The sequence below is a fragment of the Pongo abelii genome, chromosome 20 (genome assembly GCF_028885655.2).
Source record: "Pongo abelii isolate AG06213 chromosome 20, NHGRI_mPonAbe1-v2.0_pri, whole genome shotgun sequence".
NCBI lineage: Eukaryota > Metazoa > Chordata > Mammalia > Primates > Hominidae > Pongo > Pongo abelii.
In genome coordinates, this window is record NC_072005.2 from 24,306,020 (window position 1) to 24,450,198 (window position 144,179).

General features: G+C 40.9%; 1 protein-coding gene and 1 pseudogene across 50 annotated transcripts; one reads left to right on the top strand and one right to left on the bottom strand.

Moving 5' to 3' along the window:
* The first annotated feature begins 10,235 nt into the window (after positions 1 to 10,235).
* Positions 10,236 to 96,007, top strand: ZNF254 (zinc finger protein 254). 50 transcript variants are annotated; one of them, XM_063719405.1, is made up of 15 exons: positions 10,238 to 10,436; positions 21,127 to 21,222; positions 24,272 to 24,415; positions 24,529 to 24,963; positions 25,069 to 25,166; positions 25,637 to 25,704; positions 30,336 to 30,592; positions 31,532 to 31,580; positions 32,805 to 32,981; positions 38,676 to 38,803; positions 40,475 to 40,660; positions 42,028 to 42,149; positions 79,613 to 79,739; positions 80,221 to 80,316; positions 92,413 to 96,007. In XM_063719405.1, the coding sequence occupies exons 13-15, from the start codon at positions 79,628 to 79,630 to the stop codon at positions 94,137 to 94,139; spliced, it is 1,935 nt and encodes a 644-aa protein (XP_063575475.1). In that variant the 5' UTR covers positions 10,238 to 10,436; positions 21,127 to 21,222; positions 24,272 to 24,415; positions 24,529 to 24,963; positions 25,069 to 25,166; positions 25,637 to 25,704; positions 30,336 to 30,592; positions 31,532 to 31,580; positions 32,805 to 32,981; positions 38,676 to 38,803; positions 40,475 to 40,660; positions 42,028 to 42,149; positions 79,613 to 79,627; the 3' UTR covers positions 94,140 to 96,007. The 50 variants fall into 50 exon arrangements, 43 of the variants coding, with proteins under 43 accessions (XP_063575475.1, XP_063575484.1, XP_063575470.1 ...); XM_063719414.1 differs by lacking the exon at positions 30,336 to 30,592 and adding an exon at positions 34,866 to 35,035; XM_063719400.1 differs by lacking the exon at positions 30,336 to 30,592 and having other exon boundaries at positions 24,529 to 24,706; positions 24,807 to 24,963.
* A 38,606-nt stretch (positions 96,008 to 134,613) lies between these two features.
* LOC100456805 (hepatitis A virus cellular receptor 1-like) lies at positions 134,614 to 135,639 on the bottom strand (annotated as a pseudogene).
* Between the last annotated feature and the right edge of the window lie 8,540 nt (positions 135,640 to 144,179).

The following is a 144,179-nucleotide window of genomic DNA, read 5'->3' on the forward strand; positions in this document are numbered from 1 at the left end:
GAGGCCGAGGTGGGTGAATCATGAGGTCAAGAGATCAAGACCATCCAGTTCAACATGGTGAAATGCCATCTCTACTAAAAATACAAAAATTAGCTGAGCATGGTGGCACGTGCCTGTAGTCCCAGCTACTCAGGAGGCTGAGGCAGGAGAATCGCTTGAACCTGGAAGACAGAGGTTGCAGTGACCTGATATCACGCCACTGCACTCTAGCCTGAGTGACAGAGCAAGACTCTGTGTCACCAAAAAAAAAAAAAAAAAAAGTGACCGGGCACAGTGGCTCATGCCTGTAATCCTAGCACTTTGGGAGGCCAAGGCGGGCAGACTGTCAGAGCTCAGGAGTTCGAGACAACCTTGGGCAACACAGGGAAACCCTGTCCCTACTAAAATAGAAAAAATTAGCTGAGCGTCGTGGTGCCACCTGTAGTCTCAGCTACTCGGGAGGCTGAGGCAGGAGAATGGCTTGATCCCGGGAGATGGAGGCTTGAACCCAGGAGGCAGAGGTTGCAGTGAGCTGAGATCACACCACTGTACTCCAGCCTGGGAGACAGAGTGAGACTCTGCCTCAAAAAAAAAAAAAAAAAATGCAGAAACATTTTGAAAGGACAAAATACTTTGGGAAAATAGCTGAGGGATGAGTTTAGAAAATTAAAACCCAAAAACACATTATTCATTTTAATGATAGAAAAAATTTGAGGAATTTTTTTTTTTTTTTTTTAAATAGAGTCTCACTCTGTAGCCCAGGCTGAAGTGCAGTGGTGCAATCTTGGCCCACTGCAACCTCCACCTCCCGGGTTCAAGCGATTCTTCTGCCTCAGCCTCCAGAATAGCTGGGATTACAGGTGCACACCACCACGTCCTGCTAATTTTTGTATTTTTAGTAGAGACAGGGTTTCACCATATTGGCCAGGCTGGTCTTGAACTCCTGACCTCATCATCCACTCGCCTCATCCTCACATAGCGCCGGGATTACAGGCATGAGCCACCACGCCCGGCCTGGAAAAATTTTTAAATAAAAAAAAAAACTTTAGAGAAATTAAATTCAACAGAGTTTAATTGAACAAAGAGTGGTTTACAAATAGAGTAGCCTGTGAATCCAGAGTAGGCTCAGAGAGATTTCAGCATAGCCACGTAGTGGACAAAGACTTATGGACAAAGCAAAATGACATACAGAAAATGGAAGTGAGGTACAGAAACAGCCAGATTCATTCCAACTTGAGGTTCGCCTTATTTGAACATGGTTTGAACAGTTGACATCCTTTTATTGACCAAACCACAGTGGTTGGTACAAGAATGGGTACAGTCTATTACATATCCAGTTAGGTTTCAGTTTATTGTGTAAAATAAATGAACAAACAGAAACTATTGACTAAAATTAAACAGGAAAGGGGGCAGCTTTAGGGTATAATTAATTTAACAATTTCTCCCTATGGTCATAGACCAAAACTTTTTTTTTTTTTGAGACAGAGTTTTGCTCTGTCACCAGGCTGGAGTGCAGTGGTGCTATCTCAGCTCACTGCAACCTCTACCTCACAGGTTCGAGCAATTCTCCTGCCTCAGCCATCCAAGTAGCTGGGACTATACGGGTGTGCCCAGCTAATTTTTGTATTTTTAGTAGAGATGGTGTTTCACCGTGTTGCCCAGGCTGGTCTCAAACTCCTGACCTCAAGTGATCTGCTTCCTTCGGCCTCCCAACGTAGTGGGATTACAGGCATGGGCCACCACACCCGGCTGAGATAGACCAAAATTTAGACACTGATATCACTGTGTCATCATAAAAAATGAACTTATTTAGTCTCGAATCTCACTGTGAAATATCAGAACTGTGGGTTTTGTAAAGTGGAAACAAGAACTTCAGGTTATTATTTTATTATTATTATTTTTAAAGGATTAGACTACAGGGGATCTCTTTGTGTTGAAATCTGCTATTTACAGAAGAAAACAAAAACTGGTTTGTATTTTTTTGTTTTTTTTTTTGAGATGGAGTTCCTCACTCTTGTTGCCCAGGCTGGAGTTTAGTGGCGTGATCTCCTCTCACTGCAGCCTCTGCCTCCCAGGTTAAAGCAATTCTCCTGACTCAGCCTCAGGAGTAGCTGGGATTAGAGGCATGTGTCACCATGCCCAACTAATTCTGTATTTTGTTTTTTCTTTTTTTCTTTCTTTTTTTTTTTGGACAAAGTTTCACTCTTGTTGCCCAGGTTGGAGCACAATGGCATGATCGCGGCCCACTGCAACCTCCGCCTCCCAGGTTCAAGTGATTCTCCTGCCTCAGCCTCCTGAGTAGCTGGGATTACAGGCGTTTGCCACCACACCCAACTAATTTTGTATTTTCAGTAGAGATGGCGTTTCTCCAAGTTGGTCAGGCTGGTCTCAAACTCCCAACCTCAGGTGATCCACCCTCCTCAGCCTCCCAAAGTGCTGGGATTACAGGCGTGAGCCACTGCGCCCGGCCTTAATTCTGTATTTTTAGTAGAGACAGGGATTTCTCCATGTTGGTCAGACTGGTCTCAGACTCCTGACCTCAGGTGATCCACTTGCCTCGGCCTCCCAAAGAAAAACTGGTCTAAGATCTACCTATTTTCTTAAATTTTAGGTTTGATAAGCTCACTTTTAGCATGAGTGACTCATTTTGTTTTGTTTTGGTCTGTTTGAGATGAGTGCACATGCTCAGTCCAGATGATGGCCATAAATAATTTTGTATAAAAAATTCACCCCAGGCCGGGCACAGTGGCTTAGGTCTGTAATCGCAGCACTTTGGGAGGCTGAGGCTGGTGGATCAAAAGGTCAGGAGATCAAGACCAGCCTGGTCAATATGGTGAAACCCCGTCTCTAACAAAAATACGAAAATTAGCCAGGCATGGTGGCATGCACCTGTAGTCCCAGCTACTCAGGAGGCTGAGGCAGAAGAATCTCTTGAACCTGGGAGGCGGAGGTTGCAGTGAGCCCAGATCATGCCACTGCACTCCAGTCTGGGCAATGCAGCGAGACTCCATCTCAAAAAAAAAAAAGGAAAGAAAGAAAGAAAAAAAAAATCACCCCATTTGTTTAAGTTCTTACATAGGTCATGGTATGACCAAAACTCAGGGCCTTAGTGCCACTCTGTTTCCATTTTTTTTTTATTTTGTATTTTTTTTTAGATGGAATCTTGCTTTGCTGTCCAGGCTGGAGTGCAGTGGCACTATCTCAGCTCGCTGCTACCTCTGCCTCCCGGGTTCAAGCGATTCTCCTGCTTCAGCCTTCCGAGTAGCTGGGACTACAGGCCCATGCCACCATGCATGGCTAATTTTTTGTATTTTTAGTACAGACAGGTTTTCACCGTGTTAGCCAGGATGGTCTCCATCTCCTGACCTCATGATCCGCCCACCTTGGCCTCCCAAAGTGCTGGGATTACAGGCCTGAGCCACCGCGCCAAGCCAATTTTTGTATTTTTAGTAGAGATGGGGTTTCACTATGTTGGCCAGGCTTGTCTCAAACTGCTGACCTCATGATCCACCTACCTCAGTTTCCCAAAGTGCTGAGGTTACAGGCATGAGCCACCGCGCCTGGCCTATTTTGGGTTTTTGTCCTTATCATGTCATTCATAGGTTATGGTGTCTTCATAGTCACATATGTCTTTAGTTTCTGTCATTCTGGTTTAAAAGAGACCATTTGACATTCTAGAAATGACTGCATGCAAACATTTATAACTTTTGAGAGAATACAGTGAAGTAGGGAGATACTACTATTTTAACTATCAGGAAGATGATACCAAAAGTTTGAAGCATGCTTTTTAGCCAGGGTCCCATGAACAACCAACTAAAATTAAATAGGTCAAATAGTTAGCTAGATAAGTGGTCTACTCATTTCAACCAAGCACACTGTTCATTAATCCTCTGTAACTGCATCTCTATGGGTGCAGAGTAGGCTCAGGAAGCCTACCTGACGTATTTCTCCAGGTGCAACTATCAGTGTTAGCAAGTTCACAGGTACTTCTCTGTTCAATCCAATAAGTAATTAAAAGAAATAATATTATTTAGCACAACTTTAGTAAGTAAATTTAAAATCTATTGTGTAACCATAGCCTTTACAGTATAATCCTCTATAGAGCCCTATTAGGGGGGATACATTTCTAACCATTGCCTCATTTACTCTATACCATGGAAAGAAAGACCTAACACATGATGGCCATTCAGAAGAGAAAGGGCATCCTGGCAATGCTGCTTAACTTATTGTGAAAAAGTTGTCTTTAACTTATGAAGTAAGTTAAGAGCAGTGGACCAATATTCTGTTTCTGATATTGTGAAGGAACAAATATCTCCTAAAAATTTCTCACCCACACTGGTCCTTCATCTTTTATCTATCAAGGTGTAAGTTTCTTCATACATAATGTTGGCTGCAAAATTCTCTACATTTGAGTATACCCCATAAGTGCACATAAGAGACCTTTCTTTATTTCTATTGTTTGTAGAGCCATAAAAAACTGTGAAATAAGTGTGCTGTGACAGAGAAGTATGATCATGTTCTGAGTGAGTGTGTCTCACCATGAAACAAGCAAAAAAAATACTGCTGTTATTTTGAGATAGTGAGTTGGCATTTTGTGCAAATATGTACTATGTAATTTTTTATTGATATGTAACATGCATAGAGAAATACATGCACAAATTCTTCATTCAAGTAAAGCTCAGTGAATTATGAAGAAATACACTTGTGTAATCAGACAATAAAACTAGGCTGGACACAGTGGCTCATGTCTGTAATTCAGTACATTGGGAAGCCAATGCGGGTGGACTGCTTGAACTCAGGAGTTCAAGACCAGCCTACCCAACATGGCAAGGCTCTGTCTCTACTTTAAAAAAATACCAAAAAATAAAAATAAAAAAAGATCCAGGCAGGCTGGTGCATGCCTGTTGTCCCAGCTACTGGGGAGGCTGAGGTGGGAGGATCCCTTAAGACTAAAAGTTTGAAGCTGCAGTAACCCAGCATTCAGCCACTGCACTCCAGCTTGGGTGACAGAGTGAGACCTGTATGTGTAAACACACACACACACACACACACACACACTTGCACATGGTGGGGGATGTGAAAAAGAGAAAGTGTGGCTCCTGCAATTCAGTGAGATCTGGTTCTCCATCTTGGGAACTGCCCATCCACACTGAAACCACAACCTAGCACATGCCAATTAGCACACTAAACCTGCTAAGATACTACTGTTTACCCTTAAAAAAAAATTGAAGTATTTCACCTAAAAGAAGGGAAAAAGAAAAGAAGGATTTCACATCTAAAGCCTTTGTTTCCTTTATAAAACAACAGCCCCTTGTCATTCGAGTTGTCCAGAGGTGTCTGACAACACTAACACACTTATGGAATCAGCCAGGAAAAATGGGCCTCTCAGGTGACAAAGAGGCACAATGGAAACTAAAGACAATCCATTCTCATCTCTACATGTTGCCCCCCTCTCATGAAGTGGTGTTAACCATGTGAACCATATTTACCAGAGGAAAGTATGTGCAGAACAACTCAATCATGAGGCTGCAAATCAAACTGGGGGCAGGAAGCATGTAGGAGGTTTCCATGGCCAAGATGCTGGTGGCTATCCTTGGGTGCCATTTAAAGATTTCAGGTGAAAAATCCTTTTCTTCCAGTTGGCTCAGGAAAACTAACAGACATTATTATTGGAATTCGTTTTACTTTTTAGAATTTCTAAGACATAAAGCATGCTTCAAACACTCCAAAAGACATTCAGCTATACCTGAGGCTGCCTCCTCCTCCATGTTAGGGCCCTGACAGCTGGCAAAGAGAAGGAACACAGGGGCTGGGTGTGGTGGCTCACGGCTGTAATCTCAGCGCTTTGGGAGGCTGAAGCAGGCATATCACCTGAGGTCAGGAGTTTGAGACGAGCCTGGTCAACAAGGCAAAACCCCTTCTCTACTAAAAATACAAAAATTAGCCATGTGTGGTGGTGAGCACCTGTAATCCCAGCTACTCGGGAGGCTGAGGCAGGAGAATCATTTGAACCCAGGAAGTAAAAGTTGCAGTGAGCTGAAATCGCGCCATTGCACTCCAGCCTGGGCAACAAGAATGAAACTGCCATCTGAAAAACAAAACAAAACAAAACATAACAAACAAACAACAACAACAACAAACAGAGAAGGAGCACAGGCAGGTGGGGACAGAGAGCAGCCCGGGTCTATAGGGATCCCCAACCACCCCCAGAGCCGGTGTCTCTAGGAGGGACTGTGTGGCAAGAATCAGGTAGGGAGCTGGGCTTCATGGAGAGGTTACCACCACTTCTGTACCTTTAACTTTTCCTGAGGATTTATGATTCCACTCTGGTTCTCACCAGGTCCCCCACCCATCCTACCCTCATTCCCTCATTGTGTGTTAGGCAGGTCTGGTTAAAACGGGGAGAATAATACATTCAGATTGTAGCCTTCAAGGTATTCCCATCTGGGGTACAGGGATAGGGAGGCAAGTCAGAGTATGTGGTGGTGCTTACTTCTGGGTCTGAGGGCAGGAAGGCCAGGGCTGGGCACATGGATATCTGGGGAAACACCACTGCTAATTCCTTCTCCCCACCTGGAGCTACAACCAGGCCAGGGCAATCACAATTAATAAAACCACTGCAGCTCACATCCTGCATAAAACTAAAGTGTACCTCAACCCCCAGTCCTACCACAGATCTGCAACTTCCCATCCCAGAACACGGGAAGCCCTCCATCTTTTTGACCTAAAGCCTGGACTTTAAGCCAGGTTGGGCCTGGGGGTAGTGGCAGCAAAAGCAGCAGCCACAATGTCAAATATACCAATGACCTGAGAAATCTCATCTGCACGTCATTCACTCAGAACAGACCTGGAGTTATGTACAAGTTAAGAAGGCCAGATCTATATACTCATGGGCATGGACACCTTCCACACTTGCTGGGGAGAATGAGAGGCAACTGTTTCCCAGCTGCAAGCTGATGTCCACATACACCATTCACGTGTTTTCATTTAGGCCTCTGTATTGTGTATTCATTGAACCAGTGCAAATACATATTCGGGGGGCATCATTTAGTGCAACACCACTCCCCACTTGTTCTGGGGGACAGTCAGGAGGGATCTGGTCAGCTCCCAATTCCCTAGGACAAAGGTGCCTCCCCCTTTCCAGCACTCATATCCAGCAGCGCCATCTCAGGAATTTTTTTTTTAAACATGAACAGCATGAGGAAGCAGGCATGGTACGACAGGCGCAGCCCCAGCCCAGATAGCATTCAAATCTTCCTGGATGAGGTTGATGCCCATCACTCACCTGCTCTTTAGCACTGCCTTGTGTTGGTTACTCAGGGCCTGGGGAGAGGTTGGGGGGATTGTAGATCCAGGATGGGAACCATCTCACACCCAGAGTTCACCTGGCCACAGGCCAGCAAGCAAGTCCAAGTGGCACAGCTCTAGACCCTGAGCCTTGGCACCTCCGGCTGCAATTTCTATTTATATATCAGGATTTTAAAAAACAAAAATAAACAAACAAACACAAAAACAGCCACTTTGATTGAGGAGAAAGTGGGAGCCTAAAGCAGCTGACCCTCAAACATCTCCACCAAGCCCCAGGCCAGGCCATCTGAACACTCCAAGGCCACGTGATAGTTACAGAAGATGACAGTTCCCACAGGTACTTATCAAGCACTGTGCTAGGTTCTCACAGAGTCTCAGAATGCCTTCTTGCCAATACCCTGTGAGGGGAGGCCTTTCCTCACTAGGGCACAAGAGGTTCTAAGCTCTTCCCAGGAAATGGTTAACAAAGTGTGGAGCTAGGGGAAAGCCCAGTCAGAACAAGTGACTAGCCAGGGTCTTCCTAGACTCCATCCCCTCCTCCACATGGGGCCCGGAGGTGATGGGAGCAGCCTCCTGACCCCCTCCATCCCACTCTGTCCTCAATCAAAATGGCTGTTTTTGTGTCTACTTGTTTATTTATGGGATTTTAAAAACCTGATTCTTTTTTTTTTTTTTTTTGAGACGGAGTTTTGCTCTTGTTACCCAGGCTGGAGTGCAGTGGCACAATCTCAGTTCACTGCAACCTCTGCCTCCTGAGCTCAAGCAATTCTCCTGCCTCAGCCTCCTGAATAGCTGGGATTACAGGCAAGCACCACCATGCCCAGCCAATTTTGTATTTTTAGTAGAGAAGGAGTTTCTCCATGTTGGCCAGGCTGGTCTCGAACTGCCGACCTCAGGTGATCTGCCCGCCTCGGCCTCCCAAAGTGCTGAGATTACAGGCATAAGCCACCGCGTCTGGCCAAAAAAAACCCCCTGATATTTTATTTATAGTATTTTCAGGCTTGTATATATGTATTTGTATAGGCTTTATTGGAAGGAAGAGGGCTTAAGACAGTAACATTTTTAAAAGGTCTCAGTGGGGAATAGACTTCCATGGCACAAATGATGATGTTGACCTCCTTCTGTTGCTTTTGGGCAAAGTATAAATAGTGTGAGAATTGGCATGTGCTGGGTTGTGGTTTCAGTGTGGGAGGGCAGTTCCTTAAGATGGAAACTGAGCTGTAGGAGCCACACTCACCTTTTATCACATTCCCCACCATGGTCTTTCACTTTTCTTCTGTGCTTGAATTTCTTTCAACATACATATTATTTTGAGTGTATATATATATATATATATAGACACACACAAATATATATGTGTGTGTGTGTGTGGTTGTATGTATGTATATGTTTGTGTGTGTGTGTACACATACAGGTCTCACTCTGTCACCCAGGCTGGAGCGCAGTGGCCGAATGATGGGTCACTGCAGCCTCAATCTCCAGTGATCCTTCCACCTCAGCCTCTCAAGTAGCTGGGACTGTAGGCATGCAACATCACCCAAGGCCAATTTTTAAAATTATTCTAGAAACTGAGTCTCACTATGCTGCCCAGACTGGTCTTGAGCTCCTGGGCTTAAGCAATCTTTCCACCATGGCTTTCCAAAGTGTTTGGATTACAGGTGTTAGCCATCAAACCCAGCCAAAAATATTTTTAAAAGAAGCATTACAACCAAATTATGAGCTATGGTTGTGCCACTGCACTCCGGCCTGGGCACCAGTGTGAGACCTTGTCTCCAAAAACAAAGCAAAACAAAAAAACTTATGACCAAATTAAATTTCTGAGGCTGTCATCTGTGTCCCCTTTCTGCCCTATAAGCTATCATTGTTAAATATAATGGCTATTGAGAAAACTGTTAGATATTAAGAAATTCCTATATATCCTCTAAGTGAGAATAAAGTATTCTGATGTGGCCCAATATTTCCTAATCTCTACCTCCAGGGTCTAAACTAGCAAATCAAATCAGGACACCCACAAAGGACTGTTGGCCATTTTCAAATGGAAAATGAAATACCCAGTTAGTGAGAGTAATCCAGTGATTTTAAAAAAGAGAAGTCAGACTGAGATGCAGTGCAGTCAGGGCATGATTATCCTGGAATAGCCACTTCACATGGAACAATAGAGGAGCCTTTCTAAGATGAACAAATTTGGGTAACATAATTCTTGCTTAACCATTCTCAGACTCTGCTGCCCCCCACCCCAGCCCCATTCCAAATGGACATCCCACGATATGGTCAGCAGTGTGGTACAGCATGGTGAGAAAGGGGCTCAGGGATGGGATGAAGGTCTTTCCTTCATTATCAAAATGATTAAAAAGTTGTTTAAAAAAATGTCCAAATGGGCCGGTCGCGGTGGCTCACTCCTGTAATCTCAGCACTTTGGGAGGCTCTGGCGGGCGGTCAGGAGTTCCAGACCAGCCTGGGCAACATGGTGAAACCCTGTCTCTACCAAAAATACAAAAGTAGTCGGGCGTGGTGGCATACACCTGTAATCCCAGCTACTCGGGAAGTTGAGGCAGGAGAATCATTTGAACCCGGGAGGCGGAGATTGCAGTAAGCCAAGATCGCACCATTGCACTCCAGCCTGGGCAATAAGAGTGAAACTCGGTCTCAAAAAAAAAAAAAAAAATCCAAATGATCTTTTTTTACCCTTAAGTAGCAAATAAGATGCATTATACAAGCAGACCCAGGTAAGGGAAAGAGCAAGTGCATTTCAAGTCTCAGCTCACTTCTTAATTAGCTGTAATTCCCTGTGCATTTTACCCTACCTACTTTAGCCTGTTTTTCTGTTCATAAAACGCACTAATGCTGAGCGGGGGGCGCGGGGTGGGTGTAGGAGTGGTATGGGGAGAGTGCCGGTGCTTTATCCAATCATTGGCTGGCGCGGGAACCGCCCAATCAAGCGCACAGTTGAACAGGAGGGCGTGGTTTCCAGCATTTGGCTGGGCCTTTGTCTCTCGCTCCCACCAGAGCTTGGAATCCGTCTCTTCTCTAATGCGTTCTCCACCTCGGGAGCCCCTGGTGATTCCGTGACGGCCTCTGTTGCCCTGTGATCTGCAGGTCCGGAGAGACGCACAGCTAAGATGTCAGGACATCCTGGAAGCTGGGAAAGGGTGAGTGTGCGGGGTTGGGCATCCCGAGAGGAGAGAGCGGGCTGTGAAACCGGCGGGACTGGCCTCCTCACCGTTCCCGGGTCTCCGACCTGAGTCCCTGCTGGCGCAGTTCAGCCCCAGGCCCTTCTGGCCGCAAGATGGCCGCTGGGCCCGCAGCCGGGATACCCGCGTTCAGCCCAGTCCCTGCGGCGCCCTGTCTGGAGCTCCCTGGGCAGCTCTGCACGCAGCCCCGAGTATTTCCCAGATTGTTCAGGGATGCCAGGCAGGTCATCAGGGCAGAATCCTGACTCGGTGTGTGCGTGGCAGGAGCTGCGGCAGGTGGGGCGCCCAAGTCTCTTTTCTTAAACATTTTGTTTGTTTGAGACGGAGTCTTGCCCTGTCGCCCAGGCTGGAGTGCCGTGGCGCGATCACTGCAACCTTCGCCTCCCAGACTCAAGCGATTCTCGTGCTTCAGCCCTCCGAAAAGCTGGGATTACATACCTGCGCCACCACGCCTGGCTAGTTTTGTATTTCTAGTAGAGAACTGGTTTTGCCGTGGTGGAAGCTGGTCTGGAACTCCCGGCCTCAAGTGATCCGCCCGCCTCGGCCTGACCGGGAAATAGAAGCCTGAACTCAGTGACTCCAAGCTAAGGATAGTTAGTTCTGCCTGCGGAGCCTCTCCTGCAGATGTCCCAGCCTGCTCACAATAGCCATGGACAGAACCTTTACGCTTAGAGAAGCTACAGAGCCCTGAAAACCTATACATCCACAGGCAGATGGAGTTGAGATTGGCACAAAAATGGGGTTGGGAGGCTTTTTCTGGGAATAGAGTTATTGTTCTGAGGTTGTTTCTAGATTTTTTGACATATGACAAATTTAGATTTAGGTAAGTAGGGTTTTTTTTGTGTGTGTGTGCCAGAGTCTCATTCTGTCACCCAGGCTGTAGTACAGTGGCGCGATCTTGGCACACTGCAACCTCCGTCTCCCAGATTCAAGCGATCCTCCAGGCTCCCTAGTAGCTGGCACTACAAGCAGGCGACCCGACGCCCAGCTAATTTTTGCGGGGTTTCACCATTTTGGCCAGGCTATTCTCCAACTCTGGACAAGAGGTGATCCACCCACCTCGGCCTTCCAAAGTGCTGGAATTACAGGTGTGAGCCACTGTGCCTGGCAAGAAGTTACTTTTTTTTTTTTTTTTTTTTTTTTTTTGAGACGGAGTTGCGCTCAGCCGCCCAGGCTGGAGTGCAGTGGTGCGATCTCGGCTCACTGCAGCCTCCGCGTCCCGGGTTCAAGCGATTCTCTTGCCTCAGCCTCCCGAGTAGCTAGGATTACAGGCACCTGTCGTCATGCGCAGCTAATGAAGTTACTTAATTTTAAAGGAGTATTGCAACAAGGGGAAAGCACCAGCTATAAGATATTGGAGAATTTTAAAGGTTAGAGAGAAAAGGACTTTCTTTCGTAAGAAGAAAAGAAGGTCAGAAAAAAGTGAGAAGGGGAGGGAGGGATAGAGCATGATAAAAGCAGATGCTAGATTAGGGAATATTTTACCCAGAAGTCAGCCTGGTTTTTTTGTTGTTGTTTGTTTTTTGTGAGATGGGATCTGGCTCTGTTGCCTAGGCAGGCGGGCACTGGCGTGATCTCCGCTCACTGCAGCCTCCGCCTCCCAGGTTCGAACAATTCTCACACCTCAGCCTCTCAGGTAGCTGGGATTACAGGCGCACCACCATGCCTGGCTAATTTTTTGTATTTTTAGTAGAGACGGGGTTTCACCATGTTGGCCAGGCTGGTCCGAAACTCCTGACCTCAGGTGATCCACCCTTCTGGGCCTCCCAAAGTGCTGGGATTACAGGCATGAGCCACCACACCCGGCCAAGTCAGCCTGTTTTTAAGAGGAACATAGGCTGAGTGCGGTGTTTTTAATATAAAAATACAAGAAATTAGCCGGGCTTGGTGGCACGCTGTATTCCCCGCTATTCGGGAAGCTGAGGCAGAAGAATAACTTGAATCTGGGAGGTGGAGGTTGCAGTGAGCCGAGGTTGCATCACTGCACTCTAGCCTGGTGACAGAGCGAGACTCGGTCTCAAAGAAAAAAGAGGAACATAAAGAGGGGTTGTGGTTGGGTCAAAATTTGGGAGCCTGAGGAAAGAAAGAAACCTAAGCAAAGTTTGATTAACAGGTATTTTGTTCTGACTACTAAAGACGAATGTATTAATTGTTTATAAAGCAAAAAAATAGCAGTTTAGACAGTCTGTGGCTTCATAATATCAAAAATAGGGAGGGTGTTTCTTTGCAATAAGATGCTCTTGAAAAACACAAAGGTTCAGGAATTTCTTTAATCACTGCTCTTACCTGCCCACTTCATCTTCCACCATGAGTATTCCTTGCCCTGTATGTTTCTTACATTTAGCTTTTCCTGACTTGTATCTTTTATAATAAACTGGTAAATGCAAGTATAATGCTTTTGTTTTGTTTTGTTTTTTGAGATGGAGGCTCGCTCTGTCGCCCAGGCTGGAGTGCAGTGGCGCGATCTTGGCTCACTGCGAGCTCCGCCTCCTGGGTTCACGCCTTTCTCCTGCCTCAGCCTCTCCGAGTAGCTGGGACTACAGGCACCTGCCACCACGCTTGGCTAATTTTTTTTTTTTTTTTTGTATTTTTAGTAGAGACGGGGTTTCACCGTGGTCTCGATCTCCTGACCTCGTGATCCACCCGCCTTGGCCTCCCAAAGTGCTGGGATTACAAGCGTGAGCCACCACGCCCGGCTGCAAGTATAATGTTTTGCTAAGTTCTGTGAGTAGCTGTATCATTATTTAACTTGAGAAGATTATGAGAGCCCTCAATTTATAGGAACTGGCTCAGAAGTATAGATGAGACCCTAGGAATTGTGACTGGGATCTGCAGTGGTGGCAGTGTTGTGGGACTGAGCCCTGAACTTGTAGGGTCTACGCTGACTCAAGGAGGTATCAGAATTGAGTTATTGGACAACCAGTTGGTGTTGGAGAATTGGTTGCTGTTCAGCAAACTCCACACATTTGTTGTCAGAAAAAGAATATCACAGATATTTGAGCTGGAGGGAGACTGTTGGTTTCTCTGGGAAGGGGAACTCTGTTCTGCACACAGGCTGTAACAATGCACATTGTCCTGTGATTCCAGATCTCTTCCCAGGGTGAAAGGGGACTGAGGGCTTGGAAGAAAGGAGTTCTGAAAACAGACACCCTGCCCTCAACCTGCTACCACCAATGATTTCCGCCTACTAATGAACATACCCACTAGGAATGGGTGTGGCCAGAACCTTCACAAAACAAGAGGACTTGACCTGAGGAATTACTCTATAGTGGCTTTACCTCTAAAATTTCTCACCGAAGAATTACACAAGTGCCTAGAGGACTCCTGGATTATCCCTACCACAAAACGTGAACCTGAAGCAGCAACCTGGTCTCTCTATCACCCTGGGCTTGTGGACTACCAATCATAAGTCTCATCCACCTGCAAGGACACAGGAATGTGTCAGAACATAGCCCTGCCTGAATCAGTATCTGTAGCATAAACCAGTCTTTCCAGCTACCATGCACTGTCCCTCACTCACGGGTCCTTGATAGCACCTTTCTCTCTTCTGTCTTTTACTTTTCTACAAACCCTTTCTGATGTGCACAGTGTGCCTCAGGTGCCTGAATCCAGCACCTACTAGGAGTCACATGTCCATGAGTTCAAGATTATGGCCCTAGAACTGGCTGTCATAAGAACAGATAAAAATTAGAAATACAGGCTTCATCCTTGAAAATAAAAGATTTTTCTCTTTCCTTTTCTTAAAGCATTTACTTTAGAAAACTTTCATATTTATTTATTTTTATGTTTTTTTTGAGTCAGAGTCTTGCTCTGTCACCCAGGCTGGAGTGCAGTGGCACAATCTCGGCTTACTGCAACCTCCATCTCCTGGGCTCAAGCAGTTCTCCTGCCTTATCCTCCCAAGTAGCTGAGATAACAGGCGTGCGCTACAATGCCCGGCTAATTGTTTTTTTATTTTTTATTTTTTTTGAGATGTAGTTTTGCTCTTGTCCCCCAGGCTGAAGTGCAGTGGTGTGATCTCGGCTCACTGCAACCTCCACCTCCCAGGTTCAAGCGATTCTCCTGCCTTAACCTCCTGAGTAGCTGGGATTACAGGCGCATGCCACCACGCCCAGCTAATTTTGTATTTTTCGTAGAGATGGGGTTTCCCCATGTTGGTCAGGCTGGTCTCAAGCTCCCGACCTCAGGTGATCCACCTGCCTTGGCCTCCCAGAGTGCTGGGATTATAGGCGTGAGACATCACGCCTGGCCCTAATTTTTTGTACTTTTAGTAGAGATGGAATTTCACCACGTTGGCTGGGCTGGTCTCGAACTCCTGACCTCAGGTAATGCACCCGCCTCAGACTCCAAAAGTCCTGGGATTACAAACGTGAGCCACTGTACCTGGCCAGAAAACTTTTCTATAATTCTTTTCTGCCTACTTGAAATATATACAAATTATTCTAACTGCTAAATAGGCTTTTTGTCAGTATTTTTGACTCAGGACTGTTTTTAGAACCTAGGAATCATTTATTTAAAATATAAATAGCAAAGAAAATAGAGCTTTATTCCATTTTCTGTTGGAAGATAGGAGTTTACCTTCAGCACAGTCCTGGTTCCAAGTTTCAAAACTACCTCTCATGAAGACATAAGTTTATTTTTCCTTTAATTATAGCCAATTAGCAACCAGAGAAGACCTCCAATTTTTAGGTGAATTTAAGATAAACTGTATGTGACCAATGGTGCTGTCAGTTCTTCTACTTGAGAACTAATTATGGTGGCTATTTGCAATTGAGTGTCTTTGCAATCTCTTAGCAGTTTGCATATAATGCCCTTCACATTCTGGAGTAATTCTGTAATAATTTTTTTTTCTCTTCTCCAATTGTGTATAATTTTTCTGAGGCTTCAGATAATTCTGTTTATAATTATGTTTCTCTAAGTTTGTCCAGAATTACTAAACAGGATATGAACACATACTGTACCCACCATGCTTCATTCTGTATGGACCAGTCACAACACACAATTGTGCAGTTGGGCTTCCATTCACAACACACAATTGTGCAGTAAAGTGTACACTGCCCTCAAAGTCTTCAGGCAGATATGGCCTTTCTTCGTATTTGAGATCTACAATCATTAATATCACACTTTTACCATATTTCTACAAAAATTACTATAGGACAACAATTAACTATTCCAGCTCTTTCTTTCTATCCCCCTGGCATCTTCAGATGTGAAATTCTTTCAAATACCATTTGGCCTGAAAACTCAACCAGGTTCACACATTTGCATTGAGTAAGCCTGAGAATCTAAACATTTTGCTTATTCTCTTGTCCAAATGCCTATGCATGTGGCAAGGGTGTCTTTGGCTTGCTTTTCTGCCCTCCTAAACCTAAATCTGCAGTTCCAAATTTTGAGTCCAGCTAATAGGGTTCTCCATTCTGTGTTGGAGCAGTCTTCATGTGGGGATTTCTCCTCTACTTTTCCTCTCCTCACTGTAACACAATATGGAGCCAAGTTTATGGTACCTAGAATCCACACATAGGGGCTGAAATCCACCTGGGATTCACAAGACAGGGCCAGGCTTTGGATCTTGTCCAGTGAAATTTTGAGATTGTGTGAGGAGCTCCTGGTATAAACTGAATCTGGTGGCAGAATCTCTAAGTGTAAAGAAGCACGTTAGCCGAGGGAAGGTAGGGCCACAACTGTCCAGGGCCATGAATGCATGAATGCAACCCCATCTCCTATGTGTGAATTGTATTACTGGAGAAAGTTTTTTTTGTTGTTGTTTTTTATTTATTTATTTTATGAGACAGAGTCTCTGTCTGTTGCCAGGCTGGAGTGCAGTGGCGTGACCTCGGCTCACTGCACCCTCTGCCTCCCGGGTTCAAGTGATTCTCCTGCCTCAGCCTCCCAAGTAGCTGGGATTACAGGCTCTCGTTTCCTGATACTTGGGTGAAGAACAAGTAGGAGGTCTGGAGGCTCAAACTGATGAGTAAACAAATTGCTTTTGTTACTATTATTTGCCGTTAGAAAAACAGGTGAAACAGTCATGGACTCTACTATTCAGGAATTATTATTCTAGAGCCAATAAATACATGGTTGAATTAAGAGTAATGTGATCAGAACAAAGAAGGGAGTTGCACAGAAGACTTGGGCTTTATTTGGGACACTGCTCTTATGTCGTTGTGAGTTCCGATGTCACCACCTGAAGGGACATCATAGACAGAAGAGTTGTTACAATTATTTCTATTGCTTTTCCCTTGTTAAGAATCATTTCTAATATAGTTTTTCTAGAAAGTATTACATGTTTTGGTTAAGTCGGTTGTTAGTGTGTCATGCAAAATAGAGAAGAGGCTTAAACCATTAAAATCAGAAAAATTCTGAGAGTCAAGTTCTTGTTGGTCCAGCTTAGAAAAGATAGAACACAGAATAAGCCAGCAGCACAGAGAAGAGAAGCTGAGGGCCAACTCCCTGCCCCAGCCCTATCCAGACCTATGCTCTTTGAGCCTTGTCCAGGTCTGGCCTCACCCTGAAATCTCCCCTCACAGAACTAATTATAGGAGATCAGACTCCTGTTTGGAACAACTATTGGATCTGCAGAAGTGTAAAACGGGTGTCTACTCTTGGTGTCTCTTCAGAGCTGGCGCTCACAATTTTTCCAAACCTAAAAGCAAATAAATGAGAGCAAAGGAGTATACATTTGGAATCTTAATGTCTTTCTTTCTCAATGAAACCAGTGCTTACATTTTACACAGCAACCTGTTTTACACTTCTGCAGATCCAATAATTGTTCCACAGTCATGAGAAAGTAAATAGAAACACAACAATTAAAAGTCTCTCTACTTACTCCTTCCTTTCTATATCCCTCCCATCTGTCTGTATTTAGCTTTTATAGTGATAGGGAAACCAGAAGAAATAGCCTAAGCCATCATCTAAATCCTACTGGGAATTATAAGACACTTAGTACCCACCTTTCAAAATTTTTTAAGGCTTAACTGACACAATGCGAGTTTCCCAGCATAGCACATTACAGCATACTTGGTGAGCACATAGTACAAGCTCAATAAACACTGTTAATGTATGTGTACATGTTGTTGTTCAAATGCAGATGTAGACATTACTACATTCTCCAGCCTTCTGTAAACTTTAAAAAGCTGGCAAAACATGTGATCCTCTGAGACAGTGACTTGTGGTCTTCACTGTAACGAAAAGTATTTGTGTTGCAATAAGGGTATTAGATGTAAGGGACTCTGTGTGCTGTGCTTTCTCTGAGTGCTGGAGAGCAACATCAGCATTAACAGGGAACTTTCGATAAACGAGCCAATTTCTGGACCCCTCCAAAACCTGCAGAATCACATTAGTTAGAGAGTGGCTCAGAATACCAAATGAGCTATACGCACATCGAAGCTTGAGAAGCAATGGTCAGCTAAGTGGTTCTTAGCCCAGGCTTCCAGTTAGGATACATGACAACTTTGAAGAAATACCAGTACCTGTGTCTTCCCTACAGGTTATGTTTTTTCATGATTAGATTCAGATTAGTATTTACTTTTCTCTCCACCAATATCACGGCAGTAATTATGGACCCATCTGTGCATTGGCCTCTGGATCCAATTTGTTGAATTACAGCTGACACTAACTGTATTCATCTGGCTAAGGTGTTTTCTGCCAAGTTTCTTCACTATAAAGTTATTTTTCTCTTTATTATGAATGAGTATCTTGGAGGGATGGATTTCCTAAGTGAGGTTTATAAATTGTCACATTTAATCGAAAAACTCTGTTTCTTTTTCTTTTTAGGTTTTTTTGTTTGTTTTTTGCTTATAGCTTGCTTTGGAAAACAAATAATCTCATTTTTGTTGACTGTAGATATCAACTTTTGAAACTGGAAGTTCTAAAAAAGGTATCAGTTTTGTAGGTTTTTATTTTATTTCATCTTTATTTTACAAGCATACACTTTATTTTCTGTATTTTCAGAGAAAGAGAACAAAAATTAATATATAGCTAATATATCATCTTAAAAATCTAAAATATAACATGGCACATAAAGCCAAAAAAATTTTTTTTTTTTTTTTTTTTGAGACAGAGTCTTACTTTGTCACCCAGGCTATAGTGCAGTGGCACGCTCTCAGCTCACTGCAACCTTAACCTCCTGGGTTCAAGCAATTCTTCTGTCTCAGCCTCCCGAGTAGCTGGTACTACAGGTGCATGCCACCATGCCTGGCTAATTTTTGTATTTTTACTAGAGATGGCGTTTCACTATATTGGTCAGGCTGGTCTCAAACTCCTGACCTCAGGTGATCCACCTGCCTCGGCCTCCTAAAGTGCTGGGATTACAGGCATGAGCCACTGTGCCCGGTCAAAGCAAAAAATTTTAAAAAACACCCGATTCAGTAACAATAGCTCTTAAGTTAGTTTATATCATTAAATGTTTTGATCTTCATCCTTGTTTTAGGAAACACAAAAAAGCATACACAAAGAGGCTTATAATTTTTATACAATTTAAAATATTTCTTCATTTAAACAGAAATGTTCTACTCTCCCACTTTTCATGTGTACATAGTTACCATTTCTGTGGGTGTGTGCATAAAATGTAAGCATCATTTGATCAATTTTTTGTTGTTGCCTTGTTTATATTAATCTTCTCAGTTATGAAAACTGCTCTGGGTGTTGTTTTACAGTTATCTCTGTATATTGGCTCATTAGTCCTTTTGAGATAAATTCCAAGTCAGATAAATAGGGGTAAACGCAAAGCTGGGCTGGGCATGGTGGCTCACGCCTGTAATCTCAGCACTTTGGGAGGCCGAGGCGGGCAAATCACGAAGTCAGGAGTCCGAGACCAGCCTGGCCAACATGGTGAAACCCCATCTCTATTGAAAATACAAAAACTTAGCTGGGTGTGCTGGCGGGCGCCTGTAATCCTAGCGACTCAGGAGGCAGAGGCAGGAGAATTGCTTGGACCCAGGAGGCGGAGGTTGCACTGAGCCGAGATTACACTACTGCACTCCATCCTGGTGACAGAGCAAGACTCCGTTTCAAAAAAAAAAAAAAAAAAAAAATACAGGCCAGGCGCGGTGGCTCACGCCTGTAATCCCAGCACTTTGGGAGGCCGAGGCGGGTGGATCATGAGGTCAGGAGATCGAGACCATCCTGGCTAACATGGTGAAACCTTGTCTCTACTAAAAATACAAAAAATTAGCCGGGCATGGTGGCAGGCGCCTGTAGTCCCAGCTACTTAGGAGGCTGAGGCAAGAGAATGGCGTGAACCCGGGAGGCAGAGCTTGCAGTGAGCTGAGATCACGCCACTGCACTCCAGCCTGGGCGACAGAGCGAGACTCAGTCTCAAAAAAAAAAAAAATACAAAAATAGCAGTCAAAAATGTATATTCTTATATTGATTCCTGTTTATATTTTGTTTTACATATTTATGCTAGTTTTGTGGATCTTATATTAATGCTATTTCCACAGAATTAGAGAATATATTCAAAATATTACTGTGTTTAAAAGTATCTTATTTAGTAACTCAGGTCACTCATAAGTCAGAACAAGTTGTCTTAACTTTCTTATTTCATCTTGGGTCAAATTAGGAACTCTGCCCTTGACTGCATGATCAATGTGTTATTTATTTTTATTACAGAAACTGTTGACATTCAGGGATGTGGTCATAGAATTCTCTCTCGAAGAGTAAAAATACCTGAACCCTTCTCAGCAGAATATGTATAGAGATTTGGTGTTAGAGAACTATACATATGTTGTCTCTGAGTTGGAATAACTTGCCTTCAGAATATCTAATGTCTAATAACTATGATACCCTAACTTGTTTTAACCTGATTGTCTCTCTTAGCTGAGAGAGTGGGACAGACTCCATTTCAGTTTCTTTACTTGCAGCCCCCTTACCCCCCTCCCTTAAGGGCATAACCAGTGCAAGCTGACTCCAAGCACATCCAGGAATACACTTACTGATAAGATACTGAGGCAAGCTGTACTAGCAGCTCCTGGGAACGCGCTCGAAGCCCCTGCATTTATCACTTTGTGATAGTTTAAGCCCCTGCACCTGGAACTGTTTATTTTTTCTGTAACTGTTTCTGTAACCATTTATCGTTTTAACTTTTTGCCTGTTCTGCTTCTGTAAAATTGCTTTAGCTAGGCTGCCCCCTGCCCTTGTAGAGTGAAGTATAAAAGGAAATCTAGCCCCTTCTTCGGGGCTGAGAGAATTTTGAGCGCTAGCCGTCTCTCGGTCACTGGCAATAAAGGACTCCTGAATTAGTCTCAGAGTGTGGCGTTTCTCTACCACTCGCTGGGTGACAACATAACAAGGGCTTTATTTCTTTCCTTTTTAGAATGTCTCCTTGGGAGGTAGTGCTTTGTCTGAATGAATTTCAGAATCTTGCTTTCAGGAAAAAAAAATTCTAAGTTTGTTGATGTAGAAAAAAGTCTTCCTAGTGTTTTCAGCCCTCCCCCTTAGTTTTGATTCATTCAAACTTGAAAATGAAGCACAGAATTTCTAAACGTAAAATACTTCCTACATATTCTAAAGAAGCTGGTAGGAAACAGTATTTTGGGGAATAATTTTTTAAAATCTTATATAATGTCCCCTTTTCTCCACTGAGCACAGTACTGAGCTGGAAATTACAGATCCTCCAGTATGAGTCATCAGACTTTTTATTAAAAAACAGGTCTTGCCATCTCTAAGCTGGACCTGGTGACCTTTCTGGAGGGAAAGAAAGAGCCCTGGACTGTGAAGAGTGAGGAGGCCACAGCTGCACAGACAGGTAAGCGGCAGTAAAGATGGTAGGTGGCCTGGGTGAGAGGTTCAAAGGTCAATAAGCCAGATTTTTTTTTTGTCTTCCATTATTTTATTATAATATAGATATATGTGCAGATCTGTTTTATGTACAACAATTGATTCTATCAGATAATCAGACCAAGGCATTCCACTGGTAATTTTCCCTCAAATCAATTCAGGTGAAATTAGATATTTATGTACTTCCTGGGCTATCAAAACTTGAGATTTCATTATCAACTTCAGTTCTGAAGCCATACACACAATTCAAAATATACATTAACTAGGTTAAGTCAATAAAAGTGGGCTGAAAGAAACCACAGGATTCAAACAATGAAACCGTGTATTTTTTTTGCCTGAGAGTCACAATGTGAACAGCAGTTATTTCGCATATCTCATAGCTCTTCAGTGTAGAGGGAGTGGCTTCTGAACATAAGGTCATTGCACAGCAGGTGGGCAAACAGCTGGTGTGGCCTCCTGGAGGCTTCACCCAGTGCTGATTTCTTCTCTGCCTCTCCTTTTTGAGGTTCTATTTTTTTCATCTTTCATCTTTCCTCTTTTTTTTTTCCTTGAGATAGAGTCTTGCTCTGTTGCCCAGGCTGGAGTGCAATGGTGCAATCTCGGCTCACTGCAACCTCTGAATCCTGAGTTCAAGTGATTCTCATCCTTCAGCCTCTGAATAGCTGGGATTACAGTTGTGCACCATGATGCCTGGCTAATTCTTTGTATTTTTTTAGTAGAGACAGGGTTTTGCCATGTTGGCCAGTCTGGTCTCGAACTCCTGACCTCAAGTGATCCTCATGCCTTGGCCTCCCAAAGTGCTGGAATTACAGGTGTGAGCCACTGTGCCTGGCCTCCTTTCCTGTTTCCCTATTTTTTTTCTCCCTTTCTGTCTCTTTCTTTCTATGTGTCTTTCCCTCTGTTTCTCTCTTCCTTTTTTTTTTTGTTTTGTATTTCTCTCTTCTTCCTTCTCTCTTTCCCTTTGTTTCTTTTTAATTTTTTTTCCTTGTAGAACTTGGTTTCTTTTTTCCTTCCTTCCTACCTTTCTTTCTTCTTTTCTTCCCTCCTTTCCTCCCACCTGTTTTCTTTCCTACTACATGAGTGTGCTATCATGCCTGGCTAAATTTTTTATTTCTTGTAGTAGAGACGAGGCCTCGCTATGTTCCCAGGGCTGGCATCAAGCTCCTATGCTCAACTAGTTCTTCCATTTCAGCTTCCCCAAGTGTTGGGATTATAGGTTTGAGCCACCATGTTCTGCCCTCTTTTTATTTTCTTTTTCATTCTTCCTTTTTTTTTTGTTTTTGCTCTCTCTTGCTCTCTCTCTTGCTTGCTTGCTTGCTTCTTTCCTTCATTTCTTTCTTTATTCTACATTTTTCTTTTTTTCTTTTTTCTTTTTTTTTTTTTTGAGATGGAGTTTCACTCTTATTGCCCAGCCTGGAGTGCAATGGCGTGATCTCGGCTCACCGCAACCTCTACCTCCCTGGTTCAAGTAATTCTGCCTCAGCCTCCCAAGTAGCTGGGATTATAGGCATGTGCCACCATGCTCAGGTAATTTTGTATTTTTAGTAGAGATGGGGTTTCTCCATGTTGGTCAGGCTGGTCTCGAACTCCTGACGTCAGGTGATCTGCCCGCCTTAGCCTCCCAAAGTGCTGGGATTACACTTTTCTTTTTTTTTTTTTTGTGATAGAGTCTCGCTCTGTCACCCAGAGGTAGGTGGGAAGCTCTCAGACTTAGTCGCCAGAGGGACAGCTTTGGGCGTGAGTACCACACGTGGCCCGCAGGGTGGACCCAGTGGCTTCCCGGTCATGCCGTCAGGTGACCAGATGTGGGCTGCGAGCTGTGGCCAGTACTTGTGGCCGCTGGCCTCACATTTTGGTTGATCAGAGATTCAAAGCTTAGGAAGGAAGGTCAGCAGACTTAGAGGCCGGCCACTGAGGTGGGCCACCTTGGGGAGAATAAGTTTCCAACGGGGACAGCTTCAGGCCGCGAGCGCCACACGTGGCCCAGGGTGGAACCGGTGGGCTTCTGCCTCCACCATCAGCTGGCTTCTCCTTCTGGCTACCAGCTCTACAGGATGTCAGCCACAAGCGTAGGACTTGGTCGCCAGCTTAAAATGTTTAAGGGGGACCAGATGGCTGTCGCCGGTGCAGTACCGCTTAGGTCCACCAGAAAAGTTCAGTGATGGCTCACTGTGCCCTCCACCTTGCTGGGCTCATCCAGGTGATCCTCCCATTTTGGCCTCCCAAATAGCTGGGGATCTGGGGATAGTTCTGTGTTTTGTTTGTTTGTTTTTTTCTAGCCCCACCTTGAGTTTGTTTCCACAGTACATTGAGTTTTGTTGGTTTTTGTTTTTTGAGTTTTTTTTTCTCTCTCTCTCATGCTCCTTCCTGTACACTGAATTTGCTGTTGTTTTAGATTTCTTTCACCTAGGCTTAAGTGCGGTTACTTGATCACAGCTAACTACAGCCTCGACCTCCCTGGGCTCAGGTGATCCTTCTGTCTCAGACACCCTGCTTCCTTAGTAGCTGGGACTAAAGGTATACGGCACCACACTGGCATATTATTTTGCATATCTTGCTTTTTATTTTTGTAGAGATGAGGTTCCATCATGTTTTCCAGGCTGATCTCAAACTGCCACGGTCAAGCAATCTGCTGGCCTCGGCCTCTCAAGGTACTGAGCTTACAGGTGTGAGCCACCATGACTGGTTCTATCTCTGTCTGTCTACCTACCTAACTACCTACCTACCTACCTGTAATCAATCTATCATCTATCTCTCTTTTTTTTTGTTTGTTTTTTAAGAAGAGACGTGGTCTTGCTATGTTTTTCAGGCTCTGGTTTTATATATATATATATATATTTTTTAATTTAATTATTATTTTTTAATATAGGTGTTGTCTCACCATGTGGCCCCCAGGATAGTCTCAAACTCCTGGGCTCAAAGTATCCTCCCGCCTTGACCTCCCAAAGTGCTGGGATTACAGGCATGCACCACCGTGCACGATCTGGTCATATTTTTGATGTGTTGATTCTTTCCAGTCCAGATGTATAATCTCATCCCTGAACATTTCTGATGGTGTGATTATGACATGTGACTTTATCCGGCAACAGAGTGAGTTGATGCTCCCGCCTGAGCCCAGCCCACAGAAAGGATTGTGACATATCGTTGGACCCAGAATTGAGGTAATGTAACTATTCCACTGCCTTGGTACTGCCCACAGAAGACATTGTGACATATCGCTGGGTCTTGTACCCAGGTGGTGTGAATCTTCTCTCCTGCCTTGGCTCTTCCACAGGGGGCATTGTGTCATATCGCTGGGCCCCACACATAGGTTATGTGACTCTTCTGCCTGTGTCCTGCCCATGTGGCCCATTGTGACATACTGTTGGGTCCCAAACCTAGGTGATGTAACTCTACTGCTTAGGCCCTGCCTACAGAGGTCATTGTGACATATCCCTGCATCCATCACACAGGTAATGCAGCTCTCTTCTGCTTGGCCCCTGCTCACAGAAAGGATTGTGACGTATCACAGGGTTCAGCACCTAGCTAACATGACTTTTCTCCTCTTCCTAGGTTTTTGCCCACAGGGGATATTGTGACATGTCACTGGGCCTAATACTAAGGTGACGGTACTCTTTTGTCATGGCACTGCCCTCAGCAGGCGTGGTGATATATTACTGGGCCCAGAACAAATGTGATATGAGTTTCCTACCTGGACCCTGCCTACAAGGTGCATTGTAACATATCTGGGGCCCTTTGACTATTTTATTTTATTGTATTATATTTTATTTATTTTAATTTTATTTTTGAGAAAGAATCTCACTCTGTCACCTAGGATGGAGTGCAGTGGCGTGATCTCTGCTCGCTTCAACCTTTGCCTCCTGGGTTCAAGTGATTCTCCTGCCTCAGCCTCCTGAGTAGCTGAGACTACAGGTGTGTGCGCCACGTCTGGCTGATTTTTGTGTTTTTAGTAGAGACAAGATATCACCCTGTTGGCCAGGCTGATATCAAACTCCTGACCTCAGCCAGTCCACCCGCCTTGACCTCCCAATGTGTTGAGATTACAGGTGTGAACCATTGCTCTTGGCACCCTTTGAGTATTTTATGTGACTCTTCTCTCTTACCTGGACGTTGACCAAATGGGCCCAGCACCAAGGTGATATGACTCTCCTTTCCTGCCTGGGCCTTGCCCACAGAAGAGAGAGTGACTTACTGCTGAATTTAGCATACAGGTGATATGATTCTTCTGCTGACTCCCAGAAGTCACTATAACATATATCTGGGCCCATCGCTGAGGTTGTGTGACTCTCTTCTCCCTGGGACCTGTCCACAGTAGGGATTGTGACATATTGCTTGGCCAAGCACCTACATTGTGTGACTTTTTATTTATTTATTTTTTTAAGACAGAGTTTCGCTCTTGTTGCCCAGGCTGGAGTGCAATACCACGATCTTGGCTCAGCTGGGATTACAGGTATGTGCCACCGCACCCAGCAAATTCTTTTTATGTTTTCAGTAGAGATGGGGTTTCTCCATGTTAGTCAGGCTGGTCTCGAACTCCCAACCTTAGGTGATCCACCTGCCTTGGCCTCTCAAAGTACTGGGATTCCAGGCGTAAGCCACTGCACCTAGCTTTGATATGACTGTCTTCTTATGCCAGGGCCCTGCCGACTAGAGTGATTTTGACACATAGCTGGGGCCAGCTCAAATGTTATGTGACTCCACACTTCTTCCTGAGCCCTATCTGTGAGGGGCACTTTGTCTTATCTCTGAGACCGTTAATTAGGTAATATAACTTTTTTTTTTGAGACAGAGTCTGGCTCTGTCGCCCTGGCTGGAGTGCAGTGGTGTGATCTTGGTTCACTGCAACTTCCGCCTCCTGGGTTCAAGTGATTCACCTGCCTCAGCCTCCTGAGTAGCTGGGATTACAGGTACACGTGCCACCACGCCCAGCTAATTTTTGTATTTTTAGTAGAGACGAAGTTTCACCATGTTGGCCAGGCTGGTCTCGAACTCCTGACCTCAAGTGATCCACCTCACCTGCCTTGGCCTCCCAAAGTGCTGGGATTACAGGCATGGGCCACCACACCCGGCCAATATAACTCTTTTGTTTGGACTGTCTTCTTGGGGTATTGTGATATATTGCTGGGCCCAGAATCCAGGTGATGTGACTCTGCTGTTCCATCTCTGCACAAAAAGGGATTGTGACGTACCACTGGGTCAAGAACCTAGATGAGGTGCCTCTCCTCTCCAGCCTGGGACCTGCACACATTGTGTACTAAGACGTATCACTGAGTCTAACACCTAGGTAATGCAACTCTCCTGCATGGGCCCTGCCCATAGGAGTATTATGAAATATCTTTCTATTAATCACCTAGGTGATGCGACACTCGTCTTCTACCTGGGAACTGCCAAAACAAGTATTGGTACATATCACCGGGCCTAGCACATAGGTGATGTGACTCTTTTCTCATGCATGGGCTCTGCGAACTGGGGTGTTTGTTACATATAGTTGGGCCTAAACCCTAGGTCGTGTGATTCTTTTATTTTCCTGAGCTGTACTCACAGAGAGCATTTTGACATATTTTTGGGCCATAATTTGGATGATATGACTCTCTTGGATGGGCCCTCCCCGGAGTGGGAATTGTGACATATTGCTGAGCCCATTATATAGGTGATGTGACTGTCTTGCATGGGCCCTCCACATAAGGGGTAGTGTGACATATTGCTGAGCCCAGTAGGTGATGTGACTCTTCTCTATGGTTTGGGCTTTGCCCAAGCAGGGACTGTGATGTGTTGCTGGACTCACCACCTATGTGTTGTGACCCTCCTCTTCTGCCTAAGCCCTGCATGCGTTGTTTGTTGTGACATGCCTGGATTCAACACCTAGGTGATACAACTTTATGGCATGGGAACCACCCACAGAAGTATTGCATTATCTTTCCATCACCTAGGTGATGTGACCCTTTTATTTTTCCTGTTTCTGGCATATTTTGGGTGTAGTGACATATCATTGAGTTCAACACCCATGAAATGGGAGGCTTCAGCCTGAGCCCAGCACATAAGTGGCCTTGTGACATATCTTTGCATTCATTATCTAGGAGATTTAACCGCCCTTTTCTGCCTGCACCCTCACCACTGGGAAGATTGTGGCAAATCACCAGTCTCAGCAATCAGGTGATGTGTTTTTCCTGCCTGGTCCTTGCCCACAGATCATTGTAACATATCACTGGGCCTAGCATCCAGGTTATGTGACTCTGCTGACTGTATTCTGCTTTCAAGAGGAGATTGTAACATATCCCTAATCGAGCACCCAGGTGGTGTGATACTTCTGCCCTATCCCTGCCCTCAGAGATGATTGTGACATATTGCCCCAAAAGGCAGGTTATGTGAGTCTTCTGGTCAATCCCTATTCACTGGTGGGATTGTGATGCATCTCTTATCCAAACTTATAGGGACAATATGACTCTCATACCTCTAAACAACCAACAGCAGATACACTATCTCTCATAGCCAGGGTCAGGAAAATGAGTAATGTCTTGGGTTTCTTCTTTGTATGAAGGTCATAAAGAATTAACACTCTGTCACATACTGTGTAAAGTCGTCAAGAGGTACAGGGAATGTCCTAACAGAACTCAGCACACAGGGGAGGTTGTGACACTCATATGCATAGCCTGCCAACAGTAAAGACTGTCATCCTTCCACATCAACACAGCTCACTGTTGAGGTTCTGAATCTCACACCCAGATGCAGTCGAAAGTTAGAAAATTAAATCTCATGTTAATTCGATCCATAGAGAGGTTAGTGTCTCTGAGACCAAGATTCAGCACACCTGTGAGTCAGTGACTTCATTAAAATGACACAATTTGCAGGAAGGATTGAAGTTCTCATGCACAAATCCAGACCATCATTGAGACTGTCACTCAGGTACTTACACCCAACATACAGAGGGTATTATGGCTCATACCTAGAACTAAGAAATGTGTGAAATTGTTAATCTCATATCTCGAACTTAATTCAGGTGTGTTTGTGACATACACCTTTTTTAAGCACCTAAGTAATTTGTCTCTCCTGCCTGGGCCCAACGTACAGATGGGATTGTGACATATTTCTGGACCCAGCATTTAGGTGATGTGAATCTATTCTCTTGTCTTAGTGCTTTCCACAGAGAACACTAGATATATCACAGGGCCTAGTGCCCAGGTGGTATGACTTTCCTCTACTTCCTAGGCTTTTCCTAAGAAGGGATTGTAATATATTGCTGGGTCAGAACCTAGGTCGTGTGACTCTCCTCTGCTGCCTGGTTCCTCTTGTACATTGTATATTGTGACGTGTGGCTTGTTCTAACACCTCGGTGATGTGAATCTCCTGCATGGGCCCTGTCCACAGAGGTATTATAACATATCTTTTTATTCATCACCTAGATGATGTAAATCTTTTCTGTCTGGGCCTTGCCAAAAGGGAGGATTGCAGCATATCACTGGACCCAGCACCTAGGTGATGTGATTCTCCTGTTTTCCCTGGGCCTCAAATATTTTGGATATTGTAAAATATTACTAGGCCCACTACCTATGGGATTGCATACTCCTGCCTGGGCTCTGCCCACAGGGACCTGGTGACATATATCTGCATCCATGACTTAAAAGGTGACACTTCTTGCCTGCACCATGCCCTGCACAGGAAAGATTGTGACATATCCTTGGAACCAGACACCAGGTGATATGGCTTTTCTGTCTCTGTCTTGCCCCCAGGGAGCACTGTGACATAGTGCTGAGCTCAGCACCCAGGTGATGTGACTCTGTTGCCTGTGCTGTGCTTTCAGGAGATAATTGTAACATATCCCTGGTTGAGCACCCAGGTGATGTGATACTCCTGCTTGTTTCCTTCCCTCAGGGAAGATTGTGAGATACCTTGGCTGAAATCCCAGGTGATGTGACTCTCTTGCTAACTCCCTACCTACAGGTTAAATGGTGACATATACTATAGTCAGCTTATAAGTGGAATGATGACTCTCATACCTCAAGTCAGCTATTGGAAGAAATACTGTCTCTCATAGCTCGACTTAGATAAATGAGTCACATCCTTGGTCTTCTCTTTTTACGAAGGTCATAAAGAATTGCCACACTCTAACATATTGTATAATGCCCTCGAGTGTTACAAATGTGTTATCCCAGGGCACACAGCACAAAGGTGAGATTGTTTCTTATGTTCACACCTCACCAATTATTAGGATTATCACCCTCACACAGGGAAAGAGCCCATGGCTGAAGTCTTGAATCTCAAATGCAAACAGAATCTCAAATGCAAACAGAATCTCAAATGCAAACACTGTCCACAGTTGGAATTGTGACTCTCATATATGAGCCTCCAACCTCAGTTGAGATGGTGACACATTTCTAAACTCAGAACATAGCAGATGAGGACTCTACTCTTAAACCCAACAAACTAAGAGAGATGTTGACTAATACCTGGGCTTAGGGCCACAAGTATGGTCATGGGTGCTTACAAACATGATTTTAGAGTAAATTGTGCCTCTCATTTATACTGGATAAAGCCTTTGAGTAGTATAGTGTACTAACCAGGCACAGTGGCTCACGCCTGTAATCCTAGCACTTTGGGAGGCCGAGGTGGGTGAAATGAGGTCAGGAGTTCGAGACCAGCCTGACCAACATGTTGAAACCCCATCTCTACTAAAAAATACAAAAAATTAGCTGGGCATGGTGGTGGGCACCTGTAATCCCAGCTACTCAGGAGCCTGAGGCAGGAGAATCGCTTCGGCCTGGGAGGTGGAGGTTGCATTGAGTTGAGATCATGCCACTGTACTCCAGCCTGGTCATAGTGCGAGACTCTGTCTCACCAAAAAAAAAAAAAAGGAGTGTACTAACAAGACCCAGCACACAGAGGAGATTTTCTTTTTTTTCTTCTTCTTTTTTTCTTTTGAGATGAAGTCTTGCTCTGTCACCCCAGCTGGAGTGCAGTGGCGTGATCTCAGCTTACTGCAACCTCTGCCTCCGGGTTCAAGTGATTCTCCTACCTCAGCCTCTTGAGTAGCTGGGATTACAGGCACACACCACTATGCCCAGCTAATTTTTCTATTTTTGGTAGAAACAGGGTTTCACCATGCTGGCCAGGATGGTCTCAATCTCCTGACCTCGTGATCTGCCTGCATCAGCCTCCCAAAGTGCTGGGATTACAGGTGTGAGCCACTGCAGCCGGCCTGGAGATTTTCACTGTTATATGGACACCCATCAAACAGTATACATCATCATATTCTCACATAAACACAGCCAACTTTTGAAGTTCTGGATCACACATAGAGGAAGTCAAAGGTGGAAAAATGGACCTGTGGATCCAGTCCACAGGTGAGTTGGTGACACTCAGAGCAAGATTCAGCACACCTATGAGGCTGTGACTTCACTAATTAGACAAAGTCCACAGGAGGAGTATAGGCTGTCAGGTACAAATTTAGTCCACTGTTGACACTGTAACTCCTGTTCTTAGACACAACATATAGGAAGGGTTAACCTCCTTTACCTAAAACCAGAACATGTGTGGGATTGTTAATTTCATCTCTGCACCTTCCCACAGGTTTAATTGTAACATTTTTCTCTGCCCAACACCTGAGTGATCTGACTCTCTTGCCTAAGACCAGCCCACAGATGGAATAGTGACATATTGCTAAACCCAGAACTGAGGGGATATGATTCTATTTTTCTGCATTGGTGCTGCTCACAGTGGACATTGTGACATATCACTGGACCTTACACTTAAATGATGTGAGTCTCCTCCCCTGCCTTGGCACTGCCTACAGAAGGCATTGGGACATGTCTCTGAGCCCTACACCCAGGTTATGTGACTCTCCTGCCTGTTCCCCGACCACATCAGCAATTGTGACATATTGCTGGGTTCGACACCCTGGTAATGTAACTCTGCTGCCAAAAAGGAGCATTATGACATATATTTCCACTCATTACCCAGGTGATATGACTCTCTTCTCCTGCCTGGTCCCTGCTCACAGAGGGAATTGTGACATACCCCTTGGCTCAGTACCAAACAAGTGTGATTCTTCTTCCATCATAAGTTCTGCATGATAAGTTCTGGAGACTGAGACATATTGTGGAGCTCTGTGCCAATGTGACATTACTGTTTTGCTTTGGCCTGGACCTCAAAAGGCATTGTGACATATTGCTGGGCCCAGCAACATGGTGACATGAGTCTCCTGTATGGACCATGACAACAGAGCATTGTGACATATCTTTAAGAGCATCAACTATTTGATGTGACTCTCCTTTTCTACCAAGGTTTCCCCACAATGAGAGATTGTGACGTATCTTCTGGCCCAGAAATCAGGTATGTGTTTCTCCTGCCTGAGCTTTGCTCATAGGGAGCATTGTGACATATCACTCGTCTCAGCACCCAGGTGATGTGACTGTACTGTCTGTGCCCTGGTTTCAGGAGGAAATTTAACATATCCCTGACTGAGCACCCAGGTTTTAATTCTTCTGCCTGGTGCCTTCTCTCAGAGAAGATTGTGACATATACCTAGCCTATTACCCAGATGATATAAGTCTCCTGCTCACTCCCTATCCACAGGGGAGATTGTAATATACATCTTTTTTCAGATCGTAGGTGCAATGTTGGCTCTCATATCTGAAATCAGTCAATAGGTGACATACTATCTCTTATATGTGGGCTTAGGTACATGGGTAAGATTCTCACTCTCCTCTTTTTAGGAAGGTCAGAGAAAATTACACTCTCTCACATATTGTATAAAGCCCTCAAGTGGTACACAGAGTGTCATAACGGCTCTAGAAAACAGATGGGATTGTGATTTATGTATGCACACTTTGCCAGTTGTTAAGATTATCACCCTCATCCATGGACAAAGCCTACTGGAGAGGTCTTAAATCTTACATGTGGATGCAGTGCAGAGTTGAATTTGTGACTGTCGTATGTGAACATCAGGCAACAGCTGAGGTGGTGACTCATTAGTAAGCCTAGTTTATAGGCAGGCGACAACTCTCATATCTGGACCCAGTCATTATAGAGGTGTTAACTCTCATCTGGGCATAGAGCCACAGGTACGATCATGGGTCGATACCAGCACAATTGTCTCCCAGTCACAAAAGATTGCGACTCTCATGGGAACCTTATAAATTCCTCGGTTGGTACAGAGAGTGTTCTAACTAGGCTCATTGTACAGTTGAGGTTTTGACACTCATGCACACCCAGCCGACAGTAAAGATTGTCCTCTTTTCACATGAATACAATCCACTGGATGTTCTGAATCTCATATCCAGAGACAGTTGCAAGTTGGAAAATTTACTCTTATAAGTGAATCCAGTCCAAAGTTTAGTTAGTGACTTTCAGACCAAGATTGAACACACTGTTAGTCTGTGATTCCACTAAGGTGACACAGCCAGTAAGAGGGATTGAGTCTCTCATTCAGTGATTCAATTCATTCTAAAAATGTGACTTGTGTACTTGGATTTAACATACAGGAGGTGTTGACTCTCATACCAAGAATTGGGGTATACACAGGATTGTTAGTCTCATCCTTGGTCTTTCCTTCAGGTGCGGTTTTGACACACTTCTGCCCAGCAGCTGAGTATTGTGATTCTTCAGAATTGGCCCAGCCTACAAATAGGATTGTGCCACACTGCTGGACCCAGCACCTAGATGATGTAACTATTCTCCTGCCTTGGTGCTACTCAAAAAAGACATTAACATATCTCAGAGCCTTGCATCCAGGTAATGTGAGTCTCCTCTTCTGCCTTGCTGCTGCACACAGAAGTGGGTTATGTACAGGATTGTTAATTTCATTTGGACCTTCCTGCATGTGTGATTGTGACACATGCCTCTGTGTAGAACCCAAGTGAGTTTCTCTCCTGCTTGGATTTAACCCACAGATGGAATCGTGACATATCGCTGGACCAGAAACTAGGTGATGTGACTCTATTTTCTTGCCTCTGTGCTTTCCACATTAGGCATTGGGACATATCACTGGGCCTTGCATCCAGGTGATGGGAGTTTTCTTTTTCTTTCTTTCTTTGTTTTTTGTTTTTTTTTTTTTGAGACAGAGTTTCGCTCTTGTTACCCAGGCTGGAGTGTAATGGCGCAATCTTGGCTCAAGGCAACCTCCGCCTCCTGGGTTTAAACAATTCTGTCTCAGCCTCCCAAGTAGCTTAGATTACAGGCATGCGCCACCATGTCTGGCTAATTTTTGTATTTTTAATAGAGACAGGGTTTCTCCATGTTGGTCAGGCTGGTCTCGAACTCCTGACCTCAGGTGATCCACCTGCCTTGGCCTCCCAAAGTGCTGGGATTACAGTCGTGAGCCACCGTGCCCGGCCAGTGATGGGAGTTTTCTCTCCTGCTTTGGTGCTGACCACAGTAAGCATTGTAAAATATTGCTGCCATCACCCCTAGATCATGTTAACTCTCCTCTGCTTTGCCCACGTGGTTCATTGTGACATATTACTGGGTCTAAAACCCAGAAAATGTAACTCCCTTATTTAGGTTCTGCCTGCAGGAGCCATTGTCACACATCTCTGTGCTCACCACCCAGGTGATGTGACTGCCTTTTACTGCCTAGTTCCTTCTCACAAAACATCTTGTGGCATATTGCTAAGCCCAGTACCTGGCTGGTGTGACTCCTCTCCTTTCTAGGTTCCACCTGCAGCAAAGATTGTAACATACCGCTGGGCCCAACAGCATAATGACATTATTCTTTTGCCTTGGGCCTGCCCTCAGAAGGCACTATAAAATATTCATGGCCCCAGCGCCAAGGTGATGTGTGTCTCCAGCTTGGATCCTGCCCACAGAGGGCATTGTGACATACCTCTTGGCCCATCAGATGTTTAATATCCCCTCCCATTTCCTACCCTGTGTTTGCCTATAAGAGACATTGTCACATGTTCCTGGGCCCAGCACCTAGGTGATGTCTTCCTGAGACCTGTCCATATGGGGATTGTGATATATCGTGTGGCCCAGAACTTACTTGATGCAACTCTCCTCTCATGACTAGGCCCTGCTCACAGGTGTGATTGTGACACATAGCTTGGCCTAGCCCCTAGGTTATGTTACTCTCCTCTTATTCTTCAGTCATTTTCACAGGGAGCATTGTGACATATTGCTAGACTGAGAACTTAGGTGATGTGACTCTCCTCTACTACTTGGAATATTCCCAAAAAGAGAGTTTGATATATTGCTTAGCCAGGATCCTAGGTGATGTTACTCTTTTCTCCTGCCTAAACCCTGCATACATTGTGTATTTTGACACATCACTGGGGCCACAACCTAGGTGATGTAACTCTCCTGCATGGGCTTTGCCTACAGGGGTATGATGATGTATCTTTTCTTTCATCACCTGAGTGGTGTGACTCTCCACTTATGCCTGGGTCTTGATGAAAGAGGAATTGTGACATATCCCTGGCCCTAGCACTTAGGTGATGTAACTTGCCTTTATTGCCAGGGCATGGCATATTATGAATATCGGACGTATCTCTGGGACTGACACCTAGGGGATGAGAGGTTCCTGCCTGGGCCCTGCCCACAGGAGGCTTTGTGGCATGTCTCTGGCCTCATTACCTAGAAAGATGTGACTCTTCTCTTCTACCTGCATTCTTCCCACAGAGAAGATTGTGACATCACTGGATCCAGCAATTAGAAAATGTTTCTCTCCTGCCTGAGCCTTGCCCACAGGAATATTGTGACATATCCTTGGGCTCAGCACCCAGGTGATGGAACTCTGCCACCTGTGCCCTGTCTACTTAGGCTATTATGAAGCTGGTTTCAATACCCAGGTGATGTCACATTCCTGCCAGGCCACTGCCTTCCAGGGATATTGTTACATACCATTGTGCCAATCACCAAGGTGATGTGAATCTTTTCACCTGCCTAGTCCTTGTTCACTGGGGGATAATGATATCTATTGCTGGTTTCAGCACCGAGCTGATATGACTTGCCTCTTCTTCATAGATTCTGCTCACAAAAAACTAAAACATCACTAGGCCTATCACTGAAATTATTTTGCCTGGCCCTGCCCTTAAAAGACATTGTGACATACTACAGTGCCCAGCATCAATGTGATTTGTCTCCTGCCTAAACCCTGCCTACTGGGGGCATTGTGACATATCTCTTGGCCCATCAACTATTTGATGTGACTCTACTTTCTTACCTGGGCTTTGCCAATAGTAGAACTTGTGACCTATCTCTGGGCCCAGCACCTAGATGTTATGACTCTCCTGCCTGGTCCATGTGCACAAAAAAGAGAGTGACTTATACTAGGATCAACACACAAATGATTCTATTCTTCTGCATGATCCCAGCCCACATGGCTTATTTTGACATCTCTAGGTTCATCATCTAGATGATGTGACTCTCCTTTTCTTCCTGGGAACTGTCCATAATGAGGATTGTGACACATCACTTGGCCCAGCACCTATGTGATATGACTCCTTTCTTTTGCCTGGGTCTATCAGTTTGGGTGATTGTGTCATATAGCTTTACTTAGCACCTTGATTGTGTGACTCTCCTGTTTCTCCTGAGTCCTACCCACAGAGGTCATTGCAACGTATCCCTGAGCCCCTAATTTAGGTAATTTGACTCCTGCCCGGGCCCTACCCTCAGTGATTTTTGTGACATAGTTTTTGACTCAGCACCTAGGTAACGTGATGCTTCTCCACTGCTTGGACTCTGTCACAGAAGGTATTGTGATGTATCACTGGGCCTGACACCTAGGTGAAGGTACTGTCTTCTCCTGCCTGGGCCCTGCATAAATTGTATATTTTGACATTTCACTAGGTTCAACACGTAGGTGATTCAACTCTCTCACATGGACCGTGAGCATGGGGTTATTGAGACATTTATTTTTGTTCATCACCTAAGTGATGTGACTCCTCTCTGATCCCTGTCAAAAGGAAAGATTGTGACATATCACTGGAACCAGAACTTAGGTGATGTGACTCTTCTGTCTAACAACCACATATTTTGGTTATTGTGACATTTCACTGGGCCAAACACCTCAGCCCTGTCCACAGGGGTTCTTGTAACATATATCTGCATCCATTACATAAAAGATGTGATGCCTTTTCTACCTGCGCCCTGCCCACAGGAAAGGTTATAACACACTGCAGGGCCCAGCCACCAGGTGACGTGTCTCTCCTGCATGTGCATAACTTTCAGCAGAAAATTGTAACATGCCACTGGTTGAAAACCCAGATGATGTGACTCTCCTGCCTTTTCACAGCCCTCAGGGAAAAAAAATACATATAATTTGCCCAGCATCCAGGTGATGTCACTCTCCTGGGTGGTTTGTGCCAAGAAGTTGGTTGGTAACATATATCTCGGCCCAGCTCACAGGTTTGATGGTGACCTTAATACCTCATACCAGCCAATAGAAGAGATACTGTCTCTCACAGGTAGGCTTAGAAAGAGGAGTAAAATTCCTGGCTGGGTGTGGTGGCTCACGCCTATAATCCCAGCACTTTGGGAGGTAGAGGTGGATGGATCACTTGATGTCGGGAGTTCAAGACCAGCCTGACCAACATGGAAAAACCCTGTCTCTACTAAAAATACAAAAAATTAGCCAGGCATGGTGGCACGTAACTGTAATCCCAGCTACTCGGGAGGCTGAGGCAGGAGAATCGCTTGAACCCAGGAGGTGGAGGTTGTGGTGAGCTGAGATCACACCGTTGCACTCCAGTCTGGGCAACAAGAGCGAAACTCTGTCTCACAAAAAAAAAAAAAAAAAAAAGAAAAAGGAGTAAAATCCTGGTCTCTTCTCTGTATGAAGGTTATAGAGAATTACCACTCTCTTGTATATTGTGTAAAGCACTCGGATGGTACAGAGCATGTCTTCTGTACCATAGGACCCAGCAAACAGGTTAGATCATGTTTCATGTAAGCACACCCTGCCAGTTTTTAGGATTGTCATCCTCACACATGAAAGAGCCCACTGACTGATGAGGTCATAATTCTCATGGATGGATGCAGTCCATAGTTAAAATTGTGACTATCATAGTGAACATGTGGCCACACTTGAGATGGTGAATCATTTCTAAACCCAGCTCATAGTGGTGAGGACTCTCCTCTCTGGACCCAGACAATTGGAGAGATGTTGAATGTCATACCTAGACTTGGTGTTCAGAGCAGTTTGCAACTCTCAGGCACACCATATATAGTCCACAAGAGAGTGCCCTGACAGAGAGAAGCACACAGGTGAGACTGAAATTTATATTCACACCCAGTCAATACCAAAGATTGTCATCCACTTAAACACACTCTTCTTTTGAGGTTCTGAATCTCACTTTTGGAGGCAGTTGAGTGTTGGAAAATTGACTCTCATTTGTGGATTTTTGTCCACAGTTGGGTTAGTGACTCATTAACCAAAATTCAACACACCTTTGTGACTGCAACTTCACTAAGGAGCATAATTTATTTATTTTGAGATGGAGTTTTGCTCTTGTTACCTAGGCTGGAGAGCAGTGGCACGATCTTGGCTCACTGCAAACTCTGCTTCCTAGGTTCAAGTGATTCTCCTGCCTCAGCCTCCTGAGTAGCTGGGATTACAGGTGCCCACCACTACGCCAGCTAATTTTTTGTATTTGTAGTAGAACTGGGGTTTCACCATGTTGGTCAGGCTGGTCTTGAACTCCTGATCTCAAGTGATCCGCTTACCTCGGCCTCCCAAAGTGCTGGGATTACAGGTGTGAGCCACCTTGCCCAGACTAAGGCACATAATTTGCAAAAGAAATTGAGGCTCTCATGCACAAATCCAGTCCACCATTGAGACTGTGACCCCTGTACTTAGACCCAAAATGCAGGAAGTGTTGACTGTCATCCCTTGACTCAGGACATGAGTGTAATTGTTAATGTCATCACAAGACCTTTCTACAAGTGTCATGTGACATACATCTTAGCCCAGCATCCGAGTTATTTGTCTTTTCCTGGGCCCAGTCCACAGTGCCATATCACCGGGCCCAGACCCTTGGTGATGTGATTCTATTCTGCCTTGATACAGCCGACAGTGGTCATTGTGACATATTGCTGGGTGTTGCACCCAGGTGGTGTGAGTCGGCTCTTCTGCCTTGGTGCTGCCCACAGATGTATTGTGACATATTGCTGGGCCTATGTTATGTTAATCTTTTGCTTGTGCCCTAAACACATAGGCTGAGTCCAACGACCAGGTGATGTAACACTTCATCCTGGACCTGTCTACAGAGGGGATTGTAATATATGTCTTCACCAATCACCCTGTAAATGTGACTTACTTTTCCTGCCTGTCCCTAGTCACAGGGGGTACTGGGACATAGTGTTGGGCCCAGCACCTAGCTGATGTGACACTTTTTTTTAGGTTCTGCTCACAAAAGAGATTATGACATGTGACTGTGCCTAACACTAAGGTGATGTTACTTTTTTTTTTTGCTTTGGCTCTGCCCTTAGAAGGCATTGAGACATACGGCTGGGCTCAGCACTAAGAAGATGTGAGTCCTCTGCCTGAAGCCTGACCACAGGGAGCACTGTGACATATTTCTTGACCCATTACAATCTCTCCTATGGGCAAAACTGAGGTAAATGCCCGTTTTACCTACGATATTTCTTGTCCCATTACAATCTCTCCTATGGGCAAAGCTGAGGTAAATGCCCGTTTCACCTACATGATGTGACATTCCTCTTCTGCCTGGGCCATGCCCACAGAATAGAGAGTGACGTATTGGTGGGGCAAGCAAAACAGTGGTGTGATTATTCTGCCTGGTCCCTGCACACAGGAGTCACTGTGATATATGTTTGGGCCTCCCACCTAGACGATGTGACTCTTTTCTTCTGGGGTTTGTCCACAGTGGGAATTGTGATATGACACGACATAGCTCCTATGTGATGTGACTCTCTCATTCTTGGCCTCTTTCCACTGGGGTGACTGGAACATAAAGCTGAGCCCAGCACCTAGGCTGTGTCTTCCTTTATAAGTGCTACCCACAAAGGACATTGTGATATATCTCTAGGCTTCTCACCTAGGTAATGTGACTTTTTTTACCTAGGCCCACCCCTCAGGAGTATTGTGAAATACTGCTGGACCAAGATCCTAGATGATAGGAGTCTCTGCTACTGCTTGGGGTGTGCTTAAGAAGAAATCGTGATGTGCATTTGGGCTCATCCAGCACCTAAGTGATGTTACTCTCCTCTTGTGCCTGAGACCTGCATGCATCATGTTTTTTTGTGTTTTTTGTTTGTTTGTTTGTTTGTTTTTGAGATGGAGTTTTGCTCTTTTTGCCCAGGCTGGAGTGCAATGGTGCAGTCTCAGCTCACCAAAACCTTCATCTCAGTTCAAGCAATTCTTCTGCCTCAGCCCCCCGAGTATCTGGGATCACAGGCATGTGCTACCAAGCCCGGTTAATTTTTCTATTTGTAGTAGAGATGGGGTTTCTCCATGTTGGTCAGGCTGGTCTCGAACTCCCAACCTCAGGTGATCCACCCACCTCGGCCTCCTAAAGTGCTGAGATTACCGGTATGAGCCACTGCACCTGGCTGGCATCATGTATTTCAATATGTCTCTGGGTCCAGCAACATGATGATGAGACTTTCCTGTTTGGGCTCTCACACAGAACTATTCTGACATATCTTTTCATTCATTATCTTGGCGATTTGACTTTTCTGTTCTGCTTGAGCACTGCCAAAAGAAAAATTTGTGGCAGATCACTGGACCTAGCACCTAGGTGATATGGCTCTTCTCACTTGCCTGAGACCTGCATATTTTGGTTATTGTGACACATCACTGAAACAAACACCTAGGGGTTGGAAGGCTTCTGCCTGAGCCCCTCCCATAGAGGGCCTTGGAATATATTTTTTTATCCATCACATGGGAGATGAAACCCTCTACTTCTACCTGCATTCTTCCTATAGAGAAGATTGTGATATATTGCTGGGCCCAGGAACCAGGTGTTTTGTCTATCCCTTTCTGGGCTTTGCCTACGGTGAGCTTTGTGACACATTTAGGTGTTTTGTCTAAGCCCTTTCTGGGCTTTGCCTACAGTGAGCCTTGTGACACATTTAGCTGAGCCCAGCGCCCAGGTGATCATACTCTTCTTCCTGTGCCCTGCTTTCAGGAGAGGATTATAACATCTCTGGTTGAGAACTCTGTGATGTGACTCTCCTTGCTGGTGCATGCTGTCAGGGAAGATTGTGACATAACCCTGGCCCGGCACACAGTTGATGTGACTCTTGTGCTTGTTCTCTACCCACAGGTGGAATTGTGACATATAACTTGGCCAAGCACACAGATGTAATGGTGTGGTGACTCTCATACCTAGAACTGGGACCTGTGCGGGATTGTTAATTCATTACTGGACATTCCTGTGGGTGTGATTGTTACATATGCCTATGTTCAGCACCCGAGTGATTTGATTTTGCTGCCTGGTCTCAGTCCAAAGGTAAGATTGTGATTTATTGCTGAATCCAGCACCTTGGTGATTTGACTGTCCTCTTTTTTTGTGGGAGGGATCCTGCAAATTTTGGGTATTGTCAATTATTGCTGAATCCTGCACCCATGTTTATGTGACTCTCCCAAATGTGCCTTACATGTTGTGGCACAATATATCACATTAGACATTGTTAAATATTGTTGGGTTCATCACCTGGGTGATGGATGTAACTTTTTTTCTGGGCCTGCCTACAGGGGACCTTGTGACATAACTCAATGCCCATCACCATGGTAATGTTACTCTCTTCTCCTGCCTGGTCTCTGCTCACAGAGAAATTGTGACAGATCACTGGCCTAGCATCTAGGTGATGTGACTCTCCTCTTTTTTTCAGGCTCTGCATATTTGGGTATTGTGACATATTGCAGAACTCAACACCTAAGGGATGGGAGTCTCCTACCTAGGCCCTTCCTACAGGGGGCATTGTGACATGTCTCTGCATTCCTCATCCAGGAGATATGACTCTCCTTTTCTGCCTACACCCTGCCTACACAGAAAGTTGTGGCATATTGCTGTGGTCAGCGACCAGATGATATGTTTCTCCTGCCTGGGTCTTTATTACAGGAAAGATGGTTGACATATTACTGGGCCCAGCATCCAGATGATGTGACTCTCTTCTTCTGTTGGTCCCTGCTTACAGGGAAACTGTAGCATATTGCTACACCCAGCACCTAGCTTGTGTGATTCTTCTTTTAGGTTTGCCTTCAGGGAACATTGTGACATATTGCTGGGCCCTGCAGTGACAATTTGTGACTCTTCTGCCTGTGATTTGCCCACTTGGGGCATTGTGACATATTGCTGGGTTTAACACTCAGGTGATGTAACTTTTATGACTAGGCCTTGCTTACAGGAGGCATTTTGAAATGTCTTTGTGGCTGGGCACGGTGGCTCATGTCTGTAATCCCAGCGCTTTGGGAGGCCAAGGTGGGCAGATCACAAAGTCGGGAGTTCGAGACCAGCCTGGTCAACATGGTGAAAACCCGTCTCTACTAAAAACAAACAAACAAACAAACAAAAAACAAAAATCATCCAGGTGTGGTGATTGGTGCCTGTAGTCCCAGCTACTCAGGAGGCTGAGGCAGGATAATTGCTTAAGCCCAGGAGGTGGAGGTTGCAATGAGCTAAGATCGCACCATTGCACTCCATCTTGGGCAACAGAGTGAGACTCCATCTCCAAAAAATAAAAAAAAATAAAAATACAAATGTCTTTGCACCAATCCTACAGGTGATGTGACTCTCTTGTATTACCTGGTCTCTGCTCCCAGGAAAAATTGTGACCTTTCACAGCGTATAGCTAATTTTTTTCTTTTATTTCTTAGTTTTTTCCTGCAGGAAAGATTGTGAAATATTACTGAACTAAGCACCAAAGGGATATATTTTTTTCTTGGACCTGCCCACGTAAGACATTGTGACATATTGCTGGGCCCTACACCTAGATGATGTGAGTTTTCTGCCTGTCAACTATTTTATGTGACTCTCCTCTCTTATCTTCACTTTGTCCGTAGGTTAGCTTTTAATATACCTTTGGGCCTGGGTCGTGCTAACAGAAGCAAGAGTGACTTATTGCTGGGCCCAGCACACAGAGGATGTGATTCTTCTGCTTGGTTCCTGCCGAAATGGTCATTGTGACATATCTCTGGGTCAGTTACCTAAATGACAGGACTCTTTTTATCTTTCTGGAGCAGTCCACAGTAGGAAATTTGACATATCGCTGGGCCCAGCACATATCTGATGTGACTGTCCTCTCATGCCAAGGCCTTGCTTACTGTAGTGATTGTGCCATATAGCTGGGCCCAGCTCCTACGTTATCTGACTCCTCTTTTCTTCCTGAGCCCTACGAAAAGATAGCATTATTAAATATTTCTGGGTCTTTTACCTAGATGATGTGACTTTTCTTTCCGGCTTGTCCTCTCAGAGGGTATTGTGACATGTTGCTGAATGCAGCATTTAGGTGATGCGACCCTTCCTCTGCGAAAAGGGATTGTGATGCATCACTGGGCCCAGCACCTACGTAATGGGACTCTTTTCTCTTGCCTGGGCCCTACAAACATTTTGCATTGTGACATGTAGCTGGGTCTGCCACCCAGGTAATGTGAGTCTTCTACATAAGCCCTGGCCACAAGAGTATAATGAAATAACTTTTTATTCATCACCTAGGTAGTGATGTGACTCTTCATCAGCCTCTACCCTGTCACAAGGGAATTGTGTTGTGTCAGTGGGTCCAGCACCTAGACGATGTAACTCATTTTTTGGCTGGACCTTTCATATTTTACATATTGTTACATATCACTGCATCTGACATTAGGGGATGAGAGGCTTCTGCCTGGGCCCTGCCCACAGATGGCCTCGTGACATATTTTGGCATCCATCACCTAAGAAATGTGGCTCTCCTCACCTACATGCACCATACACAAAGAAAAGATTGTGACATATCACTGGGATCAGCCACCAGGTGTGTGTCTATCCTCTCAGGGTGTTGCTCACAGAGAGCGTTGTAACATATCACTAGGCCCAGCACCCAGGTGATGTGACTTGTGGCCTGTGCCTATCTAGTCTTTTTTTTTTTTTTTTTTGAGGCAGAGTCTCACTCTGTTGCCCAGGTTGGAGTGCAGCGATGCGATCTTTGTTCACTGCAACATCTGCCTCCTGGATTCAAGCAGTTCTCCTGCCTTAGCCTCCCAAGTAGCTGGGATTACAGGCATGTATTACCACACCGTTCTAATTTTTGTATTTTTAGAAGAGGTGGAGTTTCACCATGTGGGCCAGGCTGGTTTCTAACTCCTGACCTCAGGTGATCCACTTGCCTTGGCCTCCCAAAGTGCTGGGACTACCAGCCTGAGCCACTGCACCCAGTCTACCTGCGGCCATCTTACAGGATTAGATTTTAATCCATCCGCGGCCAAGAACCTAGATGATGTGATATGACTCTCCTGTCTGGTCCTTGCCTTCAAAAAAGATTGTGACATACCTTTAGATGAGACCCAGGTGATGTCACTCTTCTGCTCACTTCCTACCCACCAGTGTCACTGGGACATATATCTTGCTTCAGCTTGCAATTGCTATGATGATTCTTATACCTTGAACCAGGCAATAAAAGAGTTACTTTCTCTCCTAGCTAGGCTTAGGAAAACAAACACGATCCTTTGTCTCCTCTTTTTGCCAAGGTCATAGAGAATTACCACTCTCTCATATATTCTATAAAGCCCTCAGGTGGCACAGACAGTGTCATCAAGGGACAAAAACACTGATGATATTGCGTTTCTTTTCTTTTCTTTCTTGGAGATGGAGTCTCGCTTTGTCACCCAGGCTAAAGTGCAGTGGCATGATCTCAGCTCACTGTAACCTCTGCCTCCAGAGTTCAAGTGATTCTCCTGCCTCAGCCTCCCGAGTAGCTGGGACTACACATGCATGCCACCAAGCCTAGCTAATTTTTGTATTTTTATTACAGATGGGTTTTCACCATGTTGGCCAGGCTGGTCTTGAACTCCTGACCTCAGGTGATCCGCCCGCCTTGGCCTCCCAAAGTGCTGGGATTATAAGTGTGAGCCACTGCTCCCAGCCCAAGATTGTGTTTCTTAAAAGAACATCCTGGCCGGGCTCAAGCCTGTAATCCCAGCACTTTGGGAGGCCGAGGCAGGTGGATCACGAGGTCAGGAGTTCAAGACCAGCCTGGCCAACATGGTGAAACCCCATCTCTACTAAAAATATAAAAACTCGCCAGGCATGGTGGTGGGTGTTTGTAATCCAAGCTACTCAGGAGGCTGAGGCAGGAGAATTGCTTGAACCCAGGAGGCAGAGGTTGCAGTGAGCCGAGATCACACCACTGCCGTTCAGCCTTGGTGACAGAGTGAGACTCCATCTCAAAAAAAAAAAAAAAAAAAGAATATCCTGCCAGGTGTGGTGGCTCACACCTGTAATCTCAGCACTTTGGGAGGCCGGCTCACGCCTGTAATCTCAGCACTTTGGGAGGCCGGCTCACGCCTGTAATCTCAGCACTTTGGGAGGCCGAGGTGGGCGAATCACAAGGTTAGGAGATTGAGACCATCCTGACTAACATGGTAAAACCCCATCTCTACTAAAAATACAAAAAATTAGCCAGACGTGATGGCACATGCCTATAGTCCCAGCTACTCAGGAGGCTGAGGCAGGAGAATCACTTGAACCCAGGAGGCAGAGGTTGCAGTGAGCCGAGATCACACCACTACACTCCAGCCTGGGCAGCAGAGCGAGACTTTGTCTCAAAAGAAGAAAGAAATAAAAACATCCTGCTGCTCATTACAATTGTAACCTCAAGATAGACAGAGCCCACTGGTGAGGTCCTAAATCTCATATACAGATGCAGTCCACAGTTGGAATTGTGACTGTGATATGCAAACATCCAGCCAGGAATGGCTTATTTCTAAAGCTACAAAAGATGACTCACTTCTAAATGTAGTTCATAGGCAGATGAGGACTCTCCTATATTGATCAGGCAATTGGAGAGATGTTGACTCTCATTTCTGGGATTAGAGCAGCATGTACTGTCAAGGGTCCATACCATCACAAATGTCTTAGAGTGGATTGCGACTCACATGCATATTGCATAAAGTCCTCAGGTAATGCATTGAATGCCCTTACATGGCCCAGCACACAGGCGACATTGTGATACTGGTTTTCACAACCAGTCAACAGTAAATATGTCATCCTTTTAGAAAAACACAACCTACTTCTGAAGTTCTGAGTCTCAACCCTGGAGGCAGTGGAAAGTTGCAAAATTGACTCCCATGTGTGGATCTGGTCCACAGCTGGGCTGGTGACTCAGACCAAGATTCAGCGCACCTGTGAGGCTATGAGTTTACTGAGAAGACATAGTCTAAAGGAGAGATTGAGGCTCTTTTTCATGAATTCATCCATATTGAGATTGTGATTTCTGCACTTAGACCCAACCTCCAAATGGTCTTGCTTCTCATACCTAGAATGGGAATATGTGAGGAATTATTCATGTTATTCCTGAGCCTTTCTGCATGTGTGATTGTGACACACATCTCTGCTCAAAACCTGAGGAATTTGACTCTCCTGCCTGGGCCTAGCACACAAATGGGATTGGGACATATTGTTTGAACCAGTATTTAGATGATATGACCCTATACTCTTTCCTTGTTCCTGTCACAGAGCACATTGTGACATATCACTGGTCCCTGCACCCAGGTAATGTGTTTGTCCTTTCTATGCACTGCCCACATGGGCTATTGTAATATATTGCTGGGTCTAACACCCAGGTAATATGAATCTCCTGCCTATATCCTGACTACAGGGGCCATTTTTGCCATATTTCTGAACCCGTCATCTATTTGATGTTACTCTCCACTTTTTTTTCTTGGTTTTAAGGAGTGGAGAGTTTAATAGGCAAGAAGGAAGGGAGAAGACAGAAGGAAGAAGCTCCCCTGTACAGAGACAGAGGGAGGGGAGCTTCAAAGCCAAAAGAGAAGGCCTCCTACTCTCGACTTTTACATAGGCTTTTCCCTAAGAGACATTGTAACATATCTGGGCCAAGTACCTACGTGATGTTACTCTTTGCTCCTGCCTGGGCCCTGACCAAGAAGGAGGAGTGACTAATCCCTAGGCACAGCACACAGGTGATGTAATACTTCTGCCTGTTCCCTGTCCACAGGAGACATAGTGAATGTCCCTGGCCTACTAAACAAGATGATATGACTATTTTTTGTCTCTGAGACCTGTCAACAGTGGGGATTGTGACAGAACACTTGTCTCAGCACCTACGTAATTTTTCTCCATGCCTGGGTGCTTCCCACTGGGGTGATTGTGACGTATAACTAGGTGAAGGGCCTAGGTTATGTGACTTTTCTCTTCCACATGAGCCTCACCCACATCGGGCATTTTGACATATCTCTGAAGCTCTAATTTAGGTAGACTGCTGCATGGACCCTTCATTTTTCAGGAAGTATTGTGCCATATTTTTTTGACCTAGCTATAATGCTTCTAATGCCACTGCACTCCAGCCTGGGTGACAGAGCGAGACTACATCTCTTCTAATGCTTGGGCTCTGCCCAAGGAGGGATTGTGATGTATTGCTGGGCCCAGCACCTTGGTGATGTGACTCTCCTCTGCTTCTACAGGGTTCAGGTTGGAAAGGAGAGTTACATCACTTAGGTGATAAACAAAATGATATGTCATAATTCCCCTATTAGCAGGGCTCATGCAGGAGAGTCACATCACCTAGGTCTTGGACTCAGCCATATTTCAATATACAAATTGTATATTGTGTTTATTAAAAATTGTATATATTGAAATATGGCTGGGTCCAACAGGTAGATGATGTGATTCTCCTGCTTGAGCCCTTCTAATAGGGAAATTATGACATAATCATTTTGTTTATCACCTAAGTGATGTAACTGTCCTTTTCTACTTGAGCTCTGTATAAAGGGGGGATTGTGACATATCACTGGACCCAGCATCTGGTGGTATCAGTCTCTTTCTGTTTTTCTTTTTCATTTTTTTTCCTTCTGAGATGTAGTCTTGCTCTGTCACCCAGGCTGGAGTGCAGTGGCATGATCTCGGCTCACTGCAACATCCGCCTCCTGGGTTCAAGCAATTCTCCTGCCTCAGCCTCCCGAGTAGCTGGGGTTACAGGCATGCACCACCACACCTGGGTAATTTTTGTATTTTTCGTAGAGATGGGGTTTCACCATGTTGGCCAGGCTGGTCTCAAACTCCTGACCTCAAGCGATCTATCCGCCTCGGCCTCCCAAAGTGCTGATATTACAGACGTGAACCACTGTGCCATGCCTTATTACCCTCCTCTTTAAAATCAGCCCTGTGTATTTTGGGTATTAAGACATATTTCTGGGTCAAACCAAATGGGTGAAAGGCTCTTGCCTGGGCCCTGCCCACAAGAGGCCTTGTGACACATCTCTGCATCCACTGCTTTGGAGGTGTGACTCTCCTCTTCCATCTGCACCATGACCACACAGAAAATTGTGACATACCTCTGGGTTCAGCAACCAGGTGTGTACCCAGGTCTTACCTGCAGAGAAAATTGTGACATATAGCTTGGCCCAGTACCCAAGTAATGTGACTTTGTTGTCTGTGCCTTGCTTCCAGGAGAGAACTGTAACATAACCCTGGTCAGGCAACCAGGTGATATGACTCTATGTCTAATCCCTGCCCTGGAAAAATTGTGACATATTTCTGACCCAGCACCCAGGTGATGTTACTCTCCTGTTTTCTTTCTACTCACAGTTTGGGTTGTGACATATACCTTAGCCAAGCTCACAGTTGTGATGATGACACTAATATCACAAACCAGCCAAAAGGAGAGTTACTGGCACTTGTAACTATACTTGGAGAAATGGGTAAATTCCTGGGTCTTCTCTAGATAATAACGTCATAAAGGATTACTTTTCTTTCACATTTTATATAAAGTCTTTGGATGGTACAGAGAGTGTCATCACAAGACCAAGCACACAGGTGAGACTGTGTTTCTCATATGCACAACCTACCAAATGTTAGCATTGTCACCCTGACACATGGACAGTGCCCACTGGAGAGATCCTGAATTTCACAGGTGCATGCAGTCCACAGTAAAAATTCTGTTACATGTGATCATGCCACTACAGTTAACATGGTGACTCATTTCAAAATCCAGCTCATAGGCAGGTGAAGAGTCTCTTCTCGGGACCCAGCCATTTGGAGAGATGTTGACTCAAATACATGGACTTAGGTTCACAGGTATGATTATGAATCCATACCAGGAAGAAAGTTTCAGAGAAAATTGTGACTTTCATGAATACTGTATAAAGACCTCAGGTGGTACAGGGAGTTTTATAATGAGGCCCAGAACACAGGTGACATTGTGACACTTATATGCACCCCCAGCCGACAGTAAAGATTGTCATCTTTCCATATGAATACAGCTCACTGTTGAAGTTCTGATTCTCATACCTGGAGGTAGCCAAAAGCTGGAAAATTGACTCTCATACATGGATTTGGGCTATATGTGGGTTGATGACTCTCAGACCAAGATTCAACATACCGATGAGGCTGTGACTCCACTAAGGGGACACAGTCCACAGCATAGATTGAGGCTCTTATGCATGTATTCAGTCCACCTTTGAGATTGTAACTGATGTACTCAGACTCAACATACAAAAGGTGTTGACTCTAATACCTAGAAATGGGACATGTGCAGGATTGTTAATTTTATCCCTACATTTTCCTACAACTGTGATTGCAACATACACCTCTGACCAGCACCTGAGTAATTTGATTCTCCTCCCTGGTGCCCAGCCCACAGATTAGATCATGACACATCGCTGGACGCAACACCTAGGTGGTATGACTGTACATTTGCCTCAGCACTGCCCACAGGGAGGCATTGTGACATATGGCTGAGCCCCACACCTTGGTTATGTGACTCTCATTCCTGTGCCCTGCCATTATGGGTCATTGTGACATATTGCTATGTCCAGCATCCAGGTGATGTAACTCTCTTCCTGTTACATCAGGCTGGGTCCTGCCTACAGGAAGCATTACAACCTATCTCTGTACCAATCACCAAGGTAATGTGACTCTCTTATTCTACCAGGTCCCTGCACACATAAATAATTTTTTCTATTACTGGGCCCAGCATCTAGCTGAAGTGACTCTTCTCTTCTAAGTAGGTTCTGCTCTCAATGTAGATTGTGACATACTGCTGGGCTAAACAAGGTTATGTGAGCGTTCTGTCCAAACCCTGCCCATAGCAAGCACAGTGACATATCTGTGAATCCATCATCTTTGTGCTGTGACTCCTACTTGGGTTTGGCCTATAGGAGAGATTGTGACATATCTCTGGGACCAGCACTTAGATGATGTGACTGTTCTTTCCTCCCACGGCCATGCTCCCATAAAAGACCGTGACTTATCCCTGGGATAAGCACACAGACTATGTCATTCTTCTATCTGGTCCCTGTTCACAGGGGTTATTGTGACATATCTTTGGGCCCATTACCTAGATGATGTGACTCTTCTTTCTGGGGCCTGTCCACAGTAAGGATTGTGATGTATCACTTGGCCCAGCACTTATGTGATGTGACTCTTCTCATGCTTTGGCTCTGCCCACTGGAGTGATTGTGATATGTAGCTGGGTCCAGCTCTTAGATTATGCAATCTATCTTTTCTCCGTGAGCCCTACCCACAGGGGGCATTGTGACATATCTCTGAGCCTCTCACTTAGATGATGTGAATTTTCTGCCATGGCTGTTTTCTCAGAGGGTATTGTGACATTTCTGGACCCAGAACCTAGATGATGTGACTCTTCTATTGCTTGGGCTCTGCCCAAAATGTGACTCATTTTTGTGACTGATCTCTGCATACACGTATTGTGATGTATGGCTGGAACCAGCAGCTGCATAATATGAGTCTTCTGCATGGACTCTTTTCAGGAGGGTATTATGAAATGTCATTTTGTTTATCACTTAGGTGTTGTGACTCTCTTCTTATGACTGGAACCTGCCACAAAGGGCAATTGCAACATATCACTTGACCCAGCACCTAAGTGATGTGATTCTCTTTTTTGGGGGGAGGGAGTCTCACATATTTTGAGTATTGCTGGGCCCAACTCCTAGGGAATAGAATGCTCCTTTCTTGACCCTGCCTATGGGGGCTTTGTGACATATCTCTATCAGGGGAACCAGTGCCCAATATTTCAATGTAGGTTGTTTTCTATTTTCCCTAAGTGTTGGCCAGTCTGAGAAATAAAGAGAAAGAGTACAAAAGAAAGAAATTTTACAGCTGGGTCTCTGGGGGTGACATCACATGGCAGCAGGTTCTGTGATGTCCCCGAGTCACAAAACCAGCAAGTTTTTATTAGCGATTTTCGAAAGGGAGGGAGTGTACAAATAGGGTGTGGTTCACAGAGATCACATGCTTCAAAGGCAATAAAATATCACAAGGCAAATGGGGGCAGAGCAAGATCACAAGGCCAGGGTGAAATTAGAATTACTAATGAGGTTCCATGTCCCACTGTGCATGCATTGTCATTGATAAACATCTTAACAGGAAACAGGGTTCAAAAGCAGAGAACTGGTCTGACTAGAATTCACCAGGCTGTAATTTCCTAATCCTAGCAAGCCTGGGGGTGCTGCAGGAGACCAGGGTGTATTTTATGCCTTATCTTCAACTACATAAGATAGACACTCCCAGAGTGGTTAATTTAGAGGCCTCCCCCTGAGAATGCATTATTTTCCCAGGGCTGTTCCTTGCTGAGAAAAAGAATTCAGTGATATTTCTCCTATTCGCTTTTGCAAAAAGAGAAGTATGACTGTTCTGCCCGGCCCTACAGGCAGTCAGGCCTTATGGTTATCTCCCTTGTTCCCTGAAAATCACTGTCATCACGTTCTTTTAGGATGCCCAGATTTCATATTGTTCAAACACACGTTTTACAAACAATTTGTACAGATAACGCAATCATCACAGGGTCCTGAGGTGACATACATCCTCAGTTTATGAAGATGGCAGGATTAAGAGATTAAAGTAAAGACAGGCATAGGAAATTATAAGAATATTGATTGGGGAAGTGATAAATGTCCATGAAATCTTCATAATTTCTGTTCAGAGATTGCAGTAAAGACAGGCACAAGAAATTATAAAAGTATTAATTTGGGGAACTAATAAATGTCCATGAAATCTTCACAATTTATATTCTTCTGCTGAGGCTTCAGCCAGTCCCTCCTTTCGGGGTCCCTGACTTCCTGCAACATATTTCTGCATCCATGACCTAAATATGTGACTCCTCTATTCTGCCTGCACCCAGCTTACAGGGAAGATTATGCCATTTTGCTAAGTAAAATGTATCTTGTGCTGATCTCCTATTTTATTCTGTGACTAAGAATGCCTAACCTGGGGATGTAGCCCAGTAGGTCTCAGCCTCATTTCACCTCAACACTATTCAAGATGGAGTCGCTCTGGTTTGAATGCCTGTGACATAGAGATCCATTATAAAATTATGAAAAAATTTTATTTGAATTGCAGTGAATAAGAAATGGAAGACCTAGGATGGGCTATTCTGAAAGATTTAGCAATATTTATATTTGTCTTTTTAAGTTTTCCATTAATACTTCTGAATAGATACATTGTTTTATTCTGTCAAGTTTAAACAGATACGCTTGATAATACAAGGAGTTCCCACTGTGAAAGAAAAATAAATCTCCTGATGCCAAAATTACTAATCCAATAGAAAAGTCAAACTGGAAACTACATCAGGCAAACTGTTTCCTATTTTATTCTTAAATAAGATAGCTACACAGATAAAAAGCTACATACCTACCTCACAATTTGCTCAGAAGGAAATTCCTAGTGAATAGATGACAGACAGAACTCAAAGTCATCCCTCTGAGGCTCACCTGAGACAAATGCAGATTCACTGAGCCAGGCTAAATTGTGTATTCAGTGGAAGACTTATCAAGGACTCAAATAAATTTATTATTTTTTCTCTTATCTACTTATGATGTGGAAGCCCCAACCTCAAGTTTTCCTGTCTTACCTGACCACATCAATGTACATCTTTAACATGTTGATTGATGTCTCATGACTTTCTAAAATGTATTAGAAAACTGTACCCCAACCACCTTGGGCACATGTCATCAGGACCTCCTGAGGCTGTGTCACAGGCTCCTACTTAACCTTGGCAGAATAAACTTTCCAAATTTATTGACACTTGTCTCAGGTACCTTTTGTTTTACACAGCCAAGGCACTGCTAGCTGGTCACTACTGCACCCCAGACTGATCCACCACCATTGCAGGGGCTCTGGTTTCTTGATAGCAATTGTTTCACTTCAGTGGAAGATGGATAGGTGTGTACCTGAGAATGCAGCACTGAGCTCCTGGGTGATGTGGGATGTTCCAAGCATCAGCTTTCAGCCAGTCTGTCTTATGACTGTTGAAAGTTATTTAGTGTAGTGTGAAGACAGGAATAAACAGCTCCTGAATGCTAACAATGGCTGTTCATTCTAGGGTGACCCAAGGTGGCCATGCAATGGTTCTGGGTTCTTCTGTGGCTTCTCAGTGGCTGACGGAGTGGTTTTTTTGGTCTTGTGATACAGGGTGTGTGTGTCTAAAGGAGTGGAGGGCAGGGTGGGGAAAGGAGGTGACAGGCAGGTTCCTGGAAGTCACCTCCTGGCATTATTCTTGTGGATTGCCAAGTTTCTTGTTTGAATTTGTTTCTTGTTAATAGTTCATGTGTCCTCAGCAAGGAGGTGAAAATAAAAAAAAAATAGCTTGGAGCAGTCTCAGCTGTGTGAGGTCTGCACAATTTATCAAGCCCAGAGAGATGAGAGTGTGGAACTTCACCCAGGGGCATTTTTTTGTTGTTGTTGTTTGTTTGTTTTGAGATGAAATCTCACTCTGTCACCCAGGCTGGAGTGCAGTGGCATGATCTTGGCATGCTGCAACCTCTGCCTCTTGAGTTCAAGTGATTCTCCTGCTTCAGCCTCCCACATAGTTGGAATTACAGGCACATGCCACCACACACAGCTGATTTTTGTATTTTTAGTAGAGATCAGATTTCACCATGTTGGCCAGGCTGGTCTCCAACTGCTGATCTCACCTGATTTGCCCACTTCGGCCTCCCAAAGTGCTGGGATTAGGGGCAATTGTTTAAAGACATTTACTTTTTGACTAGCAGTCTCACCCATTATTTCTTTATTAGGAATTTGGAAAATAAAAGAATATATGCAGCCAATCAATAGCTTATGCATTTAAATATGAATTCTTGGTAAATAACTTAGGAACTGCCTTCTGACTTTTTCAAAAAGACTCACTTTCAATGGCTGCTAATTAAAATATATATTCAGGGCAACTTAAATCTGTCCTCCTCTTGGCTATCCTCGATATCTGACCTTAAGTAAATGTATTTCAGGTTGCATTGAATTTACACACTCCTCAGGATACTATACCTATGGAGATAAATTGGCTGGAAAAAAATTAAATTTATTAAATTCTAATTTAATGTTGGTCCCACAATTCTTAAGTAAGATTTATCACAAGGTCCAAATAACCCTTGATAAGGAGGATAAACACATTGTGAGTCTGATCAAGAAGTATGATGATGCATGCAGTAGTTTTTTGGCTGGTTACGCTGTTTACTGCCCTCTGACTCCACCTATAACCTTTTGGGTGCCTAATCCTTGCTATCTTCTTATATATTTTTTGAAAATGTTATGCCAGATGCAGCAGAAGGAAAGGCACAATTAAAGACCCTGCATCATGATAGCTCAGAAAATAGATTTTTTCTAAGACTTTTTATTTTAGACTAAACCTGGGCCTGACTCCATCTCACCCCTTAAACAATTGGCTGTTACATCAGGTCAGACCATGTCCTCATAGCATTATCCAAATTGCTAATATTTAAAACTACTACCAACCAGACTACTCTAGAAGTGAGCCTTCCTAGCATTGTGGGAGCTCACCTAATGACCAGATCAGACAACTCTAGGAAGAACCCTTCCTAGTACCATGGGACCTACTGCTGTTAGCTTGCATATGCATTCTGTGGAATGCTTTTTGGCCAAGAGGAGGACTGAGGACTGACTTCTGATTTTTTATCTTGCCCAAATTTGAACCTAGGGGATCTAGGGAGTCATGCCCTATAAACCATAAATTCTCATCAGATGCAGTTTATTTGACCCTATATGTCATGACTTACTTTTCAGTCTAACTCTGGCATAACATTATGAGACAAGAAAAAAGTATTTAAACCCAAAATATATTTCATTGCCATATGTGGAAATTGCCCCGCAAAGTCTCTTGTGGGAAAAATTCACATTCTGTAGAGAATCTCCTTCCCCCTTTGTTTTCCTTTCTTCCTGTGCAGATCCAGGAGATAATCAACTAAGAGCCAGGCACCCTTTTAGGTCTGATAAGAAACATTTTACAACCTGTTCTCTCTCTGAAGTCAGCTATCTGAGAGATTTCTCTGCACAGTAAAACTTGGTCTCCACAATTCTTTACCTTAACCTAAAAATTCCCTTTTATTGATCCCCAGTCTTCAGATAAATTCCACCAATTGTCAACCAGAAAATACTTAAATTTACCTGGAAGCCCCCTGCTTTGAGTTGTCCCACCATTCTGAATCAAACCAATATATATATATATGTTTTTGAGGCAGAGTGTTGGTCTGTCGCTCAGGCTAGAGTGCAGTGCCGCGATCTTGGCTCACTGCAACCTCTGCCTCCCAGGTTCAAGCGATTCTCCTGCTTTAGCCTCCTGAGTAGCTGGGATTACAGGCGCCCGCCACCGCGCCTGATTAATTTTTGTATTTTTAGTAGAGACGGGGTTTCACCATCTTGGCCAGGCTGGTCTTGAACTTCTGACCTCGTGATCCGCCAGCCTCAGCCTCCCAAAGTGCTGGAATTACAGGGGTGAGCCACTGCATGCATTGGTGGACAGGTGCAGTGGCTCACGCCTGTAATCCCAGCACTTTGGGAGGCCGAGGCAGGTGGATCACGAGGTCTGGAGATTGAGACCATCATGGCTAACACGGTGAAACTCCGTCTCTACAAAAAATAGAAAAAAATTAGCCAGGCATGGTGGCATGTGCCTGTAGTCTCAGCTACTTGGGAGGCTGAGGCAGAAGAATCTCTTGAACCTGGGAGGCGAAGGTTGCAGTGAGCCTAGATTGCACCAATGCACTCCAGTCTGGGCAACAGAGTGAGACTCCATCTCAAAAAAAAAAAGCAAAAAAACAGAAAAACTATTTGATTGATGTCTCATTACAAAATTTATAAAAGCAAGCTCTGCCCCGACCACCTTGGGCACATGTCCTCAGAACATCCTGAGAGCTGTGTCACGGGTCATTGTCACGCATATGTGGCTCAGAATCAATCTCTTCAATTTTTTTTTAAACCATCTGTGACAAACCCACAGCAAACATTAAACTGAACAGGAAAAAGTTGGAAACATTTTCTCTGAGAACTGGAATAAGACAGTAGTGCCCACTTTCATCACTTCTATTCAACGTAGTACTTGGAAGTCTCAGCCAGAGCAATTAGAGAAAAGAAAGAAATAGCGAGCCTCCAAGTTGGTAAAGAGGTAGTCAAATTGTCACTGTTCACTGATGTTACAATCATATAATTAGGAAACCCTAAATACTCATAAAAAAGCATCTAGATCTGATAAATTCAGTAAAGTTTTAGGATACAAAATTAATGTGCACATATTAGTGGTATTGGTATACACCAACAGTGACCAAACTGATATTTAAATCAAGAACTCAACCCCTTTTAAAGCAGCTGCAAAAAAAAAAAAAAAAACTAATAATTAGGATTATCCCTAATGAAGGCCATGAAAGACCTCTACAAGAAAAACTATAAAACACTGATGAAAGGTATCACAGATGACACAAACAAATAAAAACACATCCCATGCTTATAGATGGGTAGGGTTAGTATTGTAAAAATGATCATATTACCAAGAGCAAGCTACAAATCCAATACAATTCCCATGAAAATAACATCATAATTTCCTCACATAACTAAAAAACTCTAAAATTCATATGAAACAAAAAAGAACCTGCATAGACAAAGCAAGACTAAGCAAAACAAAAATCAACTCAAGATGGATCAAAAATGTTAAGACCTGAAACTACAAAAACTGTAGAAGGTAATACTGGAAAAACTCTTCTAGACATTGACTTTGGCAAAGCGTAGATGATCAAGAACCCAAAAGCACATGCAACATGAAACAAAGACAGATGAGACTTAATTAATTCTCAAAAGATACACAAATGGCCAACAAACATAGATAAAAATGCTCAACATTACTAATGATTAATGATCAGGAAAATGCAAATCAAAACCACAATGTGATACCACCTTATTCCTGCAAAAATGACCATAATTAAAACATCAAAAAATAATGCATGTTCGCATGGTTGTGGTGAAAAGGGAATACTTTTACATTGCTGGTGGGAATGTATACTAGTACAACACTATGGAAAACAGTATGGAGATTCATTAAAAAACTAAAAGTAGAACTACCATTTGATTCAGCAATCCCACTACTGGGTATCTACATGGTGAAAAAGAAGTCATTATATGAGTAAGACACTTGCACATGCATGTTTACAGCAGCACAATTTGCAATTGCAAAAGAATGGAAGCAGCCTAATCAATGCCCATCAACTGAGTGGAAAAAGAAAATGTGGCATATATCACATTTTCTTTATATATATATATATAATATATAAAAATAATATATAATATATGTAAAATAATATATATATATACACCAATGAATGCTACTCAGTCATAACAAGGAATAAAATAATAGCACTTGCAGCAACCTCAATGGAGTTGAAGAACATTATTCTAAGTGAAGCAACTAAAAATAAAAAAACAAATATTGTATGTTCTCACTTATAAGTGGGAACTAAGCTATGAGAATGCAATGGCACAAGAATTATATAATGGACTCTGGGTACACTCAGTGGCAAGGGTGGGAGAGGAGTGAGGGATAAAAGACTACATATTGGGTACAGTGCATACTGCTTGGGAGATGGGTGCTCCTAAATATTAGAAATCACTACAAAAGAACTTATCCATGTAACCAAACATCTTCTGTACCTTAAAAACTTTGGAAATAATAATAATAATAAACAAAAAATAATCCCAAACCCCTTAAGTTTAACTTTCTATGCTTTGGCTGTTTTTGGTTTATTTTTTATTTTTTAGAAAGGGTCTCACTCTGTCACCCAGAATAGAGTGCAATGGCTTGATCAGGGCCCATTGCAGCCTCGACCTCCTTGGTTCAGGCAGTCCTCCTCCCTCCGCCTCCTGAATAGCTGGTACTAAAGGTGCAGGCCACCATGCTCAGTTAACTTTTGTATTTTTTTAGATACATGTTTTTGCCATGCTGCCCAGGCTGATCTCGAATTCCTGGGCTTAAGCAGTCTTCATTTCTTGGCCTCCCAAAGTGCTGGGATTATAAACACGAGCCATCATGAGTGACCACAATCTTTTTTTTTTTTTTTTTTTGAGACAGAGCCTCACTCTGTCACCCAGGCTGGAGTGCAGTGACCTGATCTTGGCTCACTGCAACCTCCGCCTGTCAGGTTAGAGCGATTCTCCTGCCTCAGCCTCTGAGTAGCTGGGACTACAGGTGCGCGCCACCACGCCCAGCTAATTTTTGTATTTATTACTGGAGACGGGGTTTCACTATATTGGCCAAGCTGGTCTCAAACTCCTGACCTCGTGATCCACCCACCTCGGCCTCCCAAAGTGCTGGGAATACAGGCGTGAGCCACTGCACCCAGCCCAGAATTTTTTTTAACATGATATAGAAAAGCCAACTATATTTAGATCTGTTACTTAACAGAAAATTTGAATAAACATCTTTTATTAAAAAACATAAAACTTTTTATCTACAAATATTGATACAAAACAGTTCAGAATTACTTCCTAGGGGTTTCACTAAAATTTTGTTTAAGGGTATAATATATATATCTATATATATATCTATATAGATATATATATCTATATAGATATATATATAGATATATATCTATATAGATATATATATATCTATATATACATATATCTCTCTAAGATTTCTAGGTGTAGAAAAACCAATTTTTCATAGAGAGTGTATAAACAAAGGCCGGGCGCAGTGGCTCACGTCTGTAATCCCAACACTTTGGGAGGCCAAGGCAGGTGGATCATTTCGAGCTTAGGAGTTTGAGACCAGCCTGAGCAACAAGGCAAATTCCAGTCCCTACTTAAAATACGGAAATAAACCGGGCATGATGGCTTACGCCTGTAGTCCCAGCTACTCCAGAGGCTGAGGCTGGAGAATCGCTTGAACTGGGGAGGCGGAGGTTGCAGTGAGCGAAGATTGCGCCACTGCACTTCAGCCTGGGCGAAAGAACAAGCCTCTCCTGGAAATAAAAAAAGAGTGTATAAACAAAAGCAAAATATGCTTTTGATGAAGAAAGTTAGAAACATTTTGTCTACTTTGAAATTATTTAAAGGTTGTTTCAAATTGAAAATATAAAAATAATGTAGATTAAAATACAATATAAAAACTTAAAAAATGTCCAGGCACGATGGCTCACGCTTGTAATCCCAGTAATTTGGGAGGCTGAGGCGGGTGGATTACCTGAGGCCAAGAGTTCATGACCAGCCTGGCAACATAGTGAAACCCCGTCTCTACTAAAAATACAAAAAAATCCCAGCTACTCGGGAGGCTGAGGCAGGAGAATCGCTTGAACCCAGGAGGCAGAGGTTGCAGTGAGCCGAGATGGCGCCACTGCGCTCCAGCTTGGGCGACAGAGCTAGACTTCGTCTAGACAAAAAATAAAAAATTATAAGAGATCATAAAATATGTATAAAAATCTAGAATGGTCAAAAAGACAAATTTGATGGACTTTATTTTTGTTATTTTATTTATTTTTTTTTGAGACAAAGTCTCGCTCTGTCGCCCAGGCTAGGGTGCAGTGGCAGGATCTCGACTCACTGCAACCTCAGCCCCCGGGTTCAAGGAATTCTGCTGCCTCAGCCTCCCGAGAAGCTGGGATTACAGGCGTGCGCCACCATGCCCAGCTAATTATTTTTTCTTTTATTTTTTTGAGACGGAATTTTACTCTTGTTGTCCAGGCTGGAGTGTAATGACGCGATCCATGCTCACTGCAGCCTCCACCTCCCGGGTTCAATCAGTTCTCCTGCCTCAGCCTCCCGAGAAGCTGGGATTACAGGCACGTGCCACTACGCCCTGCAAATTTTGTATTTTTAATAGAGATGAGGTTTCACCATGATAGTCAGGCTGGTCTCGAACACCTGACCTCATGTGATCCGCCCGCCTCGGCCATCGAAAGTGCTGGGATTACAGGCGTGAGCCACCGCGCCCAGCTGATGGATTTACTTAGAACCGTTTATCCAATTAGCTTTAGTACTGATAATACATTATTACTAAAGTAAAAGTTGATTTTCTCTTGAACAAAAATTTTATGTATTATTAATATACATAAAATATGTTTGTTCACATTTTGAATACATTGAAAAAGAGAGAGAGCAAAAAAGATACAGACTTTTCCCATGCTCTGGGGTGGGCCTGGCTCAGCTCAGGGAGGAAGCCCTGCCCGAGAAGGCTGCAGCTTAGGCTGTCACTCCTTCTTCAGCCTAGGGTGTGATCACATCTTCTATCACTCAGGGTCTGAGTAGGCGGGGCCTTAAACGTTATCCAACTAGGGACGTTGGGCTGGGAACTGTCCAATCAGGCACACAGCTGGACTGGACAAGGCGGCTTCCGGGATATGGCGGGGCCTTTGTCTCTCGCTGTCGCGGGAGCTCCAGGTCTGTCTTCACTGCTCTGTGTCCTCTGATCGTAGAGGCCCAGCCTCTGTGGCGCCGTTACCAGCAGGTATTGGAGATCCACAGCTAAGATGCCAGGACCCCCTAGAAGCCTAGAAATGGTGAGAATGCCAGTCAGACATCCCGAGAGAGGGGAGGGGGCTGGTTGGAACTGGTGGGAAGCGGCTGTGGCGGGACTCAGGCCTCCCCGCAATCAGCTCCACAATCTGCGCCCAGCTCGACCTCAGTCCCCTTCAGAAATAAGATGGCGGCTGCGCTGACAGCCAGACCCCCAGGTGTCCTGTTTCTTCCCTGCGCAGTGACTGTGCCCTGGCCTGGAGCCCTCTCTGGGCAGCTGTGGACCCGCAGCCCCGCGTCTGTCCCAGATTGTTCAGGGACCCGGGGCTGGTGGTTAGGGGAGAATCCTGACTCGGGTTGCGGGTTCATGAACGGGAAGAGCTTTAGTCTGTGGGGTTCCCAGGCCCTCTTTTTTCCCATTAAAAATTTATGGGCGTCACTGCAAAAATATTAAATAATTTAATACAAGAATGATTCAAAAATTTTACCGCACCCAGCTGTGGTTTGTACCTTTGTGGTCCATGGAAGGGGCCTGAAGAAAAGATTGTTACAAGGTTCGTGATAAAGAAAACCAAATTCAATAATTGGCTAGGTACAGTTATCTAGGTTTTCGTTTTTGTTTTTGAGACAGAGACTCACTTTTTGCCCAGGCTGGAGTGCAGTGGTGTGATCTCGACTCACTGCAACCTCCACCTCTTGGGTTCAAGCGATTCTTCTGCCTCAGCCTCCCTAGTAGCTGGGACTACAGGCGCCCGCCACCACAATTTTTTTATTTTTAGTAGAGACGGGGTTTTACCATGTTGGCCAGGCTGGTCTCCAACTCCTGACCTCAGGTGATCCACTCACCTTGGCCTCCGAAAGTGCTAGGATTACAGGCGTGAGCCACCGTGCCCAGCCTAGTTTCTTAATTTTCACATTCAAGGTGGAAATATCCTGGTTATGTAATCAGAGCTTAATTGGCAGCTTATTCTTGGTTAAGCAAGAATTTTGTTTCCGCTAATGTAGTAATTTACCAAAAAATGCTCTTGAGTTTAGTTTTTTTTTTTTAGAAGTAGAAATCCGGGGACTAGAGCCACCTCAATCTAATTGCCTGCCACTTAATTATTTTCACACTCCACAGGTGACTGCTTTTTTCCTGAAATTTTCACATGTATCCCAAGCAGGGCCTCCAGTCCACCCCTCATCCCCTATTCCTCCAGCCTAACTCTGGCTTGCAGGAAAATACTAAATTTCCTGTTTTGTCTGACATTCCCAAATGCCAATTTCCCCTCCCTAATTCACTTTATCATCTATTTGTCCTTTAGTGTAGATTTTGATACCTGTTTTAATTTTTATTTATTTATTTATTTTAATTTTTGAGACAGAGGCTTGCTCTGTCACCCCGGATGGAGTGCAGTGGTGCAGTGGTGTGATTTAGGCTCACTGCAACCTCTGCCTTATGGGATCAAACGATTCTCTTGTCTCAGTCTCCCAAGTAGCTGGAATTATAGGCGCCCGCCCCCACGCCTGGCTAATTTTTGTATTTTTAGTAGAGACCGGGCTTCACTATGTTGTCCAGGCTGGTTTCAAACTCCTAGCTTCAAGCGATCCGCCTGCATCGGCCTCCCCAAGAGCTGGTATTACAGACGTGAGCCATCTCGCCTGGCCAATTAATCTTTTTTTTTTTTTTTTTGAGACAGAGTTTCACTCTTGTTGCCCAGGCTGGAGTGCAATGGCACGATCTCGGCTCACCGCAACCTCCGCCTCCCAGGTTCAAGCGATTCTCCTGCCTCAGCCTCCCTAGTAACTGGGATTATAAGCATGTGCCACCATGCCTGGCTAATTTTGTATTTTTAGTAGAGACAGGGTTTCTCCATGTTGGTCAGGCTGGTCTCAAACTCCCGACCTTAGGTGATACACCTGCCTTGGCCTCCGAAAGTGCTGGGATTACAGGCATGAGCCACTGCACCCGGCCAATTAATCATTTTTTGACAAAGCATTTGATGGCACATTTTAAAAGATTTGTTTTCTTTTTGTAAATATTTCCTATGAGAAGAAAGCAAAGAATAATCTCCTGACACTGTATTGTAAAATATATCTGTGTGTTTTTTTTTCTTCTATTTTCCCTAGTCACAGATATCTTATCAGAATGTTTTTGGGTCAAGTTTTCTTTTTAGAAACTATAGTGTGATGTGTCTTCAGTCATCGTTCGGTTTTCTTGGACCTGGGTTTCAGTACTGTATTGGGATAAACTAAGATACCCACCATGGCTATGTCTGCTTAGAGTGTCTAGTAAATATCAGCTTCTGGGTCATATTCTCTCATAGGAAAATCTGAGGTATTGAGTGTAGCTTCCCAAGTGCGCATGTGGATGCCCTGAGTCTAAAAGGCATTTCCTGGTGCACTTTTTTGTTTTAAAGCTAATTTTTTGAGACATTAATATTGTCTTCACCCAACCCAGCTTTCATTTCTTAAAGACACATTGCTGGTCAGTCAATCAGATACTAGTATTGAGGAGAAAACAAATAATTTCTGCCTCCTGGTTTCCTTTAGAGGACAGAAAAATAGTAAAAAATTTCTAGAAAACAAAACAAAACAAAAACCAGGGCCAGGCATGGTGGCTCATGCCTGTAATCCCTGCACTTTGGGAGGCCAAGGAGGGTGGATCACAAAGTCAGGAGTTCGAGACCAGCTGGCCAACATGGTGAAACCCCGTCTCTAAAAATACAAAAAAAAAAAAAAAAAAAAAAGCTGGGCACAGTGGTACATGCCTGTAATTGCAGCTACTCAGGAGGCTAAGGCAGGAGAATCAGTTGAACCTCGGAGGCGGAGGTTGCAGTGAGCGGATATCGCGCCACTGCACTCCAGCCTGGGTGACAGAGTGAGACTCCGTTTCAAAAACAAAAACAAAAGCAAAAACCGCAAAAAACTAACCCCAGTGAGATGGTGTAAGAACTTGCAGAGTAAAATGCGCCTGAGGCACTCATGGGGCATAGTTCAGAGTCTCCTGAGAGGGGGTTACTGAGCACTTTAGTGAGTAGGATGGATTGGGACAGTCTCTCAATTAATTGTATGGCCTGACTTGACACATGATTAAGACATATCTGTGTCTTGAAAAGGTTTTTTCACTTATTTTGACCTAAGGTTTGTTTTCATTTTCTTGAGACAGAGTTTCCCTGTGTCACCCAGGCTGGAGTGCAGTGGTACCATCTCGGCCCACTGCAACCTCCAGATCTTGAGTTCAGGTGATTCTCATGCCTCAGCCTCCCAAGTAGCTGGGACTACAGGTGTGCACCACCACACTCAGCTAGTTTCTGTAGTTTTAGTAGAGACAGAGTTTCACCATGTTAGCTAGGCTGTTCTCAAACTTTGGCCTCAAGTGACTCACCTACCTGGGCCTTCCGAAGTGCTGGGATTACAGGCATGAGCCATTGTGCCCAGCTCACCTCAGTTTTTTAACTGTATATTGCATTTTATTAGTAGAGCTTGAAAGGTAAGAAAATATTTACAAAGGGCGTAAAAGAGGTGAGTTTCAAAAACAATATCTAATAATATATTTTATTTGTTGAACATTTTCGTTTACCTTTTTCTTTCTCAGAGTGAGTTTAGGAAGTTTCCCGGGCATGTTTTTTTTTATGGTGGAGTGATTTTTTTTTTTTTTTTTTTTTTTTGAGACAGAGTCTCACTCTGTCACCTAGGCTGGAGTGCAATGGTGCCATTTTGGCTCACTGCAACCTCTGCCTCCCGGGTTCAAGTGATTCTCCTGCCTCAGCCTCCTGGGTAGCTGGGATTTCAGGCACACACCACCATACCTAGCTAATTTTTGTATTTTTAGTAGAGACAGGGTTTCACCATCTTAGGCTGGTCTTGAACTCCTGACCTCAGGTGGTCCACCCGCCTCGTCCTCCCAAAGTGCTGGGATTACAGGCATGGTCCACCGTGCTTGGCCTATGGCAGTGATTTCAAACAGAATTCCATCTAGCTTTTAGAATGTTAGCTACCAAGGAAAAAAATAAAGAAAAGAAATCTCTCTTCAATTTCAGCTGTAGACAATGAATACATTTCCACAAAACAATGTGATAGATAATTGATGAGTTAAATAGATTCCTGAAAACTTCAATTCCTTTTTTTAGCCGGGTAAATTCTTGGTAGTGAATATCTTTGTTCTATATCCTGTGTTTTTTTGTGTGTTTGATTGTTTTTTGAGATAAAGAGTCGCACTGTGACACCCAGGCTGGAGTACAATGGTGCAATCTTAGCTCACTGCAACCTCCAATTTGCAAGTTCAAGTAATTCTCCTGCCTCAGCCTCCTGAGTAGCTGAGACTGCAGGCATGTGCCACCACACCTGACTAGTTTTTGTATTTTTAGTAGAGATGGGGTTTCACCATGTTGGCCAGGCTGGTCTCGAACTCCTGACCTCAAGTGATCTGCCCACCTTGGCCTCCCATAGTGCTGGGATTACAGGTGTGAGCCACTGCACCCAGCCCTATATCCTGTTATTTTGGTTTTTGAGTTTAATGCTAAATTTTATGTGATGAAACTTGGTACCTCCTAGAAGTGTTCCCATGTGATTAATATATTTTTTTTTTTTTTGAGGTGGACTCTCACTCTGTTGGCCAAGCTGGAGTGCAGTGGTGCAATCTTGGCTCACTGCAAGCTCCACCTCCCGGGTTCACGCCATTCTCCTGCCTCAGCCTCTCGAGTAGCTGGGACTACAGGTGCCCACTACCACACCCGGCTAATTTTTTGTATTTTTAGTAGAAACAGGGTTTCACCATGTTGGCCAGGATGGTCTCGATCTCTTGACCTCATGATCCACCCACCTCGGCCTCCCAAAGTGCTGGGATTACAGGCATGAGCCACGTGCCTGGCCTTTTTTTTTTTTTTTAAATGGAATTTAGATCTTGTTGCCCTGGGTGGAGTGCAGTGGGCAATCTTGGCTCACCTCAACCTACACCTCCTGGGTTCAAGCAATTCTTCTGCCTCAGCCTCTCGAATAGCTGGGATTACAGGCACCCACAACCACCATGTCCAGCTAATTTTTGTATTTTTAGTGGAGATGGGGTTTTATCATGTTGGCCAGGCTGGTCTTGAACTCCTGACCTCAGGTGATCCACCCGCCTCGGCCTCCCAAAGTGCTGGGATTACAGGTGCGAGCCATCACGCTGGGCCAAGCAATACTCTTGTACCTCAGCCTTCCAAGTACCTGGGACTACAGGCATGCACCACCACGCCTAGGTAGTTTTTGTTTTTGTATTTTTTTAGAGATGGGGTTTTTCCATGTTGCTCAGGCTGGTCTCAAACTCCTGAGCTCAGGCAATCCACCTGCCTTGGCCTCTCAGAGTGCTGGGATTACAGGCATGAGCCATTGTGCCTGATCATACCATATTTTCTTTATTCAGTCTACCATTGATAGGCATTCAAGTTGATTCCATGTCTTTGCTATTGTGAATAGTGCTGCAGTGAACACCCTTGTGCATGTGTGTTTATGACAGAATAATTTATATTTCTTTGGGTATATACCCAATGATGAGGTTGCTTGATGAAATTGTAATTCTGTTTTTAGTTCTGTGAGAAATTGCCACACTGCTTTTTACAATGGTTGAATTAATGTACACTTTAACAGCAGTGTATAAGCATTCCCTTTTCTCTGCAACCTTGACATCATCTATTTTTTGGCTTTTTAATAGCTGTTCTCACTGGTATGAGATGGTATCTCGTGGTTTTTCTTTGCATTTCTCCAGTAATTATTGATAGGCATTTTATTATATGTGTGTTAGCCACGTTTGTCTTCTTTTGAAAAGCATCTTTTTCATGTTTTTTGTCACTTTTTAGTGAGGTCTTTTTTTTCTTGTAAACTTGTTTAAGTTTTTTATGGATTCTGGACATTAGACCTTTGTTAGAAGCATAGTTTGCAAATATTTCCTATTATTCTGTTGGTTGTCTGTTTTCTGTGTTGATAGTTTCCTTTGCTGTGAAGAAGCTCTTTAGTTTAATTAGGTCCAATTTGTCAATTTTTGTTTTTTTTGCACTTGCTTTTTGTATCTTCATCATGCAATCTCTGCTGGATTCTATGTCTAGAATGACATTTCCTAAGTTATCTTCCAGGGTTTTTTATAATGTTAAAATAAACATTTCAGTCTTTAATCTTGAGTTGATTTTTGTATATGGTGTAATAAAGGAGTCCAGTTTCAATCTTCTACATAGTGCTAGCTAGTTATTCCACCACCATTTATTACATAGGGAATTGTTTCCACATTTCTTTGTTAAAGATCAGATGGTTGTAGGTGTGTGATATTATTTCTGGACTGTCTATTCTGTTGCATTGGTCTATGAGTTTGTTTTTGTACCAGTTCCATGTTGCTTTGTTTACTGCAGTTCTGTAGTATAATTTGAAGGCAGGTAATGTAATGCCTTCAGCTTTGCTGTTTTTGCTTATGATTACCTTGGCTATTCAGACTCTTTGGTTTTATATGAATTTTACAATAGTTGTTTTTTTTTTTTTTAGTTCTTTTAAAAATATTATGGTCATTTGATTAGAATAGCATTAAATCTGTAAATTTTGGGGGGCAGTATGATCATTTTTAGGATATTGATCTTTTCTATTTATGAGCATAAAGTTGTTTTCCATTTGTGCCATTTCTGACTTCTTTAAGCATTGTTTTGCAATTCTTATAGAGATCTTTCACCTTCCTGGTATTCGTAGATATTTTGTTCTTTTTGTGGCAGTTGTGAAGGGATTGTGTTTATGATTCGTATTTGGCTTGGATGTTGTTGATTTGAAGGGATGCTACTAATTTTTGTACACTTTGTATCCTGAAATGATACTCCAGTTGTTTGTAAGTTAAAGAGCTTTTCTGTGAAGACTATATGGTTTTCCAGATGGAGAATTATGTTGTCTGAAAACATAATTTGTCGAACAGGGATAATTTGACTTCCTCTCTTCCTGTTTAAATGCCTTTTATTTATTTTTATTTTTATTTTTTTGAGATGGAGTCTCGCTCTGTCGCCCAGGCTGGAGTGAAGTGGTAGTCTTGGCTCACCGCAAACTCCACCTCCCAAGTTCAAGTGATTCTCTTGCCTCAGCCTCCTGAGTAGCTGGGATTACAGGTGTCCGCCACTGTGCCTGGTTAATTTTTGTATTTTTAGTAGAGGTGGGGTTTCACCATGTTGGCCAGGCTGGTCTCAAACTTCTGATCCCGTGAGCCGCCCACCTTGGCCTCCCAAAGTGCTGGGATTACAGGCGTGAGCCGCCGTACCTGGCCAAATGCCTTTTATTTTTATCTTTTGCCTAATTACTCTGACCAGTACTTCCAATTTTATGTTGAATAGTAGTGTTGAGAGAAGGTATCTTTGCCTTGTGCCAGTTTTCAAAGAGGAATGCTTTGGTTTTTTTTTTTTTTTCTTTTTGAGATAGAGTCTCACTTTGTCTCCCAGGTTGGAGTGCAGTGGCACAATCTCGGCACTCTGCAGCCTCCACCTTCTGGGTTCAAGTGATTCTCTTTGCTCAGCCTCTCGAGTAGCTGGGATTACAGGCACCTGCCATCACACCTGGCTAATTTTTATATTTTTAGTGGAGACAGGGTTTTGCCATGTTAGCCAGGTTGATCTTGAAATCCTGACCTCAGGGGATCCACCTGCCTTGGCCTCCCAAGTTGCTGGAATTACAGGCATGAGCCACTGCACCCGTCCACTTCCAAGTTTTGTCCATTCAGTATGTTGGCTGATGGTTTGTCATAGATAACTTATTATTTTAAAGTATGTACCTTCAATGGCTAGGTTGTTGAGGGTTTTTAACATGAAAGATGTTAAATTTTATCGAAAGCTTTTTCTGCATCTATTGTGGTAATCTTGTGGTTTGTGTCTAGTTTTGTTTATGTGATGAATCGCATTTATTGATTTGTGTATGTTGAACCAACCTTGCATTCCCAGAATAAATTCTACTTGATAATATTGGGTTAGCTTTTTGATACACTGCTGGATTTGGTTTGTCAGTATTTTGTTGAAGATTTTTGCATCAATGTTCAAAGATATTGGCCTGAATTTTTTTTTGTTTGTTTTATCTTTGCCAGGTTTTGGTATCAGAATAATGCTGTTGTTATATAATGAGTTGGAAAGAAGTTACTTTTTCTTAATTGCTTAAAGTAGTTTCTGTAGAAATAATAATCAGCACTTTTTTGTACATCAGATAGAATTCAGCTGTGAATCTGTCTGGTCCTTGGCTTTATTTGGTTGGTAGGCTATTTATTACTAATTCAATTTTTGAGCTTCATATTCATCCATTTAGGGGTTTCATTTCTTTTTTGTTAATTCTTGGAAGGATGTATTTGTTCAATACTTTTTTCATTTTTTCTAGATTGTCTTGTTTGTGTGCACAGAGGTGTTCATAGTAGATTTCAAGATATTTTTGTGGGGTCAGGGGTAATGTCTCTTTTATTATTTCTAATTGTGTTTATTTGGGTCATCCCATCTTCCTTATCTAGTTAGTGGCTTATTTACTTTTTCATAGATTTAATTCCTGGATTTTTTGATATTTTGTAAAGTTTTTATGTCTAAATCTCAGTTTAGGTCTGATTTTGGTTATTTCTTGTCTGCTGCTAGCTTAGGAATTGATTTTCTCTTGCTTCTTTCATTCTTTTATTGATGATATCAGGTTGTAAAATGAATATCTTTCAAACTTTTTAATTTGAGCATTAAATGCTATAAATTTCCCTTTAACGCTATCTTAGCTATATTGCAGAGATTCTGATGTGTTGTTTTTTAGTTCTTTTTTTTGAGATGGAGTTTTACTCTTGTTGTCCAGGCTGAATGCAATGGCACAGTCTCAACTCACAGCAACCTCCGCCTCTTAGGTTCAAGCATTCTCCTTCCTCAGCCTTTCAAGTAGTTGGGATTACAGGCATGTGCCACCATGCCCGCCTAATTTTTGTAATTTTAGTAGAGACAGGATTTCACCATGTTGGCCAGGCTGGTCTTGAACTCCTGACCTCATGTGATCTGCCTGCCTCAGCCTCCCAAAGTGCTGGGATTACAGGTATGAGCCACCGTGCCTGGCCTATTTTTTTGTTCTTATTTGTTTAAAGTAACTTCTTGGTTTCTGCCTTAATTTCATTATTTACCAAAAAGTTATTCAAGTGCAGGTTGTTTAATTTTTATGTAATTGTGTCAGTTGTTTTATTTTTATTGAACTATATTTCTGTTCAGCTGTCGTCTGTGTGTTTGGTTTGTATAATTTTGAGTTTTTTGAATTTGCTGAGGCTTATTATTGTTATTATTTTTTTAAGTATTTATTGATCATTCTTGGGTGTTTCTCGGAGAGGGGGATGTGGCAGGGTCATAGGATAATAGTGGAGAGAAGGTCAGGAGATAAACACATGAACAAAGGTCTCTGGTTTTCCTAGGCAGAGTTCCCTGTGGCCTTCTGCAGTGTTTGTGCCCCTGGGTACTTGAGATTAGGGAGTGGTGATGACTCTTAAAGAGCATGCTGCCTTCAAGCATCTGTTTAACAAAGCACATCTTGCACCGCCCTTAATCCATTTAACCCTGAGTTGACACAGCACATGTTTCAGAGAGCACGGGGCTGGGGGAAAGGCCATAGATCAACAGCATCCCAAGGCAGAAGAATTTCTCCTAGTCAGAACAAAATGGAGTCTCCTATGCCCACCTCTTTCTACACAGACACAACAACAATCTGATCTCTCCTTCCTTTCCCCACACTTCCCCCCCTTCTTTTCAACAAAACCGCCATTGTCCTCATGGCCTGCTCCCGATGGTCGCTGTCTCTTCGGAGCTGTTGGGTACACCTCCCAGACAGGGCGGCCGGGCAGAGGCGCTCCTCACTTCCCAGATGGGGCGGCCGGGCAGAGGCGCTCCTCACATCCCAGATGGGGCAGCTGGGCAGAGGCGCTCCTCACATCCCAGATGATGGGTGGCCGGGTAGAGGCACTCCTCACATCCCAGACGATGGGTGGCCGAGCAGAGGCGCTCCTCACCTCCCAGATGGGGTGGCCAGGCAGAGGCGCTCCTCACTTCCCAGATGGGGTGGCCGGGCAGAGACGCTCCTCACCTCCCAGACGGGGCGGGCGGGCAGAGGCGCCCCTCACCTCCCAGACGGGGCGGGCGGGCAGAGGCGCTCCTCACCTCCCAGACGGGGCGGGCGGGCAGAGGCGCTCCTCACTTCCTCCCAGATGGGGTGGCAGCCAGGCAGAGGCGCTCCTCACTTCCCAGATGGGGCGGCCGGGCAGAGGGGCTCTGCTGAGGATTATTCTATTTCTGATTGTGTGGTCAGTTTTTGAGTATGTGCCACATGGTGATGAGAACAATGTATGTTATGTTATTTTTAGATGAAGACTTTTGTAGATGTCTATTAGGACTATTTGGTCAAGTGTGGACTTTAGGTCCTAATGTTTTAATTGTCTTCTTCAGTTATCTGTCTATTAGTGCCTGTGGGATGTTGTAGTCTCCCAGTATTATTGTGTCAGAATCTAAAACTCTTTATAGGTCTCTAAGAACTTGCTTTATTCATGTGAACCCATGAATTTTATAAAACACCTTTCTCTCTTCTGCTTTTTCTCCCATAAGCATTCTTACGTGTGCACACAGTGTGCAAAATTCAGATGTCCAAGAGTTCAAGGACATGTGATGGACCTGTCTGTTGTAAAACAAAATATAAATTAGAAATAAGAGGCTTAGTCCACATTAAAATAAGAGAAAATATCTTACTAAAATCTCTTTTCTTAAAACATTTAGATTATGTGTAGATTTTTATCCCTGTTTTTTTGAGATATATGTAAATCATATTAACAGCAAAATAAACCTTTTGTCATATTTTTTTTGACTCAGGATTGTCTTTATCTGGGACCTGAGATTAATTGCTTTGTTTTTGCTTTGGCAAAAGATTATTCTTATGATAGTCTTTTAAAGTTGACACAGATTTGTTCAGAGTAAAGCTCATTCCAAGAGCACACAAAAGTTGAGCATAAAAATAGATAAAATTTAGCAATACAGTATTATGAAGATTAAAAGATACTGAGTAAGTTGTTTGACAGAAACCTGATTATCCATGGTGATTCTTTGCAGGCTAAAGTATTTATACTACAAAAGCAAAAAGAGTTCAGTTTATGGCCAGATGTGGTGGCTCATGCCTGTAATCCCAGGATTTTGGGAGGTTGAGGTGGGCAGATCACCTGAGGTTGGGAGTTTGAGAAACCCCATCTCTATTAAAAATACAAAATTAGAAGGGTGTGGTGGTGCATGCCTGTAATCCCAGGTATTTGGGAGGCTGAGGCAGGATAGTTGCTTGAATCTGGGAGGCAGAGGTTGTGGTAAGCTGAGATCATGTCATTGCACTCCAGCCTGGGCAACAAAAGCAAAACTCTATCTCAAAAATAAAATAAAATAAAATAAATAAAATAAAATAAAATAAACAAACAAAAAAAAACCAATTCAGTTTATAAACTGAACAGTGGAGTCTGTTGTCATACCTTGGTTTCTATTTATTACTTCAGTACAATTAGCATAGTTATGTAGTGTTTGTAGACAACCTCATTCATACACATTCACTAGCATTTTCTACAATAGTATGAATAAAGCCATAATATTTACTTTAAATGAATTCCTTAAATAGCTGTTTTAATATTGTGATTCATACTTTTGAAATGTAGTTTTTGAACTGAATTATAGTTACAGAAAAATTTTAAAAATTCCACATACATTATGAGTAGTACATTAAAATTATTCATGCTTACATATTTATGTCTAATATCCAAAGAAAATTTACTACCAAATTGTTACAGTAGATGTTAGTCTGATAGGCTTATTAATTTAACCAATAGGGATAATTATAAGTAAGAATAATGTTAGTGTCTTTCATTTCACAAATTGGAATGCTGCTATTACAGGACAAATAAAGGCAAGTGATGTGGCCACCCAAAAACTGTAATACCTCTCTAGTAAGCTATGTTGCAGGCTCACATATATTCCATTATATTATCACAGTCATATTTTACTTTTTTATCAAAAATACTGGTGGAAGTTGTCAAATATATTTCAATATAGATTTTGCCTTCAATGGCTAGATGAGTGCAGCAGAGATGAATAAAAACTTTTAAAATTCCACTGATAATATGCCCCCTTTCTTCATAATACTCATGTTACTCATGCTGAGAGTAGCTATGCACCTTGGGTATTTAGAGAGAAATTCTTTTTAGAGGAATATTTTCTGACTGACTTGAGCAATCTTATATCTAATCTCAGGTTTTTTAAAGAGGCTTTTAACTTCCTTTTTTCTCAATATAATCTTTCTTGGAATGAGAGCTGTTTTTCTTTTGAATGCTTTGTATATCTATTTTAGAAGCCCTATTAGTATCCAATAATATCTCTGAAAGACATGGGCTATTGCAGTGAGAACTCTTGGAGCTAGCTTTATCTGGATGCATGCTGGAAATCCAGCAGGATTTTTTCCATGTAACCATTATAAATAGAAACTGTGGCTTAAACAATGCTCTCATTACCATTATTGTGAAGGTGCAATTCTACCGAAGAGGCCTGGAGGCTCTCCTTCTGCAGCTCAGGCTTCACTCTTTTTTTTTTTTTTTTTTTTGAGACAGTCTTGCCCTGTCTCCCAGGCTGGAGTGCAGTGACACGATCTCAGCTCACTGCAACCTCTGCCTCCTAGGTTGAAGCAATTCTTCTGCCTCAGCCTCCGAGTAGCTGAAATTACAGGTGCCCTCCACCACGCCCAGCTATTTTATTTTTTATTTTTTATTTTTTATTTTTAGTAGAGATGGGGTTTCGCCATGTTGGCCAGGCTGGTCTTGAACTCCTGACCTCATGATTCACCAGCCTCAGCCTCCCAAAGGGCTAGGATAACAGGCATGAGCCACCATGCCCAGCCAGGCTTCACTCTTTGATATGACACTAAAGTGCTGCTGTGGGAATTGGCATTCACCTAAGATGTGAGCTGCCAGCTGTGAGCCCTGTGCTGTGGGCTGTATGTCAGTGGCAGATGGTAGGAAACAAAAGAGGACACTGGCCACCAGAAGAGGGGAAGCAAGAGTGCTCTAGCCCAGTCTTCAGGGAGTAGAGAGTCACTGATTTAAAATGCAAGTAGCCAAAAAGATAGCACCCTTTTCAATCACTTTTGTAGAAGAGTGAAAGTCTACCTTAAGCAGTTACCTGGCTTCAAGTTGCAAAACTACCTTCTGTCATGAAGATGTGAAAAGCTTATTTTGTCATTGAATATAACCAATTAGCATACATGGATGGCCTCCCAAATGACCAAGTGAATTTAGGATGAACTATGTATGGCATGGTGCTGTAAATTCTTCTACTTGTGAACTAATTATGGTAACTGTCTTTCTGTCTTTTTAGTCTCTTAAGTAGACTGACTGTAATACATGTGACATTCAGATTTAAGTGTATAATGAAACAGTTTTCTGTTACATTATTTTGGTTTCTCTGGGGCTGAAGAGAATTTTTTAAAAATTATATTTTTCAAACACTGTCTAGAATTACCAGACATAATATAAACACATAAGGTGCCAACCAAGCTTTATTTTAAAGGGGACTTTCCCTCTTAGTCTTCCAGTCAACTCACAATTATGCTCTAAAGTGCATGCTGTCACTTAAATATGCAAGCAGAATTGTGTCTCTGTCTATTTGGTATCTATAGTCCTCTGTAGTCACTTCTAGAGGGGCTAGACCAGATTTCTACAAACTTTATAGGGCAGATATTAGTCATTTTACTTCATTCAATGACTCTTATATCTTCAGAACTGAAACTGATTCAGAGACCATGGAGCCCAGAAACCTAATCAGAGTAACAGTGTGCATTGAGTAGAGATGGAGACATGAGAATCTCCACTTCTCTTTCCCTTCTCTCGCTAAAATGCTCACAATTGCAGGTAACAACTGCTGCTACTCCACCCATCTGGGACCTAAATCTGCAGCTCTGAATTCTAAATCTAGGTCTTGAAATTTGAAAAAAAAAAAAAATCCAAAACTTTTATTTGAGGAATGAAAGTCTTTTTACTTATAAAACTCAGACAGACATTAAAATAAGAGCACAATTACATCTTTCTCCCTTCCTTCAACTATGTATTCATCTCTTGAAACCATTCACTATTGCCACAGGTAGATGTAGGTTAAACTAATAATGTCACACTGGACACTATATTCTATACCCTTACCCTTAATGTATAGTCAATCAATAATTAAAGTTATTTATTTAAACAAGAATTTCTGACAAACAAGTTTGTATGTCTCTCTTTTTTTTTGCCTTCACAAATCCCCTTGTAACTGCTGCTAATCAAAGTGTAAATTCCAGGCATCTTGAATATTTCTTCTCAAGTTACAATACTTAAGCTTGGCCCAAATAAACTGTCTACTTATATTCATGTTGTGTCAGCTTTTTTTTTTTTTTTTTTTTTTTTTTTAGGTGTAGTTTTGCTCTTGTTGCCCAGGCTGGAGTGCAATGGCTTGATCTTGGCTCATTGCAACCTCTGCCTCCCAAGTTCAAGTGATTCTCTTGCCTCAGCTTCCTGAACAGCTGGGATTACAGGCATGGGCCACCATGCCCGGCTAATTTTGTATTTTTAGTAGAGATGGGGTTTCTTCATGTTGGTCAGGCTGGTCTCAAACTCCCAACCTCAGGTGATCCTTCAACCTCAGGGGATCCACCTGCCTCGGACTCCCAAAGTGCTGGAATTACAGGCATGAGCCATGGCACCCAGCCCATGTCAGCCTTTTTTTAGGTAAAATATTATTTAAAATTTTCTAGAGCAGCCTCTATGAGTAGATCTTTTGATTGTACTCTACTTGCTGTAACAGCCAAAAATGCAGAATGATGTTTATTTTATTTAGAATCTGCAAATAAGGTCTGGCCTCTGCCTGGAATTTATAAAACAGAGTCCGACTTTAGATTGAGAATGTACAGAAAACCAATAGGAGGTGTTTTCTGCCTTGTGAGATGTCAACATAGACAGTTTAGATCCCTCCTTTGAGAGTGTGGCTCTTTGACCTTTTCACATCTTGTGTTTTCACCTGCTACAGTTATGTGAGAGGCTCCAGGTGTAAATAGAATCTGATGGCAGAATCTCTTAAGTGTAAAGAAGCATCTTAGGAGTGAGAGATCAAGGCCACAAAGTAGCCAGAGCCCTGAGCACAAGTATACCTACCTGGAAAATGTGATATTAGAGTATTCTTGCACTTCTACATACCCAAAAGCTAGCTAATCAGGACAGGTGATCCAGGTTCTGCAGCTCCACCAGGGTACTTCCATTTTCTATTTAGAATCAGCCTGAGTCTCTCCTGCTGGCTTGCTATTGAACCATCAGTCCAGGGTCACTGGAAATGCTCTCACAATCACCTAGGTGTCTTTGAGACATTTGAGACTGTCCAGAACAGAATTGTGTCAGGCTGACAAGAGTGGGTAATTTTTCTTCTGTCTTAGTGTAAACGAAATGAGTCATCCTGTGATTGTTCCTCCCCTCATAGAAGAGATGTCTTTGGTTGGTACCCAGGTGAGTGTTTCTCCAGTCCCCTGGTACTTGGGTGAAAAACAAGGAGGAGGTCTGCAGACTCAAACAGATAAACTAATTGCTTCCATTTCATATAGTCATTAGAAAAATAGATGAAGCAGTCATGGTCCCTACCATGCAGGAACTTTTAGTCTAGACTAGCAACTGGATAAATGATTTAATTATGCATCATATGGTGGGTACAATAAATAGATGTGTGCAAAAATGTGGGCTTTATTTGGGCCATTTTCTTTATATTGTAACTTCAGATGTCTATACCTGAACATATATTAATAAACAAAAGTTATTTTTTGCCTTGCCAAGAATACTTATTTATCTTCTAAAACATTATTCTAGAAAACCTTAATGGATTTGTTTAAATTGCTTATTAATATGTGATATAAAATTGAGAGGGCAGTGGGGCTAAAAAAGATTAAAATTACACAAACTCTGAGATTTAAGGTGTTTTTTTTTCTTTTAGGTAAGCTTAAAAAAAGAAACAAATAAAAATACTCCCCAGTGGTGTAAAAAACAGAATTTTACATCAACTCTACACCCTGCTTCAGCCCTGTTTAGATTCACCCTTTTTGAAGGCCTTATTTAGGTCTTGCCCTACCCCGGAGTCTTGCCTCACAGAACTAACTAGAAGAGATCAGAGTTTTGGGTGATGAATCCTGCTGCCTTTTTAGAGTTGGTGCTCACAATTTTCTGAAACCCAATAGCAGATAAATGGAAAATATAACATGTATTATAGGGTCTTAATTTAATAATTTTATATGAAAACCAGTGTTTACAGAGACATTCCATTTAGCAACTTGTTTTCTGTTCCTGCAGATATAGTAGTTGATTCACAAGTCACAAAATAGCAAATATAAATACAATAAAAATTCATCTACATTTCATTAAACTCTATCTGTATCCTTCTCATCTGTCTGTATTTAGATTTTATTCTATGCATTTTAAAAAACTCTGATAAACAGAAGAGGAAATAAAAATGCTGGGTCTTTATTCTAAATCCTTGGATTTATTGGACGCTTAGTATCAACTCACAGGGTATTATTAGAATCAGATAATGTGCTATCACAGTGCTCTGTAACATTCTATTGATCACATAGTACCTGCTTAATAAACATTGCATTAATACATGTGCACATGTTGTTTTCCAAATGCAGACTTACTCAGAAAATTGCTGCTTTCTGTTTTCTCTGTAAACTTTAAAGAGCCAGAAAATGATATGATACTTTAAGATAGAGAATGGTTGTCTTCATTTGCATCAGAAGTATTTGTGTTGTTACAAAAGTGCTGAGTGTAAGGGGCTCTGTGCTGTACCTCATTTTTCTAACTAATGCTAATAATGAACCCAGAGAGAGTGACACCAGCATTGACAGAAGACTTGTTTAGAACACCCATTTATGGACCATTTCCAAACCTGCAGAATCACATTACATAGAGTGGGGCCAATTTTACCAAGTGATTCATAAGCTCATTAAAGCTTGAGTGACAATGCTTAGGTAAGTGGTTATAAGATCAGGCTTCTAATTAGAATCACATGGCCAATTTGCAGAACTCTCTTTACTTATGCCCTTTTCACAGTTTCCGTTCTGGGTGAAAGTGCCTATTTGTTTTAATTAAGTGCCTCATGTGACTCTCAGGTGCCAGAATCAAATATGAGGAGTTCAAGATACATTCATCAGAGTTAAGTTCCACTTTTGCACTAAAGAATGTTCTAGGAATCTGTTCTGTTTGAGTTTGGTGAGGACAGGACAGTGTGGCCAATATTTCTTTCCCCCCCTTTTTTTTTTTTTTTTTGAGATGGAGTCTTGCTCTGTCATCCAGGCTGGAGTCAATGGCACGATCTCGGCTCACTGCAACCTCCGCCTCCCGGGTTCAATCAATTCTCCTGCCTCAGCCTCCCGAGTAGCTGGGATTACAGGTGCCTGCCACCATGCCCAGCTGTTTTGTATGCTTGGTAGAGATGGGGTTTCACCCTGTTGGCCAGGCTGATCTTGAACTCCTGACTTCAGGTGATCCACCTGCCTTGGCCTCCCAAAGTGTTGGGATCACAGGCGTGAGACCCCACACCCAGCCAATTTTTGTATTTTTAGTAGAGATGGGGTTTCACCATGTTGGCCAGGCTGCTGTTGAACTCCAGACTTCGTGATCCACCTGCTTTGGCCTCCCAAAGTGCTGGGATTCAATATTTCTATTACTGTAGCAGAAACTGCTGGGGTTTGTAACAGGGCAGGGCACCTGGGGACAAAAAGAAGAGAAACTTATATTTTTCTCTCTGTGGAGCAGCTCATTGTTCCTGAATCTTTTTTGTTGTAAAGGACAGAAATGGGTAGAGTTTTTGTGTCTTGGGCCTTCTGACTTTGAGTGTGGTGGTAACAGGTGAACATGTGGTGCTCAAATTTTTAAAGGCATATTCTCAAGATGCAGGTGTAATTAGCCCAGAAAGTCTCATCTGAGAAAGAATTCTAGAGGAGGAGAGAGAAAAAGTGACCTTTTTTCAGCTAAACATGTCCCAGATCAAGAGCTGTGTCTACTCTGCTTTCTGGAATGCCTTGCATTTAGTACTTGGAAATCTTCACTTCTATACCTGTGTTTTTTCTCCCTAATGAGTTTGTCTTAACTACTTTTAAAAATGCTTATGATAGTTGAGGGTGTCTGAAAAATTTTTCTATATACCAGAGCCTTCTCTACATCATGGCTTTTTATATGCCATGCAGGATTCTCACCATGAATTTGTGATCTGCAATATTAAAAATGTTCTCCTTGTGGCCGTTGAACATGGAGAGGTGTGGATACTCAATATTTCTATGGGGAAAACCTGGGGTTCTTAGTAAAGATGTAGAACATGTAATGTTGAGGTTCTATCTGTGTTCTTTTTATCTGTATGCATTACACAATTAAGAAAATGCTCATTTAAACAGGATGGCATTTATTACCCAGAAAGTTCTGAAAAAGTTATCAAGAGATACCTCCTTATTAAGGTGCTATAGAAAGACTACTTAAAATCACTATTAAAAATTGCAGAACATGAAAGATATCTGTATCTTGAACTTCCCATAAAACTGATGTTTTCTTATGGTTAAATTCAGACTGTAATTTACTTTAGTGGGTACAATATCTCAGTAGTAATGTTGTGTCCTTCTGGGTGGATCAGCATACTATAAAATCTTGTCCTAGTGCAGTTGATGTTGATGCTAATAACTCAATAAGCTCTCTTACAGATTTTTTCACTATAGAATTATTTTTCTTTTCATCATTAGGTATCTTTATGGAGCTGATGTGCATAAACCATCACGTTTAATCTGGCTGCCTTTTGTTTTTTGTCTATTGTTTTTTTTGTAGGTTTTCTTTGCATTTATTTTTCTGTGGTAAATGAAAGCTCTCATCTTTGTTTATAGGCTAGGAAAACTGAAAAAAAAAAACAAAAAAAAAAAACAGGCGCTTCCACTTACTGGATGTTTGACAAAATAGACTTTTGGGGCCAAAACATTGGCATTACTGGTGAACTTGGTAGAGATTCATTAACTCAGACTTTATTTCAGATCTCCCAAAAAAATAATCTGCATTAACAAGATGTCCAGTTTATTGTACACATTAAAATTTGAGCGGTACCTTCTAACTCAAGGTGTCTATTTTGTCTGAAAATTATAAACAACTATGTCTTTTTCATCTGAAAAATATACATAACTCATTCTGTATTATGTAAATGTAGCACTCAAAAATGTATGTTAGTGTTTATGCCTTCAATTTTACATGTTATCATCCAGACAAGTATCACATATACACTGATGTTGTGGATATTTTGCCACTCTCTTTTCTCAGAGTTAGAGAATACATTAGAAAATGTTCATGTGTTGACAATTATTTTATTGGATAATTTCAATCACTCTTATAAGTCAGAACCAGTTCTATTTACTCTAATTTTACCTTGAGTCAAATGAAAATTTCTGCCCATAGCCACTTTGTAAATATGTGTGTTCATGTGTGTTTTCCAGGGACTGTTGACATTTATGGATGTGGCCATAGAATTCTCTCTGGAGGAGTGGCAACACCTGGACATTGCACAGCAGAATTTATATAGAAATGTGATGTTAGAGAACTACAGAAACCTGGCCTTCCTGGGTGAGGATAACTTTAATACAAAATTCCTAACATAAACTAAAGCTTTTATTTTTCTTTAGAATGTTTTCTGGTAATTTATGCTTTTAGATTTCTGTTTTCAAGAAAATACTGGGGATTTGTCTGTTGAGAAAGGAATTTCTTCAAGATGTTTCATCTTGACCTGAACTTTCTGCATTCCTGAGCTAATCTGTGTCCTGCACTTTAGATTAAGGCTAATTTCAGAAGTTCAGTGACATAAAATATTGTTACACCTTAAAATCTAATTGGCATCACCAATTTTTGATTCAGTAGTACCAGGCAGTGAAATTAAGAATCTAAAAAATTAAAATATTTTCTAAATATTTAAAAATTTCTGTTATAAATTAGTGTATTAGAATAAATTTGTTAGCATATTCTATTATATCCTCTTTACTGAGCACATTACTAAGTTGGTAATTGGAGAATATAAGCAAGATTCATTTAGTTATTTTTAATAAAACAGGTATTGCTGTCTCTAAGCCAGACCTGATCACCTCTCTGGAGCAAGGGAAAGAGCCCTGGAATATGAAGCGACATGAGATGGTGGATGAACCCTCAGGTAGGTGAGAGTGAATACAACAGGTGACATGGATGAAAGGTCCAAAGTCAAGAAGAAAGCCACTCTTTAAAGTGATTTAGGAAGCTGTGTTCCAAAGGAAATAGTTTCTGGGAAGCCTGAATTTTTTTTTTTAATTATACTCTCACATAGGGCCATCTTCTGCTTATACCTATAAAATCTAAGAATTCTACTTTCCCTTCAATGATCTTCCTTCAAGTTTACAGTGACAGCCAAAGTACTGTTCATGGCATACAAAAGAGTGTACAATTTGACTTCTTTTTTCTTGTTTTGTGGACAGACAGATCTATCTCCATAATTTTGAGATACTCTATGTTAAACTATTTTTTAAGTTCTCTTTTTGCATCATGTCTGAAATGTGTGAGAGTAGTAGTTTCTGTTCTATTGGGTTTTTTCTTTTTGGTTTATTTTTCTGCACATTTGATCCTGTTTTCATTACTATAGTCTTGAAATATAGTTTGAAAGTATAAAGTAGGATGTCCTTCTGCTTTGTTCTTTTTCCTCAAGATTGCTTTGGCTATTCAAAGTTTATTGTAGTTTCATGTACATTTTAGGACTGCATTTTTCATTACTGTGAAGAAAAACACTGGAATTTTGATAAGGAGTTCATTGAATCTACAGGTCACTTTGGATAATATGGCAGTTTCATAATACTTATTCTTTCAACAGAAATAAAACATTTTAAAATTTATTTGTGTCCTCTCTAATTTTTTTCATTGATATATCTTTCACTTAAAAGACTTATGAGCTCCTTGTTTAAATTTGTTCTAAAATTGAGTATTTCACTGCTATTGTATTTAAGTTTTTTTTTCCTCCATTTTATCAGATAGTTTAAGTGTATGGAACCATAACTTGTATATTAATTTTATATTTTGTTAATTAACTGAGTGTATTCATTAGTTTAAACAGGTTTTAATGTACTCTCTCTATATATACATATACGTATATGATTACATGATCTACAAACAGCAACATTTTACTTAATTGGTCTTCAATTTCAATGACTTTAAATTTTTCTTTTGACTATTTTGTCTTCCACATGCTTTCAGTGCTATGTTAAAATAGAAGCTAGTTTTGCATTAGTGTCTGTAAATTTGAAGGAGCAAACACCTCTTCAAGTTTTATAAACTGGTTTCAGAAAGTAAAAATGTATTTTTGTTGGGCCCCCAGAGTGATAGAATGTCCTCTGGGTTTGTAGTGAAGGGGTTGTAGCTTGGCCTTAAGGCTGCTGGGTTTGCGCAAGGGTCCACGTTCAGTTGTCTTGTTAAATGGAGCTTGGATAGTTGTAATTCTCATTTAATTTTTGGACAGATTGAATATCCTTCAGGACTTTGCTGTGCAGGGCAGACCCAAGGGCAGGTTTCTGCAGTCAGGCCTGCATATGGTGCGTTTTATATCAGGATGTGGATAAGCATGGCTTTCACTGAGTACAGGAGAGTATTTTCCCAGGTAACTTTGGGTTTCTATGTAGGCAAAACCAGCCATGAACTATGGCTCAGGGAGCTGGAACTGAGTCATGTAACTGCTTCAGGGACCACAGTAAAGGTCAAGGTCTGCAGGCCTGCCAGCATGGCTGTAAATGGGTGTCTTTCTCCAGGCCTCTGGAAAGGCAGGACCTCCCCCAGACTGTGACTGGGAAGAGTTTGGGACATTTACAGAGTAAGTTTAAAATTCTCAGGGGAACCCAGTTAGGTGGAACAATTTATTTTCTTTAGCCAAAAACAGTAGTTCTGTAGTTTGCCACCTGGATGAGGACTTGCCTTCTGAAAAGGGTTACCTTCAATCTTGGGCTTTAGCAGAGTTTCACAACTCCTTTCCCGGATCTCAGAGTTCTTTTAAAGACACTTATTTTTGATCTGGGGTATTGTAACATAACCCAGGCAAGTCTTAATATTTTGACCGAAAACAATTCTTCAACTTTCATGTACCATGTAGCTGTCATTACAGGTATGAACCATGATGCCTGGTTCTCTCATAAAGGCATTTTTGTCAGCAATGGCTGACAAATTTTCTTGCTGTCAGAGGATAAGCAAATAAGGCACCTTTAATTTTTTGTTATTAATGTCGCTCTCCATATAAATTTTTACTGTTTTCTACTTCAAATTTATCTGTAATTTTAGATTCAGATATTTAGGGCAATATACTAGAATATACATGTTGTGCCTGAATTAAATTAGATAATTAGTATGCAGGCAGGCAAAAAGGAATTATAGAGCCAGGCGCGGAGGCTCACGCCTGTAATCCCTGAACTTTGGGAGGCTGAGGTGTGTGGATCACAAGGTCAGGAGATTGAGACCATCCTGGCTAACACGATGAAACCCTGTCCCTACTAAAAATACAAAAAATTATCCGGGCGTGGCGGCACATGCCTGTAGTCTGAGCTACTAGGGAGGCTGAGGCAGGAGAATCGCTTGAACCTGGGAGGTGGGGGTTGCAGTGAGCCAATATCATGCCACTGCACTCTAGCCTGGGAGACATAGCGGAGACTCCGTCTCAAAAAGAAAGGAATTATAGAATTTTCAACCACTTTTATCAGCCTATATCTAAATAATAGCATAATTTATTCCCCAAATATTTGTTTTATATGTGAGGCTCTAACCATATTCTGCTAAATATATACATAATTTAGCAATGTAAGGCCATTCTTTGCTTCTAAACTTGGATTACAGTGGTTTTATTTTGTGTAAAATAACATGTATTTAAAACATAAAAATTGAGACTAGTTTCTTTTAAATGCTTATCTATTAAAAGTTTCTCATTAGCATCTCCTAATTATGATTTTGATGCATTTATTCTGAAATTTTATTGCTACATAATAGATGCCATTAATTTAAAACGCCTGCCTTCCCTGAATGCACACAGTCAAACATTGCAGTTATCTAGACAAATTGTTAATGTACATTAATCTTGCCAACTAGATTTTATGAGTAAACATTTCTTTCATTATTATCTTGCAGTTCTATATTAGTGTGTTTTTTAAGTGCAGGTTTCTTAATATCAGTTTATTGTGTCTATTGATTTCATGCATTATAATTTTAGACAATTGGCAATTCTGTTTGTATACTTTAAGTCAATGTCGGGTTTAATTAAAAGATAAATGAGCCTTATGTCTGTCATAGTCAGATTATCTATATGTGTGTGTTTATGTCTACAAATATGACCCAAATTTTGTTATAGTTTACTTGTATATATTCTTTCTTAGCTCATTTTCTTTTTCTTTTTTCTTTTTTTGAGACAGAGTTTTGCTCTTGTTGCCGAGGCTGGAGTACAGTGCATGTGATCTCAGCTCACTGCAACTTCCTCCACCTCTCGGGTTTAAGTGATTCTCTAGCCTCAGCCTCCTGAGTAGCTGGGATTGCAGGCATGTGCCACCATCCCAGGCTAATTTTGTATTTTTTTTTTTTTTTATTAGAGATGGGGTTTGCCATGTTGGTCAGGCTGGTCTCAAACTCCTGACCTCAGGTAATCTGCTTGCCTTGGCCTCCCGAAGTGCTGGGATTGCAGGCATGAGCCACCATGCCCGGCCTCTTAACTCATTTTCAGTGTTGATTTTATCTTGTCTAAGTGAGTAGCCTTGGAAATAGTCTTATTTTCACCATGTGTTTAGTGATAAATATGTATTTTCTTTGTGTAAGAAAAACACTTTTGTGATTTGAAGGTAATTTTTAAAAAGATGTATAATTCTGTATTTTTAAAAAATATTTGTTGTAAAAACACAACATATAATTTACCTTCTTAAATCTATTTTAATGTACATGTCAGGGCCAGGCATGGTGGTGGCTCACATCTTTAAAACCAGGATTTTGAGAGGCCAGGACAGGAGGATTGCTTGAGCCCAAAAGTTTGATACAAACCTGGGCAAAATATGGAGACACCCTCTCTACAAACATTTTTTTCTAAGAAATAGCCAGGCATGGTGGTGTACACCTGTGGTCCCAGCTACTTGAGAGATTGAGGGGCAGGATTACTTGAGCCTGAGATTGTGACGCTGCAGTGAGCCATAATTGTGCCATTGCATTCAAGCTTGGGTGACAGATTGAGACCCTGTTTCAAAAAAAAAAAAAAAAACCCTGTATATTTCAGGCATGTTAACTATATTCACATTGTTATGCAAAAGACTTCTAGAAATTTTGCATCTTGTAAAACTAAAACTCAATATCCCTTAAATAACATTTACCTGTTTTATGCTCTCTCCAGCCTTTGACAAACACCCTTCCACCTTCTGTTTTTATGAGTGTGACTATTTTATATATTTCATATAAGTAAAATCATAACATCCATCATTTCGTTACTGGTTTATTTCAGTGGACATAATATTCTCAAAGTGTATCTTTAAATGTGACAAGATTTTTTTTAAAGGCTGAATAATATTCCATTCTATCAAACATGTCTTCAAGGTCTTTTGTTGCATATTTTAGATATAGATTCATAAATGTAATTGCTGTATTTGATAATTTTATTTTTAGTTATTTGAAGTACATTTATAACATTATAAAATAATATGTGCATCCTTGTTTTCCACCAACAATTCACATGGGTTTTTTTCTTTTTTTCTTTTTTTTTTTTTTTTTTTTTGAGATGGAGTCTCCCTTTGTCACCCAGACTGGAGCTCAGTGGCACAATCTTGACTCACTGCAACCTCCGCCTCCCGGGTTTCAAGCGATTCTCCTGCCTCAGCCTCCTTAGTAGCTGGGATTACAGGCACGTGCCACCACATCTGGCTAATTTTTGTATTTTTAGTACAGATGGGGTTTCACCCTGTTGGTCAGGCTGGTCTTGAACTCCTGACCTCGAAATCTGCCCACATCAGCCTCCCGAAGTGCTGGGATTACAGGCGTGAGCCACCTCGCCTGGCCAAGGGTTTTACTGCATCATCAACAGATTAGGTGTTTTTAAAAAATTGATAGTGGCCATTTAAATGGATGTGAGGGATTTTTTTTTTTTCATTGTGATTTTTATGCATTTCTCTACAAATGAGAAATTTTGTGTGTCCTTTCAAATTTTTTTATTTGTGTTTTTTGATGAAAATGTATTTCAATTATTTGCCTATTTCTAAATAAATTCATTCAAATTTATTGTTTAGTTTTAAAAGTCGTTTATATTTTTTGAATATTGACTCCTATCACATGTGATTTGTAAATATTTTCACCCATTTTCTAGGAGGCCTTATCCCTCTATTAAATGTTTACTTGTGCAGAAATTTTGAAGTGTAGTATAGTTAAATTTTTTTTTTTTCTTTGTTGCTTATGCATTTAATGTTGTATCTAAGAAAATGGCGCTAAGATTATTGTCATGTGTTTCCCCTATATATTTTTAAATGATGAAGAAGTTATCTGGCCTGTTGCAGCTTCTCAGGTAGCTGGGTTACAAGTGTGTAGCATCATGTCCTGCCAGTTTTTTTGTATTTTTGGTTGAGACAAGGTTTTGCCGCATTGCTGAGGTTGGTCTCAAACTTCTGAGATCCAGTGATCAGCCCACTTTAACCTCCCAAAGTCCTGAGATTACATTTCTTTTTATTAAGTAGTTTAATTAATTTATATTTAAAATTATTTCTTAAAATAAAATTACTAGTCTTATTGCTATTGTATTATGTGTTTGAGTGGTATGTTTTTTCTTATTTACTGTTTTATTGCCTTAACTTTTATTTTAATTGTGTAGTGACATGCTTCAATTATTTTTTAAATTTTGTTTTGCATACTTTCTATAAATATTATCTTCATAATCCTCTTGTATATTAGTCTGTTTTCATGCTGCTGATAAAGACATACCTGAGACTGGGCAATTTACAGAAGAAAAAGGTTTATTGGTCACAGTTTCGTGTGACTGAGGAGTCATCACAATCATGGTGGAAAGTGAAAGGCATGTCTCACATGGTGGCACACAAAAGAAAGAGCTTGCGCAGGAAAACTGCCTTATAAAGCCTTCAGCTTTCATGAGACTTATTCTCTATCATGAGAACAGCACAGAAAAGATCTGCCCCCGTGATTCAATTACCTCCTACCGCGTCCCTCCCACAACATATGGGAATTAAAGATGAGACTTGGGTTGGGACATGGCCAAACCACATCATCTTAAAAATGGAGTTTATGTAAAACATCTAAAAATTAAAAATATATTTTAATCTCATGACAACTTCAATTGATATAAAAATTATACCTCTATTTTTCAGTTTATTAATATTAAAAATTATTTTGTGTATTAACATTTATGCAGATTTTTATTGTTTTAAATATTCTACAGAAGAGCTTTAAGGGTTTTATGCATCATCATTATGATAGTAAAGATTTCTACATTTGTATATTTACATTTAATAGAGAGCTTTATTTTTATATACGGTTTTGTGATGCTGTCTAGTATTATTTTATTTTTAAATAAAATTGACTCATTTTAGCATTTCTTTGTTGTTGTTGTTGTTGTTGTTGTTGTTGAGAAGGAGTCTTGCTCTGTCGCCCAGGCTGGAGTGCAGTGGCGCAATCTCAGCTCACTGCAAGCTCCGTCTCCCGGGTTCATGACATTTTCCTGCCTCAGCCTCCCGAGTAGCTGGAACTATAGGCGGCTGCCACCATGCCCGGCTAATTTTTTTTTTTTTTTTTTGTATTTTTAGTAGAGACAGGGTTTCACCATGTTAACCAGGATGGTCTCGGTCTCCTGACCTCGTGATCCGCCCACCTCGGCCTCCCAAAGTGCTGGGATTACAGGCGTGAGCCACCGCGCCCAGACCATTTCTTTTTTTTATATGCAGAGTCTCGCTGTATTATTCAGGATGATCTGAATCTCCTGGTCTTTAGTGTTGTGACAGCTTTGGCCTCTTAAAACTGCAGGATTACAGGCATGAGCCACAGTGCCTGGCCATCATGTAGCATTTTTTTGAAGAACTGTGCTAGTGGTGATGAACTCCCTCAACTTTTATTTTGGAGATTTTTAGTTTTCATCCTATTTTAAAAGGGAAATAAATTTAAATCAAATATTCTTGGTTACAAATTTTTTTTTCTTTTACTACATCAAAATTTGGGAAGTTCTCACCTTTTATCTTCAAGTAACCACTGTATTATTATTTTTTTCCCATATTCTTCTTCTAAGATTCCGTTAATGAATATATTGATCTATTTGATGGTATCTAATAAGTTTTACATTCCATGTTTTAATTTTGTTTTGCAATTTTATATTTTTGTGTTATATATTCTAGCGTATGCCACCATACATCTGATATTTGTGTTTTGATTTTTTAGTACATATCATAATTGTGCATGACAATATTTAACTTTGTACAATTTAAGACCGTGTGGAGCAAAATCAAATATGAATCAGCCACGTCTTTTTCCAGTAGAATTATCTCTATGTTTGTTTGCCTGTATAAAAGTTATCCTTTTTTTTTTTTTTTTTGAGACAGAGTTTTGCTCTTGTTGACCAGGCTGGAGTGCAGTGGCATGATCTTGGCTCACTGCAACCTCTGCCTTCCAGGTTCAAGTGATTTTCCTGCCTCAGCCTCCCAATTAGCTGGGATTACAGGCGCCCACCACCACACCCAGATAATTCTTGTATTTTTAGTAGAGAGAGAGTTTACCATGTTGGCTGGGCTGGTCTTGAACTCCTGACCTCATGATCCACCCTCTTCAGCCTCCCAAAGTGCTGGGATTACAGGCGTGAGCCACCACACCCGGTTACCCTTTTTTTTTTTGTTTTTTGTTTTTTGTATATTTGTTGTATAGGTTTGTTGTGAATGGTTTTCTAATCCTGTGTAGATGAGTAGTTATAAAATTCTTGTAATTTCAACATCCTATTTATGAATCTATATGATTTTTGTGTGGCAGAAACACTTTTGGATTTGAATATAATTTAAAACTATCATAACTCTGTACCTCCTTTGGGTATTACTGTTTATTTTTACTTGTCAAAAAAATAACAAATTTACCACAAAATATTTTTAAATATTCACTTTAGTCATACTAATTATCTTGACAATGTCATGCAACATATTGCTAGAATGTTTTTATCTTGCAAAGCTAAATCTTAATACATACTGACTACCACTTTTTTCTTTTTTTTTTTTCTTTTTTTGAGGTGGAGTCTTGCTCTGTCACCCAGGCTGAAGTGCAAAGTCGCCATCTCAGCTCACTGCAACCTCCACCTCCCAGGTTCAATTGATTCTCACCCCTCAGACTCCTGAGTAGCTCAGATTACAGGTGCCCGCCATCATGCCTGGCTAATTTTTGTATTTTTATTAGAGATGGGGTTTCACCATGTTGGCCAGGCTGGTTTTAAACTCCTGACCTTAGGTGATCCACCCGCTTGGGTCTCTCAAAGTGCTCAGATGACAGGTGTGAACCATCACGCCTGGCCCCATTTTTTTCTGTTTTATGGCACTTTGCAAACACCAGTCTGTTCTTTGTTTCTAAGAGTGCAACTCCTTCGTATATCTCATACGATCTGTCTTTTTATGGCTGGCTCATTTCATTTTGCATAATGCCATCAACATTTATCTTTATAGTTTGTACAATATTTCCTGCTTTTCGAAGACTGAGTGATATTTCAGAATTTTTATATTTTAAATTATATCTACTGAATGATTTGGTGAAAGAAATCTGCCTTGCTTTTACCTATTGGCTTACAGTAACAATGCTGCAATAATTATCACTATGTAAATGACTCCTTATATGACCATGTATGTGAAAGTTTATATATGTGCTGCATTCTATTTTATTAGTCTACTTTTTCACCTTTATACTCATACCAAATTGTTTTAATTCTGTAGCTTTGTAATGTGATTTAATCAAGAACTTTAATGCCTCCAGCATTGTTCTTTTTATTTTTTGAAGATTGTTGGGTACTTTATTGTCTCTTGAGATTCTGTATACTTTTGGGGTTGCTGTTCCTGTTTCTTCAAAAATGCAATGAGAAATTTGAAAAGCATTGCATTAAGTCTGTCTGTTGCATTGAGCAGGATGGACCTTTTCACAATATTAACTATTTCGACCTTTGTTTAAAAGCACACTCAAGGGTGTGTTGTTTAATTTCTATATATTTGTAAATTTTTCAGTTTTTGTGTCTTATTGTTTTATACTTGTACTCCATTTTACTCATAGAAAGTAGTTCATAGATGTTTACTTTTAAAAATTTTGGTAAGACTTCGTTTTTGGCTTAAGATATGGTTTATCAAGGAAAATGTTGTATGAGCTATTGAGAAAGGTGTGTATTCTGATGTTGTTGAGGAGTGTTCTCTGTAACTCTGTTTGGAATAATTGTTTTATACTGCCTTTAAGTAGTCTGTTCCCTTATTAACATTCTTTCTTGTTTTATTTTTATTACAGAAAATGTGGTATTAAAATATCTTGCTGTAATTGTATTGCTTTGTATGTGTTTCTTCCATTCTGTCAATATTTGCTTTATATATTTGGAACCCTAATGTGAGACACACACACACACACACACACACCCCTGCGTGTGTGCACAGATACATACACACATACACACACACAAATATACACAAATTTTTCATAGGTTCCCAGTGAATGAATCTATTATTTTTTGATGTCCTTTGTTTCTTTGGAGTTTAAATTTCAAGTACATTTTATAAAATATTATAATTTTTGACTTAAGATGTAGCTTGTGTAAGATTATTTTGACTGTTTCTGCTCTCATTTGATTAATATTTGCATGGAATGTCTACTTTCTTCCTGCCTCTTCCAGTCTTTTTTTATCATTAGATTTCAACTGACTCTTGTAGAAAGGCAAGATGAATCTCAGTTTTTAAAATATTTTAATAAAACTATTTATTGAAAGTATGTCAATTTAAAAGTTAATTTTATATATATTTGAATAATTTTCTGAAATAGACTTACTGTTATTTTATTAAGTATTTTATTTGATTCTTGCATCTTTGTCTTTTATTCTCTTTCCATCTTCCTTTATGTCTTTTTGACATTTCTATTGATAGGCTTTGACTTATTTTGTTTTGTGTATTTATACAAATATTTTTGTGGTATGTTGGGGATTACATATAACTTCTAAAAGATACAACAACATATTTTAATCTGATAAATAAAGAAACAAGTTGCATACAAAAATTTGTTCTCATTATGCCTTCCATCAAATTTGTCATTGATGTTGTTAATTATATCTTTTTATATTGTATATTCATTAATGAATATTTATAATGTTTTCTATGCTTTTATCCTTCAAATTTCAGAGAATAATTAAAAATGTTTCTGCACCACTAGGGTAATGCTAAGAAATTTGACTTTTGTGTATTTGCATATTTTTCCCAGAAAATCATGTATTTTTATATGATTCTGTGTTTTTACTGGAATCATGTTATTTTCAGTAGAAGGAACTGTTTTCAGCACCTTTTATATGTAGGGCATATGCATTTCCAATATGCTATTTTAGAATTTGGTTACTTTGGAAGGTTTTTACTTTTTTTATTTGGCAGGACAGATTCTCTGATGGTATTATTCTCAATTAATTAAAGCTTTTTTTTTCACAATTTTTTTCATGACTACATCACACAGTTCCCTTATGGCCTGCAAAATTTTTGTTAACAGTTCACTGATTATCTCATAAGAGTATGTTTGTAAATGGCACATCACTTTTTTTCTTTTCCTTTTTTTGTTTTTGGAGACAAGAGTCTCACTGTATCCCCCAGCCAGGCTTGAGTGTAGTGGTGTGAACTGAGCTCACTGCAACCTCCACTTCCCGGGTTCAAGTGGTTCTTCAGCTTCAGCCTCCTGAGTAGCTGGGATTAGAGGCATGCACCACCACGCTTGGCTAATTTTTATAGTTTTAGTAGAGACGGGGTTTCACCATGTTGGTCAGGTTGGTCTCGAACTCCTGACCTCAGGTGATCAGCCCACCTTGGCCTCCCAAAGTGCCTGGATTACAGGTGTGAGCCACCGTGCCTCACCTGGCACATCAGTTTTATCTTGCAGCTTCAAAGGTAATCTTTTGTCTGTGACTTTTGAAATTGTGCTTATGTATGTGTTTGTTATAAATATCTTTTTGTTATTCTAGTTTGTTGAGCTTTTTTATTTTTACGTCTTTTTTTTTTTTTTTTTTTTTTTACTTTTAGGATCTGTCAGTTTTTTTGTGTATATTTTATCTCCACAATTTCTGTTTTTTGATATCTTAAATATTTTTTATTCTTGTCCTCATTTTTCTGATTTCCATAGTTGTTTCTGTTCCTATATTAATCAGTATTATTCAGTTTATTACCAATTATTAAAATTAATGTATACATCTTTTTTATGGTTTCTTTCAGAAAATTTTGTGATATTTTTGGTGGGATTGTATTGCCCTGTTTTGTATATATTATAATCCTTGATTGAGATTTGGACATTAAAAAAAGCTACTTGTCAAAATCTTTATAATGCAGCTTTGTCCTGGCATATTCTGAAAACAGTTGTCTTGGCTGGTGATTATGAGAGTTTCTTAAACATGTTCTTAGGATAGGTGTTGTCTGAAATTTTGTTTATTCTTTAGTTAAGAGAGTTTACTTATGTTAATTTGTAGCATCAGTCATCACTTGCTACACCTGTTCTATTTCTGTCACACTGCAGTCTCTCTACTGCTGTAACATTTTTCTTTGGTCTCAGCAGACTTAAACTCTCATTCCAAAATATACCACCATTTCTTTCAGTACTTTATGTCATGAGAGACAGAAATCAGTGTCAGGAAAAAACCCTAAAAGACAGAAATTGCAATGATTGTGCCAGTATTTTACCTTTCTTTTAAAACAGAAACCAAGAGTTGGCAATTTACTTGTAAAGACACTATGGTATAGTGGGAACCAGGCAAAGATGTATTGGGTAAATTTAACAGACTTTTCTTTTTCTTCTGTGTGTTTTTTTGCATTGTGCTCACCTGGGACACTGCACACACTTAAATCATTTATGAATTTTCCACAGATGTATTTTGGTCTGTATGTTTTTGTTACATTTATGTCTATGAAAGAATTAGGGCCTGTGGTATTTTGCAATGCCACCTTGTCTATGCAGTTTGTATAATTTTATAGGTAAGATTTTTAAACTATATTCATGTGAGTCTAGTAAGTGGAATAATTTATTATTTTTAATTTTTTTTCAGGTATATATCCTCATTTTGCTCAAGACCTTTGGCCAGAGCAGGGCATGGAAGATTCTTTTCAAAAAGCAATACTGAGAAGATATGAAAAATATGGACATGAGAATTTACAGTTAAGAAAAGGCTGTAAAAGTGTGGATGAGTGTAAGGTGAACAAAGAATGTTATAATGGACTTAACCAGTGTTTCACAACTGCCCAGAGCAAAGTATTTCAATGTGATAAATATTTGAAAGTCTTCTATAAATTTTTAAATTCAAACAGACATAAGATAAGACATACTGAAAAGAAATCTTTGAAATGTAAAAAATGTGTCAAATCATTTTGCATGCTTTCACATAAAACCCAACACAAAAGCATTTATCATAGAGAGAAGTCCTACAAATGTAAAGAATGCGGAAAAACCTTTAATTGGTCCTCAACCCTTACTAATCATAGGAAAATTTATACTGAAGAGAAACCTTACAAATGTGAAGAATATAGCAAATCTCCTAAGCAACTCTCAACCCTTACTACACATGAAATAATTCATGCTGGAGAGAAACTCTACAAATGTGAAGAATGTGGTGAAGCTTTTAATCGATCCTCAAATCTTACTACACATAAGATAATTCATACTGGAGAGAAACCTTACAAGTGTGAAGAATGTGGCAAAGCATTTATCTGGTCATCAACCCTTACTGAGCATAAGAAAATTCATACTAGAAAGAAACCCTACAAGTGTGAAGAATGTGGCAAAGCATTTATATGGTCCTCAACCCTAACTAGACATAAGAGGATGCACACTGGAGAGAAACCCTACAAATGTGAAGAATGTGGCAAAGCTTTTAGCCAGTCCTCAACCCTTACTACACATAAGATAATTCATACTGGAGAGAAACGCTACAAATGTTTAGAATGTGGCAAAGCTTTTAAGCAACTCTCAACTCTTACTACACATAAAATCATTCATGTTGGAGAGAAACTCTACAAATGTGAAGAATGTGGCAAAGGTTTTAATCGATCTTCAAATCTTACTACACATAAGATAATTCATACTGGAGAGAAACCTTACAAGTGTGAAGAATGTGGCAAAGCATTTATCTGGTCCTCAACCCTTACTAAACATAAGAGAATTCATACTAGAGAGAAACGCTACAAATGTGAAGAATGTGGCAAGGCATTTATATGGTCCTCAACCCTAACTAGACATAAGAGGATGCACACTGGAGAGAAACCCTACAAATGTGAAGAATGTGGCAAAGCTTTTAGCCAGTCGTCAACGCTTACTACACATAAGATAATTCATACTGGAGAGAAACCCTACAAATGTGAAGAATGTGGCAAAGCCTTTAACTGGTCCTCAACTCTTACTAAACATAAGATAATTCATACCGAAGAGAAACCCTACAAATGTGAAAAATGTGGCAAAGCCTTTAAGCAGTCTTCAATCCTTACTAACCATAAGAGAATTCATACTGGAGAGAAACCCTATAAATGTGAAGAATGTGGCAAATCTTTTAACCGGTCTTCAACTTTTACTAAACATAAGGTAATTCATACTGGAGTAAAACCCTACAAATGTGAAGAATGTGGCAAAGCATTCTTCTGGTCCTCAAGCCTAACTAAACATAAGAGAATTCATACTGGAGAGCAACCCTACAAATGGGAAAAATTTGGCAAAGCCTTTAACGGGTCCTCACACCTCACCACAGATAAGATAACTCATTGGAGAGAAATCTTACAAGTATGAATAATGTGCCAAAGCCTAAAAAAACCCTCAATTCTTAATAGATATAAGATTATTCATACTGGAGAGAAACTACAAACCTGAGAGAGGCGCTATTGCTTTTGACAGTACCTCAAACTTTAAAGAAAATCATTCTGCTGAAAAATCCTAGAAATGTGAAGAATGTGAAAAAGCCTTTAAATGATTGTCACACTTGATTGTAGGTAAGATAATTCATACTGGAGAAAACTACCAGTGTGAACAATGTGGCCAAGCTTCGACAATGCTCACACCCTATTGTACAGGAAAGCATTTATACTTGAGAAGAAATGTACAAATATAGGCAAAGTAAAAAAGCCTGCTCACATCTTACTCAAAATTGTAGAGTTCATAGTAAATAAAAGCATCAAAATTCTAATTACTCTCAGAAGATCTGTCAGAAGATATGTCTTTAAAGTATAGAAGAGCATTTATTTTGAAAAAGCATTACACATATGAAGAGGATTTTAATATCTTTACTTGTACCACAGATCTTATTGTACACATTTTATACTAGAGAAAAACCCTCAGGCAGTTATTAAAATTTTGTTGAACATCAGGGAGTTTATATTGAAGAAAACCCTGCAAGTGTAATGAATTTGGAAAAACATTTTTTCAAAAACTACAAATTATAAAACACCAAAGTGTTCATACTAAAATATATTTTTGCAGATACATTAAATATGAAAGATATTCAATCCAAAATTAAGTCTATGTAAATATCAGAATAATTCACAGTAGAAATATCTAGGACACTCAAGCTTTAGACATTACACTAAATCAGAGTGCTGAGTATAGAAAATAATACAAACTAAAATTTGTCTAAACATTTGTATATAACTTTAAAAAGTAGAATATTTTTTGGAGGGTTATAATTACATTCAAAGTACTTTTTTTTGGAAAATACAGATTTTTTTAAAAGTGAATAATGTGTTCAACTCTGAAATTCATGCTGTTTCATCATTCCTGGTGTATTCACATGTGAAAGCATGTGACTAATTGTTACTGCATAAAAGATATGAGATTCTTTTTTATTAGGCATTATTTATGACCTTTTCTATGAAAAGATAAGGACATTAAAATGTGAGATGCATGAGGAAAATTTAGGTAGAGAGACTCTTTGTGGTTAACTTATAATATTGAGTGATGCATGAGGTAGGTGTTCAGAATAATATTCCTCTGCATTATTATGAATGAAAAACTTTCTTAATTTTAGTTAAAATTAAGTTAGTCATATGTTATTTTATTAATTGTACTTCTATGGAATAATATGCAGTCTATTTTTAAGTTATAAATTATGTGTGAACTTAGCTTTTCAATTCAACATTTTTAACATGTTAAATACTATTGTGAATTCAATGAAGTGTTCTTATGCCACTAACTTTAACCTATTCCCTTACTCAAGGGTGTAGGTAAAAGATGGTAACAATACACTATTTGGTAAGATAATGGACTGACATCTTTAGCAATATTTTTTGCCAGTGGCTTTAAATTGCCATTAAGTTAAAAATATTGTTCCTATAGGTTAAATTTTTATTCTTATTTTCGCATTTAAATTTATTTTTCTTAATTTTTGTGGATACATAATATGTGTATATATGTATGCCATATATGGTATATTTTGATGCAGGCATACTCTATACAATAATCACATTAGAGGAAATGAGATATCCATTACCTCTAGCATTTATTCTTTTTATTACAAGGAATTCAATTCTACACTTTTAGTTATTTTTAAATTTACAATGTTATTGATTACAGGGTCATTTTTATGGTCATAATAAAAAATGTTATACAAACGTGTAAAATCCATACATTTCTGACTTCTGAATAAATATTTTTAAAAATTTTAATATATTTTTCTTTGAATATGTGACCTTTTCCTGCAAGCACATATGGACTCTTAGAATTGATTTACATAAAATTAAATATATACATCTATTAAAGATAAACCTTAGGTGTAAATAAATTAAGGAGTAAGTATGTTTGTGTGAGTATAAGTTTGAAACTACTTTTAGCAGCAAAAAGAAATATTTGAACAAAATAAATTATTTTAATAAGGTGTCTAATTTACTAGAAAACAAAAATTTTCGAAAATGCTGAAACCAAATCTATGCTGTTTGGTTTGTATTGAATTTATTACTGTACAGTCTTTGGGCTTATCATTCAGAATCTCCCCATGCAACTTCTGTGTTTTAACTTGACTGGTACTCATGCTAGACCCATAACTTTCTTTTTTATGTTTGTTAATTATTTGTTTATTTATTTATTTATTTATTTTTGAGACGGAGTCCTGCTCTGTCACCCAGGCTGAAGTTCAATAGTGTGATCTTGGCTCATTGTAACCTCTGCCTTTGAGGTTCAAGCAGTTCTCCTGCCTCAACCTCCCAAGTAGCTGGGATTACAGGTGCTCGCCACCACACTCAGCTAATTTTTGTATTTTTAGTAGAGATGAGGTTTCACCATGTTGGTCAGGCTGGTCTTCAACTGACCTTAGGTGATCCACCCACCTTGGCCTCTGAAAGTGCTGGGATTACAGGCGTGAGCCACCGCGCCCAGCCTGTGTAATAGTTTTTGAAGTATTCATTATGTGAGCTGGTCTGTAATTACAAGAATATATATTTTTTTAATTTTGTTGTTCCATAAGCTATTGGGGTACATGTGGTATTTGGTTAGATGAGTAAATTCTTTTTTTTTTTTTGGCTGTATCAGCGGGTTCTGCACTCGTTTATTCAATCAAGGATCAAAAATATTTGAAAAATAAATAACAATACAGCAATAAAAAACAATATAAATTTTAAAAATACAGTATAGCAAGTATTTACATAACATTTACATTGTATTATAGGTATTATAAGTAATCTAGAGGTGATTTAAAGTATACAAGAGGATGTGCATAGGTTATGTACAAATACTACACCATTTTATATAAGAAACTTGAGCAACCGCAGATTTTGGTATCCATGGGAGAGGGGGTTGTCCTGGAACCAATTCCCCATGAATACCAAGGGATTACTGTATAGCATGTATATGTTTCCTATGGCTGCTGTCACAAATTACCACAAATGTAGTGGCTTAAAACAATCAACCTTTACTATCTTTTTTTTAAAATTATTATTATTATACTTTAGATTTTAGGGTACATGTGTGCAATGTGCAGGTTAGTTACATATGTATACATGTGCCATGCTGGTCCGCTGCACCCACTAACTCGTCATCTAGCATTAGGTATATCTCCTAATGCTATCCCTCCCCCCTCTCCCCACCCCACAACAGTCCCCAGAGTGTGATGTTCCCCTTTCTGTGTCCATGTGTTCTTATTGTTCAATTCCCATCTATGAGTGAGAATATGTGGTGTTTGGTTTTTTGTTCTTGTGATAGTTTACTGAGAATGATGATTTCCAATTTCATCCATGTCCCTACAAAGGACATTAACTCATCATTTTTTATGGCTGCATAGTATTCCATGGTGTATATGTGCCACATTTTCTTAATCCAGTCTATCAGTGTTGGATATTTGGGTTGGTTCCAAGTCTTTGCTATTGTGAATAATGTCGCAATAAACATACGTGTGCATGTGTCTTTATAGCAGCATGATTTATAGTCCTTTGGGTATATACCCAGTAATGGGATGGCTGGGTCAAATGGAATTTCTAGTTCTAGATCCCTGAGAAATTGCCACACTGACTTCCACAAGGGTTGAACTAGTTTACAGTCCCACCAACAGTGTAAAAGTGTTCCTTTTTCTCCACATCCTCTCCAGCACCTGTTGTTTCCTGACTTTTTAATGATTGCCATTCTAACTGGTGTGAGATGGTATCTCATTGTGGTTTTGATTTGCATTTCTCTGATGGCCAGTGATGGTGAGCATTTTTTCGTGTGTTTTTTGGCTGCATAAATGTCTTCTTTTGAGAAGTGTCTGTTCATGTCCTTTGCCCGCTTTTTATGGGGTTGTTTGTTATTTCTTGTAAATTTGTTGGAGTTCATTGTAGATTCTGGATATTAGCCCTTTGTCAGATTACTAGGTTGCGAAAATTTTCTCCCATTTTGTAGGTTGCCTGTTCACTCTGATGGTAGTTTCTTTTGCTGTGCAGAAGCTCTTTAGTTTAATTAGATCCCATTTGTCAATTTTGGCTTTTGTTGCAATTGCTTTTGGTGTTTTAGACATGAAATCCTTGCCCATGCCTATGTCCTGAATGGTAATGCCTAGGTTTTCTTCTAGGGTTTTTATGGTTTCAGGTCTAACGTTTAAGTCTTTAATCCATCTTGAATTAATTTTTGTATAAGGTGTAAGGAAGGGATCCAGTTTCAGCTTTCTACATATGGCTAGCCTGTTTTCCCAGCACCATTTATTAAATAGGGAATCTTTTCCCCATTGCTTGTTTTTGTCAGGTTTGTCAAAGATCAGATAGTTGTAGATATGCGGCGTTACTTCTGACGGCTCTGTTCTGTTCCATTGATCTATATCTCTGTTTTAGTAGCAGTACCATGCTGTTTTGGTTACTGTAGCCTTGTAGTATAGTTTGAAGTCAGGTAGTGTGATGCCTCCAGCTTTGTTCTTTTGGGTTAGGATTGACTTGGCGATGCGGACTCTTTTTTGGTTCCATATGAACTTTAAAGTAGTTTTTTCCAATTCTGTGAAGAAAGTCATCGGTAGCTTGATGGGGATGGCATTGAATCTATAAATTACATTGGGCAGTATGGTCATTTTCACAATATTGATTCTTCCTACCCATGAGCATGGAATGTTCTTCCATTTGTTTGTATCCTCTTTTATTTCCTTGAGCAGTGGTTTGTAGTTCTCCTTGAAGAGGTCTTTCACATCCCTTGTAAGTTGGATTCCTAGGTATTTTATTCTCTTTGAAGCAATTGTGAATGGGAGTTCACTCATGGTGTGGCTCTCTGTTTGTCTGTTATTGGTGTATAAGAATGCTTGTGATTTTTGTACATTGATTTTTTATACTGAGACTTTGCTGAAGTTGCTTATCAGCTTAAGGGGATTTTCGGCGGAGACGATGGGGTTTTCTAGATATACAATCTTGTCATCTGCAAACAGGGACAATTTGACTTCCTCTTTTCCTAATTGAATACCCTTGATTTCCTTCTCCTGCCTAATTGCCCTGGCCAGAACTTCCAACACTATGTTGAATAGGAGTGGTGAGAGAGGGCATCCCTGTCTTGTGCCAGTTTTCAAAGGGAATGCTTCCAGTTTTTGCCCATTCAGTATGATATTGGCTGTGGGCTTGTCATAGATAGCTCTTATTATTTTGAGATACGTCCCATCAATACCTAATTTATTGAGAGTTTTTAGCATGAAGGGTTGTTGAATTTTGTCAAAGGCCTTTTCTGCATCTATTGAGATAATCATGTAGTTTTTGTCTTTTGTTCTGTTTATATGCTGGATTACATTTATTGATTTGTGTATATTGAACCAGCCTTGCATCCCAGGGATGAAGCCCACTTGATCATGGTGGATAAGGTTTTTGATGTGCTGCTGAATTTTGTTTGCCAGTATTTTATTGAGGATTTTTGCATCAATGTTCATCAAGGATATTGGTCTAAAATTCTCTTTTTTTGTTGTGTCTCTGCCAGGCTTTGGTATCAGGATGATGCTGGCCTCATAAAATGAGTAAGGGAGGATTCCCTCTTTTTCTATTGATTGGAATAGTTTCAGAGGGAATGGTACCAGTTGCTCCTTGTACCTCTGGTAGAATTCGGCTGTGAATCCATCTGGTCCTGGACTTTTTTTGGTGGGTAAGCCATTGATTATTGCCACAATTTCAGCTCCTGTTATTGGTCTATTCAGATATTCAACTTCTTCCTGGTTTAGTCTTGGGAAAATGTATGTGTCGAAGAATTTATCCATTTCTTCTAGATTTCCTAGTTTATTTGCGTAGAGGTGTTTGTAGTATTCTCTGATGGTAGTTTGTATTTCTGTGGGATCAGTGGTGATATCCCCTTTATCATTTTTTATTGCTTCTATTTGATTCTTCTCTCTTTTTTTCTTTATTAATCTTGCTACCGGTCTATCAATTTTGTTGATCCTTTCAAAAAACCAGCTCCTGGATTCATTAATTTTTTGAAGGGATTTTTGTGTCTCTATTTCCTTCAGTTCTGCTCTGATTTTAGTTATTTCTTGCCTTCTGCTAGCTTTTGAATGTGTTTGCTCTTGCTTTTCTAGTTCTTTTAATTGTGATGTTAGGGTGTCAATTTTGGATCTTTCCTGCTTTCTCTTGTGGGCATTTAGTGCTATAAATTTCCCTCTACACACTGTTAAAATCTCCCATTATTAATGTGTGGGAGTCTAAGTCTCTTTGTAGGTCACTCAGGACTTGCTTTATGAATCTGGGTGCTCCTGTATTGGGTGCATATATATTTAGGATAGTTAGCTCTTCTTGTTGAATTGATCCCTTTACCATTATGTAATGGCCTTCTTTGTCTCTTTTGATCTTTGTTGGTTTAAAGTCTGTTTTATCAGAGACTAGGATTGCAACCCCTGCCTTTTTTTGTTTTCCATTTGCTTGGTAGATCTTCCTCCATCCTTTTATTTTGAACCTATGTGTGTCTCTGCACGTGAGATGGGTTTCCTGAATACAGCGCACTGATGGGTCTTGACTCTTTATCCAATTTGCCAGTCTGTGTCTTTTAATTGGAGCATTTAGTCCATTTACATTTAAAGTTAATATTGTTATGTGTTAATTTGATCCTGTCATTATGATGTTAGCTGGCTATTTTGGTCGTTAGTTGATGCAGTGTCTTCCTAGTCTCGATGTTCTTTACATTTTGGCATGATTTTGCAGCGCCTGGTACCGGTTGTTCCTTTCCATGTTTAGCACTTCCTTCAGGAGCTCTTTTAGGGCAGGCCTGGTGGTGACAAAATCTCTCAGCATTTGCTTGTCTGTAAAGTATTTTATTTCTCCTTCATTTATGAAGCTTAGTTTGGCTGGATATGAAATTCTGGGTTGAAAATTCTTTTCTTTAAGAATGTTGAATATTGGCCTCCACTCTCTTCTGGCTTGTAGAGTTTCTGCCGAGAGATCCGCAGTTAATCTGATGGGCTTCCCTTTGAGGGTAACCCGACCTTTCTCTCTGGCTGCCCTTAACATTTTTTCCTTCATTTCAACTTTGGTGAATCTGACAATTATGTGTCTTGGAGTTGCTCTTCTCGAGGAGTATCTTTGTGGCGTTCTCTGTATTTCCTGAATCTGAATGTTGGCCTGCCTTGCTAGATTGAGGAAGTTCTCCTGGATAATATCCTGCAGAGTGTTTTCCAACTTGGTTCCATTTTCCCTGTCACTTTCAGGTACACCAATCAGACGTAGATTTGGTCTTTTCACATAGTCCCACATTTCTTGGAGGCTTTGCTCGTTTCTTTTTATTCTTTTTTCTCTAAACTTCCCTTCTCGCTTCATTTCATTCATTTCATCTTCCATTGCTGATACCCTTTCTTCCATTTGATCGCATCGGCTCCTGAGGCTTCTGCATTCTTCACGTAGTTCTTGAGCCTTGGTTTTCAGCTCCATCAGCTCCTTTAAGCACTTCTCTGTATTGGTTATTCTAGTTATACATTCTTCTAAATGCTTTTCAAAGTTTTCAACTTCTTTGCCTTTGGTTTGAATATCCTCCCGTAGCTTGGAGTAATTTGATCATCTGAAGCCTTCTTCTCTCAGCTCATCAAAGTCATTCTCCATCCAGCTTTGTTCCATTGCTGGTGAGGAACTGCGTCCCTTTGGAGGAGGGCAGGTGCTCTGCTTTTTAGAGTTTCCAGTTTTTCTGCTCTGTTTTTTCCCCATCTTTGTGGTTTTATCTACTTTTGGTCTTTGATGATGGTGATGTACACATGGGTTTTTGTTTGGATGTCCTTTCTGTTTGTTAGTTTTCCTTCCAACAGACAGGACCCTTAGCTGCAGGTCTGTTGGATTACCCGGCTGGCCGTGTGAGGTGTCAGTCTGCCCCTGCTGGGGGGTGCCTCTCAGTTAGGCTGCTCGGGGGTCAGGGGTCAGGGACCCACTTGAGGAGGCAGTCTGCCCGTTCTCAGATCTCCAGCTGCGTGCTGGGAGAACCACTGCTCTCTTCAAAGCTGTCAGACAGGGACATTTAAGTCTGCAGAGGTTTGTCTGTGCCCTGCCCCCAGAGGTGGAGCCTACAGAGGCAGGCAGGCCTCCTTGAGCTGTGGTGGGCTCCACCCAGTTCGAGCTTCCCTGCTGCTTTGTTTATCTAAGCGAGCCTGCGCAATGGCGGGCGCCCCTCCCCCAGCCTCACTGCCGCCTTGCAGTTTGATCTCAGACTGCTGTGCTAGCAATCAGCGGGACTCCGTGGGCGTAGGACCCTCTGAGCCAGTTGTGGGATATTTATCTCCTGGTGCACCTTTTTTAAGCTCGTCAGAAAAGCGCAGTATTTGGGTGGGAGTGACCCAATTTTCCAGGTGCTGTCTGTCACCCCTTTCTTTGACTAGGAAAGGGAACTCCCTGACCCCTTGCGCTTCCGCTTCCTGAGTGAGGCAATGCCTCGCCCTTCTTCGGCTCGCGCAAGGTGTGCACACCCACTGACCTGCGCCCACTGTCTGGCACTCCCTAGTGAGATGAACCCGGTACCTCAGATGGAAATGCAGAAATCACCCATCTTCTGCATCGCTTATGCTGGGAGCTGTAGACCGGAGCTGTTCCTATTCGGCCATCTTGGCTCCTCGATGAGTAAATTGTTAAGCAGTGATCTGTGAGATCCTGGTGCACCCGTCATTTGAGCAGGATACACTTCACCGTATAAGTTGTCTTTTATCTCTCCCCACTCCCACTCTTCCCTTCAGGTCCCCAAAGTTCATTGTATAATTTTTGTGGTTTTGTGTCCTCATAGCATATCTCCCACATATCAGTGAGAACATATGATGTTTGGTTTTCCATTCCTGAGTTACTTCACTTAGAATAACAGTCTCCAGTCTCATCCAGGTCATTGCAAATGCTGTTAATTGATACCTTTTTGTGGCTGAGTAGTATTCCTGTGTGTGTGTGTGTGTGTGTGTGTGTGTGTGTGTGTGTGTGTATCGTTGATTGATGGGCATTTCAGTTGGTTCTATGATTTTTTAGTTGTGAATCGTGCTGCTAGAAACATGCATGTGCAAGTATCTTTTGCAAATAATTACTAGTTTTTCTTGGATAGATACCCAGTAGTGGGATTGCTGGATCAAATGGTAGTTCTACTTTTAGTTCTTTAGGGAATATCCACCCTGTTTTTCATAGCAGCTGTACTAGTTTACATTCCCACCAGCAGTGTAGAAGTTGTTTGAAATGTTTGTTCCTCAGTGCCATAAAGAAATAGCACTTGAACATAAATTTAATTTATTTAGTAAGGCCGTTTTTACTTCCTGCAGAAAGTGTACACTTGTCAGCAGTTTTGCCATGAGAGTACAATGAACAAAGGAGACAGGGTCATTTATAACCTGACACATCCACCCTACTGCTGTGTCCGGTTTCCATTGGCTGGAATGGGACCTCACATTCTGTATTTATCCCAATTGGCTAGCAACTTAGAACTTTTTAAAAGAGACAAAGGTAAAGGAGAACAAGGAAAGGAGTAAGTAACTTGTGGAATGCTGAGAAAGGTAAAACCACTTTTAAATAAGGAAGAGGAACAGGATATGACCTAATGCTTGCTTGGACCAGTATAAGCATGCCAGGGCAAATATTTAGTAGCACAGGTCTTTGAATAAATTTTGCCTCTAAGAAAAGTTACAATTTATTCCTAATTAGATGGGGGGGGTGGGGTATCCTTGAAGAGGAACCTCTACTTTACTTTTTACAAAGTGTTCCCTAATCACTGCATCCATGCCAACATCTACAGTTTTTTGATCTTTTGATTATGACCATTCTTGCAAGAATAAGGTGGTATTGCATTTTGGTTTTGATTTTCATTTCCGCAATCATTAGTGATGTTGAGCATTTTTTCATATGTTTGTCGTCCATTTGTATATCTTCTTTAGAAAATTGTCTATTCATGTCTTTAGCACAGTTTTTGATTTTTTTTTTTTCTTACTTATTTGTTTGAGTTCCTTGTAGATTCTGGATATTAGTCCTTTATCAGTGTATAGATTGTGAAGATTTTCTCCCACTCTGTGAGTTGTCTGTTTACTCTGCTTACTGTTCCTTTTGCTGTGCAAAAGCTCTTTATTTAATTAGGTCCCAGCTATTTATCTTTGTTTATACTACATTTGCTTTTGGGTTTTTGGTCATGAAATTTTTGCCTAGCCAATGCCTAGAAGGGTTTTTCTGTTATCTTCCAGAATTTTTATAGTTTCAGGTCTTAGGTTTAAGTCCTTAATCCACCTTGAGTTGATTTTTTTTATAAGTTGAGAGATGAGGATCTGGTTTTATTCTCCTACATGTGGCTACCATCCCAGCACCAATTGTTGAAAAGGGTGTCTTTTCGCCACTTTATGTTTTTGTTTACTTTTTTGAAGATCGCTTGGCTGTAATTATTTCAGTTTATTTCTGGGTTCTATGTTCCATTGGTCTATGTGTCTATTTTTATACCAGTACCATGCTGTTTTGGTGACTCAGGTTTTATAGTATATTTTGAAATCAGGTAGTATGATGCCTCCAGATTTGTTCTTTTTGCTTAGCCTTTCTTTGACTCTGTGGGCTCTTTTTTGGATCCATATGATTTTTAGAATTTATTTTTTTCTAACTCTGTGAAGAATGATGGTAGTATTTTGATGGGAATTTTGCTGAATTTTTAGATTGCTTTTGGCAGTAGGGTCATTTTCACAATATTGATTCTACCCATCCTTGAGCATGGGATGTGTTTCCATTTGTTTGTGTCATCTGTGATTTCTTTCAGTAGTGTTTTTTAGTTTTCCTTTTAGAGGACTTTTGACTCCTTCATTAGGTGTATTCCTAAGTTTTTTTTTTTTTTTTTCCAGCTATTTTAAAAGGGGAGTTCTTGATTAATTCTCCATTTGGTTGCTGTTGGTGAATAAAAGAGCTACTGATTTGTGTACATTAATCTTGTATCTAGAAACTTTGCTGAATTCTTTTATCAGTTGTAGGAGCCTTCTGGAGGAGTCCTTAGGGTTTTCAAGGTAACCTATCATATCATCAGCAAGCAGGGACAGTTTGACTTCCTGTTTAGTGACTTGGATGCTGTTTATTTGTTTCTCTGTTCTGGTAGCTCTGGAGGACGTCCAGGATTATGTTGGAGAGGAGTGGTGAGAGTGGGCATCCTAGTCTTGTTCTCATTCTCAGAGAGAATGCTTTCAACTTTTCCTCATTCAGTATTATGTTGGCTGTGGGTTTGCTATGGATAGCTTTTATTACATTAAGCTGTTCCTTGTATGCCAACTTTGCTGAGAGGTGTTTTTTTGTTTGTTTGTTTTTGTTTTTTGTTTTCTGTTTTTTGTTTTGACAGAGTTTTGCTCTTGTTGCCCAGGCTGAAGTGCAATGGCAGGATCTTGGCTCACCACAACCTCTGCCTCCTGGGTTCAAACAATTCTCCTGTGTCAGCCTCCCAAGTAGCTGAGATTACAGGCACATGTCACCATGCCTGGCTAATTTTTGTACTTTTAGTAGAGACGAGGTTTCATCATATTGGTCAGACTGGTCTTGAACTCCTGACCTCAGGTGATCTGCCTGACTTAGCCTCCCAAAGTGCTGGGATTACAGGCGTGAGCCACCATACACTCTGCCAAGCTGAGAGTTTTACTTTCAAAGGGATGCTGGATTTTGTCAAATGCTTTTTCTGCATCTATTGAGATATCATGTGATTTTTGTTTTCAATTCTATTTATGTGGTGTATCGCATTTGTTGACTTGTGTGTCAAACAATCCCTGCATCCCTGGTATGAAACCCACTTTATCATGGTGGGTTATCTTTTTGACATGTTGTTGGATTCAGTTAGCTAGTATTTTTTTAAGGATTTTAGCATCAATGTTTTTCAAGGATATTGGCCTGCAGTTTTCTTTCTTAGTTGTGTCTTTTCCTGATTTTGATACTAGGGTGATGCTGACTTCATAGAATGAATTAGGGAGGGCTCCTTCTTTCTCTGTCTGGTGGAATAGTGTCAAAAAGATTGGTACCAATTCTTTGAATGTCTGGTAGAATTCTGCTGTGAATCCGTCTGGTCCTGGACATTTTATTGGTAATTTTTTAAATTACAATTTTAATCTCACTGCTTGTTATTGGTCTGTTCAGAGTATCTAATTCTTCCTGATTTAAGCTAGGAGGGTTGTATTTTTACAGGAATTTATTCTTCTCTTCTAGGTTTTCTAGTTTATGTGTGTAAAGGTGTTCATAGTAGCCTTGAATGATTTTTTTGTATTTCAGTGGTGTCAGTTATAATATCTCCTGTTTCATTTCTCAGTGAGGTTATTTGGATATTCTCTCTTTTCTTGGTTAATCTTGCTAATGGTCTATAAATTTTATTTATATTTTCAAAGAAGCAGGTTTTGTTTCATTTATCTTTTGTATTTTTTTGTTTCAATTTCATTTAGTTCTGCTCTGATCTTGGTTAGTTTCTTTTTTTTTCTGCTGGGTTTGGGTTTGGTTTGTTCTTGTTTCTCTAGTTTCTTGTGGTGTGACCTTAGATTGTCTGTTTGTACTCTTTCAGACTTTTTGATGTAGGCATTTAGGGCTATGAACTTTCCTGTTAGCACCACCTTAGCTGTATGCCAGAGGTTTTGATAGGTTGTGTCATTATTGTCATTCTGTTTGAAGAACTTTTTAATTTTCATATTGATTTGGTTTTTGCCCCAATGCTTATTCAGGAACAGCTTATTTAATTTCCATATATTTGCATGGTTTTGAAGTTTCCTTTGGGAGTTGATGTCCAGTTTTATTCCACTGTGGTCTGAGAGAGTGCTCGATATAGTTTCAGTTTTCTTAAATGTTTTGAGGCTCATATTATGACCTATCATATGATCTGTCTTGGAGAAAGTTCCATGTGCTGTTGAGGAGAATGTGTGTTCTGCAGTTGTTGAATGAGATGTTTTGTATGTGTCTGTTAAGTCCATTTTTTTCCCAGGGTATGGTTTAAATCCACTCTTTCTTTGTTGCTTTCTGTCTTGATGGCCTGTCTAGTGCTGTCAGTGGAGTTGAAGTTCCCCACTATTATAGTGTTTCTGTCTATCTCATTTTTTAGGTCTATTAGCAATTGTTTTATAAATTTGGGTCCTCCAGTATTAGGTGGATATATGTTTAGGGTTGTAATGTTTTCCTGTTGGACCAGCCATTTAGCATTATATAATGTCCCTCTTCGTCTCTTTTAACCACTGTTGCTTTAAAGTTTGTTTTGTCTGATATAAGAATGGGTACCCCTGCTTGTTTTTGGTGTCCATTTGCATGAAACGCCTTTTTCCACCCCTTTACTTTAAGTTTATATGAGTCCTTATGTGGTAGGTGAGTCTCCTGAAGATAGCAGATAGTTGATCGGTTAGTTCTTATCCATTCTGCAGTTCTGTGTCTTTTAAGTGGAGCATTTAGGCCATTTACATTCAATGTTAGTATTGAAATGTGAGGTATCATTGCATTCATTATGCCCTTTGTTGGCTGCATACTTTGGTGTTTTTTTTGTTTTGTGTTTTTTTTTTTCTGTTTTTTTTTTGTTTGTTTTTGAGATGGAATCTCGCTCTGTCACCCAGGCTGGAGTGCAGTGGCACCATCTTGGTTCACTGCAACCTCTGCCTCCCAGCTTCAAGCAATTCTCCTGCCTCAGCCTCCCAGGTAGCTGATAGTAGAGGTGCCCGCCACCATGCGTGGCTAATTTTTGTGTATTTAGTAGAGATGGGGATGCACCATATTAGCCAGGCTGGTCTTGAACTCCTGACCTTGTGATCTGCCCGCCTTGGCCTCCCAAAGTGCTGAGATTACAGGCATGAGCCACCACACCCAGCCTTTTTTTTTTTTTTTTTTGGTTTTTCATTTTTGTTCTTTATCTTGTATTTCTGTTTTATAAATCCTGTTTGATTTATGCTGTAAAGAGATTCTGTTTGGTTGTGTTTCCAGGATTTGTTTTATGATTTAAGGTTTCTTTTGGCAGTTTTAGTATTAGGGGCTTGGTAATGGTGAATTCTCTCAGCATTTGTTTGTCTGAAAATGACTGTATCTTTCCTTATATATGATGCTTAGTTTCACTGGATGCAAAATTCTTGACTGATAATTGTTTTGTTTGAGGAGGCTGTAGATGGGGCCCCAATCCCTTCTAACTTGTAAGGTCTCTGCTGAGAAATCTACTGTTAATCTGATAGGTGTTCCTTTATAGGTTACCTGGTTCTTCTGTCTCACAGCTCTTAAGATTTTTTTTGTCTTAACTTTGGATAACCTGATCACAATGTGCTAAGGTGAAGATCTTTTTGCTATGAATTTCCCATGTGTTCTTTGTGCTTCTTATATTTGTATGTCTAGGTAAGGCCAGAGAATTTTTACTTGATTATTCCCTCAAATATGTTTTCCAAGCTTTTAGAATTGTTTTCTTCCTCAGGAACACCAATTATTCTCAGGTTTGGTCATTTAACATAATTCCAGACTTCCTGGAGTCTTTGTTTATATTTTCTTATTCTGTTTTGTCTTTGTTGGATTGGGTTAATTCAAATACCTTGTCTTTGAGCTCAGAATTTCTTCTTCTACTTGTTAATTTTTATTGCTGAGAATTTCCTGATCATTTCGCGTTTCTAAAAGTGTGTCCAATGTTTCCTGATTTTTTTTTTTTTTTAAGATATCTGTTTCATTGAATATTTTGCCCTTCACTTCTTGTATGAATTTTTGGATTTCCTTGCGTTGGGCTTTGCCGTTCTCCCATCCCTACCCGATTAGCTTAATAACTAACCTCCTGACTTCTTTTTTTTTTCAGATAAATCAGGGATTTCTTCTTGGTTTGGTTCTATTGCTGGTGAACTAGTGTGATTTTTTTGGGGGGTGTTGATGAACATTGTTTTGTCATATTATCAGGTTTTCTTTTCTGTTCCTTCTCATTTGGGTAGGCTCTGTCAGAGGGAAGGTCTAGGGCTGAAAGCTGTTTAGATTTTTTGACCCACAGGGTGTTCCTTTTTATGTGGATGTGGCTTTCCATGAGCTGAACTGTAGCGATTTGTGTCTCTCTTCTGGGTCTAGCCACCCAGTGAGTCTTCCCTGCTCCAGGCTGATACTTGGGGTTGTCTGCACAGAGTCCTGTGATGTAAATTGACTGTGGATCTCTCAGCCATGGATACCAGTGCCTGTTCCAGTGGAGGTGGTGAAGGGTGCTGTGGCCTCTGTGGGAGTCCTTAGTTTTGATGGTTTAATGCTTTATGTATTTATTTATTTTTGCTAGTGGGCCTCCTGCCAGGAGGTAGCACTTCCTAGAAAGCATCAGCTGTAGTAGTGTACAGAGGAACTGGTGGTGGGTGGGGCCTTAGGACTCCCAACATTATATGTCCTTTGTCTTCCCCTACCAGGGTGGATAGGGAAAGACCATTGGGTGCATGGGGCACTAGTCGTGTGTGAGTTCAGTCTCCCCTTGGGAAGGTCTTGCTGTGGTTGGTGTAGGGGATGTGGGTGAAAGTCCCAGGTCACTGGAGTTGTGTATCTAGGAGAATTATAGCTGCCTTTGCTGAGTCACACAGGGTGTCAAGGAAGTAGGGGAAAGTGATTAGTCACAGGCCTCACTCAGCTCCCATGCAAACCGGAGGGCCATTCTCACTCCCACTGTGTACCCCACAATGACCCCAAGTCTGTTTCCAGGTGGAAGGCTATTTGGGCTTGAAAATTGCTCAAGGATTTCTGCCTTCCAGTTGCAGGGAAAAAAAGGGCTTTAGTTCTTCCCTGTCTGTGAAGTCTGCAAACCAGATTTGCGCCTTTCCCTGAGTTCTGGGCAGAAGACTTCTTGGCCCACTCAAATTGTTACAACGTTCAGCTAAGGAAGTCCTTTTCCACTTGGAGTTTTACCCCTGCTCCTCTGTCCTCCCTCCTGATGGATCCCTGTGGTGCCAGGCAGGAATGGGCTGCTTGGGGATTTATCAAGCCCCTAGGGCCTCTCTGCTGCCTGCTCCACCCCTGTATTTCACTCAGCTTGGCTCTAATTTGATGCAGCTCCAGGTAGTCAGGAAATTATCCCACAAATGGACTTTCAGCTTCTCCAGTGGGGATGTATGTTTGGGAGAGGAGGGTCTCCCTTTCTCACTTCTGCAGTTGGGGCCCTCACAGTATTTGGAGTGTCTCCAGGGTCCTGCAGGAGCAGTCTGCTTCCTTCAGTGTGTCTGTCCTGATGCCTTTAAAGACACATTCTCAAGATTCTCAGATAAGTGTGTCCCAGGTAAAAACTGTGTCCACATTTTCTTTTAGAATGTCATGTGTTTAGAATTGCAGTCATTTACATTTCTACTTCTGATGCTTTTGCCTAAGAAGATTATTTCAACTACCTTTTCCCTTTTCTTCTCATGACAGTGAAAGGACCTCTTTAAAATTATTCTCCCCTATATATCAGAGACTTGTCTTTATTCTGTCCATCCAGTCTTCTTACATATCACAAATAATACTCATCTTGAGTTTATATGCTGAAATATTGAAAGTATTCCCTATGTTGACAGATCAGCCTGGGCAGGTGGGAATATAAAACATTCTTATTGGGGATGGTGCTGGGTCCTCAGATATCAATGAGGGAGAAAAGTGCACTGTTTAGGTTCCATCTGAATGCTCCATCAGCTCTATGAAGAATATAATTTTTAAATGCACACTTAAAAAGAATGGAATTGGCTGGGCGTGGTGGCTTATGCCTGTAATCCTAGCAGTTTGGGAGGCTGAGGCGGGTGGATCACAAGGTCAGGAGATCGAGACCATCCTGGCCAACATGGTGAAACCCCATTTCTGCTAAAAATAAAAAAATTAGCTAGGCTTGTTGGCATGTACCTGTAACTCCAGCTACTCAAAAGACTGAGGCAGGAGAATCACTTGAAACTGAAAGACAGAGGTTGCAGTGAGATGAGAAGATGAGATCACACCACTGCACTCCAGCCTGGCAACAGAGCAAGACTCCATCTCAAAACAAAATAAAAAAAAGGATAGAATTAGGCTGGGCACGGTTGCTCACACGTGTAATCCCAGCACTTTGGGTGGCCAAGGTGGGTGGATCATGATGTCAGGAGTTCAAGACCAGCTTGACCAGCATGGTGAAACCCTGTATCTACTAAAAACACACACACACACACACACACAATTAGCTGGGGAAGGTGGTGTGTACCTGTAGTCCCAGCTACTTGGGAGACAGGCAGGAGAATTACTTGAACCCAGGAGGTGGAAGTTGCCGTAAGCCAAGATTGTGCCATTACACACCAGCCTGTGTGACAGAGTAGACTCCATACCCCCTCCCCCCCCCAAAAAAGGGTAGCCTGGAATAATTACATATGCAAAGGAAGTAATTCAAAGAAATGTGTCTTCTAGAATGCTACAGAGAGTATTTAAATACACTATTAGAAATTACAAAACACAAGCAACATATGTGGCTTGAACTTTACATAAAACATGTTTTTCATAATTAGATTATGATTTCTGTTTTTTGGCCAGTAATTTCACCGAAGTCATGTTGCATCATCCTATATGTATCAGCACATGATACCAATCTGTCCCATTAATTTTATTCACTTGGTTAATGTGTTTTCTGAAAGACTTCTTTCCCCTTCCCCGAGATGTAGTCTTGCTCTGTCATCCAGAGCTGGAGTGCAATAGCACAGTCTCAGCTCACTGCAACCCCTGCCTCCTGGGTTCAAGTGGTTCTCCTGCCTGAGCCCCCTGAGTAGCTGGGATTACATGCATGAGACACCACGCTTAGCTAATTATTGTATTTTTAGTAAAGATGGGGTTTCACCATGTTGGCCAGGCTGGTCTTGAACTTGTGACATCATGATCCCCCTGCCTTGGCCTCCCAAAGTGCAGGCATTACAGGTGTGAGCCACCACTCCCAGCCAGGATTCCTTCACTCTAATGTTACTTTATATAAACTGTATTATTCACAATTACTTTGGAGAGACTTTCTGACTAATGTGAATAAATAATCACATTTAATCTGAAAGCTCCCCTGTTACACCAAGTGTCGGGTTCCAGTCCAAGCTGAGGTCTGATGGGAGTGGGTGGGTGAGTGGTGGGTTGCTGGAAAAACAATTGAGGAATGGTGGGGAGTTTTGACATGGCTTTATTCTCTCTCTGGGCACAAGCCTGGTCATGAGGCCTGTGTACAGGGTCAGCAGCTTTACTCTCTCTCCCTCTCCTGTCCACCTTTCTGTGTACTCCTAACACATAATAGTGGCTGAGAGCTAAGTATGAGCTTTCACAACCAGGTTACATAATAAGTAGAAATGTGCATGTGTGCTCCAAACTCACTGAGTCATGCTGAACCATATGTTTACCTTGACCTATTCTTGACCATAGCACATCAATTTTTCTTACATTCCTTTTCTTAATAGTTTCTCTTTGTTTATAACTTGCTTTGGAAAATGAAGGGTGTTATCTTTTTTTTACTGGTCATATACAGTGGGATAAAACCCAGGTCCAGTCACTTACTATATGTTTTACAAAATATTTTCCTTAAGCTAGAATCATTGACATCATTGGTCAGTTTGTTAGCAATGCAGTAACTCAGGTCTCATCCCAGATCTCTTGAGTTAGAATACGTATTTTAACAAAATCTCCAGTTTATTGATGTATGCATTAAAATTTGAGAGATACCTCCTAATGTCCTGTGACTTCTCCATATAGGAGCTATACACAGTTTACTCTGTATAATGTAAATATGGCACTCAAAACTGTATATGCTTGTGTTTATGCCATACATTTTATGCTGTATCATCAGAAAAGTATAGTACCTACCCTGGTTTTGTGGATCTTATGCTTTCCTCAGAATGATGGAATACATTAGAGAAGCTTTCTCTATTAAATAATATTTTACTGGATAATTTCAGTCTCATGTAAAACAGAGCCAGTTCTCTTAACTCCCAAACAACTAGAGTAAAATTAACAATTCTGCCCATGGCAACTTGCTAAATATATGTGGGTGTTTGGGGTTTTTTAGAAAATGTTAATATTCAAGGCTGTAGCCATAGAATTCTCTCAGGAGGAGTGGGTGTGTCTGAATCCTGCTCGGTGAAATTTGTATAGAGATGCAGTGTTAGAGAACTACAGAACCTGGTCTCTTTAGATGAGAATAATTTTTCCCCAGATTTCCTAATATACCTTAAGGCTTCTATTTTATCCCTTTGTAGAATGATTTTGGGAGTTTTTGCTCTGCATAAATTATTTTTAGATCAATACAATTAAGGAAAACTTGAAGTTATTGGAATAGAAAAGAAAATTTTCAAGATGTTATATCTTAACAAGAAACTTCCCCTTTCTTGAGCTAAACTGTATCTTTCACTCTAGATTAATGATGATTCTAGAAATTCAGTGGCATAAAGTATTTTCCCCAAGTATTAAAATCCAATATTCATCACCAATTTTAAATTCAATAGTATTGAATAGTAGAGCTAAGGATCCAGAAATCTAAAATACATATTAAATATTTTGACCTAAATATTCTAAAGGTTCTGTCAGAAAACAGTATTTTGGAATTAAATTTCTAGAATCCTTCATAACATTTTCTCCTCTCTACTGAACAGAGTACTAGGTTGGCAACTGGAGAATCCCAGCAAGTCATATTTTTTTTCTAACAAAACAGGCCTTGATATCTCTAACCTTGATCTGATCTCCTGCTTTAAGCAAATAAAAGAGCCCTGGAATGTGAAGAGTTATGAGACAGTAGTCAAATACTCAGATAGCTAAGCATGAATGAAGCAAATAACAGAGATGAGAGGTACAAAGGTCAAAGAATTCCAGACCTTAAAATGTGGTATGGGTTGCTCTGCTTCAATGGAAATATTTCCTAGAAAGTCATTTTTTTTCTCTAGTTCTCAAATAGGAGCATCTTTTGTTCCATACCCTTAAATTCTCTAAGGGCTCCACTTCCTACTTAGTGATTTTCCTTTGAGGGTACGGTGAGAGCTAAGGTCCTCTTTATGGCTTATAAGGTATCACATGGTATTCCTGTTGTTCCATTGCTTTGGGGGGATATAAGAACGCCTCTTGATTATTTTTGAGGAGCTGCATATAAGATTATTTCTTAAGTTTTCTTTTCCCATCATGTCTGAAATGTGTGAGAGCAGTGGTGATATTAAGATTTGTTTCAGAAATCTTAGGAACATTAATGACAGATGTTACTTGTTGTGTATATCTGATATACATATATATTTTTTAATTTTGATATTAGCAATCATAACAGATTTGAAATGATAGTTCATCATTGTTTTCATTTGCAGTTGCCTGTTGGTAGGTGATATTGAGCACTTTTTTATGTATCTATTGGTCATTCGTATATATTTGTTGGCAAAATATTTTTCAGTCTTTTGACCATTTTTCAGATGGATTATAATTGTTATTATTATACTTGCCTCTACTTTGAATTTCCTATATATTTTTAATATTAAACTTTTCTTGTATATATGGTTTGCTATTGTGAGCATGCTGCAGTAAACATGCAAGTATAGGGATCTTTTTTTTTTGAGTCGGAATCTTGTTCTGTCGCCCAGGCTGGAGTGCAGTGGCTCGATCTCAGCTCACTGCAGGCTCCAACTCCCAGGTTCACGTCATTCTCTTGCCTCAGCCTCCCAAGTAGCTGGGACTACAGATGCCCGCCACCATGCTCGGCTAATATTTTGTATTTTTAGTAGAGATGGGGTTTCACCATGTTGGCCAGGGTGGTCTCGATCTCCTGAGCTCATGATCCACCTGCCTTGGCCTCCCAAAGTGCTGGGATTACAGGCATCAGCCATCGCGCCCGGCCCAGATATCATTTTCATATAATAAACAATTTTTTCTTTGGGTAGATACCCAATAATGAGATCTCTGAATCAAATGGTAGCTCTATTTTTAGTTGAGATTGAGTTTTTTTTTTCATATGCATGTTGGCTATTTGTATTCTTTATTGAAAAATGCTTAGTAATGTTATTTGCCCATTTTCAATGAAATCCTTTTTTTATTATTATGACATTTTTGAGTTGTTTGAATTATTTGTAAATTCTGAATTTAGTTACATGTTGGCACATAGTTCACAAATATGTTCTTTTATTCGGTAGGTTGCCTATTTACCCTGTTGATTATTTTTCTTGCTGTGCCTAAACATTTTAGTTTGAATCCCATTTATCTATTTTTTATAATAATAACATAATAATAGTTTTTTTTGTTGTGTTCTTGACTAGTTTTGGTATCAAGGTGATACCTCAGAGTGACTTAGGAAGAATTTCATTGTCCTGAATTTTTGGGAAGAGTTTCAGGAGGATTATTATTCTTAGTACATTTGGTAGAATTTGGCTGTCCATTTGTCTACTCCCGAGCTTTTCTTTTTCAAGACTTTTTTTATTACTGCCTCAATCATGCAACTCATTATTGGTTTGTATTACTGTTGTATCCATTGAAATGTCTGTTCTTTCACTTCTGATTGTTTGTTTAGATCTCTCTTCTGTTTTTGGTTAAGCTACCTAGCAATTTATCAATTTTGTCTTTTTGAAAAATCAACTATTCTCTTGATCATTTTTATTGTTTTTGGTCTTAAATTCATTTGGTTCTGTTCTGATTTTTGTTATTTTTTTTTCCTGTAACTTGGAATTTGGTTTATTATTAATTTTCTAGTTCCTTGAAGTGTGATGTCAAGTCCTTAATATGTAAGCTTTCTACTTTTTTGATGCAGGCATTTAGGCTATAAACTGCTCTCTTTGTACTATATTTGCATATCTCACAGGTTTTATTATATTGCGTTTCTATTTCCATCTTTTTTCCCACAATTTTTAAATTTTCATTTTAATTTTCTTTTTGAGGTGGGTTTTACTCTGTCACTCAGTCTGAAGTGTAGTGGCACAATCTTGGCTCACTGCAACCTCCACCTTCCAGGCTCAAGAGATCTTTTTATTTCAGCCTCCCGAGTAGCTAGGACTATAGGTGTGCACCACCACATCTAGCTTTTTTTTTATATGCATTTTTTGTTGAGATGGGGTTTGCCATGTTGCCCAGGCTAGTCTCAAACTCCTGACCTCAGGTGATCCACCTGTCTCAGCCTCCCAAAGTGCTGGGATTGCAGCTGTGAGCCACCACCACTGGCCGGCCATCTTAATTACTTCATTTACACAGTGACTGTTCAGGAGTATGTTGTTCAAATTCTTTGTAAATTTATAGTTTCTGAAATTTCTCTTGATATTGATTTGTAGTTTTATTCTACTGTGATCTAAGTAGGTAGTTGATATAATTGTGATTTGGGGGGTACTTTGTTGATTTGCAATTTCCTATCTCAACGGTCTCTCTAATGCTGTGAGTAGAATGTTGAATTTCTCCACTATCATTGTGTTACTGTCTCTTTCTATAGGTTTAATAACATTTCTATTTAAAATCTGGGTGCTTTGATGTTGGGTGCATAGATATTTAGAATTGTTATATCTTTTTGCTGAAAGATTTCTTTATTATTGGATGATTACCTTCTTTACCCTTTTTGTGCCGCTTTTTATTTAAAGCGTTTTATTTGATATACATATAGATACTCCTGTTTGTTTTTGGTTTCTGTTTGTGTTAATATCTTTCCTCCCTTATTTTTAATCTATATATATGTTACAAGTAAGGTGAGATTCTTGTAGGCAACATAGAGTTGGACCATTTTTTCTTATTCATATCATAAATCTATACATTTCAATGAAGGATTTAATTAATTTATATTCAAGGTTAATTTTTTCTCCTTCTTTTTTTTTTTTTTTTTTTGAGATGGAGTCCCGTTCTTGTTGCTCAGCTTGGAGTGCAATGGCGCGATCTCGGCTCACTGCCACCTCTGACTCCCAAGTTCAAGTGATTCTCCTGCCTCAGCCTATTGAGTAGCTGTGATTACAGGTGCCCACCACCATGCCCAGCTAATTTTTTGTATTTTTAGTAGCAATGGGGTTTCACAGGCCAGGCTGGTCTCAAACTCCTGATCTCAGGTGATCCACCCTCCTTGGCCTCCAAAAGGTTTAAGCCACCTCACCCGGCCAAGGTTAATATTAATATTAACATGTAGGTTTTGTTACTATCATAATGTTAATTATTTTGTTTTTTTTCATCTATCTTTCTGGTTTAATAAAATTCTGTCATGTTGTGATTTGATTTATTTCTTTTTCTCTTTTGTTTAATAAGACCTGTTAGTTTTATACTTTTATATGTTTTAATAATGATGAATATCAATCTTTTGTTTTTCTATTAGAAGTACTGGCCTGGCACAATGGCTCATGCCTGAAATCTCAGCACTTTGGGAGACTGAGGTGGGTGGATCACCTGAGGTCAGGAGTTTGAGACCAGCCTGGCCAACATGGTGAAACCCCGTCTCTACTAAAAATACAAAACTTAGCTGGGTGAGGTGGTGGGTGCCTGTAGTTCCAGCTACTTAGGAGGCTGAGGCAGGAGAATCACTTGAACCTGGAAGGCAGAGGTTGCAGTGAGCCGAGATTGTGCCATTGCACTCCAGCCTGGGCAACAAGAGCAAAACTCTGTCTCAAAAAAAAAAAAAAAAAAAAAAATCCCTTGAACATCTCTTATAGACTCAGTCTAGTGGTAATTAGTTTCCCCAGCATTTACTTGTCAGGGTAAGACTATTTCTTCTTCATTTGTGAAGGTTAATTTACATTGATGTAAAATTTTTGGCTGGCACTTTTATTTCAACACTCTGTAAGTGGCATTCCATTATCTTCTGGCCAGTAAAGTTTCCATTGAGAAGTCTGCTTTTAGTCTGAAGTGGTTTTCTTTATAAAGGACTAGATGCTTTTCTTCTGCTGATTTTATAATTTCTTATTTCACTTTGACTTTAGAAATTCTGATTATCATGTGCCATGATGAAGTCTGTTTTGCAATTTATTTTACTGGTGATTGCTGAGCTTCCTGTATGTGTATGTCTAATTCTATTGCTAGAATTGGAAAGTTTTCATCATTTATTTTCTTAAATAGGTTTTCTAAACTTTTTCACGTTTTTTCTTTCTCAGAAGCACTGATAATTTTTATGTTTAGTCACTTTAGTCGGAAACATCTCAAAGTCTTCATTTGTTTTTTAAAATTCTTCTTAGTTTTGTCTGAGTAGATTATTTTAAAAGACCCATTTAAAGGTCTGAAAATTCTTTTTATGCCTTTTCAGTCTATTATTGGATCATTGAATGTATTTTCTTTTTCCTTCAGTAAATCTTTCAGTTCCATAATTTTGTTTTTGTTTCTTTTAAAAGATATTTATCTCCTTGGCACATTTCCCATTCATACTCGAAATTTATTTATTTATTTTTGTGTTAGCTTTTAGATTTCTTTTGCATCTCTTTGAGCTTCTTTAAAATCTATATTTTGAAACCTTTTAAGGGTGCAGCACACCAGCATGGCACGTGTATACATATGTAACTAACCTGCACATTGTGCACATGTGCCCTAAAACTTAAAGTATAATAATAAAAAAAAAAGTCTTTTAAAGTCCTTTCAATGATTTTTTTTTTCTTGGAATACTGGAGAATTATTGTGTTTCTTTGAAAGTGTCATAAACATTGCTTTTCTGTGTTTCTTCTGTCTTTATGTGTCTTTATATTGATTTCTGCACATCTAGAGAAACAGTTGTTTCGTTTTTTTTTTAATTTACTTTCATTGGAGGACGTTTTTCTTTTCTTTTTTTTTTTTTTTGAATTTATTACCATGATGTTTATTGCATAGAGCCATTTGGCTTTACTTTTGGGTTTGTGCAGAGGGAAAGACTGGATAAGTTTCTTGAGTATAAACAAATATATATATATATACACACACACACACGCAAACATGTTTCTGTGTGTGTGTGTATATAAACACACACACACACATATATATATATATATAAATAACACAAATTTAGGCTTAGGAGTCATCTTTTCTCTTAGGTTGATTTTTAATTCTAAGTCTCAGAAAACAATTAATTTATCTTTGTTTTAATCATCATTGAGGCCCAGCAAACCTCTGAGGTAAAAGGGTGAGAAGGTAGGGTGGGGGCTGGATAATGAGAAATTACTTAAGGGTTATAATGTAAATTATTTGAGTGATGGATACCCTAAAAGCCCTGACTTCATCACTATGCAGTCTATGCATGTAACTAAATTACATTTGTACACAACACGTTTGCAAAAAAAATTAAAAAGAACCACTAGAGTTTGCTATCTTGCTTATTCATACATACAAATACGTGGTAAATATTTCCCATGACATTATTATTGATAAAGGAGTAAACAAGAAATTATTTAGGCAGATAGTGAGTGAGGGCAAGAAAGTCCTTAGTAAAGCTTTCCTTTTAATAAAAAGCAGCCCACAAATTATTTCCTTTTTAACAAAGAGCAGCCTGTAAAATCAAGCTCCAAACATCGATAAGCAAGCCGGAAGCTTGCATGAATAAATGTCGGCATCTGTGCCAACAGGAAAAGGGGCTAACTGGGGACTACGCATGTTTAAAATGGTGACTCCCTCTTTCTATTTCTTTGTTAACCACATGTACAGTAAGAAGCAGGCAACAGGGTGCTGGCAATGCTCCATATGCATAATAGAAGATTAGGGTGGAGCAGCCAGCTTCCTTGTGTGCTGTGTAAACTTTCTTTTTTTAAAATTTCATTATTATTATACTTTAAGTTTTAGGGTACATGTGCACAACATGCCGGTTTTTTACATATGTATACATGTGCCATGCTGGTGTGCTTCACCCATTAACTCGTCATTTAGCATTAGGTATATCTCCTAATGCCATCCCTCCCCGCTCCCCCCACCCCACAACAGTCCCCAGAGTGTGATGTTCCCCTTCCTGTGTCCATGTGTTCTCATCGTTCAATTCCCACCTATGAGTGAGAACATGCGGTGTTTGGTTTTTTGTCCTTGCCATAGTTTACTGAGAATGATGATTTCCAATTTCATCCATGTCCCTACAAAGGACATGAACTCATCATTTTTTATGGCTGCATAGTATTCCATGGTGTATATGTGCCACATTTTCTTAATCCAGTCTATCGTTGTTGGACATTTGGGTTGGTTCCAAGTCTTCGCTATTGTGAATAGTGCCACAATAAACATACGTGTGCATGTGTCTTTATAGCAGCATGATTTATAGTACTTTGGCTATATACCTAGTAGTGGGGTGGCTGGGTCAAATGGTATTTCTAGTTCTAGATCCCTGAGGAATCGCCACACTGACTTCCACAGGGGTTGAACTAGTTTACAGTCCCACCAACAGTGTAAAAGTGTTCCTATTTCTCCACATCCTCTCCAGCACCTGTTGTTTCCTGACTTTTTAATGATCGCCATTCTAACTGGTGTGAGATGGTATCTCATTGTGGTTTTGATTTGCATTTCTCTGATGGCCAGTGATGGTGAGCATTTTTTCATGTGTTTTTTGGCTGCATAAATGTCTTCTTTTGAGAAGTGTCTGTTCATGTCCTTTGCCCACTTTTTGATGGGGTTGTTTGTTTTTTTCTTGTAAATTTGTTTGAGTTCATTGTAGATTCTGGATATTAGCCCTTTGTCAGATGAGTAGGTTGTGAAAACTTTCTCCCATTTTGTAGGTTGCCTGTTCACCCTGATGGTAGTTTCTTTTGCTGTGCAGAAGCTCTTGAGTTTAATTAGATCCCATTTGTCAATTTTGGCTTTTGTTGCAATTGCTTTTGGTGTTTTAGACATGAAGTCCTTGTCCATGCCTATGTTCTGAATGGTAATGCCTAGGTTTTCTTCTAGGGTTTTTATGGTTTTAGGACTAACGTTTAAGTCTTTAATCCATCATGAATTAACTTTTGTATAATGTGTAAAGAAGGGATACAGTTTCAGCTTTCTACATATGGCTAGCCAGTTTTCCCAGCACCATTTATTAAATAGGGAATCCTTTCCCCATTGCTTATTTTTCTCTGGTTTGTCAAAGGTCAGACAGTTGTAGATATGTGGCGTTATGTCTGAGGGCTCTGTTCTGTTCCATTGATCTATATCTCTGTTTTGATACCAGTACCATGCTGTTTTGGTTACTGTAGCCTTGTATTATAGTTTGAAGTCAGGTAGTGTGATGCCTCCAGCTTTGTTCTTTTGGCTTAAGATTGACTTGGCGATGTGGGCTCTTTTTTGGTTCCATATGAACTTTAAAGTAGTTTTTTCCAATTCTGTGAAGAAAGTCATTGGTAGCTTGATGGGGATGGCATTGAATCTATAAATTACCTTGGACAGTATGGCCATTTTCACGATATTGATTCTTCCTACCCATGAGCATGGAATGTTCTTCCATTTGTTTTTATCCTCTTTTATTTCCTTGAGCAGTGAGTTGTAGTTCTCCTTGAAGAGGTCCTTCACATCCCTTGTAAGTTGGATTAATAGATATTTTATTCTCTTTGAAGCAATTGTGAATGGGAGTTCACTCATGATTTGGCTCTCTATTTGTCTGTTATTGATGTATAAGAATGCTTGTGATTTTTGTACATTGATTTTGTATCCTGAGACTTTGCTGAAGTTGCTTATCAGCTTAAGGAGATTTTCGGATGAGACAATGGGGTTTTTTAGATATAAAATCATGTCATCTGCAAACAGGGACAATTTGGCTTCCTCTTTGCCTTATTGAATGCTCTGTATTTCCTTCTCCTGCCTGATTGCCCTGGCCAGAACTTCCAACACTATGTTGAATAGGAGTGGTGAGAGAGGGCATCCCTGTCTTGTGCCAGTTTTCAAAGGGAATGCTTCCAGTTTTTGTCCATTCAGTATGATATTGGCTATGGGTTTGTCATAGATAGCTCTTATTATTTTGAGATACGTCCTATCAGTACCTAATTTATTGAGAGTTTTTAGCGTGAAGCGTTTTTGAATTTTGTCAAAGGCCTTTTCTGCATCTATTGAGATAATCATGTGGTTTTTGTGTTTGGTTCTGTTTATATGCTGGATTACATTTATTGATTTGCGTATATTGAGCCAGCCTTGCATCCCAGGGATGAAGCCCACTTGATCATGGTGGATAAGCTTTTTGATGTGCTGCTGAATTTTGTTTGCCAGTATTTTACTGAGGATTTTTGCATCGATGTTCATCAAGGTTATTGGTCTAAAATTCTATTTTTTGGTTGTGTCTCTGCCCAGCTTTGGTATCAGGATGATGCTGACCTCATTAAAAGAGTTAGGGAGGATTCCCTCTTTTTCTATTGATTGGAATAGTTTCAGAGGGAATAGTACCAGTTCCTCCTTGTACCTCTGGTAGAATTCTGCTCTGAATCCATCTGGTCCTGGACTCTTTTGGTTGGTAAGCTATTGATTATTGCCACAATTTCAGAGCCTGTTATTTGTCTATTCAGAGATTCATCTTCTTCCTGGTTTAGTCTTGGGAGGGTATATGTGTCCCGGAATTTATCCATTTCTTCTAGATTTTCTAGTTTATTTGCATAGAGGTGTTTGTAGTATTCTCTGATGGTAGTTAGTATTTCTGTGGGATCGGTGGTGATATCCCCTTTATCATTTTTTATTGCATCTGTTTGATTCTTCTCTCTTTTCTTCTTTATTAGTCTTGCTAGCGGTCTATCAATTTTGTTGATCCTTTCAAAAAAACCAGCTCCTGAATTCATTAATTTTTTGAAGGGTTTCTTGTGTCTCTATTTCCTTCAGTTCTGCTCTGATTTTAGTTATTTCTTGCCTTCTGCTAGCTTTTGAATGTGTTTGCTCTTGCTTCTCTAGTTCTTTTAATTGTGATGTTAGGGTGTCAATTTTGGATCTTTCCTGCTTTCTCTTGTGGGCATTTAGTGCTATAAATTTCCCTCTACACACTACTTTGAATGTGTCCCAGAGATTATGGTATGTTGTGTCTTTGTTCTCGTTGGTTTCAAAGAACATCTTTTTTCCACCTTCATTTCATTATGTACCCAGTAGTCATTCAGGAGCAGGTTGTTCAGTTTCCATGTAGTTGAGCGGTTTTGAGTGAGTTTCTTAATCCTGAGTTCTAATTTGATTGCACTGTGGTCTTAGAGACAGTTTGTTGTAATTTCTGTTCTTTTACATTTATTGAGGAGAGCTTTACTTCCAACTATGTGGTCAATTTTGGAATAGGTGTGATGTGGTGCTGAAAAGAATGTATATTCTGTCGATTTGGGGTGGAGAGTTCTGTAGATGTCTATTAGGTCTGCTTGGTGCCGAGCTGAGTTCAATTCCTGGGTATCCTTGTTAACTTTGTCTCATTGATCTGTCTAATGTTGACAGTGGGTTGTTAAAATCTCCCATTATTATTGTGTGGGTTTCTAAGTCTCTTTGTAGGTCACTGAGGACTTGCTTTGTGAATCAGGATGCTCCTGTATGGGGTGCATATATATTTAGGATAGTTAGCTCTTCTTGTTGAATTGATCCCTTTACCATTATGTAATGGCCTTCTTTGTCTCTTTTGATCTTTGTTGGTGTAAAGTCTGTTTTATCAGAGACTAGGATTGCAACCCCTGTCTTTTTTTGTTTTCCATTTGCTTGGTAGATCTTCCTCCATCCTTTTATTTTGAGCCTATGTGTGTGTCTGCACTTGTGATGGGTTTCCTGAATTCAGCACACTGATGGGTCTTGACTCTTTATCCAATTTGCCAGTCTTTGTCTTTTAATTGGAGCATTTAGTCCATTTACATTTAAAGTTAATATTGTTATGTGTGAATTTCATCCTGTCATTATGATGTTAGCTGGTTATTTTGTTCGTTAGTTGATGCAGATTCTTTCTAGCCTTGATGGTCTTTACAATTTTGCATGATTTTGCAGTGGCTGGTACCGGTTGTCCCTTTCCATGTTTAGCGCTTCCTTCAGGAGCTCTTTTAGGGCGGGCCTGGTGGTGACAAAATCTGTTGGCATTTTCTTGTCTGTAAAGTATTTTATTTCTCCTTCACTTATGAAGCTTAGTTTGGCTGGATATGAAATTCTGGGTTGAAAATTCTTTTCTTTAAGAATATTGAATATTAGCCCCCACTCTCTTCTTGCTTGTAGAGTTTCTGCCGAGAGGTCCGCTGTTAGTCTGATGGGCTTCCCTTCGTGGGTAACCCAACCTTTCTCTCTGGCTGCCCTTAACATTTTTTCCTTCATTTCACCTTTGGTGAATCTGACAATTAAGTATCTTGGAGTTGCTCTTCTCGAGGAGTATCTTTGTGGCCTTCTCTGTATTTCCTGAATCTGAATGTTGTCCTGCCTTGCTATATTGGGGAAGTTCTCCTGGATAATATCCTGCAGAGTGTTTTCCAACTTGGTTCCATTATCCCCGTCACTTTCAGGTACGCCAAACAGACATAGATTTGGTCTTTTCACATAGTCCCATTTTTCTTGAAGGCTTTGTTCATTTCCTTTTATTCTTTTTTCTCTAGACTTCTCTTCTCACTTTATTTCACTCATTTCATATTCCATCACTGATACCCTTTCTTCCAGTTGATTGCATCGGCTCCTGAGGCTTCTGTATTCTTCACGTAGTTCTCAAACCTTGGCTTTCAGCTCCATCAGCTCTTTTAAGCACTTCCCTGTATTGGTTATTCTAGTTATACATTTGTCTAAATTTTTTTCAAAGTTTTTAACTTCTTTGCCTTTGGTTTGAATTTCCTCCTGTAGCTTAAAGTAGTTTGATCTTCTGAAGCCTTCTTCTCTCAACTCGTCAAAGTCATTCTCCATCCAGCTTTGTTCCATTGCTGGTGCAGAACTTCATCCCTTTGGAGGAGGAGAGGCGCTCTGCTTTTTAGAGTTTCCAGTTTTTCTGTTCTGTTTTTTCCCCATGTTTGTGGTTTTATCTACTTTTGGTCTTTGATGATGGTGATGTACAGATGAGTTTTTGGTGTGGGTGTCCTTTGTGTTTGTTAGTTTTCCTTGTAACAGAGAGGACCCTCACCTGCAGGTCTGTTGCAGTTTGCTAGAAGTCCACTCCAGACCCTGTTTGCCTGAGTATCAGCAGTGGTGGCTGCAGAACAGCTGATTTTCATGAACCACAAATGCTGCTGTCTGATCGTTCTTCTGGAAGTTTTCTCTCAGAGGAGTACCCGGCCATGTGAGGTATCAGTCTGCCCCTACAGGGAGGTGCCTCCCAGTTAGGCTGCTCAGGGGTCAGGGGTCAGGGACCCACTTGAGGAGGCAGTCTGCCCGTTCTCAGATCTCCAGCTGCATGCTGGGAGAACCACTGCTCTCTTCAAAGCTGTCAGACAGGGATATTTAAGTCTGCAGAGGTTACTGCTATCTTTTTGTTTGTCTGTGCCCTGCCCCCAGAGGTGGAGCCTATAGAGGCAGGCAGGCCTCCTTGGGCTGTGGTGGGCTCCACCCAGTTGTAGCTTCCCGGCTACTATGTTTACCTAAGGAAGCATGGGCAATGGCGGGCGCCCCTCCCCTAGCCTCATTGCTGCCTTGCAGTTTGATCTCAGACTGTTGTGGTAGCAATCAGCAAGACTCCATGGGCATAGGACCCTCTGAGCCAGGTGCAGGATATAATCTCCCGGTGTGCCGTTTTTTAAGCCCGTTGGAAAAGCACAGTATTAGGGTGGGAGTGACCCGATTTTCCAGGTGCCGTCTGTCACCCCTTTCTTTGACTATGAAAGGGAACTCCCTGACCCCTTGTGCTTCCTGAGTGAGGCAATGCCTCGCCCTGCTTTGGCTCGCACATGGTGCGCTGCACCCACTGTCCTGCACCCACTGTCTGGCACTCCGTAGTGAGATGAATCTGATACCTCAGATGGAAATGCAGAAATCACCCGTATTCTGCTTTGCTCACGCTGGGAGCTGTAGACCAGAGCTGCTCCTATTCGGCCATCTTGGCTGCCTGCCTCGGCTGTGTAAACTTTCAAACCCGATCCAACCAATTTTTGGGCCCTATGTAAATCAGACATCTGCTCCTGAAGCCAGTGTTTAAAATCAACTGTGCTTCACTGCAGGCTGGAAGTCCCACTCAGAGGCACTGTTCTTTCTCAGAACAGACGGCTATTCTCCTTTCTATTTCTTTTGCCTATTAAACCACCGCTCCTAAACCAACTTCTTGTGTGTCCATGCACTGGTTTCCTTGGCATGAGATGATGAACCTCAGGTCTTTACCCCAGAGAGGTGATGCAACCTCATTATGTTAAAACTCATTAATTTATTAGTTAAAATTTCCTTATTAATAAATATATATATTTTTTTGAGATGGAGTCTTGCTCTTTCACCCAGGCTGGAGTGCAATGGTGTGATCTCAGCTCACTGCAACCTCCACCTCCCTGATTTGATTCTACTGTGTCAGCCTCCTAAGTAGCTGGGAGTACAGGCATGTGCCGCCACGGCTGGCTAATGTTTTGTATTTTTAGTACAGACAGGGTTTCATTGTGTTAGCCAGGATGGTCTTGATCTCCTGACCTTGTAATCCACCTGACTCGGCCTCCCAAAGTGCTGGGATTGCAGGCGGGAGCCACCACGCATGGCAAAATATAGCACATTTTAAAGATCACTGATGCACAGTGCAAAAACTGCCCTATATGAATATGACATCAAATTATACTTCCTGTAACAGTGTTAGGAAAGCTCTTGTTACCCTACACTTACTATTTGTGGATAGTTTAATGGAATATGCTGTTTTAAAAAATATTTTCCGTTTTGGTATGTGAAAAAATGGCATCTCATTATTTATTTATTTATTTATTTTTGAGACAGAGTCTCACTCTGTTGGCCAGGCTGGAGTGCAGTGGCATGATCTCGGCTCACTGAAACCTCTGTCTCCCAGGTTCAAACAATTCTCCTGTCTCAGCAACCCTAGTAGCTGGGATTATAGGTGCGTGCTACCACGCCTGGCCAATTTTTGTATTTCTAGTAGAGACAGGTTTACATCATGTTGGTCAGGCTAGTCTCAAATTCCTGACCTTGGCCTCCCAAAGTACTAGGATTACAGGTTTGGGCCACCATGCTCGGTGGCATCTCATTATTTTAATATAAATTTTAGTAACTATTAGGTAACTTGTTTTTATATATGTTTAGTATACTACTTTTTGAATTGCCTAGTCATGCCTTCTACTTATTTTGCTATTAAATTATTTAACTTTTTACTGATTTACATAAGCTTTTGGTATACCCATTATAGTAATCATTTGTCCAAAATTATTTTATATGTATCATCATTCAGCTCCCAGAGCCCATCCTCAATGCTTTTGACAGAAAAGGAGTTCCTCCCTTCTAAAGATGTCTACTTTTAGTTTAAATATGCACCAATGAGTAATACACAATTAGGGAAGTTTAAACACTGTTGAATTGAATTTGATTTGGGGAAAATAAATGTTCTTACCTTTCCATTATTATTTAACCATGTGTACGAAGGCAGCCCATACATTCTGGGGTGAAAAGTCTCTTTTTAAAAAGAGAAAATGTATTCTATCAAAGAGGGTACCAAATTCCAAGTTTGCACTGCACTTTGCTGAACACATTGTATTTTTTCAAGCTTAAACTTTCTAAAAGGTTAGCAGTATTCTCTGTGAAACACAGAACTGCTCACATTGCAGCCCTGCTCCAAAACATTTGGTGGTTCATAACAGCCTACACAGCTGAGCTCTCATCCATGTTTCTAAGGCCAGCATCTCTTAACATCCCAAATCTACACTACACTCCCAAAGTATATTCTCTTGTCAAACTCCACTTCTTGTCCTACCCTGTCCTCAAATAAGCCTCATATTTTTATACTTCATGTCCTGTACTTCAACTGCTTTTTTGCATAGATGTACATTTTTCTTTTCCCGCATTCTTCTTCTCCGCATGGAAAACCTGCACATTTGTGAGTATCACTTTTACTCTCCACTGCAACTTCTCACTTGCCAGTTCTCCACTTGTTATTGCTGGTTGTAAGGCACTGGTGAATTTTAGAACTGGAACCATATTATATCCATCTTTGCAGTTCTAGAGCCTGGTACCAGGTGTAGGTGTCAAGAAGTGGTTCCCAGTGGAAGCTTGCTGATAGTGATCTTCAACCGACGAGACAAGAAAGGAGCCAGAATGCTGATCTACTAATCCAGATTGCTTTCCACTATTGTTTTGCTGAAACTCTCCAATGTCATGAGAAAAATAACAATGATAATAATACTAGTAGCAAATACAGAAGATAAGTCAGTTAAAATTTAGCTGGTAGCATGCATGACTTCAATTCTCTATTTATTACTGGTTTCAAAATATTCCTTATCCACTAATTGGAAGAAACAGGAAACAGACTCTCAAGTGCCTATCACAATGCAAGACCTGCCAATTTCATAACTTGCTCAGCCACCCTCATAAAAGAAACTAGGCACACTGGTGACCCCATCTCACACATACTCTAAGGAGACAGAAGGTCTTCCTCTCACTGTCCTCCAGTATATGTGGCTCCTCCTTCTTAAAAAGCAAAACAACAAAGAAATAATACCTCCCAGAGGGTATGACACTTGAACTTGGACAAGTGTTTTTTTTTTTTTTAAGATGGACTGTCGCTCTGTTGCCCAGGCTGGAGTGCAGTGGTGCGATCTTGGCCCACTGCAAGCTTCGCCCATGCCATTCTCCTGCCTCAGCCTCCCACGTTGCTGGGACTACAGGCTTCCGCCATAAAGCCCGGCTAATTTTTTTGTATTTTTAGTAGTGACCAGGGTTCACCGTGTTAGCCAGGATGGTCTCGATCACCTGACCTCGTGATCCACCTGCCTCTTCCTCCCAAAGTGCTGGGATTACAGACGTGAGCCACTGTGCCTGGCCTGATCTTCAAGTTTTTAGATTCGATTAGTAATCAAGTCAATTCAATTGTTGCCCTTACTTGGCTCATATCACATATTATGAACCTCTTAGGATCACCCCATGCAAATTCTGAGGCAAAATCTTGCGTTTCCATATTATGTAAAATAACAGTAATCTGTTATGAAACAACAGTAGAGCTGTTCTTAAGGCATTGACCCTGCCCAAAGCACAACTAAATTTCCTAAACAGTTATGAGTTTACAGTTTCAAAATCTCTTCAAAAATAGGCTTCATGTGAGTCTTTGAACAGGGCTCAGCACTTTCAGTGAGGTTAAAAGTGGGTGTCCACAAGGAAGGTTTCAAGAGATAAGAAAGCCCCCCATTACCCGCCACACAGAGGACTAGCAGAATCATAGAATCCATGCCCACCCTTTTTCACTTCTAGAGTATTTCCCACCATGTGAAAGACCACCTCTCTTCCAGATGCTATCCTTTTCAATGAGAACATGGTAAACATTTTATCCTCGGCAGGATTTGTTCAGGGTTTCACTCTACTTTCCCACTGGGTCTCAGTCTGCCAGTTTTCTGCTTTAGTGTCTTGTTGAACTCCCCCTCTTTAAGGGCACACAAATCCCTGTCAGTCAGTTCATGTACTAATACGACCTCTGCAAGCCCCTCACTCCACAAAACACCATTCCTGACCATCACAGAAGGGAAGGTCTAACTTATGTGGTCAAATATTAGCTAAAATGAGTTGTTCAATAGGTAAGCTGTAACTTAATTCTGGAAACGAGACCCCTGTCCTGGCACACTTACACTTTTTCCTTGGTGTGCCAATCTTTTCCCTTGATGTGCCTAATAGGGAGAACTCTGAACACAGGAGGTTTTCAGTTAGTATTTGTTTGGTGAATGGATCATGTCTCTATGGTAGGTAGTCTGGCATGGGTCAGGAGCACAGCCCTGGAGACAAACTTAATAGTTTGAGTTCTAATATCTGGCTGCCTCTCTGGGTCTTTATATCCTCATCTGAATCCTGAGGATAATAATTACATCTACACCTCTCTGTCAAAGAATTGCGATGAATGAAAAAGATGATGCATAAAGAAAAATTAGGATGCTGGTAGCTAGCTCTCAGTAATTGTTAGATCTTATGACATTTGCTCCTACTGCTATCAAGCTGAGTGCGTTTCTATGTATAAAAACTAACAACCGACAAGCTGAGTGTGTTTCTATGTATAAAAGCTAACAACCAACAAAGGGTGAAAATTAAAGTAGATCTTGATTGTTCACTTGTCAGACTGGAGTCCTATGGATTAATAGGTCTAGCACAGGTAGAAGAGAAATAAATACTTAACTTCTGGTTTATTTGATTTAATGAAAATACAGGAAAACCTGGATAAGAAATGCTTTTCACCAAAGTTTGTCTGCAACTTGAATGCTGTAGGTTAAACTTATTTAAAAGTACTCTAGACAGATTCATTTGTAATATAAGCATGTCATAGTTTCTGGGTTTAGGACTGGATTTCTGTTTATTTAGTTTTCTGAAGAGACACAAGAGACAGCCCAAGTGACTATTGGAATTCCTAGAGACAAGCTGGGGAAATGAGCCCTTACAAAATTCCATTTGTGGTAAAGATAATAATGAAATAAATAATTACCGAGACCACCTCTGTGGGGGAGACCCTAACCCAGCAGTGCTAGAGGAATTAAAGACACACACACAGAAGGTGTGAAGTGGGAAATCAGGGGTCTCACAGCCTTCAGAGCTGAAAACCTCGAACAGAGATTTACCCACATATTTATTAACAGCAAGCCAGTCATTAGCGTTGTTTCTGTAGATAATAGATTAACTAAAAGTATCCCTTATGGGAAATGAAGGGATGGGCCAAAATAAAGAGATGGGCTGGGCTAGTTATCTGCAGCAGGAGCATGTCCTTAAGGCACAGATTGCTCATGCTATTGTTTGTAGAGTTTTTTTTCAGGAGACAAACAAAAAACTTTTATTAATGAGTATGCATACAAATAAACCTAGACAACCACGAAGAGTCCCTCACAGCTTCATGTATTCACAATATTATTTCATCTCTAAAGCCATCAGTGAATGATTAGTTCTGCTACTTGTTAAAGTTGTGCAAAATTTCTCAATTTAAACATACAGTCTTAATTATACCAGTGTTCTAATGTCCCAAGACTGTAGGTAATGGAATGTCAACAATATCTTAAATAATAATTTAAAAAACTCAATGTGATCTACAAGACTAATATATTTAAAGGAAAATAATTCATATTCACTAAATTCCTCCCCTTTCTTCCTTCTTACCTATTATCCCTTTCACTTGCCAATTTTTTTCTACAGTATATGATGATGGCCAAATTACCCAATATCAACTGTTTCAAAAAAGACATGTTATTTTAAAAGATACCATACAGCAAGAGACTTATAGGTGTAACACCACTGAAATTATTTACTAAGCCCTGGCCAGGCATGGTGGCTTACACCTGCAATTCCAATACTTTCGGAGGCTGAGGCAGGCAGATCACTTGAGGTCAGGAGTTCAAGACCACCCTGGCCAACATGGTGGAACCCTTTCTCTACTAAAACTACAAAAATTAAGTGGACGTGGTGGCTATCCCAGCTACTCAGGAGGCTGAGGCAGGAGAATTGCTTGAGCCCGGGAGGTGGAGGTTGCAGTGAGCCAAGACTGTGCCACTGCATTCTAGCCTGGATGACAGAGCCAGACTCTGTCTCAAAAGAAAAAAAAATTACCAAGCTGTGTTTTCATAGTGTTTTTTAATTCTCCAAACTGTTTCAGTATTTGTAGTGTTTTTTCAAGGACTTCCCACATGTAACATTTCATTGGAATTACCACTTTACATCATAGCTGATATGGAAATTATTACATGTAACAGATGAAGAAAATGTAGACATAAAGAACCATTTTCTCTAATGTCATCCAGTGTAACTGCTAAGAGTTAGGATTAGACTCAAGTCCTATTCCCAATCCTGTATACTACCCTAAACTCCTAAGTACCCATACATTGTACTTCACAGAATGCTACTAGTGACTGTGCTCATGCATTCAAACAAGTTTTGGAAATGCTGTGTTAAGCAAAGCTAACCAGATTCCCAGAGTCTTTATTATGCATCATAAATCCCCAGGAAGGATCCAGAGAATAGAGCAGGTGCCATAAAGTTGAAAGTCCCACAGGTGTCAAGCAGGTAACAAAGGTAAGCATGCAAGGGAAAGTAAGGACTTGGGGATTAGAGGATGCATTCCAATCTAGTGGAACCCTGGTCACATAGCAATCCAGTCCAATCTTGCTGGGTCTTTCCAGAGAAGCTACAAATCTCGGCTTTAATTTGAAATCTCCTGTTTTGTGCATGTTGCCTTAAATTTAAGGAAAAAAGACACTATATTTTAAAAAATAAAATTTTTGGCCAGATCAGGCCAGCCACATTTGGGAAAACTGAAATACCATGTATCATAATCTCATTTGCCCACAGAATTTTCCTTCAAAGGACCTATAAATTTCCTAGAATGATAACCGTGTTAAAACATGTTGCCTCTGGCTGGGCACGGTGGCTCATGCCTGTAATCCCAACACTTTTGGGAGGTCAAGGCAGGTGGCTCACCTGAGGTCAGGAGCTGGAGACCAGCCTGGCCAACAAGATGAAACCCTATCTCCACAAAAAATAAAAAATAATCTGGGTGTGGTGGTGGGCATCTGTAATCCCAGCTACTCAGGAGGCTGAGGTAGGAGAATCACTTGAACCTGGGAGGCGAAGGTTGCAGTGAGCCAAGATTGCGCCATTGCATTTCAGCCTGAGTGACAAGAGCAAAACTACATCTCAAAAAAACAAAAATGAAAACTAAAACTTTCCTCTGAAAGCAAGCATCCTGTTACCCCAGACAACTATGGTATGGGTAGCTCTGAACCTCAACCATGAATTATTTCAGAGTTTACTAAAACTGAAAATGAAATTAATGCTCAGCCTTAAATGTTCTTGTAGAAATGTTTCTTTTCCGACAAATCTAGCTCTTGCAAATCTATACTTAGTAGAGACGGGGTTTCTCCATGTTGGTCAGGCTGGTCTCAAACTCCCGACCTCTAGTGATCCACCCGCCTCAGCCTTCCAAAGTGCTGGGATTAGAGGCATAAGCCACCACGCCCGGCTGGCAAATATATACTTCTAAACAATTATGCTGGTTTAGTATAATTGTTTTTTATGTATTTTTGTACTGACTAAAGATATCCTTACAATAAGCCTAATTGAATTATAAAAAAAAAAATTACAGGAATTGACTAGATATGAGAAGGACACTTTGCCTTTCCAAAACAATTTTATCTTTCTTTTTTTTCTTAAATTTTTTTCTTAATAGAGATGGGGTCTTGCCATGTTGCCCAGGCTTGTCTCAAATTTCTGGGCTCAAGCTATCTGCCCACCTTGGCTTCCCAAAGTTCTGGGATTACAGGCATGAGCCACGGCGCTAGCCTTCAAATCAATTTTAAACATAAAAGTGGTTTGGAGACGATTTAGAATTTGGGTCAAAACTAGTGAGTTTGAAACACTTATATCTGCAATGTAACTTATAAGGCAGAAAAGGAAGCCTTTTCCCTACTCCAGCCTTTTTTTTTCTCTTATTTCTGACCTTCTTGGTTCTAAAAATTTGTTCATAAAGCCTGATGGTTGTTTAAATGCTTAGCACCATGACACACATGTAATAAAAATTGCATAAATAGACGGGGCGTGGTGGCTCATGCCTGTAATCCCAGCACCCTGGAAGGCCAAGGCAACTGGATAGCCTGAGGTCAGGAGTTCGAGATCATTCTGTCCAACGTGGGGAAACCCTGTCTCTACCAAAAACATACAAAAATTTAGCTGAGCATAGTGGCAGACACCTGTAATTCCAGCTACTCGTGAGGCTGAGGCAGGAGAATCACTTGAACCCAGGAGGTGGAGGTTACAGTGAGATGAGATTTCACCATTGCAATCCAGCCTGGGCAACAAGAGCAAAGCTCCATCTGAAAAAAATAAATAAATAATGCATAAATATGTTGAATCACCTGGCAAATGATTTTCTTCCCCTGGTGTCTACGTGTTCCATACTATTGTAGCCTCTTTTAACTGGTAAAATAACTACCCCAATTCAGAGATCCAGTACTTAATGCATCACATTTCCAGAGTCATGAGAAAACAGCTAAACCTGTTAGAGTGAATTATACTCACTTTGTTTTCCCATAGAGGAAATAAAAACCCACGATTTGAAACCTTTGGAAAACATAGGAAATGCAACATTTGGAAGTATAATATAGAAACAAGAGATAATCATGCAATGCTTCCAAATGAAGTCTCACATTGGATTTGTTGATTTTTAAGACAGATTCCCCTCTTCTGGACAGCTCTGATGGCCAAGATAGAAGTTCATTTGTTATGTTTCCAGGGACTATTCTCTTTGATGGATACAGGATTTATGGGGTCTAAAGAGAACATACAATTCTAAAGTGTTCATGTTTGAGAGAAAACTCTGCAATGATCAGAAGGATTGAGCCAGTTTTAGCATAAAAAATTAGGACTACATTAATGATGAGGTTGACTATACACAGTTTGGAGTGAGAGAGTTACTTTACCCAGTATCACTGACATGTTGGAATGCCAGATGAAACTGAAACAGAAAAATTGTCTTGGAGTCTTAAAGACATCTGATGTGCTGATACCTGTTCAGTCTTCTGCAGTCATGGACGTAAACTCTCAAAGAGCACCACTGGGTCTTAGTCCGTGGCATAAACACTATTCTCAACGTAGATATTGTCTTCTGCTTGGACTTCCTTTTTAACTGCATTTTGCAAAGCTTTAATTTGAAGGCTGCTAAATGAAACACTTAGTTGTTGAATCTCCTTTTTGAAGAAATACTTTTTGGCAATGATGACACCAAAAAGAGCAGGAAGCACCAAGAGTTGAGTTTGATTGTTATTCCAAAGGCCATCTGAAGACTCTGTCACGGTGTCATTCCCATCTGTTGTGAAAGAGTGCAATGGTGAGCTGGTGGGTTGTGTCCTTATTTCTCCCTGAAGTGTCATAGGGTGGGTTTCTGCTGGCTGAGGTGAAGATGGTGAAGTGGCTACTGATTCATGGTTCTGCATTGGCAATGGCATTGGAGGAACAAAGGTAGAGACCATTGTTGTCATTGGAATGCTTGTTGTTGTTGGAACAGTCATTGTCATTGGAACAGTTGTTGTTGTTGGAATACTAGTTGTTGGAACACTCATTGCCATTGGAACAGTTGTTGTCATTGGAACAGTTATTGTCATTGGAACGCTTGTTGTCATTAGAACAGTGATGCTGTTTCGAACAGAAGTGATGGTTGGAACAGTTGTGACAATTGGAGTAGTCGTTACCCTGGGTGGCACAATCTCCAATGATACGGTGATTTTCATGTCATTGAACCACCCACTGTGCTCAACATGGCAACAATATAACCCACTGTCAGACACAGCTGTATTTTCTATAGTCAAAGAGACATTCCTTCTTGAAAGGTCCCCCAATAGCTTATAGTGTGTGTCCTTCCGATAGGTGACGTGGGTTCCATTGGTCCAGACAATGCTATTTTGGCATGTGAATAAAGAACATTTGCCTCTATTCCAGCACATGGATGTGACAGCTCCATTGTAGCAGCAGGGTAGCATGATAGACGGACCTGCCATTCCACCAACCTTTACAGAACCAGCTACAGAATCTGCCAGATGTAGGATGAGGCTTAAGATGGCCACTTAAGGATGAATTATGGGATCAGCCAGTTAGTTAGAAGGCAGTTTTCCAGCTTCTTCTCCCTCCTCCTAGTCTCTGTTTGTGGCTTAAGGATGGCTTCAAATGGTTTTCCACCCTGTGTGGGCCAGGTGTTCCTTGCCCTTATTCTGGTAAATGCACAACTTCCCAGCGTGGGCGTTATGGCCATCATGTACATGTCACAGTGCTGCAAAGATTTTGTTTATGGCCAGTTTTGGGGCAAATTTATGGCCAGATTTTGGGAGGCCTGTTCCCAACAAATAATAATCTCTAAACATAAGAATTTGACTAGTGTTAACCACTCCAGTTCTCAAGTACACTGATACTTCTTCCTTTTCCTTAGCATAACACAAAACAGATACATGACTACACACCATCTGCTCTCCAGTGTGGAACAGAGGAACAAAGGCATAAGCAAGCTTCAGAACACAGTCAGCCATGTTCACCACATCTGTATCTAGCACTGCTTAAAACAGAATCAATGAGAAACTGAGAAGATGAGTGACTACCCTATTTTCAGCACTTATTATCACAAGAAGAGAAAACATGCCACACACTCTCTCATTCTAAGGCAGAGCATCCACTTTCCTGAGGAAAAAGTAATTTTACAGCATATATCTCAATCTCACATTATTAGCAAGATGACACTGTCTTTGGGCACGCAAAGAACAGGCATATTATAGACACCCTTAAGACACATCGCATGGCCTGGCTTACCTGATACAATTTTTAATTTATCTGAAGTAAACTCAAATTTCAAACATGTATTTCTTTATTAACTTATTTCATTAATTTCCACAGGGACTTCGCAGAATGTATATTCAACTTTCATTCACTTAATCTTAGTGTAACATATAGATGGTGTAACATAATCAGAAGACAGCCATATGTAAGACATGCTCATACCGTAAAGCATAGAAAACTTAACACAACAGGGCCTTGAGGAAGCAACACTGTAACTGCAAATACACAAATATTTAAGAAAACCTACATCACCCAACAAAGAGCAGGTATAGTCACCTCTACCCAGCACTCTCCAAAATAAGTAGGTATGAATAGCTCATTCAAAAGTTGGCTTATATATACTTGTCACCACAAATTGGTTCTGAACATATTATTCCAATTTTGGATATTCACAACAAGGTAATTATCTGGTAAGATATATTTATAATAACTTGTAATTAGACTCGCAAATGCACACATATACTCAAGTCACAGTGAGGTGAAAAAACTCTGAGTTATTTGTAGAGTACCTTAAGATTTAAATTTCCAAAAAACATACTTAAGCTTAGTTATACAAGTATTCCACCCAGCATCTCTTCACCAAGCTATTTCAATTTTAAAAAGTGAGGAGTAGGGAGGGCTTTTAAAAGTCTTATTTCTTTCTATTCAGTTTATCTTATCCCATACAGAAATGGAATAAAGTGTGGTGTCTGTCCTAATGATATTTATGGTTGTGGTAATACAGAAATATCTATGCTTCCAAGCAAGAGATGAAAAATTATGGTTTCCCCAAAATAGAGAAACAATTGCTACCTGGGGCCTAAAGAGATGTTCAGGTTACATCTGTCAGAATTGATACCATGCAAGAGAACCATCTTTGGAGAACAGTGGGGCTCACCTGAGATTTTGGTGAGTCATGTGGATGACATCAGAGACAAGCATTACACAAAATGAGAGTCCCAATAAGACTCATGTGAGATTGTCTTAGAAGATGGTGGCCCAACTCACACAGAATAGGATGGCTGTGCATCCAAGTGAGACTGATATTTTTTCTCAGGAGCAGAAATCTTAATGTAGGAGGTGGCCACTCACTGAGTAGTTGGGGAATGCCCTGATGGAACTCTCTGGGGGTCAGATTTCACACTGTCTCCCTGAGTTGCATAAAGCACAGAACAGCAGTCCTGCACTCCAGCTTCTAGCATGTACCAACCCAGCAGAAAACACATCACTGTCTGTTTTGTTTCAAAAATGCTTTGCCATTTAAAAAAAGTTAATTAATATGTTAGAAACCCAAGAACTACCTAGGGGTAGGGAGCAAGTCTGTCATCAGAAGTATTTAAATGCCGGCTAGACACACTCTGTGGAAATAAGTTTCACTCTTTGTGAGAGGGGTAAAATAAATCTTTTTCTTGGGCACTGACAGATCTAGCAAAGATCCTAGCATACAGTAGATAAACAGCAACTTCTGTTTACTAAACTTTATTTTCACAGATTACCGGTGAAGCAAAATATTGATATAACTCTAAGACATGAAGGGTATCACAAGACCACTCATGTTCTTTATGGGGTTTCAATTAAGAAATGAGGCGAAAAATCTGGCCATGAAAGGAGTTTTGATGCTCCTAAGTAACATCAGAACTGCTCTGATGTGCTGATGCCATTGTGACAGTCCTAGGTTTGTTCCTACCCAAAGTCTCTTCTCATGAATCCTAGGCTTACAGGTCAAACAGATAAAGCATCCCTAAATCAAACACAAACTTCAACGCTCTTAACATGTAGGTGTACATCTCATCTGAAAATCATTCAAAAGCTCAGGCCATCTACAAGAAATCTTTCCTTTGCACTTTAGTATCAATAAAAGGAAAGAAGGAAAAGAATAGGAGAAAGCCATTTAATTATTTTCATAGGTAAAAATGTAACATTGGTTACTCAGTTACATAAGTACTTTTCTTGCTTCATCCATGCCATACATAATTTTTAACCAACTAAAACACATTACAAGTAGAGAAATAGCTAAAATCATGGAAAACATATACATAACTCTTTAAAGAGTAGGAAACATTCCCTGTTCATATGCATTGCTTAATCCAGCATTCCAATCTCACTGAGGCACCAGCATCCACGCTGTTCTCTGAAGCATTCGTTTTCCTCCTGTCACCCATCCTTCAGATATTAGCTCAAATGTCACTTCCATGGGTCACCTTCCTTAACCTGCATCCCGGCATCCTCCATTCCTCTCCCATACAAAAAGGCCAAACTTTATGTTGGGGTGATCAGACCCAACACCACCTCGTCGGGGTGACAAAGTCCGGCGGAGTCAAAGGATTGAGAAAAAGACAGGGAGAAAAAAGTGGGACACCAGAGGGCCATCGTTATCATGGAGGCTGTGAAGGCCCTGAGCTCTGGGGAGCCCATGGTACTTTTTGATAATCCAGCAAAGAAACAGGTGGTGAGAATGTGGAGATCAAAAGAGCAGGCACATGATCTACAGCTGTGACAGTTTAGCATTTATATGGAACATGTTCTGCTACTTGAGATAACAGGAATAGGAGCCTGGGAATGCTAGAAGCAAGGAGCCAGCAAGTCTAGGCACATTCCAGAGGACATTATGCAAGCCCTGCCTCAGTTTCCCTCCCAACACAGCTTTCTCCAACATACCCCCTTATCTTTTTTGTAAAAGAGAAGGTATCATTATTACTATCATTATTACTAGCTATCATTATTACTAGCATAAAAAGTGCCCTCTTTTAATTGAGCAAGGCGATTGCAGGCTTTGCAGCCCTTAATTGACGGTGGGTGATCCAGCTTTATTTTTCTTAGCTCTTATTCAAACTGGAGTCGCTCTGGTTTGAATGCTTCCCATATAGCTCCTCTTTCCCTGTTACAAAAGGACCCTTAATCCTAGGGGTTGCAGAAGGATGAAGGTCCATCTTCTGTAACTTCATGCTGAATAGAGGTGATGATATTCCTGCCTAACTTAGCATTTCTTGTATTCACGGCAGAGAGGAGCTGAGTCAGAAAGCGTTGGTCCATTAAGCATCATGACTCTGGTCGGTCCTCGTTCCATCTTCTCATTCAGATTCGATTGTTTCATGGCTTGTACTGGGGAAACCCAGTGGATGGTTGGGATCCATGTGTCCCTCCAGTCTCCCATTCCATGGTAATACACATCTTGAGGGTGTCCACATGGTTTGTTCATCTCCTGCAAAAACAAAAGCATACCCTCACCCCCACGTTAGTAAATCTACTGAAACAGAAGCAAAAATTTTGTGGCTGTAGCGGGGAGGCCACTGATAATGAGAAACAGGCTTTCCCTGATTAACAGAAGGTATAGAGAAAGCAAATCGAGACTTTTCGAACCTTCAATTCTCACTGTACAGGTGGGTCCACTAGATGCTGTGGCTTATGATAGATCTTCAGATATTTGGTGGGCAACCACATAGGCACCTGATTGTCACCTGGAGAGACACGAGCAAATCCCCTTCCCCATAAAATTATCTTTAGGCAGGGATCAGAGGAAGTAGACTCAGAGGTAAGGAGAATTTTGGGGCCTAATGGCTTCCTGATGTTTGATAGGTGTTCCTTCGGAAGTTAGGAATTCCCTTTCTCTCCATATTGCTGTGTGGGCATGGAGGTCTAGCTAAGCATAAAGTTTGTACATATATTTACCCTTTTTCATTCTCCTAATTCTAGCGTATAATGACTCCTGCTTTTGCTAGGATATCTCTCCCTAACAAAGGTGTGGGGCTTTCAGGCATAATTAAAAAGGCTTGTGAAAAGAGTCAAGTTCCCCAGTCACAACTTAGTGGCTGGGAGAAGTATCTAGTGACTGCCTGTCCTAGGACCCCTTGGATAGTGACACATCTGGAGGACAGTTTTCCAGGACAGGAGAATAAGACTGAGAAGTCCACACAAGTGTCCAGGAGACAGTTAACCTCCTGGACCTCAATGGCCAAGCACACCTGGGGAGGGTGATGGCATGGGCTGGTGCTTGCCCCGGGCACCCTCATTTCCTGCTGCTGGATAATTTGGTTAGGGCTTCTGACTCAGAGGACCTTTGTCCCCTGGGGCAGTGGGCCTTCCAGTGATTCCCTTGACATAAGGGGCATGGACAAGGAGGTGGCTTATTTCTATTCGGACAATCTTTTTAAAAGTGTCCTTGCAGACCACACTGAAATCAGGCCCTATTAAGCATTTGATTTTCCCAGCCTTTCTCTTTTCCAGAGCCTCCAAATTCTGCTTGCCTGAGGGTCATGACTAAAGTAGTGGCCTTTTTTTGTTGTTGTTAGTTTGTCCCATTCTGCCTGCTCCTCCTGATCTCTAGTATAAAAAACAAAAACAAAAACAAAAACAAAAAACACCAAGGTTGCCAAGTTCAATAGGGTTTCTAAGTTTTGTTCTGGGCCTAAGGGTGACTTTTGAAGTTTTTTCTAAAGGCTGCAGCTGACTGAGTGATAAACTTGTCCTTTAAGATTAGTTGGCCTTCAATAGAGTCAGGTGACAGAGAGGTATGCTTCCTCAATGACACCTTTGTCTCTCCAGAAAGGCAGTGGGGTTTTCTTTCTTTCCCTGTGTTATAGTGGACATCACTGAATATTTTATAGGCTTCTTCCTAGTTTTCCTTAGCCCTTCTAGCAGGCAAGTTACCAAATGTCTGTGGCACCCATCTCCATGTTCTGATCCTGCATCCCAATGAAGGTCTACACTGGGAACTACCTACTGGCCTTTGGGGAATTGTTCTCTTTCCTCTGTTGTCATCCTATCATTGACCTGACAGAGATACCAGAGATCACCAAACTCTTGGGCTGCATTTATGGTGGATTAGTGTCTGATCTAGCAGTAACATTATATCTCTCTATGTCAGATCAAAGGATTGTCCTAACCCTTGTAATACGTCATGGTTTTCTGAGAATTTACCTAGTTCTATTTTAATTTGTTTCAAGTCTGAGAGGAAAAAAGTTACATAAACTCTGACTGGGCTGAATTCTCCAGAATACATCTTAGGGGTGTTTTTGCCTAGGGGGGAACATTTCCCATCTGAAAAAAAGAACATAGGGATGCCAGCACCCCTAGTCACTTTCCACTGAGCATTAGTCCTAGAGTATCCTCTATGTCCTAATGCTTATACATTTCCAGGGTGCATAATCACCCATGGACCTCTGCTTATTGGATTAGTTATGTTCACTGATGTAGCAGTCCTGCACCTGTTTTCTCGCCTTTCTTGACCACAAAAAAAGGGGTCTGGGCTGCTGGATTCTAGTGGTCCTTTACTAGCATGCCCAAAATTGCCTTTGCACTCAAGAGGTGAGTTCTAGAGCTGGGCTGGGTTCCTGTTTCATAAAAACCGAGCTCCCCCATCAAGATGCACTCTCATAAACAGTTCTTATGTAAATTCATTTCAGAGAGGGTGTAGGTAAACTTTTGAGTCAGGATTGAGATAGAGTTGTTTTATTCTGAAAGTACCTTAAGGATTGGCTGAGTGCAGAGCTCGCACGCTTGAGAGGACCAATTATTAGGCAATTTTCCTAACTCTGCTTCTACAGGAGTTTCCCTATTTTTCCCCTCCCCCCCAACACAATCACCCAGGAGGAACCATCTGTCGTCCTGTCCTGAAGGGAGTTCCTCCTAGGTCTGGTCGGACCTTTGTACGGTAATTAAGATTTAAATACCTCATGAGGAAATGTGCTGGGTTAAGGGAATTTTCAGTGGTTAATGTTAAATCAACTTTTTCTAACAGAATAGCTCCATAATTTAAGATTGAGTTAGTAGGCTACCATTTTGCTCTTTTTACTTTGGATAACTCTGAACTGGTGAGATGTGTTCACCATGAAGTTTCTTCTAAAAGTTACTTTTCTCCTTTCTTCTGTTAGCAAAGCAGTTGCTGCTACTGACGGAATGCATTTGGGCCATCTACAGGTTACTGGGGTTAAGGATTTTTGATAGAAAGGCTACTGGTTGTCAGTGGTCTTAGTGCTTTTGGACAACACCCTTGTTTACACTGACAACAAGATAGTATTGGAGTGTTATAGGGTCACGGAGAAGACCATTAATCAATTATAGGTTTTAAATTTATCCTGGCATTTAAAGGAATAAGGTACACTGTTTTTTCTTTAACTATTTGCATCTCTCTTTCTCCTTTGTAGATGGATTTTGGAAACACAGCAGAAGGACGTTTGCGGTCCTCCCTGCTGGATTAAAGTTATGGGAAATTGCCATGCTTCAAGGTCTTCCTCCACTCTAGCCTTTTGAATATAATTTTATGCAACACCACCAATTGCTCCAGGTTTTAATGTTGCAACTAGAGGAGCAGTAAGTCTCATAGCTAATTCATCTTCTTGCCCACTAAGGGGAGAGAGAGGAGGTGGCCTTCACTTAATTGAGCAGGTGGAGCCAATGGGCTAGTAAAACATACTTTTTTCAGTTTCCCTTTCTTTTGTTTCCTGTTCCTCACATTCAGAATCTGAAGTTAGTTTTTACACTCGTCCTCCTCTTCTTTATCTGAATCTGCTTCATCATCTCTTTGAAATACCTCAAGAGCTGTTTTTATTAGCACTCACACTGACCAAACCAAGACTGGAATTTTTGCTCCATCTTTATACACTTTTTAAAAATCTCTGCTAATTCTCTCCCATTCCTCCAATGCCATAGTCCCTTGTTCGGGAACTATGGACAAAACTGCTTTATTGCACTAAAAAGTGAGTGATAACAAATTCTGAGTACTAACTTTCACTCTCCCTCTTCGTAATAAGTGCCTTAAGAAATTTAAATAAGCAGAATGCTTTCACTTTGTCCCATTTTTTTACCCTGGTTCTTCCGAGCCCTCAACTTTCCCGCCGACGTTCTTTTAAACGTCCTCGGGTTACTTCTGACGATGCGTCCTCTGCTTTCACATGCTCTAGCTTTCCTTCACCAGGGTCTTTGTCACCCCAAATTGGGCGACCAGGAACGGAACCCAAGGTGATCAGACCCAACACCAGGTCATGGGAGTGACAAAGCCCGGCAGAGTCAAAGGACTGAGAAAAAGACATTGAGAGCGAAAAAGGTGGGACACCAGGGAGCCATTGCTAGTTGTGGAGGCTGCGAAGGCCCTGAGCTCTGGGAGCCCACTGATTTTATTGGTAATCCAACAAAGAAACAGGTGGTGAGAACGTGGAGGTCAAAAAGGGCGGTCCCATGATCTACAGCTGTGACGGTTTAGCATTTATATGGAACATGTTCTGCTACTTGAGATAATGGGAATGGAGCCTAGGAAGGCTAGAAGCAAGGATCCAGCAAGTCTAGACACATTTCAGAGGACTTTATGCAAGCCCTGCCTCAGTTTCCCTCCCAACACTCAGCTTTTTCCCAACAACTTTACTTCTTACAACAACTTATCATGGGAATGGTAAATTTGGTGGTGAAAAACTGTCTCTTTTCTAAAAGGAGGCTAAATCTGAATCAGAATTGTACTTAGGAAAATTAAGTTGTGAAACTTTAAGAAGCTTTTGAACACAAAATGGTTCTTAGAAAGCTTATTTTCATAATTTAAATACACATCAAATTCAGAGAAACACAAGTTAAGCCTCCTTTAAGTTACTCTTGGTTTAAAACTTTTAAGTAGAATATTTTAACCAAATACATATAAATTTAACTAAACAAGCAGGAGGGCAGGACAAAGGTCAGGCCAGTGGCACTGTATGGCTAAAAGATCACACCTTTCATTATACTAGACAGTTCTGGTCTGAGGCCTGGGGTCCCAGAACATAAAAATGATCACTGTCTCCTTTATTGCTTCCCTGTATTATCCCCATCCTTCTCAGCCAGAGCAGCTGACTGACATCCACCCTCT

What these genes read in the sequence shown, in the direction of transcription:
- ZNF254 (XM_024237527.3), top strand. Translation starts at nt 60,121, where the DNA reads ATGCCAGGACCCCCTAGAAGCCTAGAAATG. An exon ending in CCCCTAGAAGCCTAGAAATG is followed by an intron (nt 60,151 to 79,612) that starts GTGAGAATGCCA and finishes TGTGTTTTCCAG; the next exon opens with GGACTGTTGACATTTATGGA. An exon ending in GATGGTGGATGAACCCTCAG is followed by an intron (nt 80,317 to 92,412) that starts GTAGGTGAGAGT and finishes ATTTTTTTTCAG; the next exon opens with GTATATATCCTCATTTTGCT.